Source organism: Alosa pseudoharengus, unplaced genomic scaffold (genome assembly GCF_046254945.1).
Source record: "Alosa pseudoharengus isolate Yale_2024_CS ecotype anadromous, Long Island Sound unplaced genomic scaffold, YU_APseudo_1.1 YU_APseudo_1.1_scf_23, whole genome shotgun sequence".
NCBI classification, from domain to species: domain Eukaryota; kingdom Metazoa; phylum Chordata; class Actinopteri; order Clupeiformes; family Clupeidae; genus Alosa; species Alosa pseudoharengus.
This window is the reverse complement of record NW_027468685.1, coordinates 10,565,507-10,689,171: the sequence shown is the minus strand read 5'-3', so window position 1 is coordinate 10,689,171 and position 123,665 is coordinate 10,565,507. Positions and strand designations below refer to the sequence as shown.

Here is a 123,665-nt window from a genome sequence, read left to right as displayed (position 1 = left end):
CTAACTCTCTCTCTTCTCTCCCGACTCTTCCCTGGTGTCAGGCATGCATGGAGCTCGGCAGGAGGAGGTCATCGATCATCGGCTCACAGAGCGAGAATGGGCAGAGGAGTGGAAACACCTTGACCATGTAAGAAAAGTAATAACATTTTTATTACTATCCAACAGTGTCTGTGTGAGAGTGGGTGTGCGTGTGTATGTGTATGTCTGTGTGTTTGTGTGTGTGTGTGTGTGTGTGTGTGTGTTTATATTTGTGTGTACAGTAAGTCAGAGAGAGGGGGGGGGTAAAAGCCAATGAAAGTTAATGAAAGTCTGTGAGTGTGTGTGTGTGTGTGTTTATATTTGTGTGTACAGTAAGTCAGAGAGAGAGAGAGGGGGGGGGGGGGAGAGTAAAAGCAAATGGAAGTTAATGAAAATCTGTGTGTGTTGTGTGTTTTTGTCTATTTAACATAGCTGCTTACTTCCAAATCCTCTTAATTCAAAATGGCTGCACATGCTTGTAGAGTTGGTCTTTATTGGTCTCTGTAGCCACAGCAGTCGGTCAGACCTGGTTAAAATCATACACATCTGTTTGCCTTCAAGTGCAACCAGAATTTGAGTCAGTCTCATCTAAGTATGAGGTTTAGAACTTTCCATCGTACCAGACATGCTCAATCAAGTATAGACAAAAACTTGTTGGCTCTGTGTGCAACCCAGGTCAGCTTATGGTTCTATACTCAGCCTGTGTGTGTGTGTGCACCTCCAGCTGCTGAACTGTATCATGGACATGGTGGAGAAGACGCGGCGCTCACTGACGGTGCTACGACGTTGTCAGGAGGCCGACCGCGAGGAGCTCAACTACTGGATCCGCCGCTACAGCGACGCGGAGGACCTCAAGAAGGGAAGCAGCAGCAGCCAGTCACGGCAGCAAAGCCCAGGCAGCCAGGACGGCTCACAAGCAGGTACATACACACACGTACAGTATGCCCCCTGCACACACACGCACACACAAACACACACACGCATGCGCACACACACACACACCCACGCACACCCACACCCACACCCACACACACACACACTCCACAAGAAGTCAAGCAAGAGTAGTAAAGCTAAGTCAGTCAGTAAAACCCTATTCATTAGGTACACACACATACACACTAAGCCCCTTTAGTTATTCTCTACATCACTAAATGGACGTAAAGGCATGTACATACATTTGTAGACTAATTAATGCCAACTGATTGGTTTTAGTTTTCGAGGATCTTTAGTTAGTTGTGGTGTAGGTCATGTTTGGGTTTCCATCTGATTGAGGGTGACTCTGTCTGTCTGTCTGTATCTCAGAGATTCACCGGGACCTGCTTCACAGGCCAGTGTCAGGCTATGTGCCAGAGGAAATCTGGAAGAAAGCCGGTGAGTGCATTTTTTTGGAAACACATGCACAGAGAAAAAGAGAGAGAGAGAGAGAGAGAGAGAGTAATCATGTCTGGGTAGAGTCCCACTATGAGTAATTTTGCACATGAAATGTCTACACGTGAAGTTAGATCATTAATCGTTAGATCATTCGACTATTCTACTGCTCTGGCTCGGCTCACCTCACTCTCCAGTCCCCAGACATTCTGGGCTTTGGGTAGCACAGGTGTGGTCTCAGCTCTGCCAGGAAAGACTGGATATACTGTATGTATTTTTCATCATAACAGAGACCTAACACATCCAACACTCCAGCAACTCCAGCAACTGCACTGATTACTGAAAGATGACTCTTTAAATACTTTCAGTAAAATCTTTTTTTTTCGGGACACTGATTTCATTTTTGAACGATTATAGATTGCAGGGTAGATTGTTTCCATTTGTGCTTTTATCTACTGATTGGTTGGTAGGAAAGATTCAGGATGAGGGGTTCAAAGACAAAAAGCTTCAAAAAAGAGACCAGACCACTGGCTTAAAGATGCAAGATGGCTTTCTGATGGAGAAAAACACATCATTTAGCAAATCACATTTGTATAGCATTAACGCTGAGGTGGGAGTGGGTTGGGTGTTGGGTGGCTGCATATTGAGCTTTTATTGCCATCGTTGTGAGCAAATACCAAATACAACTGCCTATACAACTGTGTACAACTGCCACTCTTCAATACTCAGTCTCTCCATGCAACCATTTTGCAAGATATTACTATATGGATATAAGATATCACTGTCACTAATGTAGAATTCCTTTTCCATCTTCCAACACTATATGTGTTTTATACTATTCCTATCAGTGAGACCAAAGACAATTTTCATGCAGGCATGACAATAAAGTATATTCTATTCTATTCTATTCTATTCTATTCTATTCTATTTTCCGGTGCTTCACGTAGATAAAGAACAAGAATAAAGATGTTAGTTTTCAAGGTTGAAGGTTTTTAATGAGGTAGCATCCTTATGGAATACCATGGACACCACAAACAAAGAAGAACCAGACTGTGCTGCCCCTCTGGACAATCTAGATTTCTTTTCTTTTCCCATCTTTATGTTGCTCAGCAGACCTCCTGTTTATATTTTGTGATAAATATTCAAGTCTCTTAAACAATGTCCTACCAGTTCTGCAAGCCTGATCTGCATTCGCCTTTGGGATCACAACAGAGATGCATAATTTAAATATAAATTGCCTGATTTGCATGAACAATTAGTCAAGCCGCAACCTTGGTGGAGGAAAACAAAAAGGCACCGCCACGCCTCATCATTCAAACGTATATCCGAGTCAAAAGTATTTCGTGGAGGAGTATTAATGATATAAAAAGTATTTACTCACAATAGGCTAATGATAGAAATTAGGCAAAAGTGAGCCTGTATTCTACAGTGTGTCCCATGGTGGTATCAAACTGGAATGGTTAGAAAGCAATAAAGAAAAATCCTTTGATTTTTTTTTGGTTGTTTTTACCTGACTTCATCAATGCGGGGAGAGAAGCCAATTTATATTTCAAATGCAAATGGATGCCTCTAATTCTCATTAACCTCCAAACCCACTGCATCTGCTTTGGAGCAGATCAAACCAAATACTCAAATTAAAGGCACTGCAGTTTTTGAAAAAAAAGGTTAATTAGAGAGGAATTTACAAAGTAAATAATTACCATTAATTTGGTACCCATTTGAGAATATTTTTTTCTGCTGAATAACAGCACATTATGATATTTGGAATTTGTGAATCATTTGGTAGGCTAAATTTTATTTCAGCCACCATCTTAAAAAAAAAGACTATTATTTAGAAGAGGCTGTGAGTGAGATGAAGTGTTAGTATGTGTGTGTGTGTGTGTGAGAAAGAGAGAGAGAGAGAATCGAATACTGTACACTGTATATGTCCACACAGATGGTCCTTGAGGTCTTGTGTCTTTCAGTAGAGGCTATGAGTGGGATGAAGTGTTAGTGTGTGTGTGTGTGTCAGAGAGAGAGAGTACTGTATATGTCCACACAGCTGGTCCTTGAGGTCTTGTGTGGTGTCTTTCAGTAGATGCTATGAGTGGGATGAAGTGTTAGTGTGTGTGTGTGTGTGTCAGAGAGAGAGAGTACTGTATATGTCCACACGGCTGGTCCTTGATGTCTTGTGTGGTGTCTTTCAGAAGAGGCTGTGAATGAGGTGAAGAGGCAGGCCATGTCCGAGCTGCAGAAGGCCGTGGCCGAGGCCGAGAGAAAGGCGCACGACATGATCAGCAGCGAGCGGGCCAAGATGGAGCGCACCGTCGCCGAGGCCAAGCGGCAGGCGGCCGAAGACGCACTGTCTGTCATCAACCAGCAGGAGGACTCCAGTGAGGTCAGCAAAAGAACACCGCCGTCCATCATCTCTATTTTGTTTCTCTTTTGTTGGGCTTTTTATGCCTTTAATGGGAAAGGACAGTGGAGATCGACAGGAAGCTAGTGGGAGAGAGAGTCGGGGTGGGATCCGAGAGGACCACGGGGCGGGAATCGAACATGGGTCGCCGGCGTACAGTGCAGGTGCCCTAGCCAGTCGCGCCACGGCCGGGGCCTCTTTTGTTTTTCTTTGCCTTGCTCTATCCAGTCCTCACTCTCCCTCCTCTCATCCCCTCAGTGGTTATAGTCTCTATTTCTCTTATTCTTTTTTTGTTGTTGTTGTCCTTTGTCCTCCTTCAAGTAAATGAAAAGCCATGAAGAGTCATGTGTAATGGTGGCTGGCTTGGTGAGGTCGGGTAGGAGAGGGCAGCAACTGAGTCATATCACCTCAGGCTTTGCTCCCTAGTAGCCCCCCCCCCTCCCCTCTCTCTCTGTCTGTCTGCATGGCTACCCCCCCCCCTTCCTCCTCTGTTTTCCCCCCATAGAGTAGACCAGGGATTCCCAAACTGTGGTACGCGTACCCCCAGTGGTACGCGAGCTGCTTCTAGGGGGTACGCGAGATGCAAAGGGCTATGGCGGACAGGTGTAAAATGAAAATGTTAAATCTTTTGTAATTAGTTCATGAATAAATAAATAATTTCGAATCAGGTCATAATGATATGGAAACATGAAATTAAAGGATATCATTTATAAACTCTGTATGCGTTCATCAAAAAAAGGGCAGCTTATTAAACATGACGCCTGGAATAGCTAATAGAATGCGTTACTTTTGAATGCGTTGGATGGTCCGTGGTCCGTGGGGGGAAAGTTTCGCGGATATAACAGGTTTTTGAAAACAACAAAAACAGAAAGGAGGGAAGGAGCAAAGCTAGGAGTTATTTCAGATGGGTAAGAAAGGTAACATTAAGCTAGGCTTTACATTTAACAAACTAAAGGTAGCCTAAGTTTAGCTGTTGTCCAAACGAATACATCCTTGTCAGGCGTTGTTGTAGGCCTATTATAGGATATTGTATGTGGATGTAGTTAAGGCTACTATGCAGGCTACTTTTCATAACTTTTTAACTGACCAAATGCACGCACCTAAAACCGGGAAACGGACAAATATTGTCAATGTGGGGGGGGGGGGGGGGGGTTATAGAATGCGTTACGTTTTTATGTGTTTATGTGTCGGATGGTGGGGGTACGCGAGCCGAGTCGGAATGTAGGCGGTGGTACGCGGGGGGAAAAGTTTGGGAACCGCTGGAGTAGACGTTTGTCAAGGTGGTGCCAATTTAAGGGTGGTGCCGTAGAGGCAGGAGAGCAGAGTGCCGTGATCACAGTGGGAGACCCAGGCCATCTCAGCAGTTATTGGGGGAAACAGAACTCGCACAGAGAGCACACACAAACACACACACACACATTTGTCCAAATATACATTCTCATATAGGCCTATGTATACATGCACACGCACGCACCCAAAAAACATGCACACACACACACATGCTTGCAGACATAGGGGTGTGCACATACATAAACACAGATATTCTGTCCCTCTCTCTCTCTCTCTCTCTGTGACACACACACACACACACACATCTGCCTTTAATTGCTCCCTCTTGTGTTTATGTGCATGTTCTCCCTTAAGGATTCCGTCAGTAGCTGTTTATAACAGGCTTTCCGTCTCTGGTCTACTTTCTGGGTGCTGTCGTAATTACTTTTTTGGGGGGTTGGGGGAGGGTTACACACACACACACACACACACACACACACACACAGACCCTTGGGTGTAACCCGAGAGGACAGACATTTTGCAGTTAACTAATTACAAACGCGAACTGAAATTGCACAGTTACAGGGAGAGCTACAATGATGCCATTGTGGAGCAATTTCTCCTCCCTACAGTTATTTTGATGAATGCCTATTGCAGCAAAGGTACAGTGTTGAAATATGCTGCATTGGTAGAATAAAACAAAAAAACATAAATCTAAAATATGCTATTTAATCTTGATTGGTATCCAGATGAGAAAGCAATAATAAGAAAAGAATAAAACATATAACACTTTTTGTCAGTATTCCCATAGCAGAGTGCCTGGGATTACGTGTTTTATGGAAAGCACTGAAGGCACATCCTCTCTAGAATAACAAGCCACTGTAATTTAGGCTGCTTAAAAGACCTCATAAGAATACGATGTGACATTTGAAATCCCTTCTGATGATGGAACTCTTCTTTTCCGCCAACACAGAGCTGCTGGAACTGCGGGCGCAAGGCCAGCGAGACGTGCAGCGGCTGCAACACGGCGCGCTACTGCGGCTCCTTCTGCCAGCACAAGGACTGGGAGAAGCACCACCACGTCTGCGGCCAGACCCTCCAGGCCCAGCAGCAAGGGGAGACGCCGGCCACTATCAGCTCCTCGGCCACCCCCAGCAGCGGAGCGGTCAGCCCCTCCGACACGCCCTCAGCAGCCACGCCCCGTTCCGCTACCCCCGGAACCCCCTCCACAATAGAGGCCACTCCCCGTTAGAGAGCTCTCTTGACCGCGACCCCCCCCCCCCCCCAAACCCACCACTGTTTTCAATCCCATCCCCTTACATCCAATCCCTGCCCAACGTGACTCAATTCCTGCCTCACATATGCCTCACTTGGTTCGCTGAAGATGCTAGGCTAGCACGCTAACTATGAGAGAGGGGAGAACGTCTGGGAGAAGTTGACTGCTCGCAGGAGGATGAGGTCCATATCAGGTCATATTGACTTGTCATGAAACACAAAGATATTCTTTGATGTTTAAAAAAAAAACATTTCGTTCCGTTTTACTATTGTTGCTATAGCTATTATCACTCGTTCATTCGTCGTTGTCGTCGTCTCGTCTGTGTTTTTGCTTTTTTATGTTCTTGTAAATAAGACAGAGAAGATGAAAGACAGTAGAGACCTCCAGATGAGAATAAGTGATCTCTCCCTCTTTTTCCCCCCTCCTCTTTTGAGCATTCTTACGTCCAGTAGCTGGGATTGCAAAAAAACTAGTTGACCTCATTGAAAGACACTTTACCAAACAAAACAAAAACCAAGGGATAATTCATAGCTGTTGCAAAGCAAAGACAAATATTATCTGTGATTGGACAGCCAGGAACAGGAGTAATAAGAGTAAAACAACAACAGAAGCCAACAGAATGCCATGGGGGTACGGGAGCAGGACAAAAACGCAGCGCAAGATGGATGGCACGAGTGTGCTCTGGACTGAACTCTGCAGTTCCACAACCACATGCACAGATGTGCACCAGATTGTAAAGGAGCACAGATGTTTGTCCTTTTTCACCATCCTCCCTGCCTCCCTCCCCCTCACACTTCTTCAAGACATTGAATAATATTCAGGTCAGTGGACTGAGAAATAAGAAGCTGTTCCACAGTGATAGGTAAGAGCACAGAGAGAGTCCAGGACCTGGACATGAGATCGGGACGTCAGACAAGTGGCTGCAGGACACTCTGAAGCACTACTTTCCCTACTGCACTCACTCAGCACAGGAAGTGCATTCCCTCAACTATAAGGAAGTGAAGTCATCAGCCCCGCCCAGCACAAAGACTGTCGCACCCTCACTATGACAGCGTCTGGGTACCAAGGGCTGGAAATTTACCTACCGTTCCCCACGAGGCTTCTCCACATCTTTCTGGAACGTTCTGGACGTTCTCCGGACCCAATCACGCTCTGCTCATAACGTCAGTCTTCAGGCTTTTCTTTTGTGTTTGTTTTCTTCTCCTACTCTCTCATTTTGTAGCTCCGTTTGTGTTAAAACACTAGTGTCCTGTGCAGTCTTTAATGGTTATTTATTGTGTATGTGTTGGACAATTGTGACGATGCATTATAGTTTTAATCATGGTCACAGACTCATCCCTCTTGCTGGTGCAAAAATGTGGAGAAAAAAAAAAAACATCCCTCTCTTTCTTGAGCTGCTTTTACATTTGTCTGTGTTCGTGATAGTTCCCAAGTGGCTCCTCAAGGAGAGAGAGACACTTCTTTCCGTTGCCCTGGAACAGGAAACACAAGCTATCTCTCAGAGCTGCTATTTCACGCGAAATTCAGATCTCTTGTCTGAGAATTAGCATGTTATGTGGAATGCTAACATTTGATGATTTGTACAAGGGACGTACATAACTGTATTTGCACTGTCACAAACTTTCTCTCAGCATGCTTCTTGGCCATTTTTGTCAGTAGAGAGCCATTCCTCACAGATTTTACTCTGTAGTGCTTTGCATAGCCTATCTGTGATTTTTCTTTCTGTAAAAAGGAGAAATTGTATCATGATCTGCTTTTATTAGTAACGTTATAACTTTGCTTTGAGTAAATACAGGCAGTGCATGCACATTACTGAACGCTGAGATATATGTTGTTTTTATAGAAAAAGAGAAAAAGTAAAAAAAAAAAATTAAAAAAGGCAGTAAAAAGAAGAAAAAAACAATGAACTAAATTTCCAAATGCAGAGGCATAGACAGACAGCTTTAACACAACAGAGCACCAGGTCTTACACAGTATTACGACAAAAATTAAAGAATTTAAACATGGATGACAGCCAAAGACAGACATAAAGGACCAAAACCTGACTATCCAAGATCTAAAAAAAAGAGATTTGTTCAAATGTACGGTAACTCATAATTTTAATCTCTCTTTTTTCATTTCTTTTTATTTTGAGCCAGCCAGACATCAAGGGTGAACCAGCCTTTTCCTCATTCATTTTAACTCTAAATTTAACCCACTCTCCCCAGCTTGTACGGAGGATATGCCGCTGACTATGACACACCTGCTAACAGTATGCACTGCATTTCTTCAAAGTGCATAGTGGCTTTTTTGTAAGAGCAATAATAACTAAAAGTTTGTAAAGCTGTGTGGTGTGTCATGCTGTCAAGTCACTGGTAACGAGGTTTCCCCCCTCAAGCTTATATAGCATTTTTTCCTCACTTTAAGTTCCGTTTAATACAGGTTTTTTTCCCCTATGGCACTTGTGTGACATCACCACCCTCCCATTGGTCAAGTGGCCCTTGAAAAAGGTGTGTGATTATGACGAGGTTAGACTTCACATGTTTGACATCATTTCAGCGCAGTGGCTCACATAAAGAACAGGGTTACTTTTAGTCCACATTTGGTGGCGGTGGCATCAGTTTCACCATGCGACGCCAGGATCTGTAACTCATTTTCTTATGATAAGTATCGAATAAAGAAAACAGAACAACCTCCTTTTGATTGGTTGGAGTAGGAAGAGGGAACCCAATGAGCACTTACTTAGATGCACACAGAAGACTGACTACACACCCATCCCCACATTCACTCACACACTCACACACACACACACACACACATACATACACACAGAAAAAAAGCAGGAAAGAACAACACAAACAACAACTAATGGTGCTACAGATGCTCACTTGACCTCTGAGGTAGGATGGCGATACAGGTTTAATGTAACGGTGGAAGTTTCCTCCTCCCTCCTCTCTTTTTGTCCTTCTCTCTCTCTTTTTCTCGACTCTGTGGGGTTGAAGAATCCAAATAGGTGTCTGACACCCTTACACGTCTCCTCAGAAGCTGCCTGGCAGCAAAGCTGTTTGAACACTAGCGTGTTGTATTTCAAAAATATAGACAATGTAGTGTGATACACTCGAATCTAACCAGGTCAACCTGGGCACACCACAAAAGAAGACAAACTGTATAGATAAACCTCGATAAAAAAAAATAAAAGAAGCTCTTTTCTCCTCTTCTTCACTATTGTCTGTTTTGCTACAAAGTCCTCGGTGGCAAAAAACGTTGTACTCTACCTCTGACTGCAGGACAAGAGCGCCAGTGGCAGAGCAGACACTGGTCTAGTCAAACCAAAATGGGCGGAAAAAAAAAAGAACAGGAAAAAATCCCAAAGTTTCAGGCTCATACAGCTGCAAAACCATATCACTACTTGGTAACAATGCAGACCTCATGAAACCTAATGAATAGAAATGATATCAAAAAGAGAAAAAAAAACTTTTCTTACATTGTGTTTTGTCTTTTACACACTCTCTCTCTCTCTCTCTCTCTCTTACACATTCACACACAAACACAAAAACATATGCACACACAGACACACATATATACAACGTACACATATACTCATGCACACAGATGGCATCAAGGTTTTGATTTGTGAGGTAATGAATTAAGGACAAAAACATAGTGATTGTAGAGAACGTGTGACCTCCGTTTGATATTCAGTTCCAGCCGCGCTCTAAGATCAGAAATGTGATTCCCCCCCCTTTCATTTCTTCTTTCTCTGCTGCCCCTCCTCCCCCCTCACCTACCCCCTCCCTGTTGTAAACATGCTAGGCCGTCTGTCAATGTTGTTTAGGTTCACGTTGGGGGGTATACATAAAGACAAAAAAAAAAAAAATGGCTGGTGAATTTCCGCATGCCTCTTTTTTTTACCTACGGGGGAGAAGTGTGTGCACTCTCCAGCTTGAAAAACGAGGGAAGCACTGGGATGACGGAAGGGACCTTCTCAAAGTGACAAATGGAAATGGGTCCATGGGTGGGGATCTGCTCAGCAGAGCGCTGAGAGCTAGGGGTGGATGGGAAGGGAAGGGAAGGGAAGGGAATGGGTTTCTGAGAAATTTTATTGTGAAGATAAAACTCAAATAAATTAAAAGTCATTGTGCAATACTTCATTGAAACATGAACCACAGATTTATGGTAGACTGACACTGAGAGGTGGTCCTTCATTGCTTTGTCAGTATACAATTCAGCTTTTCTTCAAGTCTACTATGTCAGAGCTGTGGTTCTTTGTTTGTTACTTCTTTTTGTTTTCTTGTTTTGTTTTGTTTTTGTTTTCTCTTTTTTCTTGGCCTGTATTCTATGGTCTGTCAGTCTGTGAATCTTTGCAGTATGATTCTGGTATCGTTGTACTCTTTACTGTGTAATAAATATGTTAATACCTGCATCGGATATTTGAATGCTCTGTTTGCTTTCTATGCTGCTGCCTTAAAGAAGCCCTATGCAGGTCTGGTTATTCCTTCGCTGATTCTGGGTTTTCGCCTGATTTGGGCTCTCATTTTTCACGACATAGCTCCCCCTGCAGCTTCGGTAGCAAGTGACTGCTACGCTAAACCCCCACTAGCTAGCGAGCTAGCCATCAAGAAACCTAGCTAAACACATACAGGGCTCACAATAAACCCAAGGGTAGGCTACTTACAATTTCAACAGCAACAAAGCCAAGTCGGAGTCCGTTTAGCAGTCTTCTTAGAAACTACAATCTGACTACATTTTCGAGGCCTTCCGCCGAGTCACATCCGGATTTCTTCGGTCCGGGACCAGAAAGTTGCATATTCGTTTTTTCCGCGGAGAAGCACTAAGGGGGGAGGAAGCACCCACCAAACGACCAAAATAGTGTTGTAGAACCATCAGAACGACTCTCAACCTGCATAATTAAGGTCATTTTTGTTAAAATTGTTGCATAGGGCTTCTTTAAGACTTATTTAAAAAAAAGTTTTGGTGTGAAATTAAAAAAATAGCAACTAAATTACAGAACAAACAAAGGAAAGTTCAAGAGATAGAAACAGACAGAGTCAAATTCTAAAAATATATGCTATATATGTAAATGATTTGCAAATTCAATCAACACCAGTGCTGGAACAAAATACAGTTTTTCTATAAGATTGTTGTAAAAGTAGGCACTACATGTGGATAATAAATCATGGCCTTTCGTAATAAAATATCAGATGACATGCTGTAAATGAAAAATTCCACATACTCTTTCAAAGACCAACACAAAAAAAAATGCAATAATCTTAAGCAAGCAATCAATTTCGCTGGAAGCGTTAATTTGGCTGTAAATGCACAAGTAGACAAAGGATGACATCAGTTGTGTTACGACATCCTAAAAGTACAAAGAAGCAGAACGAATTAGCCTGTGGAGCGGAGTTGATATATGCTCTCTGTGTACTGAAAAGCAGAGTTGATCACAGAGCATAAATGCCCAGCAGCCTCTACCACAGACCTTCCTAAAGCATTACTTCAACTTAAACAACTAATCAACTCTTCTCAGCATGCAACTATGTAACTTCATACACAGACATGGCATAGAGCATGAATACACAAACACACATAAAGTATTATGATGTTGTAGTATAAGGCCAACATGACTATTATTTAAAACGCTTGAATGGAGTCACATACATGAATGCCTTCATAAGGATCATTGGTGAAAAAACAGCAAATGGCATAAGGAAAAATTGGCATCACTGCAATTACCAGTAAGAGGTAAAAGAAACTATTTAGAATTCTGATACTTCAAGTTGTAAGAGCTTATGATAGTTTATGAGCAACGGGTTTAAGAAAAATGTATTGTAATGTATTTTGACAGTCTATTTGGAAATGTAGTGTTGTAAAAGGAATATTCAATCTGGAGCGCAAAACTACAGTCAGTAGCCTGCATGGGTGATGGGGGTGGGAATGACAGGTGTGTTTGTCTCTCGTTCATATGACCATATGCCATCAAAATAATTTTGCAAATTTTTGTAAAAAAAACAAATAGTTACCTACACAACCCACAAAAAATGGTAAAACCGGCATAATAGCACTTTAAATGCTTTAGAAGGAGGATGAGAGGAATGTGTATCACAGGATATGTAGAAACAGAATATCGTCTTCTTTTGTAGGCCTACTTCAATTCTGCCTGTGCCTCCATCCCCCATCCTCCATGTGGTATCAGGGATGAGCAGGTGTGTGTGCGGATGCTGCCTCTGCCACAGCAGCTAATGTCGGCATTCATGCAACAGCCAGGGAGGCAGCAGCCCAACACTAATGCTGGCTCAGCGCACACAAGATCTGGGACTGAGAAGGGTCTGGTTACACAGATAGACACCGCTCACAATATGTACCATATGATTTTGCAATGACGAGACCATGGAAATTTCACAGTCGAGAGGACACATTTATTATATATTATGGATACAAGAAAACACGAGGAGGGAAATAGATTATTCTAGAATTTGTTTATCTGTGTATGCTATCTCCTAAGTTCCTATTGTAAATTACTGTGAAAGGGTGATGAAAAGGAATGTGTGAGCAAAAAGATCAAAACAGTTACAACACACTCAGTTACACACACAAGAGCACTCTTACAAATATTTGAGTAATGACTTCTGCTAAGAGTCTTTGTAGAACCTTCTTAAGAACAAATGTAAGAAAATGTATATTTATATTAAATGTATAATTTATTGTATAGTTACACTTTACTTGACAGTATCGACATAAGAGTGACATAACACTGTCATGAACGTGTCATAAACAAGTCATAAACGTTTATGACATAACACTGTCATTAAGTGTCATTCGGCATTTGTCAACAAGTTTAGAGTTAGGGTTAGGGATAGGGATGGGGTATGGATTAGGGTTAGAGGTTATGGATAGGGATAGGGTTCATGAGTCATGATGTCATCATGTGTTTATCCTACTCTTGTGTATTCCTCCCATGTGGGAGAAAAGTGCAGTGTCATTTACTCACATAGGCACTCAAAGCCTTCTGAATCTGTTTGATACATGTCATGCATTGTTGTAGTGGAAGACTTAGGCATTTCTATCCTTAGCAGGCACAAGAGGCTAAGTCCATCTGGCACTCTGAGACATATGGGATTTGGCTCTGAGAGAAAACATTCTCAAAGAAACAGGCCCAAAATTGATTGCACACTGTATAAATGTTTTAAGCCCTTTTACACCAAAAATAATCAAGGTTATGCCTCAGACACTTTACTTGTCCAGATTGATCCAAAACACTCAATGTGTTATTCAAAACATTCTTGTTCGAGGGAATCGTTAATTTATGAGAATATAAATAGATGGTCTACACTGGCACTTTCACTGGCCATTCCAGCAGTAAGATATATCCTTGTTCCACGCTAATCATAGCTCATTCAAACTGTGTCTTTTGAAAGGTTGTCTGCGTCTGGATTGTAGCAAGTGACTAAAGCATTTAAGAAAAATAATCTATTACTGTAATAGGTCTGTACTTAAAGTCTCACTTAATTTTGTGTACCCCCTTATGCTAGGTTACTGCCATTAATATATAAACTGTTAATTTGCCAAATTGGTGGCCTAATTCATATGTCCTAACCTTCGGTGACAAGGCCTTGGACTGGACACAAATTGTCTGACAATTAGATTAGACATGATAGCTATGTTAAATACCTTAAATGGCCAATTTAAATGACACATTTCCTCATTTCTAAAGCTGTTGAATCTATTGAGAAAAACACCTTAGAGACAAGCAAGACCTCCTCAACCTGAATGGCAAAATTCCACTTAGTTTATTGTCAAATCCTTTTTTTGTCCTTTAAATACAGGCCTTTGTGGAGCAGTTCCCCTTATCTTTATGTATTGCCACTTTTGAGTAGATAAAGCCTGGATGAGTTGGAATGCTGTGATATTTCTGCCAGTCTCCGCCAAAATTCATTCGGCCTTCCTTTCTGTTGTTTCTGTTTTGTTATTGTTGTGCAACCCCCCCCCCCCCTTCCCTCGTTTTTATCAACTAGCCAGAATAGACAGGGCCTGAATTAAGCAGGCGACTGGAGGACTGCACTTGCCCGATAACAATACGAATGGATCTCCTTGCACAGAGAAAAACAGCTGTCGCCATTATTTGAATGCTTCACCTTTCCCCAGTCCATTAATTGGGTCTTTGATCACAGACCGAGGTGCAGAGAGCCTGATAAGAAATAGGTTATTAGTAAAGTAGCCCGGAGGACTCCGCTGGGGCCTGGCGCAGGCTGCAGGAGATGAGATAAATCCCATAATGCCTCTGTGCGCGGGTGCTGGTGAGTGATAGGGCTGCCGTCTGCCCCCAGAACGCTAGCAGAGCGCTGTGGAGACGAGCAATACTCCGAACGCAATGATAGCTAATGCAGGATATAAATTCAGCTTCCAGGGATTGAGCGTCGGGATTTAACTCCATAAAGAGTTTGCCTGTAAATGGTTTACATTTTTTTTTCTTCCGTCGGTTCGTTCACCACCGCCTTCCATTTCTAAATCAAACTATGTCACAGAATTTCTCAGCGCTTTCATGTGGCCCGATGGCGGGAGAGCAAAATGTTACCACTGGGCTTTGGAGAAGCGCGGAGAATGACGAAGAAAAAAACATTCTCCCCGAGGGCCACATAGCAAGAGGCTCTTTGATGTGCACTGGAGCTAAATTTGAGGAATTAAATCTGATTGAATCTAAGCCTGTTTACATTTCCATGTCCGCGGATGAGGCGTTGAGTGATTTGTAACACTTCATTGGGGGGGATCGTCAGAAACTCTCTATCTTGTAATCCGGTTCTTTCTTCCACCATTTAACCCCTTCTCTGAATTTCACCGGGGGGTACGGAAGACGATGCAACCCCACTGCAGCCCAGTTAAGGTGGTGAGAAAAGCCTAGTTCTATTGAGGAAACACACTTCACATTAAATTACAGAACACAAGGTTATCTTCCCTCTGCACACACTGCAGTGCCCTAGGCTGAGGTAATCTGTTAATAGCATTCAGTCCAAATGTCATTATTAAGGAACTGAGGCAGTACATCTTTGCACAGGCTGAATGATGCATGCGACTGGTCCTCCATCATCCCGGATGGAGCTACTCCAAATGGATGTGGACAAGTAGAGAAAGAAAGAGAGAGATGGAGGAGAGAAAAGAAACAGACAGATAGAGAGAGAGAGAGAGTCTAACAGCTTGGCAAGGACAAAAGCGTCACTTAAATGTCAGCTAATGGTCTCTGTGGAACAGGGGCGACTGCAGAGTAAGTGAGAGAGAGAGAGACCATGTCTTTATCACCAAGGGGGTTCCAGTGAAACTGGAGCCTAGGATTATATTAGTGAGATATTCTCTCAAACATGCTTCCACAGGTTTGGGTCTTTGCCATGCAAAGACAAACAAGTATTCCTCCATACAGCTGTGTGTGGCAACAGAGTATACTGCATTCACACAGGTGTAAATAAGTGAAACTAAGAATTCTGTAATCGATCATTAACCACCAATGATAACACTGTGTTGAATGGCAAAGCAGGCACGGGGGAAGATAACTGATTTAGAAAGAAAGGTGGGACAGAGAGAAGGAAGGAACTTTTTAGGTTTTTGAATGCAAACAAAAATAACCTCCCGGGAATATAAAAAGCCGTTCCCAAGATGAGTCATGCATCATCACCGAGTTATTATAAATACAGCACTCATGTCCACTGATCTCTAACATACAAATCAAAGCAAATGCAAGTTTCAGACTCCATTTCACTAATGAAATATCCCACACAAAGCAAAGGCATACTTCCATCAAACATCTGGACTGCATGATGACATGGGTGGATGTTGTTTGGACCTTGTTACCTTTTAACAAGACACCAAATTTGAGTGAGCATTAAAAATGGACGCTGGTCTCAGTATAATACTCTTTTGATCCTGTGAGGGAAATTTTGGTCTCTGCTTTTATCCCTATCCGTGAATTAGTGAAACAAACTCAGCACACAGTGAACACACCGCGAGGTGAAGCACACACTAATCCCGACGCAGTGAGCTGCCTGCTACAGCGGCACTTGGGGAGCAGTGAGGGGTTAGGTACCTTGCTCAAGGTCACTTCAGCCATTCCTACTGGTCGGGGTTCGAAACAGCAACCCTCTGGTTACAAGACCGAAGCCCTTACTAGTAGGCCATGGCTGCCCCATAGACTGCATGATGACATGAGTTGATGTTGTTTGGACCTTGTTACCCTTTACCAAGACACCAAATTTGAGTGAGCATTAAAAATGGACGCTGGTCTCAGTAAACAAAGAGATTTCACTTGCCCCCTCAGCTTAAAAGAGAACATACCGGCAATCCCAGAGGAACCCATCTAGAACCCCGCATATGACCAGCTCAGCTACGCAGGAACACGGAACCTGAATGTGTGAAAGTGCAGATGTGGACACCTAGAGCGGCGGTGAACTCTGGGAGTTCCCCAGATGGGCAAGATTGATGGCAGGTGGGAGCTGGAGGAGGAGAAGAAGCCTGCGTGGCCCCACTGCGTACTTAAGGCATGATTGATGCTGCTCACAGATCCCAGGGCCTCGCCTCGCCTCCACATAAACACAGCGTGCAGGATGCACACACACACACACATGTGGCAGACGTAGGACTTGCTGACTCAATTACAAAGTGTTTCTTCTTCTTGTTTTGTGGATGATGCCAAGGAAAAATCTTTGAAAGCACCCAAGCCTCAGGGCAAATCTGCTAAGGAGAGTTTCTCACAAAATATTAATTTTTGCATGTTTATGAGGCCACAAGGCATTTGGTGCCCATGTTAAGCAAGATGTCATCACCAAATTTGCTTTTTGTGGCATCGACTTCAATATTCAATTAACATCATCTCAATGTCATTAATTTTATTCTGATGAATTTAAGTATTTCAATATGTGCCTATTGTTTATTCTGCCATGGGGAGATTTTCTTTGAAAGTTAGATCTAAGCTTGATGAAGCTGCAATCATGTATCCCTCTAGTCTAAGAACATTAGGCAACTACAACCAACAAGTCTGCATACAGATTGTTTTACTTTATGGAGTGAAACATAAGGTCAAATATTCAAATTACAAATGTGACCAACTGCACTGAGAGTAATTATTGTCAGTCAGCCAGCCCCACTGCTTTCATCATGCAAGCTTTGCCATCAAACCTCGGTGAGTGTGTCATCAGTTCAATCTTCATCTGAGACTTAATCTGATTTATTTACATCTGTGTAAAATCAATGTGCAGACTTCAAAGCAAAAATGGGGTTATCTGTACCTTACATAATCTCTTTGTAAATGACTGTGTTTGAACAAGAAGCACCTCTACCGCAGAGCCAGTTGAAACCTGACACATTAGAAATGAAAAATCCTGAAACCACCTGGGATTGCAGCACTGAAAGCCAATGCAAAGACTGACTCGTTGCAGGGAAACACAGCTCATCTATCATGCCCTGGCTAACCCAAAGTCACACTTAGAGGAAGACACACTAAACGAGGAGCACATTTATCTCATGCATCACCCACCGAACACACTTAGAACATGCTGAAGCATTTTACTACTCACTCTCCTGGACCAAAAAAGGACAGTCACAGTTTAATCTAAAGCTTTTGCACAATAATTTTTGGCCAACAATAGCTGAAAGGTGCATAACAGCCGTTCAGTTCAAGTGCAGTGTTTTTGCTACAACAGAATCGGCTGCTGAGCCCAGCACTTTGCTAGGAGCTGCTATGTTCTAGAGTGTTCAAAGCAGGCCTAGAAAAATTCCACTGTCCACTCAGAAGATGGAGGATGTGAGAAATTCAGCATAGAAAACCTGGTGATGTGGCTCTCATCTCCCCAAATAAACGACCTGAGAGGCCTCATAAATCAGATGGGGCCAGTCCGCTCTTTCACCCGGGTCTCTCTCTCACTCCTTCTCTCCGCTCACTACGTGCCGTCACTTCCATGGGAGGAGGACGACAGGATGGGGCATAGAGAGAGAGGGAGTAAGAGAGAGTGGGGAAGAAAGGAATAGAGAGAGAGTAAGAGAGAGAGAGAGAGAGAGAGAAGGTGAATAAGTGCAGCTGACGGCCAGCAGAGTGACAGGACACACCTGAGCTCCGCGGTATGATTAATACCTGTGCAGAGACGGTGTGGTGTTAAGTACCCCGAGTTCCTGTGCAATTTATGGCTCCTGCCGCGGCAGCCCCCACCTCTCCACCCCCCTCCTACACCACCACTGCGGTCTACCCCAGCTGTTGTGCACCTGGACACAGGCCCAGGAGAGAGACGACTCATCCATCTCTCAAAGGGGCAGAGGAGGGGTAGGGGGAGTGGGTGGGGTCTTAGTAGGAGCTCTCTACAGTTGAGATTTGTGACAGTGTCTCAGAAACAACGAGCAACGGGCTGGACTGAACTGAACATAATCTAAATGAAGTCGGTAACAGTTTTGCCCTGATTTGACATCCTCTAGTTTGTCTGATGTTACATTGCTAGAGTTAAATGTGATAGTAACAAACCTTTTTAGGTATAGGTTATCTGTAGATGAAACATACAGTGTGCAAAATACAGTTTCATATTTAAAAAATATGTGATTGAAGCCAACTTATCTAGTGCAGCTTATTGGGGTAAATATCACATAGCCTCTCAGAGATACTTCACTCTGCTTAGGCTTTAAGCTAATGCACCAAATGCTGGATTTAAACCAGACAAGTGTCTTGTGCCTTTGTTGGTCGCCACTTCGTCAGTTTCTAAAATGAGAATCATACCCTTAGACCAACAAGCTTCTGCCAAAGGGCCATTTGATTCAGTGCCTTTCTTCATACCGCTCAATGGTGTTTTATGCCCCCAACGTCATCTTCCAGGCAGCGCTGCCACCGTGGACTTAAAGGCACCTTATCCTAAACTTAACCCTAACCCTAACCTTAACCCATGCCTAAGCATAGCGCCTTCCAGGCAGCGCTGCCTTGAAGACAACGTTGGGGGCATAAAACACCAAGAAACCTTCATACCACAGACTTGGCATAGTCTGGAGGGAACATCATGGTTCCACTGTGCTAGATTTTTGAGATTTGTTTTATAAAATGATTCCTCAACATACAGTATATCTTTTAGAAAGATAGATAGATAGATAGATACTTTATTGATCCCCAAGGGGAAATTCAAGTAACAGCCTGCTAATTTAACAGCCACTATTACAACTGTTTTCAAACCTATTTTGCAACCAGCTTTATAGTAAAGAATTATACAGAGCCTTTAAGAATTCCTCTCCAAAAGCAGAGGATCTGGAGTCCGTCAGACGAGCGCCGACAGCTTGAAACCCATCCAGAGTGATTTCCTCAGACGGCCTCGCCGTCATCCATTCTGTAAGACTGATGGCTCCCAGATCTAAAGCAAATGTTTGACCAAGCTGTTCCACTGTATAATTCAGACCTGTGAGCAATTGGACACATTTGACATGATGCATTTGGCTGTTTAATTATATAAATGCTGAATAAATATTTACAGATGGTCTGTCTCCCTCTCCCTCCTTCTGTCTGTCTGCCTTTGTTTATCAGATCGATCTATCTTGCTCTAGTCTCTCTCTTTCTTTCCCTCCATATCTTGGTTGATCTCCCCACTCTCCTCCTCCTCCTCCTCCTCCATGTGATGTCAGACAGCCCTGTTTCATTCTAACCCTCTGTTACTGACTTCTCTCTTTCTCTCACTTTGTCTTTTTCGTTTCCACCCTTTTTCCCCACTTCCACTCTTAGTGGTAGTGATTTGTACAGAAGTGTCTGCATACATACATACATACATATATACACACATCGCACAAGGGCCTCTGTCCGTGTTCTTGGGCAGCTTCTATGAGGGTTTTCAGAGCTGGAGTGGAAGGCATAAAGAATAGCCCTGAAGCCTGTGATCTTCATGAAATGCCTCTCCATCTCCCATTCATGACAGAGACCCCATTCTCCTCACAACTGCCATGGAATAGCTTTCAGGAGTGACATTTATGGAGTGGGACTCTAGAGAAGGGTGATATTTATTACAGTGCCATGAGTCTGACTTCTCTTCTCATGGGGAGAGGGTGAGGCTGAGAGGGCTGTAAATGGATGGGGGGGAAAAAAACAATCTGTGGCATTTTATTTGAGATCTCTTTTCTTATTGGCTGTCAAGGGAGTGTAGACTACCTGCCAAATGGAAAGGAAATGGTTCTTTCCACAAAGTAGCATAGTGCCATGCCTCCACCATCACATCATCAATGTGTCGCATTAGCAGACCCCTAGCATTGTAGGCGTAACATGAAGTCAAATGTCTCAATTGCGGGTGACAGCAAAAATGTAGTCGGCAAAGACTTTATGTAAAGGAGGGTCCCCACTGAGCTAGATTGCTTCCAAAATATAGCAAGATGTAAGACTTCAGTGACATCCCCTCACACTGTGTTTTATTTCCTTCCCTTCCTTTTATTCCTCTCCTTTTTTTAAATGGTTCCAGTTGAGCAATTACTGCTGCTCTGATTTCATCAAATTCCAGATCCAAGCCATGCAAGGTGACAAATCTATTCAGTGAATTCAGCAATAACATGGGAAATGCAATTTCTATTCATTTTGATATTAATTTACAATTCATAGCTAGAAACACACACACACACACACACACACACACACACACACATACACATACACATACACACTTACCCTCACACGCACACACATAAACACGCACATGCACACTCACACACACACGTACACACTCACACTCTTTCTCTCCCTCACACACACACACACACACACCAGTGACACTCTGAAATACTCTTGTGTGAAATTCCTATCCTTGTATCCCAGTCAGTTTTTGCTATATGATCCGAGGCCAATCCGCTGCACAAGCCAAATCCTAAGCAGCCGGAGTGTCACACCAGGGCCTCTCTGAAGGCTCTTTCCCAGTCCCATGTTAAACGAACACAACAGTAGCTTAAGCATGTAGGCTGAGGAGGCTGACTTAAGCCAGGTGCTCCAATTAGGCTGGCTCTTTTCCAAAGCATATGGATGCAATGGCATACCGTCGCCAGCTATTAGAGACGTGTTCTGTTTGCTCTCCTCTGGTCTGTTTGTGTTTGGAGATTTAGCATACTATATTGAAAACAGCAGGAATAGTAATTAGTATACTATATTGAAAACAGCAGGAATAGTATTTAGTATACTATATTGAGAACAGCAGGTAGAGCATTGGTCTGTTTGTGTTTGGAGATTTAGCATACAATTTTGAGAACAGCAGGAAGAGTATTGGTCTATTTGTGTTTGGAGACTAAGTATACTATATTGAGAACAGCAGGAAGAGTATTTAGTATACTATATTGAGAACAGCAGGTAGAGCATTGGTCTATACTATATTGAGAACAGCAGGAAGAGTATTTAGTATAAACAGCAGGAAGAGTATTTAGTATATTATATTGAGAACAGCAGGAAGAGTATTTAGTATACTATATTGAGAACAGCAGGAAGAGTATTGGTCTGTTTGTGTTTGGAGATTTAGCATACTATATTGAGAACAGCAGGAAGAGTATTGGTCTATTTGTGTTTGGAGACTAAGTATACTATATTGAAAACAGCAGGAATAGTATTTAGTATACTATATTGAGAACAGCAGGTAGAGCATTGGTCTGTTTGTGTTTGGAGATTTAGCATACAATGTTGAGAACAGCAGGAAGAGTATTGGTCTATTTGTGTTTGGAAACTAAGTATACTATATTGAGAACAGCAGGAAGAGTATTTAGTATACTATATTGAGAACAGCAGGTAGAGCATTGGTCTGTTTGTGTTTGGAGATTTAGCATACAATGTTGAGAACAGCAGGAAGAGTATTGGTCTATTTGTGTTTGGAGACTAAGTATACTATATTGAGAACAGCAGGAAGAGTATTTAGTATACTATATTGAGAACAGCAGGTAGAGCATTGGTCTGTTTGTGTTTGGAGATTTAGCATACTACATTACATTACATTACATTACATTACATTTGGCTGACGCATTTTTAACCAAAGCGACTAACAACATGGTAAACAGTTTAAGTTTTAGAGCAATTCTCAACAATATTAGGACAATTTAAAAAAAAACATTAGAGTACAGTAAGAATAAGTGCATCAGTGAGTGCTGTTTTTAACAGTTACGTGTCAGTTTAAGACGGCTGGTGAGTGCTAGGATCAGCAAGACTTGTTGTGAGTGTTGCTATGAGAGGAGATGTTTTCTAAAGAGCTGGGTCTTTAGGAGTTTTTTGAAAATGGAGAGGGATGTCCCTGCCCTTGTAGGAACTGGCAGTGTGTTCCACCAACGAGGAACAACAGATGAGAAAAGTTTGGATTGGCCTGAGCGTACCGGAGGTAGAGCTAGACGTCGTTCGTCTGAGGAGCGCAGCGGTCTGGAGGTAGCATATGTCTGTATGAAGGCATTCAAGTAGGTGGGAGCAGAACCGGAGACTACTTTGTAGGCAAGCGTTAGAGCCTTGAATTTGATGCGGGCCGCCATAGGTAGCCAATGTAGCTGGATGAGTAGCGGGGTAACATGTGCCCTCTTGGGTTGGTTGTAGACCAGGGGCCTCATTTATAAAGCGTTCTTACGCACAGATTTGATCTTAGACCGTGCGTACGCTCAAATCCATGCCAACGCTCAGATTTATAAAAACCGTCTTTGACGTGGAAAAGTGCTTATCTCCACGTCAGGTTCAAACTTGACGTACGACCATTTCCTTGTGGTAATGCCGGGGTACTGCAAGTAATCTGAGGTCCAAGTGCGATGCATTTTCAAAATTCCAAGACCAACGATCTCATGTCTTTCTTTGCCATATGCATGATCAATATCAGAAGATTTTTAAAGACGTTTTTGGACGCAGCTTAATGTTTCATGGTTTGGCATAAAACTGCTAATGAGAACTATAGCCCACTTAAGAAAGTGAAAAGACGTATACTTATTTCACAATATCTAAAAAAAAACCACCAAGACCTACGATAGAATAGCCTAATTGAAACATTCTTACAGGTGATCTAGTATATTTAGTGTTCTCACCAATCTAATATTGACCATCAAATGTCCAATTACCCTCGTTTAGGAGAGGAAGGCATTCAAAAAGGCATTCGAACAGTTTGATAATGTTGGAGGTTATTGTGCAGTATTGGGAATATAGGATAGTATTTGATCATACAGTTTTGAATGTTAAAAGTGAATAAACGTTTTTGAGAGGTGGATAAACTCTAATAAGAGGTGGGTAGGCCTAAACTCTATTTCTGAAATTTCAGAGGTGGATAAATTGCGTTTACTCGCGTTTAGCCTCCACTACATCCTAATTTGCGCTCATAGGCCTATTCCCAGCTTCGTAACAGAAAGGTAATATTTGACTGTAAGCTATACAATGTAGGCTATAGATATTTTATATCATATATAGCCTACACAACCAAGGGACGGAAGTTATCCTCTGAAAGCAGGGCATCTTCATATTTAGTGTTGTGTAAAGAGGTGCAGAGCGCGCACCTGTTTGCTTTTTTTGACTGGCAGTGCCCAAGATCAGATGACAATACGTGAGTTGAATAATGTAGGATGAAATATAAAGGTAAGCCTAAAGCAAACAATAAAGGACAATGTTTAAGCCATTGGACATTATTGAAAGAAAACGATAGCAAAGATATGCAGAATGAATGAAAAATGACCGGCAGACTAGGCTACTTTTTCAGCAAAAACATAGCCTACCCTAAAAGAAACGTTAAGCCTACATGACATATCACGCTTATAATTTAGTCCTCTGTTTTGTAGGCTAAATCAGCATATTACCCTGGGTCATACTGGAAACGTACAGTAGCCTACTGTACCATAACGTACAGGATTATATAGGCCTAGAGGTCTTTCCTTCATAAGCTAGGCCTACACATTTTTTTTCTACAAAGTAGGCCTAGCTTACTTACAAACATACGAAATGTTGATTATTCACATTACTGCAAGCAAAAGGAATGAAAGCGAACAGAGGACAATGGACATGGATGCATACGATCTCTTTCCAGAAAGCTTTGCTGCAAAAAACATAATTAGGTAAGCTATTCGAACTGACGCATATAGGCTAGTTAACATCAGATGGCATAGGCTAGGCCTATACAATGTTTTCAATATATAATTTTACATAAGCTACAGCTTTTAGGCCATTGATTTCATTAAAACATATGCTAATGATATTGATGAGGGGGTGTTTACAAGGCGGAGACCTAAAACCATCCGGCTGCGCACAAGTTGACGTTCATTTGTGATTTATAATGGGCACATCTGGAAGGGTGGCGTACGCACGTTTTTTTGTGCGTACGTTCGTTTTCTCTGAATCACACATGTACGATCATTTCCGAAATGATCTAAGATCAGATGAAGGATGGTTTCTACGCAACCCTTTTATAAATGAGGCCCCAGGCGCGCCGCCGCGTTCTGGATCATCTGAAGTGGTTTCACTGCGCAGGCTGGGAGACCTGTCAGGAGGGCGTTGCAGTAGTCGAGTCGTGAGATGACTATTGCCTGAACCAGAAGTTGGGTGGCATCTTGAGTTAAGTAAGTCCTGATTTTCCGTATATTGTAGAGTGCGAAACGGCATGACCGGGCGACTGAGGCAACATGATCTGAGAAGTTTAGTTGGTTGTCGAGAACAACTCCTAGATTTCTTGCAGTCCTGGTAGGTGAAACAGACAGGGAGTCAAATTTGATGTTGATGTCATGGTGTATGGTAGGTTTAGCTGGGAGGACCAGCAGTTCAGTCTTTGAGAGGTTCAGCTGGAGGTGGTGTGCCTTCATCCATGTAGCTATGTCTGAGAGGCAATCTGAGATCCGTGCTGAAACCAAGGGGTCATCAGGTGGAAAGGACAGATAGAGCTGTGTGTCGTCTGCATAGCAGTGGTATGAGAAGCCATGCGAACGGATAATCTGTCCCAAGGAGGTGGTGTAGATAGCAAAGAGAAGGGGGCCCAGTACTGAGCCCTGGGGGACCCCTGTGGTGAGATGGTGAGGTGCAGATAGCTGACCAAGCCATGATACGTTAAACGAGCGTCCTGTGAGGTAGGATTCAAACCAGGAGAGAGCAGAACCGGAGATTCCCATGTTAGCGAGTATAGAGAGAAGGATGCGGTGATTAACCGTGTCAAAGGCAGCCGATAAGTCAAGCAGAATGAGTACTGATGACCGAGCGGTCGCCCTGGCTTCTTTTAAGGCTTCTGTTACAGACAGCAGAGCCGTTTCGGTAGAGTGGCCGCTTTTGAACCCAGACTGATTTGGATCCAGAAGGTTGTTCTGTGAAAGGAAGTCAGAGACCTGTTTGGAGACTGCTCGTTCAATGCCTTTGGATAGGAAAGGCAGGAGTGAGACAGGGCGGTAGTTCTCGACTTGAGCAGGGTTGAGAGAAGCTTTCTTAAGTAACGGTGTTACCCGGGCCATTTTGAACGCTGTTGGAAATGTGCCGGAGGTTAGCGAGGCATTGATCACGTGTGTGATAGCTGGTGCGATGGTCGGGCTGATGGACTGAAGTAGGCTCGTAGGTATAGGGTCCAGCGAGCATGTGGTAGGTACTATATTGAGAACAGCAGGAAGAGTATTGGTCTATTTGTGTTTGGAGACTAAGTATACTATATTGAGAACAGCAGGAAGAGTATTTAGTATACTATATTGAGAACAGCAGGTAGAGCATTGGTCTGTTTGTGTTTGGAGATTTAGCATACTATATTGAGAACAGCAGGAAGAGTATTTAGTATATTATATTCAGAACAGCAGGAAGAGTATTTGTCTGTTTGTGTTTGGAGATTTAGCATACTATATTGAGAACAGCAGGAACAGTATTTAGTATACTATATTGAGAACAGCGGAGACAGTATTTAGTATACTATATTGAGAACAGCAGGAAGAGCATTGTCCAAAAGTACAGTGTTTTGATGAAGAATGCTGCAAAGATATATTGGTATAAAGAATTGAGGACTGATCCTGTCTAGAACATGAACATATAGAAAACGTACAACAGTAAATTGTCTTATTAGATTAAACCTGAATTTCCTGAATTTCCCCTTGGGGATCAATAAAGTATCTATCTATCTATCTATCTATCTATCTATCTATCTAAACCAAAAATCTCAAAATGCTTCCAACCAAGAGGACTCTTCTTTATGAGATGTTCAAATTTGAACAAAACTGAGTTTTAAAAAAAGGTAGATTCAAAAACGTTCTTTGATTGCCAAAATGGGTAATTCTGAAATCATGAAATGATGAAAGGAAGTTTTAAAACTCATTGCTGGATATCCATCTGAGGTGCTATTCTGAGCAGCCTGTGCTAGTGGATTCAGTGGCTAGCCATTCTCTGCAGACGGCTTGCACATCTGAAGTGATCCTTGGCCGTGTTTGGCTTCATGCACACCTGTTCCAGAGGACCATCTCAAATCACTCTTGTCCATGACCAACCCAGTGGAGCCTAACCCTGACCATCTGCACCGCCAGGGAACCTGCTTCAGTAAGATGGATACATGAAGCTGTGACTGGTGCTCAGCTGGTGAACGAATACACATAGAGAGGGAGGGAGGGAGGGAGAGGGAGAGAGAGAGAGAGAGAGAGAGAAACAGAGAGACACACAAATACACATAGAGGGAGGGAGGGAGAGAGAGAGAGAGACAGACAGAGAGAGAGAATAGCGGACAACATTCCTCAAGGACACGCCACCCCCCCAACAGCTGAGACAGATGTTTGGCCACTGGAGCCAGAATGCCACAGGCATGGAGTGTTCCAGAAAAAAAGAAAGAGGATGTCCAGATGCCACTACCTGGGAAGCGCTGGTGTCAGCTGTGCATGGTCAGGCCATAGCACCAGGCCGTAACCCGTGTCTCTGGAGTGCTCCATTAGCCGGGGTGGAGGATTTGAGGGTTTTTCTGCCGTCATAGTTGTACCATTTGGACATGTTTGTGGATACAATTGAATTTTTGCAGCGGTTTCTCATCCTGGAAGTCTTTCACAAGCGCAAATCCCTTCTCAAACAGTGCCAACTCCCCAACACAATCGTTTCTTTAATTAATTAGTGACACTCGATAGAGAACATACAACTATAAGTGTGTACAAACATTTTAACATCATATTTTATAAGATGTTTATGTGGAAATGTCAAGACTTGTCTCTCAAGAGAATAGTATATATATATATATATATATATATATATCTTTTGCCAAGACACATAATTATACATCGTCGCTTACAAAAAAACCTCTTCTTGGCCATGAAATCATTTATCCCAGTTCCCATATCTCAGTTGTAACTTATGGCTCTATCCATTTGTATCGTAACGCCTGAGTTGTACGCGCGAACGTGACATAATTGCCTGGCTTGTAGCATTTTAGCATTCCAGTTTGTCTTTGTGGGGAAGAACATGGACGCCAGCAGATATCCCAAATGCGAAACAATTATTTAAGGAAAAGGATAAGAAGGTTTGCGTATGTTACGTAACACGCTGAGATGGTGATGGTATGCATGACCGTGGGAATTCAACATAGCCATGGTACAGGTGAAGAGTAATAGGTCATTTGTTTCTAAGCAAAACCGTTCTCAATCTTAGCCTCACAGAGTTATAGCTGTACAGTTTACTCACCTCTCTGTTTTATGTCTGCTGTTGACATCCCACTGCCACGAGTTAGTTCATCTCTGATGTTCAGGTGTATACTCCTCATTCTTGCCTTCCCCGGACTGCAAGGACTGCTACTGAGCTGGTGTTGAATCATCCTGTGAAGTATAAGGACAAAATTCTTAATTCTATTTTTCTTCGGGAGTCTTTCAAGTAGAAACAGAAGAGAGAATTTTTTTTTTCAAAAATACAAGAAGTGAAGGGGATAAGAAGGGCTGTAGAGAGGGCTGGAGGAAAGGGCTGTAAAAAAGTGTGACCAAAGCATCCAGTTTATTCAACAATAAAAAATAATTAAATTTTGACAGTTCCAACAATAATAAAAAAAAAACATTCTAAAATGAATCTTTCCCCTTATAACCCCTTATCTGAGCTGGTGCTGCCTTTTCCATTGTGTTTATGTCTATAGAGCTGGCTAATTATTTCTGCCGTTTCAACATTACATCAATTGCTTCACAATAGAAGAGAGGAATTAAGGAAATAACCACCTTTAACCTCAATTCTTTGAAGCTAAATGCATACCAAAACATTTAGTTCATTATAGTCTAATGCTAGCAGGAAGCTTTGTAATTTAACCAACAATCGTGTCAGTCAAGTATGCAGCGCTGTACAAATGAATTGGAAATTACATACTCTTGATAAAAATGTTATATTTAAATGGCTTTGTAGTGGGCTTAAACTTGTTTATGGACGACAAAACAAAAACAGTACTACAACAGAGTATACTAGTTCAGTTTCTAACATCACATTCCAATTAGGCCTGAAATGATGAAAGAGCTATGTATCTCAGGCTTTATTACGTCCCTATTGGCCTGCGTATGACTTCACATTAAACGTAACCCTACCGTTGATATTCATCAGACACCATGTCTCATATGTTAATATTTGATTTTGAGTTAAAAAAAAAGCAGGCTGCCAATTCAGTCTGTCAGGTCTATTATGTGTTTATGTCTTTCACAAAAGAGATAAAGAATCACATACCTCAAAACACTTATTTTGGAGAGTTGTGCTGTATCTGGAGATTTTGACCTGTATTCATATCCATGGATCTTAAGAAAAAATCAATAAAAAAGAAATGCCTCTTAAAATCAAAATAATGATGTAAAACTGCTCCCACTGTTACGTCTTTCTGAGGCAGGGAAATCTAATGCAAGAGTTGCATGAGCTGAATTGTAAAAAAAGATGTTATGAACACGTTATATCTTCTAGTTTCTAGGCTGCCTAAAGAAATCAATTGGCATTAAATAATACAAAAATATAATCTCTCTAAATACAGGCAAGCTGTCGTGCAATGATGCCGCAAGAACAGAACTGGACCCAGCAGTAGAATCAACAGACTGAATTAGCGGAGTTGGTTTAATTAATGTGTCTTATTATATTCAATATTTTGAAATAAACTCAGGTCATTCAAACATTCTCCAGCCTTGTATACGGCAAACAATTCACTATGCATGCAGCATTTCAGAAATGTAAGGCAAGCACTCACAGACAACAGAAAAGCAGAGATCATGAACTTCCAAACGAAGGTTCAAGGCAGATCTCAAAAACATACGCCTCATAAAAACTGAGTTAATTATCCAAAAACAACGGGAACCAGGAGTAGTCAATGGGTTGAAAAAACAACATCTCTAAGGCACACACAAGGACTTGACCTAACTGGACTTGACTAGACTAAACTAGAGAAGAACTTTACATTAGACAAACATAAAAGCAGACAAGAGCATGGCAAGAACCCCTCACAAGAACCAGAGGAAAATAATCCAGCAAAGAAAAGAACATCAGACAGGGTTTAAATACTCAGGACTGGCAAGGTACAGGATGGGACTCAGGTGAGGGGTAAAGACAGGGATACACGGAACAAGAAGCACAGGACAATGGTGCACAGTTCACAGGAAGTAAACAGAAGCATACAGGAAGTGATAATGTACAGAAACACAAGACACAATCCTCTGGAAGTCTGTGCTCAAAGCTCAACCAGCATCAATACCATTGACAACCCACAAATCACAAGCATTATTTGACACTCAAATGAATGACCACTGGTTGAGTCATGTTTAATTGTGGGTTTATATACTGAAACTGAAGAGTTTATTCTAGGCTTCTGTTTTGAAGTGTAATGATGTGTGGCACACAGGGTTTACAACAAACCTGGAAATAAAGAAGACTAAGTTTGTTTGGAATTCACAAAGAACAAACATGTTTGATGTCCTTTTATGGGAGAAATAGCAACTTTTACTTCAAAAAATCAAAGACCATACCTTCCACCCCACCTCACCCCTGAAAGGAAAATGAGAAGAAACTCTGGCTTGCTTTTCCCCACAGTGCGTCCCACAGTCATTACGGGAAAAATGTGGAAACTTCCGAAGAGTGAAAACACAAGATTAAAGCATGTTTGTTCTTTGAAGTTTCTGCTTTCGATGGTGGATTTCTCTGTCTTTACCAACATGGGTGTTTTTGCTGTGTGAAAAGGGGAAAGGGAATGACCTAAAACTGCCAAAGAACACAGCGGACTCATCAGCAGGCGCTTTCTACCAGCCTCACCCCACCACAGCCCCAAACCCCAACACACACGACTGCAGAAACAAACCTCCACTGGTAATGGTGCTGCCCCCACTCCAAAAAAAAAAACTCCAAGGTTTGATGGATTTTTTTTTTTTTTTTAATTTTTTTGTTTGCTTGTTTAGTTCATTGGTTCGGCCTTTTTGTTGTTGCTTTTATAGTTTGATTTTGTCTGTCGTGATGTTAACAAAGTGTTTTTGATCATAGACTGTTGTGACCACAAGTGTATGACCTAGCTGCTTCAAATTGGTGTTTCTTTTTTTTATAAGCCTCAAGGGCAATGTGTGACTACTCATGCCCCTACCATCCATGTTAATAACCTGAGAGATAAAACAAACGTATTTATTACATTGCTGCAAACTTTACACTAAACATCTTTAATTTGAAAACTAAAGACAATATTGTTCTTCAGAAATGAGATCTGCAATGCCTTAGTCATATTCTGTTCTATCGTCATGGACACCACCAAGCAAGTCTGTTTTACTGGACACCATTTCACACTATAGGCTACTTATCAAAGATCACATTTTCCAATTCATGCAGGTGTATTTCCGTTCCTCCAGTTGCAATGGCATTTCTATCTTATACATGTAAATGTTGGGATTTAACCCTTAAAGGTGTTAGTTTTTGAACATTTTAACATAAGATTCCATTCCGCAACAATTCAAGGTCCTAAAATTCTATGTTGAATTCAGACCCCTAGAGAGAGATCTATCTATAAGGCTCTGGTTGAATTCAATGAACCCAGATATTCTTTAGAACGTTCATTTTCCAACATTCTCGTGACGGTACACCCAGGACTGGAGATGGTGTACCTACCTGTCCCCTCTCCTCTTCTCCATGGCCTCACTGCTGGGATGTGTTCCAGAGAAACACACTGCCATCTAGCATCCATTTGGATCTCTGCAGGCTGATGGGGAGAGTAGCAAAATTGATCCACAAGCCATCATGCTGACAATGCCTTGGTCCTCTGCCAACAGCTCGATAAGGGCTTTTTCATTCAGCCAGAGATGTGAGACAATAGATTTCCCTGATTGGAGAGAGCTCTATTCCAGCTCTGATAGTGGTTTGCCATGTGCTATTGAGTAGCTGTTTTTCTTCCTCTCACTCCCCAAGACTTTAATACGTCAATCTGCGGCACTCATTTCAATCATTAGAGTCGAACATGTAAAGAGCATGCTTTGTTTCATTCAGAACCATTTTGAGGCATTTTTGGAAATGAACGGTGAAAAGTGTTTACTTTCTCTTTGTTTACTTTCTCTGTCTGTCTTTTCAAACATGGAAAAATGTAAATGGCCTCATTCATACACTTCAGCTACCCATCAAAATATTTATTTTCCTGTCTGGAATTGGAAGCGAACATATGCAAAATGAATAAGAAAATCATTAATCTCAAGGGTAGTTTACTTCTAAAACAATCTGTCCAACCACTTAAGTGACACAATGGTGGTGTATGTTGAACATATACTGTTGGAGGAGGTAACATTGGTTATATACTGTATATTTTGCATTCTTCAAATCACATGACATAGCATTCTTGCCTATTGGGATAATGCAGCTGTTTTAGCACAAAGAATAATCAAATGTTTTTTGTTTTTTCTCAGAAGAATAAAAATTGTTTCAAATGAGTGGAGGCACACATAAATACTTTGGTTCCAAAACGCTATATCCCTATTTTTAAAAACATTCAAAAGTAATATAATTTAATCATGTATTTCAGGTAATATTAATAAAACTGCAGTTGTGTTTTTTTGATCGAGGAAAGATAAATCAAACAAAAATACCCAATTGCAGTTCTACTGAAATAACTTCAAATATACTTTCAAGTCTACTGTCAACAGGAACAACATTAGAGTGGTTCTGGTTTAGCCATGCCTTGTACATGCACATTAAATATGTATATCACTACTGATCTGAAGTGCATAATTAACATAGTGAACTTCAAATGAACAGAGTTCATAGTTTTCATGTCATGCTAGCACTGAAAGTATAACCATGAAGAAGCACAGACAAGACAATCTAAGAAGAAAGTGTTGTAAATTGTGTTGAGTGTCTTTGTTTACGAGTGTGTGTTTGTGTGTTTGCAGTCGTGTGCGAGCATGTGTGTATAGGAGCAGCTGGGAGGTTCATATCTGATTTCCTTGGAGAGAGCGGAGCGAGAGTAGCAGCCGGGAGAATCTCTTCGGTTTTAGAGGCATACACGCCTAATGTAGACTATTAAAATGGGGCCACTGCGAGACTTCTCCATCTTTCCCATACATCACTCTGAGTGACTTTGCCTGAAGCTCCCTCCACTTTTTGAGCTCTTGAAATTAAAATTTATGCACAGCTACTTTATTCATCGCCTCCTTTTACCCGACGAGGTGGCGGAGATATTTTCATGATAGACAATACTCCCCAAGTCATTTTCAGAACCAGCTAACTACTGCAATTATAATATCAGGCACAAGTCTCTGGCTTCTGGTCGCGCTGCAGTCTGCAGTCCTCCTGTGATAACAATCCAGAAGTGTCAATACACACACACACACACACACACACACTGGTGATGTACTGATTACAAACATCTGTGTGTGTGTGTGTGTGTGTGTTCTTTATAGGTTTTTCAGAGCACATGTTTGTTTGTGTGAAACAAGGTTACAAAAACAACAGGAGCTGGATGAGCTGTACTGTATTACCAAAGCCGCCTGCCTGCTCACAGAGAGAGAGGTTCATGGACAGAGGAGCTGACACCAGACACATCCTCAGGCTACTTTCCTGCCCCAGGACTCAACATCTGGTCTTTAGAATAATGCATGTTCCATTCCTCTCTTCCCCCTCCTCTCTCTCTCTCACTCACTCTCATCTCTTCCCTTTCTCCCTCTCCACACGTCCCTTTTAAATTCACATACACTGAGGTTTCTAACTCACAACCACATGCTCAGTGTTGGCAGTGGACAGCAGTGACCTGCCCGTGACGGAGGTGCTGGGGGGGAGGGGGTGATCATACGGTGGCCTTTACTTACTCTAGTGGTCCGTTAGTGGTCCTCCAGCACACACACACACACAGACAGACAGGCGGCCAAATGGGTGCCAAAGAGCCTGCTGCTCCGATGCCCTTCATTTCCGCCACACTGACTTAATGACCAGCAGAATTTGTTTGACTACATTTTAAGATGGGGTCCACACATCTGTTACCCCTAGCAGCTGGAAGAAGCTAACAACGGCATTGTGCATCAATGGCTGCAAACACCACACATCTAATGCAGCATGCAACATCCATGAAGTGAACTTAAATGTCAAAGAGGAACTAACACTTTAAATTCGCTCTTTTAGCCTATAATAGACATCGTATTATATTTCTACTTTCATAGCACAATGACTTAATGATGTAAAGTTATGAATCCATAGGGTGGGTTTGTCTTCACACATGAAAAGCTTCATGGCAGGCCTAATTTCAAAGGATGTATTTGTGTTTGATCCTAATTGAACATGACTAATGTGTCATAATGGTGCAAACCATAGAAATTATAGTTTAAATTTAAAAAACAAGAGGAGGTACTGAAATCCTTACCAGCATGGGGGCATTAGCAGAAAGTGACTGCTATGGTGTACTATTTATGTTTTCTGTTGATGTGCTTGAATATACAGATAAATTGAAGATAAATTCCTGTGGATTTGGTCAGCCTGATGGCCAGTAGCACTCACTCCACCTGTGCTTCAGAGAAAGTAGGTCTGTTCAGGGATATAAATGGCCGTCTAAAAGGCCGAGCACCTTTGGCTCGTTCTGACTGGACATCCTCTTGGACGTCATTATTTCCTAAGTGCACTTTTCTCTCCCTGCACTTGCTGAATTGATTGAAACAAAATGTCACAATTATGCCCTGTAGCCCCCTCCTTAATTATTCATCAATTAGCGGCTTTTTTTTCTCCTGGACTGATTTTTCATTCAGTTTGCAGAGATGTATGGTTCCCCTGCTGTTAACCAGTCCAAAGTCATTAGTTTCTGGGTTTGCAATTAAACCTGATGCATAATTCATCAGGCCCAACTCTGCAGACAGCTCCAGAAGCTCAAGAGGCCTGGATGGAAAATTAATGCAGAGAAATGAAGTTTTCTCTCAGGTTGGAACAGATGCCACTGCCCTGAACTGGAGGTGGAAACAAAGTGTGCTTTTGTGCTGTGGGCTGAAACGAGGTGCGATTGTGGTGGTGGCACACAGGTGGTGGGGAATATATTGTTAAACACAATCTACTGCCAGGACTGTGAGGGGCATCTAAAGAAGGCAAAATGGATGAATAAATCTGGGACGGACTCATTTAAGATGGAAGGGGCTGGTATGTAATCTTACAAACTGACAGACAGGTAACATATGGTGTTTTGTTCTGGCGTGATAAGAGGGGATTTTTTTGTTGTTGTTGTTTTTACTGGAAAAAAATCTTAGCTTAAAGACTGGGTTGAGATGCTTTTTAGAAGAGATCCTTTCTAAAATGTCATGAAATATTTATGGGCAAAAGTCTTACTTAAACGAGGCACAATTCTGAACTTCCACTGAATCCACACTGAGCAATAACATGTTACATGCACATAGTGTTAGTGTGCGTTCAGCCCAAAGTCAGTGATCTCATACTGCCATCTGCTGGATAACAAAGGTACTGAGAATGTGATTTCACAGCTTTTATACAAGACAATCTATATGATATTTAAATCCAACCGCAGAAACATCCAGAACACATCTGCAAATGAAATAGGATTTTAATTCACTTTAAACTGTTGATGCAATTCCATAGTATGAGTGGCCTTTCTCATTGAAGCAGGTGTAGGAACACAGGACTGCTCGAACTGGCACAGTCAAGTTCCTCTTCATGCCCATGTCCTGAGAGAAGCATACAGAGGGATTTGCATAGTATATCAGGAACAGCTCGATTCTATGCTTACACATTTTATATTTCTATTTCATCTCTTCCATTTATGAGTAGAACACTGCTTTAAGGTAGAACACTAGAACACTTTAAAGTAGAACACTGCTTTAACACTAAAGTGCAGTTTGAAATCATTGCCATTGGACAAGTGACTTTTTGAAGTTTGTACTACAGACTAATGGCCAGGCCAAGTCATTTGGAGCCAATATTTGTAGGCCTAGGGGACTTTCATTTAAAAGAAAATGACCTTCCTTTGCAACCTACCATAGTAATGTAACATGATGCATGAATGTTGCTTCACTCCTTCCTGAATATATTATGAGGCCTTTATGTGGTTTTATGAATGTGCCATGCATGCACCCTTCAAGTAATGTGTTACCGAGATTCTCAGTACACACAATTAACCTCATTTGGTTATTGCAAGGCATGTTCTCCTCTAAGATTAAATGTGCATACATTGCACTTCTTATATGCTATTAAAATACATTTATGGGGCATTTTATCATATGTGTATGCATTACAAGGCATTGTAGGTTGTTTTAGTTGTTTTTGCATGTGTGTTATATGCTGTTATACTGTATATTCACTGCAAAAATCGACTGTGTGCATTGTCCGTGAATTTCTACAGCTTGTTGGTTGTCCATTAATTTCCCAGTGGGTAGAAGCAATGCCACCAGAATAAAATGTGTGTATGTGTATGTGTATGTGTATGTGTATGTGTATGTGTATGTGTATGTGTATGTGTGTATGTGTGTATGTGTGTGTGTGTGTGTGTGTGTGTGTGTATGTGTGTGTGTGTGTGTATTTCCAAATTTAAGTTTAACTTAAGCCATTTCAATAGGCACTTATATAGTATAGTTTTCAGAGTTTGGAGATTTGAAGTGTGAAGCCAAGTGGTTCATACTTTTTTGAGGTTGACAAACTGGACACACTCCAACCAGGTGGTGAGGAAGGGCTTGTGGCAGACGGCACACCATCCCCACTGAGACAGCATGCTGACCAGTTCAGGGTAGAGGGGTAGTGTCCGGTGAACCACCGAACACTGTTTCCTCTTCTCCATCAGCACCTCCCGTGCGGCCAGCTCCTATAGGAACAAGCTCAGGTCATCACAGTCAGATACAGCCTCACCCACAGTAGCCTCTAGCTCTGGGGCGCGTTTCCCAAAACCATAGTTGCTAACCTGTTATCAACTCCAAGTCCAAACTAATAATAGTAAAAAGTGAGTGGGTCCTGTCCCACTCTCATATAGGCCTAATGGCTCTGACACCAATGGATGGACATACAGTCTTATTTTGTTCATTTTACCATTTTGCTTCTAATTTAATATACTGTATCTATTGTATTCTGTAATACAAATGACACATTATAAACACTACATAACTGGTCTATGCCTGTTGTGTTACAGTGGAGAACTATACAATGGGAGAGAGTAGGCCTACCTGCAATTCAAACTCACCTTTAATGACAAAACCTCTATCTCCTGAACAGACGTCATTAGTTCTGCATGGACAAGACTATTGCCCTCACAAAGCAGCTCCTCCAGGGCAAGGAAACCAAACTGAGGCACAAAAGGAAACAAGACGGTTAGTGGAAAATTCAAAGTCTATTATTTCTCTCCTTATCTTATTAAGTAAATGAAGATAGTCAGATATTGGTATTGTACATTTTTTGGATGAGCAAAAAAAGTATTCAGCACAGAAATGGAATTGACAAGCTCATCTTAGCCCCTGATGTAATTTATAAAGGAATACCAATTCCAATCACTGTGCGTGTGTGTGTGTGTGTGTGTGTGTGTTCATCCATCTCTTTAGCCACCAACCACATACATCAGTAGGAAACATGGTCAGAAGGTTTCCAGCAACATCCAGTATTCTGAGACTTTTGCAGCCACTAATGCCCTAAATGGGGGAAAAATGAAATATCAACAAAACCGGAAAGGGGAAAAACGTATGGTTTGTAGTTCATTCTCAAACAATCACTAGAAACAAGTTTCACAAACACCATTGTACCTCTGGCAGTTCATACAGGTTGTTTCTTGCCAAGTACAGTTTCCTCAGATTAGACAGTCTGCCCAACACTGGTGGCAAGGAGGACACTTTGTTGTTGTTCAGATTGATTTCAGTTAGTTGGACAAGACAACCTAGCTCAGCAGGGACACACTCTAGCAGGTTATCCATGATACTGAAAATCTCCAGATTCACAAGGCTGCAAGAAAGTAGACCTGCGATTAGCAAAATGATCATTATAATCCTGTCAAGAATGTCTTTTTATGAATACATTGTCATGACATGAAGGAGGCATGTAGGCTATTTTGTGTACCCACCTTTTTATCTGTGGAGGTATGACTTTGATTTTATTATGGTTCACATTGAGAAGTGTAAGGTTTGGTAGTTCTTCTGTAGAGGACAGTTGATATTCCCTGTAGAGTTCACTCTTCATAATGTTTTCACTTGTCAAGACAACTTAAAATATGTCCATAATAAACTGCACCAGCCTAGCCATGAGCATGATCTTGCCAGCTTGTAAATATTTTTGTAAATAATAATAATAATAATAATAATAATAATAATAATAATAGGCCTGATAATTATTATTATTATTATTATAAACCACCTAAAAATAACCTGCCTACCTGCCAGTCTTTCCTTGTAGACTATGCAAAAGCATCATTATTATACATCGTAATTCATAATTAAAATAATAAATTAAGAGTGACTTCTTAAAAGCTAAGATAGCCTAGGCCTACTGCATCTACATCAAGGATCCACAAAAAGTGCTCCAAGTTATAGAGCACCCACATGCTCCATAAAACCATTGAACCTGCAGTTAAGATAAAGAGGGTTTGTATATCTATGGTTTGATACTGCATGATGCCACAAGTGCATAAAACTAGGCTATCTTTGATGAATATTCTTATTAAACTATTTTTCAATTTTGACAAATGGCCTGATTGTGAGACAAAATGGGTCTGCCCAGAACAAAACGTCGCTCTTAAATTCCCAAAACATAACCTACCGAAAATATCTGGTGGTAAACTTTCGATCTTGTTTCCGAACAAATACAGCTTTCTTAATGCATGCAGGTGCTTCAGAACCACTGGAATCTCCAGAAGAATGTTATTTCCCAAGTTTAGCTCTGTCAACTGCAGAGGTTAGCATGCGTCAAAACACCATCAATATTTACATTCATAGGCTACATTCACTGTCAAAATAAGTCAAAAGTAACGTCATGTTTTCATTCAGATAGGCCTAGGATACCCACCTGTTGTAGTGACTGCAGTTCTGTTGGTAAAACTGAAAGAAGGTTGTTGTTTAAATGTAGTGCCAAAATGCATTTTAAGCGTGCAATTGATTTAGGCAAGTCTGAAATCTTTCTCGAACTTAGACTGAAAGATTTTGCGTTTGCGCTTAAAGCCCTTATTATTAAATTATTCGCCATTTCTTTCATAGAACTCGTTCCCATAGAAACCAGACGCAAACTGTTAAGTGTTCTTGGTTCTAAATTTTTCCCCCGACTTTTTCCCATGCAGACCATTAGAGGTCGTGTTTTTTTTAGATTGGTGGCATGAGAGACTGAGTTTTATCCGGCCAAAAATATATCAGAATTAGGAACCAATACAATAGAAATGCAAACCCCTGTTGCAATTACTTTACATAAATGGAAAGGCAATAGGCTACAGTTTGCTGCCACACAAGCATGAGCTGCAATAATAGGCTACAAAAAAAAAAACAATTATATATATATATATATATATGCACCACTGCAGTCACCTATACATGTAAATATATTGACTGCAGTGGTGCTTCAGGCGAAATGCACTGCTGGTAATATTGTTTCATCTTGGTATTTGCTATCGCCTTCTATTACTCCCTTAAATAAGCCTTAGATTAGGCCCAGCCAGGGATGGATTACTGCACGGGCCTACCGGGCCCAAGCCTTTGCATGGAATCATTGCCTCAATATCAGCAAATCAGAATGTAGGCTATGAATCTGATTGAATTAAAGTATTGGCCATCCCCAAAATGCACCAGAAGGGAGGGAAACGTGGGGGGGGGGGGGGGGGGGGGTTGGGGTATGGGGTGTGTTATATGTTATATGTATGAGGCTGTGTATATCCTGCATGGAATGTAATAATGATCATACAAATGAACTTTTCTGGGGGAGGACCCCCAAACCCCCCTTCCCACGTATGCAACAATAAATGGGGGACCTTAATACAACTGGGCCCAGGGGCCCAAAACTTCATAATCCGTCCATGGGCCTACCCATTTACTTTGGTTTCTAAAACGAGATTACTACAGATCATTGGAGGAATTGAAGAGCACTTCAAAGATTAATTTGCATTCACATAGGCTATTCTAGGCAAGGGTTTGTGTTCCTTTAGATTCATCCATATGAGCTTACACCCACTCTAAATATAGATTTGAGAGCACACTACATTTGAGGTTGAGTCATAACCCTCTTGAGTTGTGGACTTGCAAGTGATATGTACAGCTGTCTTGACAAAAGTCGCTAATGGAAAGTAGTCATTCCATCATTTATGGTCTTCATATAAGAATAAGAATAAGAATAAGAATAATGATAATAATAATAATAACAATAATAGTAATTGCTCCTTACTTTTATTAGTAATTACTCCTTACTTACCAAATCCCATAACTTTTACTAAACAAGATGACATAGTGCGGAAATAGAGCATTACACAGAATTTCAGTTTTCAGGGAAAAAGGAATGACTGTTTGTTTGATCGTTTGCTGAATGCACTTTTTATTTCAAGCCAAACAAACACTGCGGTTCCCCTGTGTGAGAAGTCTTCCACTGATGCATGGCAAATAAGTGAAGCATACCATTGGGCCAACATACTGTTAATGAATTTTCATCACATAAATCCATTCCCCATAATGGCTGGTTACTTAAGACCAAACAAAATGGTTACGTAAAACCTACAGGCATAATTTACAGTAAAAATTAGCTCACTTCAGTCTCCTCCTCAATTTGTACCGTCTTCAATGAAAACATGGTTTTGATATGCTCCAACAGAAAGGACCAAGTCTATATGAACATCAAGCCAACAGACATCTACACTGCTGAGACTAGGGCTCAAGAGCATTCGAAGATATGAAGCACTTCTTTATCTTATCCACTGCTGTTTTGAAGTCTTTTTTCGTGGCAGAACTTCTTGACACATTGGAGCTGATTTACTCAATGGCATAGTGGGTCAGGCAATAAGAAACCCTTCAGTGTTGGGTCAAAATCACAGGAGCTTAAGACATAAGGACTCTCAGCCCTCATCCTCATTTGACAATTCTTTCAAAGGCTCCACAGAGTTGTAGTGTTCTCCAAGACCATACGCATGCCTCATGTAGCTGAAAGATAAAGTGCAAATCACTTATTGAATTCAGAATGTTCACTCTTAAAACAAATGTGTTGTCCCAATCTGGACACAGAGATGCGTTAATAAACAACGTAAGTTGTGTTGTTTTGAACACATATTGTGTAACAAATAAAAAAAGGAAACAACACAAACTGTATTGTCCCTATATGGACATAGAGATGTGTTAAAAACAACACAAGTTGTGTTGTTTTCAACACATTTGTTTTAAGAGTCTTAGAATGTATTTTTTTTACTGTAAAATCCTATTTACATGTCATCTGTAGCATGGATTTGTTCAAGACAACATGCAGCAAGATTTATACTGATTTATACTGTCAGTTATAAATTATCTAAATATTTTGTGTAATGTATTCAATAATCATGAGAGTGCTTACACAAGGACAACTGGTAGCTTGTCATATTCCTCCCCAATCTTTATCAAAGGAGCATCCGCTTGGAAGACCTCTATGGGCAATTTTAGTGCCTCTGTAAGGGCACGCAGCTGTGAAAGAGGATGATGACAGACAAAATCAATTACTACTTAAAAAAAAAAAAAAAAAAAAAAAAACATTTCACATTTCTATGCATTGTGTGGAATTATTAAAAGAGATTCTGGAAAGCTGATCATTGTACATGAGTGACACTGAAACATAGGCATCATTGTAGAAAATCTAGAATAATGTGTGCCAGGGTCACTAGGACACTAGAAAAGTTGTCTTGAGAAGCCCAAACGATTTTACTACCTGTGCATTATTTACTAATTTGGTAATAATGGAAATGGTGTATAGCAGTTAATGTCTGTTTTATCTGAAAACAGAGTGCAAAAAACAGTTAAAGCTCAATCAAATGTAGCACCACATATCAGGAAAGGGTAGATGAAGAAACTCACAAATTCATTCACTGTTGGCACAAATAATAGCACTTCTGCCATTACTTGAGAATCACAATATTTCAATCACATACTTCTGTCCCCATTTTTCTTTTCCTTCAGCAAGCAGATGTTAATTGTAGGCAATCTCAAGAATAGGGACTGTGTTCTGTGCATTTCATGAGTGCAAAATCCTCTTAGCGTCTAGCCCTGGTTGGTGTCTTTATCTATCAGTTGAACAATTTACTGATAAAGTAATCTTACTTTTTTAGTCCATTTTTAGAAAGTATTTTCTGAACCAACTCTATACTCACCTCTAGCTGTCCTCCCCAGGCAGCAGTACTTTCCACATCACTGCAGTACTTCTCAAACTCATCTACAAGTATAATAATAAAAACAACAGCAGCAGTGAATTATATTATTTGCCATGCAAAAACAATTCTCAGCACACTACCCTGCCCACAACAGTAGAGCTCATAATCCCAAAACACAATTTATTTTACAAAAACATTCTTTAACATGTAAACGTAGAAGTCTGAGGGTTGAAATTTGGCTTGTTTTAAAAGGACGGTATTTTTATTTTTTTCCAGAACTATGCAATATAATTGAGTAGTGTACAGTGCAGTCCAGATGCCACCCTTACACCTGTACTCACCGGCTGAGAACATGTCCCCAGTGTTTGGGTTAGTAAGGAAGGGCAGGAAGTCGTCAGTGTGGCACCTCATGTAATTGGCAGTCTGTGCACGCAGCTCTTTCAGCCCCATACCCTGCCCTCTACTAGCCAGCTGGTCATCGATGGCGCGATACATGCAGTGGCCGTCCGACTGGATCTCCCGGATCTGGAGCTGCCGTTCCGCCAGCTTCTGCTGCAGCTTCAGGCCCTCCTGGTGCCGAGAGCCCTGGAGATTCTCCACCTCAGCCTCAGCGATGCGGGCCTCTCGCTCTTTCTCCATGGCCGCCTTCTTCTCCTGTAGGTAATCAAACCAGGTTGGGAAAGAGTGACATAACAAGCAAAAGATAGGGGTCCAGTTGGGATCCAGAAACTTAATAGGCAAAAGACAAGGGGTAAGTTCTTTTTTTCTTCCTAACAGCAACATCTCGAACAATTTAAGCATGCATGCTTAGACAAGAGACAAACAAAGCCTTCATGTGAACAACAACGTTTTGCTCAAAAAATGGCACCCAAATATTGTTAGGAATTAAACAGAAAAATAAAACATCATGGATTTTGTGAGCTCCAAGCAAATCTCTGAATCTGAAGCTGCAATTTGACAAAAGTAAGAAATGGAAGATATGCAAGAATTAATTTTAGTTGAAAGCGTTCAACCATTCCCCTGAAGTGAAAACCCATGCTCACCCGTCTTTTCTGTGCTTTAGAGGTGCGACTCTGTTTGCCATCATTTTGCTCTTCTGTATCCAAACCAATAGTTTCAATTCCATTTACAACTTCTTCAACCTGCATGCACAGCAACATAAAAAATACAAAATACAACATGAAAATACAAAAGGGAAAAAATATCAACTTAAGACTACATGACAAGTTGTAATGTCAACCCTAAAAACACTTCACATTGTAAAGCACTGTACCTTGTCTGTGACAGTGGAGTTGGTGAGCTGTCGGAGTTCCTCCTCATGTTTTTGATTGAGTTCGGCTTCTAGTCTGGCGATGTCGTCTGTCAACTGCTTCCTCCGTTTCTTGTCATTCTTAGGAACAGCATTTTTCATGCTCTGGATTTTGGCTGGAAACAAATTTAAAACTCAGAGGAACAGTTCCCAATAATCTGAACAATAAAGCTAAGTTGCTCATTTAGCAATATCAAAAAATGACGTTCAGTTTGCACGTGAGTATAGAAACATGTTCATATTCACTCTCCAGCTGTCACCACCAGATCTTAACGATGATATTCAGTAGCCTACTGTGGTCGGCTCGCATACCACCAATCGAGAAAGAGTTAACGTTAACGTTAAATAATATTGCCCTCTTGGCAACAGGGACATGATAACTTCATTCACGTTAGCTTGCTACCTAGCTACTTTGTTGACTATTGCTGCATTGTAACGTTAGGCTCATGACATGTTCAGTAAATTCAATTAATAGGGCTAAAGCTGGGTTAATTTTGTAAGGTAACAATAAGTAAGGTAACAATATGTAGGCTACGTACGGTTTAACGTTAGTGGGAATAAGTTAGCCAGCACAATACGATCCAGCCAAGTACAATCAGTTGTCTTACCTTGTAAGTCTTTCTTTTCCTTACGATGCTGTTTTGCAAGGGCCTCCTCGGAGGTTTCGGCTTCTTCCATTACTTTTGTAAATACGTATAAATTAAGATATGATGGTAATTTAAATAGTGCACACACAATAATCCCTTAAAATCATGTAAAATTACTCCATTTTCACTTCAGCTCAGTTGTATTGCCCTGTGGCTTTCCAGCATGTTGCTAATACTAGCATCAACCTAGCATGCAATGCATCAGTTTACAGCGCTCTTCAGGTCTTATGACGCAAGCAACAACGAATAATTTCATTGGACCCCTGGACTGGTAGCCCTGGCAGCAAATGTAATTTGCTGCCGCTAGGGGCGCGTCTAGATTTCTAGGTTACTGGACTGGAGGACTAACCATTGATATTTGACCTGCTGATTTTCTCATTTACATTAGGCTACATGAGCAGAATGAGAAAATAGAACTACACATAAAAACAGCATGAAATTCCAACTGCATGGAACCCTGGAGGGATCATTGCAAGATATTTTGGTGTATATTCAGAAAACGTGTAGGCCTACTCATTTGACTAAATAGTGAACTTATTTTACTAAATTGTGCTCTCAATACATAACACACCCACTCTTTAGTCAATTGTACGTATCGGTATAGTAGAATATTTGCACGATTTACTAAATTGATTACTCAATCTAATAAAATGACACCACAATTTAGTAAAATGAGCCCTCTGTAGTAAAACGAGCACACAATATATTAAATTGTGCACACAATTTAGTAAAATGAGACCACAATTTAATCAAAATGAGTGCACAATTGAAACTGCCTTTCAGCAATACAGCTTTAGAGTGTTATTCTCTAAACAGATCGTGCATAGCCCTATACCCTAATTTTAAGTAAGCCTAGGCTATACTGTTTTTCGGTCATTGAATGAAACTGATTCAAGTCAATTGCAGTCCACAGGGTATGGTATTTTTATGAAGCCTTTTTTGTTATAGATTCCTTTTTATGCTGTGTAAATGTCAGTTTGTGATTGTGTCAACAACTCCTCCAACACCTCTGCACCACAAAGTTTCATTTCTGTGATTTATACATCTCAACTGAGATTTGTTTATCCTGACATTTTTTCAATATTCTTCAATCCAGTAGGCCTATCTATTTATTTTGACCTATAGATTAGATGAGCCAATAGAACAGCCAAAACATAACCGAATTGTAGGCCTAGGCTACCTTTTAACACCTATGAGTAGGCCAGACAGGTTGGCCCATATCAACAAAATACTTTGGGCTTTTTCCACCCCCAAAGAAGTAAATATTAGAAACATTAGAAAGTGTGTGTGTGTGTGTGCGTGTGTGTGTGTGTGTGTGTGTGTGTGTGTGTGTGTGAGCGTGTTAGTGTATGTGTGTGTTGTGACTGTTATGTACTTATTTTCACTTTGTCATTATTATTCACTGTGTTCTGCTACCTTGGGCAGGGCTCACTTGTAAATGAGATATCTATCTCAATGTGATTTTCTTCCCTGGTTAAATAAAGGTATAATAATAAAAAAAAAACATTTAAAAAAAATCTAGCTGTATTTGAACTTATTAGGCCTATACGTAAATATCAGTCTAATGTATGGAATGGAACAAATAAACTACAAAATGCTGTAAAACTACAGTAATGGAGTTGGGAGTGGGGATCCCTCTTGCTCTGACTGCATACCCTTCATTTCCTTTCTACCACCTCCCTCTGCATAGCCTTACGTCGCTGACTCCACCTCCGCGGAGCTACCCTAGCTGGAGCCAGGAGTACCCACTGCCCCTGTTCTAAAAGAAGTGGACAGAGGAGCCCCACAGCTGTCCTCCTTGTTGTAGTCGCTAATCGGGTGCGACCGCGAACGCCATGGCTTCCGACGGCATGGATGAACGTTCTCCGTTGTTGTCAGCCCCCAATTCGGGGAATGTCACACCCACAGCACCGCCGTACCTGCAGGATAGCAGTCCAAGAGGTAAAATTGGCATTTCGGATGAGACGCACGACGTGCTGAATCATAGCCTGTGCACGCGTAGCATGTAGTGCAGCTTTGATTATTGTGTGAACCGATGCCATCATGGTCATCTAAGTTAAATGCAATAAAGGCAGACAATTTGTATGGAGACACCGCGATCCTTATCTAAAGATTTCAGAAATAGGGCTTTTTTAATCATACTGTTTGTAAGCAGTGTAGATGATATGCATTACTAGGCTACTGGAGGTTTCTGGGAAATGTTGTGGCTGGGAATCATGTTAGGAAAAATAGGCTACTGGATCAGTGGTGTCGGAGGCCGGGGAAGAAAATGTTACAATGTTGCAATGGAAATGACAAACGGAGCCCACTAGCGGCCCGTTGTTATGCCCCGCTACTCAGTCTATGAGTAGGCTTGCCCACCACGGGTGTCTACTTCCAAAATATTTTGTGAAAACCAAACCTTAATAATGCAATAATTTATCGGCTAATACATTGATCGATGTTTAAACGTGCATCATCGGCTGAAAAATGATGAGTGTTAGGCCGACTCGGACAATCAGTTTAGCCCTTCAAGGAGTCAGTTGTGGTTTTCGGTGTGTGCAGTCACGCATCAGAAATCAGCCAATCCTGTGTGTCAGTAGGCTATGAGATTCGGTAAGGACATTTCTTTAGAATATTGACTGGTCTAGGCTATGAGTGTCTTTTTTCTGTGTGACTGAAGACATGATTCCAGTAAGTTGAAGTTGTCGCTTAAAACTGGACTATAGCCTACTGACCAGGTTTATTTTGTGGTCACAATGTCATAATTAATATAATTATCAATGAAAGATCCATCTTTCACTAATATCTGTTGATATCTCCAACTAATGTTACTTCCAGGTAGAATCAGTGGGACACTCTCTTGAGTGTATGCTTTTATATAAGACCTATGATATGCCAGATAAGCATTGAAATTAGGAGCCAAAACATTTCCTTTTAAGATAGCCTTTTAGGCCTATAGAGCACCTCTGTAGTCGTGGGTGGCCCTGTAGTGCACCTCTGTCTTTGTCAGAGCATTTACAGATTTGCAATCTGTACCCCACCAATGACTCATGCCGATTCTGGAGCGATGGAATTTCACATCCAATTCATTCTTCAGGTTTTGATATTGTCTCACATCATTACAAAGAAATGAATTGACACAATAAAGACAATAAGAACAGCAGTCCTCTTAGACTTACATTTATTGTAGCAAACACAAGGAACATCTAGGCCTACTGGGATGTATTTTGAACAAAGGTTTTCTATAAAGTGTGTGTGGGGGGGGGGCTATAACAGTTGCATTGGCAGGTTTTGATTATTGGAGGGGATACAACCCCCCATCCCCGCTATAAGAGAAAGTGGATGTTTTTAAAGTGGATGCTCTTCAGATTTTACAAATCGGTATAGATGAGTGAATTTAACTTAAATACCAACTGTAGTGTGCTTTGCCTAACACGTTTTTTTTGTCTAAAAATGGTTACTGTTCTTCAGGAAATGCACGATAAACCGTTTTGTCATTGCGCAGAAATGCCACAGATGCAAGAAAAAATGTCGCCTTTGTGCCCATTATTTAGTCTCCAACTGGACCATATTTCACCATCTGATTAACATAAAGATTAAAACATTGGCCTGGAATTGCCTCTTTGGGTCAGCATTCCTCATCTGCAGACAAAATAGTCATTTAATTGGCCTGCAGCAGCAAGAGAGCCAACTAGCATTGTGTGTCTTTATGACCTAGTTTTTTCAAAACCCTGGATTATGATTCTTTCAAGCTTTTGTATTTATTTGCCTAAAAATATTCGTCATTCTGTGTATAAAATGGATTATCTCGAGCTACTGACATACACCAATGGTCACTAGTCTATTTGGATGCAGGGAATTATTGAGACCCTGCCACAATGGTGGTTGCCTGTGCTTAGGAAACCTCTGTGTATTCAGGTAATGTTTGAACTTGTGCAGCTTTGATACTGAATGACTGCTTCACAAATCCATTGTGTAGGCAACAGTTTGCAAGTTTACTGACATTTGTCATATTTCTAGAGCCTATTAGCCTACAGCAAAAATGTAGGTAGCTCAAACTGCTTCATATTACTTCCACTTAAGTCATTTGCTAATGAAGCAGTGTTATATTTAAGATGTGTGTATGTATACACAATGCCATGTGTAAATTGGCCCTGTATAGAATTGTGGTAATTAGGTAATAGGGTGGTAGTAGAGTGGTAATTAGGGTAAACCTGGAAGTTGACTAATACAAATGATGGAAGCATGACTTTCTTTAAGTCTTACTGGTCCAAAGTTTAAGAAGTACAAGCTGATAATTGGCAAGGTACACTTCTCTCTTGGTGCCAGGTCACATTGAACCCACAATCCTTATCCATAATATTCAGTATGCTCTTTGAAAAATAATATTCTCAGACTTTTTTCACAGTAGAATCTTTCAGGGTTCTATGAAGAACCCCTCAATTGTTTCTAGTTGACTAATGAATCTCAAATGAATGGTACTGTATTTTCGGATCCCTCTTGCACAGCATTGTGGGAAAGGATCTGGGGTGGTTGCAGAAGGAAGGGGAGGGCACTGTGAGCAGCTGGCTGTAGCTCTCCCAAGCTCAGTGGTGGATAAGAGACCTCTCAGTTTACATGCAGCTTTGGGGTGGTGGCCAGAGAAACCAAACACTTGCTTTTCTGAGTGTGCCAGAGCAGGACACATACTGACGCCGTATTGGCAATGCAGCTCTAAAGGCCTAAATAAATAGTGGTCATAGTAAACCACCTTCTGATGTTGTGATTCCGTGTTACAATTTGACATTTGTAATTGTAAATGAGCATACTGTGCGTTAAGGATTCCTTGGATATGAAAACATTCGGGTACCTGCTAATAATGTCTTTCCAGCTGAGCATCTTAACCTGCATTTCTCTGACAGGCAAATGTAAAGAAGAAATGTAACTCATTTTCTCATGCACAAAGGTTCTTAATTATGTGGTTTCATGTTTCATGATTGCCCACGTGAGACGGCTATATTAGGCTATATGCTGCACAAACGTATATATTTTTAAGCTTTCTTGCATTTCTTCCTTCAGCTTCCCCAGTTGTCTTGGGCCTTGTCATGTGTGTACATCCTCATCCTCTTTATTACTCTATCGTCCCTGTTAGCGCTAACTTAACTTCTCTCTCATTCCTTCATTGCTAAATGATATACAGTGTAATACCATGTAATACTGAGATACTGAACTCTATAACAATACCGTTGGCTTTTGCAAATCTGTGGATTCAGTTATGCTGAACATAGATCAAGGTCTAATCATATATAGGTCAGAAGGGCCTAGCAGAGCAAGTGTTCCTGTCTAAGGAACACCTGCTGAGACCACAGTCTCAGGGGGATGATCTGACGTGGTATACAATCACTGTTTGTTGTATGGCCAGCAAGCTGCATATTATTGCAAATCATCCATATACATATAATCAAGGCTTTCCAAATCAGTCTATAAACAGCTTGTATACATTACACAAAACATTCCTGTCTGTCAATGCATCTCTCAAGAGAGGGATTGCAGACACAGAAGAAGAGTTTTCTCTGGAAAGCATAAAATTCACTAGTAGACCCATCAAAAGATCCCTTTTCACTTTCTGAGCACAAAGCTAGTTGAGCAAAGGAGGAATTGAGATACTGGAGGAAAGAGCGAGAGTGGTCATGGGGAAGCTGAATTTTTTTCAACGTTTACAGTTGAGCGTTCTTACAATACTTTTCCACTACCATGGTGTTCTTGATGTCAAAAAGTATTGTCAGAATCCATCAAAACAGTTTAGAATGTAAGTATCGTATAAGTATGAGGGTGTTAAAAGAATAAGCTGGTGTTGTAAATAATGTAATTATAGTATAGATGTATTTTACTCTTTTCATTATGCACTGTTAGTGATCATGTAGTCAGTGGCTCCTGGTGAGGGTGGGGATGGCATCTGAGCACTGCAGACAACTTTACGTATTCTCTTCCTGATATAGATGAATGAAATGTCCAAAAGACAAGGTAATTCATGCTCTCACTTCTCTCCTTAACCTCTGTTGTCACATGGGTTGAAAGAGTGAGGGGATTACGCATGAGTCACATGAAGTAAAGAAAACAACCCAGGATCATGGGGCTGCAGAATAAGGAGTCTGCTGAGCTGTAGGATCATGCCACACACACACACACTCACCACCCCCCAACCACCCACACACACACACACACACACACACACACACACACACACACACACTCACCACCCCCCAACCACCCACCCACACACACACACACACACACACACAGACAACTCACACACACACTCACCACCCCCCATCCACCCACCCACACGCACACACACACACACACACACACAGACAACTCACACACACACTCACCACCCCCCATCCACCCACCCACACGCACACACACACACACACACACACACACACACACACACACACACACACACACACACACACTTACCACCCCCCAACCACACACACACACACACATACACACACACACACTCAAACACACACACACACACACACACACACACACACACACACACACACTCACCACCCACCCACACACAGACACACACACACACACACACACACACTCACCACACCCCAACCACCCCCACACACACACACATACACACACACATTCTCCTTAGATGGAGATATGTTAAGACAATTGATTGTTGGGCCTCTGTGTTTTGAGGCAGTGGCCTCTGTCCAGGCACCCCCAGTGCTGACTAATGTTAGCCTTTGGAAGGCCGGAAGTGTAATCTTGTCACTGAGTCAGCACAAGCCCCTTGTCCGGCTACTTTAATGATGATATGATGAAGTGTCTCCATCACCGTAACTGTGCTCATTGGCCTTCAGCTAAGGTTGTGTCTTTATTCTGAGAGAGAACCATACTGACCCAATGTGTGATCTCAGAATAGTGACCTACTAATACATGTGTACTGTATGTCTGATGGGACAGTGTGCCTTTATGGGCTGGATTCAGTGACGTGCAGCCAATAAGAGGCAGAGTGGGCAGTGCTTACCCTGTGACAATATAGTCTATCCAGATAACAATCCAGATAATATAATAAATGCTAATTCATGTGTGTGTGTGTGTGTGTGTGGGTGGGTGTATGTGTGTGTGTGTGTGTGGGTGGGTGTATGTGTGTGTGTGTGTGTGTGTGTGTGTGTGTGTGTGTGTGTGTGTGTGTCTTTGCAGCTGAGCTACCTCCTCCATACACAGCCATTGCGAGTCCCGATGCAGGGGGAGTGCCGGTCATTAACTGCCGTGTCTGTCAGTCACTCATTAACCTGGATGGCAAGCTCCATCAGCACGTGGTGAAGTGCACCGTCTGCAATGAAGCCACGGTGAGACATTCACACGCATTTTGTGCATCCATTCAACCACACACACACACACACACACACACACACACACACACACACACACACACACACACATGCACTCAAGCACACACACACATCTCTGACGTACAGACTTACGTACATACTACTTTCTACTTTCTTATACACAAACCCTAATAATGAACTTCCCTTGGCTTTCTCTCAAATTGGAAAAGGAACACACAATATCCTTTGGACCTGCTAACTCACAACACAGTTATTAATAATCATCCACTGTCATATATTCATATCAACCCTCCATCTAGGGTTTAAATGGTAATGTTGTACTGTTGAGGTATCCTTATTGTCATTTTGGGGGTCAGATAAGTAGCCGACAGAAGTAGCTGAGCCAAGTAGAGGTATCTACAGTAAGACACCTGGGTGCATTTCATCTGTTTTTATCTGGTGTTTACTCTTTAGATATCTGATCCAGCAGAGTGTTAAGGCAATCTGTGTGTCTCTTTCAACACAGAGAGATAGCAGGGGCAGCTGCGGCCTACTGGTTAGCGCTTCGGACTTGTAACCGGAGGGTTGCCGGTTCGAACCCCGACCAGTAGGCACGGCTGAAGTGCCCTTGAGCAAGGCACCTAACCCCTCACAGCGCCGCTGTTGTTGCAGGCAGCTCACTGCGCCGGGATTAGTGTGTGCTGCACTTCACTGTGTGCTGAGTGTGTTTAACTAATTCACGGCTTGGGATAAATGCAGAGACCAAATTTCCCTTACGGGATCAAAAGAGTATATATACTTATATATACTTATACAGTGGGTCGTCTATCTTTTCAGCTGAGTTCTCTGAGTTCTCGCTCCTGAGTTCAGCTGCGTTAAAATGTACACTTTTGGGAGCGCTGTGGCCCAACTGGCTACAGCGCCCGTACCATACAAGTGCCCACGGGGACCGAGGCTCAAGTCTGACCCGGGTCATTTCCTGTTCCCCTCCTGTCTCTCTCTGCCAGTCATTTCCTGTCAGTCTCTCACTGTCCCATCAAAACTAAAAAATAAAAGGCAGCAACATTTTTATTTATTTATTTTTCCATATGCACCCATGTATCTGTGTGGTCATCAGAAATATCTTCTTTAGCCAGGTGCATATATAGGCCATTCTTTTTTTTGTTTTGAGAGCTCAGACACCGGCCTTGCTGCCGAGCTGGTAGCTGAAGCTGGGAGGCTGACTGTGCTCTTGTGTTGCCCAACAGTCAAATCTCAGCTGAGAAGGATCAGAATATGCAGTCATTCCATGTAGGACTGACCTCAATAAGAGGTTTTAACAGTTGTGTGACTCTGCTCTGTCTAGATTCAAACACGCAAGGATTCCAAGTCTCCATTTTTATGACTTGGCACAAAATTTGTAGCCTGGCAGTACCCGCATTCTGTGCATTTGGCCACTGAGCGTACATTACGTCCCAGTAGCAGTATTAGCTTAGAGCTATGCCAAAGCAGCGCATTAAATCTGAAGTGGTTGGATTCCCAGTAATGTTAGTCCATTTTTTTTCTCTCCCCACAGCCAATCAAAAACCCTCCAACTGGAAAGAAGTACGTGAGATGTCCCTGCAACTGCCTGCTTATCTGTAAAGACACGTCCAGACGAATAGGGTGCCCCCGGCCCAACTGGTAAATGTGACGTGATGGTTTTTGTCAGATTTGTGTGTGTGTGTGTGAGAGAGAGAGAGAGAGAGAAAGAGAGTGTGAGTGAGAGAGAGAGAGTGAGAGATAGAGAGAGAGTTCTGTGTGTATATACATGCACTAGTAAGACACACCAGGAGAATATGAGTCTATGCATGTCTGGGTGAGTGGCAGACCTAACATAACAATACAAACATGGTATTCTCAGGCATGGTGAAGACTAAAGGGGCCTTTACACAACATCCACACATAAACTATAAAGGTAACTACATGAAGAAAGATATTATCAGGGATCACTTTCAGAGCGATTTTGAGACTGTTAAAAAGCTGATAGTCCATCAAATCTTAGACATTACATTCATCAACACAAGTAGAGACTTTTTTTTGTCATTGGTCACTATGGACACTTTTATTGTTATAGTTACAGTTAGTTTTATAATTATTTTACCTGGTTTGAACTGCCCTAATTCTTTAAGAAGCATGTATTAATTAGACCCTGCCCATCCTTTCATTCTCTACAAAATATCAACTCCATGTCAGACAAACCACAGTAGACAGCCGAGTTACCAGGTTAATAATATGCACAGCAAGAAAGCAGGGATGGGCAAAACCCATCAGAATTATTGGTAACACTTTACTTGACGGTGAGTTCATGACACATTCATAGCAGCTGTCATAAACTGCACATAAAGTATTCATGACTGTTTCATGAGACATGACTCAACATTCATACCAAACCTTTCATGAATGTGGAAGACAGAACGACAACAACTTGTCAAAAAAAAAGTCCAACAATCACAAAGGTAAACTAGCCTACATTCAGCTGACCCGTATTTGTGTAACCTGGAACAGTTGGACATTCCCAGTAGCAATAGATGAGAAATCATCTGCAAAGGTTACATCATAAAACAAATACATTTTTATGAAACAAACATTATTTGCTTGACCATGTTCTGTCATTTTGGCACGGAAGTAGCCCATTGACTCAGATGTAAAGTGATCAGGTAAGAGGTTTGGAACAAAAACGGCAATGCTGCTTTGCGATTGTTGGACTTCTATTTTGACAAGTTGTTGTCGTTCTGTCTTCCACATTCATGAAAGGTTTGGAATGAATGTTGAATCATGTCTCATGAAACAGTCGTGAATGCTTTATGTGCAGTTTATGACAGCTGCTCTGAATGTGTTATGAACTCACCCGTCAAGTAAAGTGTTACCGAATTATTGATCACCATCAGGGTGGAGTTATTGGGAAGGAGGGAGTTGGATGCATAATCACTCATGAAGCCAATCAACCAAAAGCCCAACCAAAGTAAACACTCGGCATGAGCATCTTTTCCTGAGACACAGTTTCTTTGACATCATCAAGTGTCGCCTCTGCTTCCCCCAGTAGACGCATCATCAACTTGAGCCCAGTGATGGTGATCCCGGAGGAGCAGCCTGCGCAGCCCGCCTTACCTGTGCAGCCCGAGGGCATGCGTGTGGTGTGCGGCCACTGCGGCAACACGTTCCTGGTAAGCACCTTCGGCTGGACAAACACAACCTAACCACATGCTCATCTTGTTTTTTTTTTACGTGCATACTGTATATAACGCAAGATAAATGCGTGGATCACTTAATCTCATCATATCCTGTGTGAGCTCTTCTGAGTGTGCGGTTGTGTTCTGTAGTGTGTGAATGTAAGTGGATCTATGGATGGGTGTGTTTTTGGTCTTTAGGTCTAGGCTGAGTTGTTTTATGTTAACCTACTCTTAACCTGTGTATGTTCATGTTACATTGTCAAAGTATCCGTTGAACTGTTTGCGGATGGCAGTAGCCATGCGATATGTTCCATATTGATCACTACAGAACCATGCCCCTAATCCTTCTACATATATGATTTCATCAACCTCCTGGTATGCATTTGAAGAATGTGTCTGTTTGTGTGTGTGTGTGTGTGTGTGTGTGTGTGTGTGTGTCTGTCTGTCTGTCTGTCTGTCTGTCTGTCTGTCTGTGTGCGTGCGTGTGTCTGTGTGTGTGCGTGTGTATGTGTGCGTGTCAATGTGTGCGTGGGAGGAGGATGTTTGCCCATTGATAGAATTAGCAGAATTGTTGATAGACAGAAATAGCTGATGCTTGATGTTGGGGCAAGCAGTAGCCATGTTACATGTTCTGAATGGGTGCCTGTTGTGCCTCTGGCGTCTAGGGCAGTGACGACGCCCCTGTATCCCAGCATGCATCTGACCTCCCTGCTGAGGGCTCCTCCTCTTCCTCCAAGAGCTCTCAGGTTGAATGTCCCCCAACAGTCCACTCTGATTGGATTGAACAGTGTTTCCGTTTTTTTGTTTCCTAATACTAGTTTGGAATCACAGACACGATTGAAGTTTGTTTAACCCTCAAATCAATGAAAGTGCTGTGCTGTGCTGCCCTACAATGGCCAGGTGCGGTGACCACTCACTGAATGATGTGGATATGTGTGCCTGTTGTTTGTCTGCAATCATCTGAGACGTGAATATGAAACTAGAGCTAGGAGGAGTTCAACATCTAACCACTCACACCGTCACTGCCTTTTACATCTAAACCGTGTTAATGTCACTAATAATAACCTTCATGCATAGTGGTCTAATGAGAAACAAACTGTCGTCTCTAAGCTTCACCCCTGTCAACACAAAATTATTTAAAACCCAATTGCATACAGTTGTTTTGAAAAGGATGTCGATGTTCTTGTGTGAACATCCTGAAATACTCACCTGGAAATCATAGAAAGATTTTCACTGTAACCCAATAGTTTGTGCCTTGTCTCTTTGCTCACGACTATGTATGTGTGAGAGAGAGAGAGTGTGTGTGTGAGAGAGAATATAGCATTGTGTCTAGAACTGTGTTTGTACAAGTGTTTGTGCGTTGTGTTTTATATACATTGTGTGCATTAACTCCATCCGTCATTTCTTTTTCAACAGTGGATGGAGCTGCGCTTCAACACTTTAGCCAAGTGCCCACACTGCAAAAAAATGTGAGTGCCTGAATCTCTGCTTCCATAGGGGCAGTGTGACCCCAGTAGCCTCTGGGCCTGAGATTGGAATCAGTCCAAGTTTTCTGCTCAGCAGGAGCCCTTTAGTATTTGTTCTCTCTCTCACAGGTCTATGCAAGAGGGTTAGGCTTTGGGTTGGTAGCTTCAACCATCTATAGCATCAGCTGAAATTGGTCTCCCACAGGCTGCTTTAAACCATGCCCTCCTGAAGGAACAGCCTAACTGTGCCATAGTGTTAGAGTTGGGCCCCCAGGGTATGTGGTGGTGTCTGAGAATGCTATACTTACCTACTGGGGTGAAGTCACATGCACTGCGAGCAGCATTAGAGTGACGCAGAGGAAGCGATAGCCATGTGAGATAGAGAGGGATGTTGAAACGTGAAACTAACACTCACACTCAATGACTAGAGGAAATGGCAAAATGGGAAGAAGGACAGAGACTAAAGAGAAATGACAGACAGAAGAAGGAGTGAGAGAGAGAGGGGGGTTGAAAGCCAGAGGAAAAAAGCACCTGAAAAGTGAGATTAGGGAGTTTTGTGTTAAGCTATCTGATTCTGATTTTGTTGGGATTTTACAAGAATGTTTCCCCAATCCAATCACATGAGGAGCATGTGAGAGGATTTCAAGGAGTTGAGAGAGAGAGAGAGAGAGAGAGAGAGAGTGTGTGTGTGTGTGTGTGTGTGTGTGTGTGTGTGTGTGTGTGTGTGTGTGTGTGTGTGTGTGTCTGTGTGTGTGTGTGTGTGTGTGTGTGTAGAAGCGCCATAATTTCATAACTACTAGAACTGCTGTGTCATTTTGACTCCTAGATTTTAAACTACTGTATATTCAACCTGCATGGCTGTATTTTTTCAGTCAATGTTCAGGCAACTTTATAAACAGTCAAAATGACCTTTGTGGCAGTTCTAATGTTAAAGTGTGTAATAGTAAGAAAACCCTCCCCCAGCCGCAATAGAACTATTTTAGATCCTTTAAGGGCTAGATATAAGTAAACAAACATAACTCTAAATCCCTGCTTTTAACATGCCATGTACTGTCCTATCAGAAATGTATACAATCCATTGAAGAGGCATGACAATAGCTGAGCTGAACTAAATTCACCAAAAAACATACACATGCTCATGTGTAAGGCGGAGAAAATAATATGGTTGCCTGTTAATAATAAGATGGAGATGTTGCGTTGATTGATGACAAAATGTATACTCTGTTCACACAAAATGTTTTAAGCCTTGAATGATTTTGCATTGAAAAATTAATATGAATCTAAAAAGACATACAAACATGTTTACAACTGTGAAGCATTGTCCTTGTCATTGAGAAACCTCTTGTGATCGGGGGATATTTAACAAGTACATATAATATATCAAGTATGAATGGCACCCCGGTGGATCTAGCCAATCAGGAATGGGGTTTCACTCCAGTTGGTCTTGTGTGGGGGGTGTTGACTGGCGAAGGCTCAGGCCACCCTCAGCATTACCTCACAGCCTCACATCATAAACAGGAAGAGTGATTCAGCGCAGGACTGGCCTGCCCTCAGCCTGACTATCCTGTTGACTGTAGGCTCCAGTTAGCATTACACAGCAATACCACATGCTGTCATGCTGTCAGCGGCCCCTGGCCATACACCTCATGGCTATAAATGAGGAAACTAAGAGCAAGAGCAAGGTTTCTTAAATTCAGACCCTTGGCAAAGAATACATATATATATATATATATATATATATATATATATATATATACAGGATATATACTGTATATATGTGTGTGTGTGTGTGTGTGTGTGTGTGTGTGTGTGTGTTGTATTGTATTGTATTGTATTGTATTGTATTGTATTGTATTGTATTGTATTATTGTATTGTATAGGCTGTTTCAGCTACTGTATCTAAATACTGTGACTTTGGCACAAATTATTTTGCATACAGTAGGTCTTTTACAAATCAGTATACAAGTTGCTAACAGTAGTTTATGTATGAAACGGTGGTGTGGTGAAGAATATTGATCAGAGAGCTATAACTTGCACCGTATAGCTACAGTTTGATGATTTAACATAGTGTGCTGCATCTGAGTGAGTGATTTGAAAGTGTGTTGTGGATTGACCATGTGTCCTGCCCTGTGTGCAGATCCTCTGTAGGCAGTGCCCTTCCTCGGAGGCGCTGTTGTGCTTACATCACAGTAGGCATGATCTGTGTCTTTATTGGCGTTGGACTGACGGTAAGCACTCTTCACAACACCCTACATCTGACCCTGCTTGTACATTACTCCTTACCTGAAGCCTGTAGAGGTTCAGTTTCGGAGTCTTTCTATGGTAGCGCTCGCTGGCCATATGGGTTGTTACTCGCCTGTGGATTTTCAGAAATTAAATTTCATAAATGCACTGTATGCTATATTTTCTTTGTGGCTTCATGAATTGTGTCAGAGTTGTTGGGAGTTCCACTTCTGCCTCTTCACTTCTGTCTTCATTTTCTCTTTGCTCTCTCTCTCAACACCTTTTCAGGTGGGGACTCAGGAATTCGCCAGTCGCTACCATGCTACCTATGTTTCTTGGGCCTTCGCTTACCTTTTGGGTCTGATCTGCCTCATAAGAGCCTGCTACTGGGGTGCCATCAAAGTCAGCTATCCTGAGAACACCTTTGCATAGTCTGGGAACCACACGAACACCCCACTGTTTAATTAAGTTGTCAGTCTGGTCAGACATGCGCAGGTATGAACTTAACATCGTCAGTCCAGGTAACACGGAGTCATGATCCAGTTCAGGTTCTTTAACAGTAGAGCAATCTAAAAATAATCTGAAAATCGTCCTCAGTATTAATTACTTAAAGAATAACTTGTGAAATTGATTGTAGTCTTAAAAAAACAATGTTACATTGATTACATACGTTACGTATTGAAGTGTCTGAATCACCTGTAATATTAATATGGAGATGCAGCGCCATCTGGATTTGGCCCACCTGGACCGGTATGACCCCTGCCCAACGGACTTGTACACATTCTAGGAACTCCGTTTTTGTTACCAACCAGACCAAATGAGGCTATCTTTTATTATCAAATTGCCCATTGCACTACAATTTTATGCAATTCTTTTGTTCAGTTGCTGCTAGGTGAAACAGCTATGAAAAGCTGAAAAGTCCTCATGTATTGTATGTGATTGATTATCCATGCTTACGACCGCGGTACATTAAAGAGGAAAAGTAATGTAAATGTCCCCAAGGTATTTTAAAAGTCATTCAATAACTGACTGTATAAGTGTTTTTGTGCCAATTTCGCCAACAAAATGTCTGTTCTGAGCAGATCCTTGCAGGGAGACTGTTCATTTTAAAAAGTGACATACCAGGCTTACTTTTTTGCATTCACTGTGAGCCATGTTATTTGTTTTCATGAACTTCATAACGTTCTCTCGTAATTACACCTCATAATTCTATCTGCCTTCATTACTGACAGTATTAAAATTCTGCTGCAGAAAACGATCATGATTGCATGATTATTATTTTTTTATTTTTTTTAAAGTACACATGTATAAACACCAGTGTTATTTTAATTGTTTTCTTTTAGGCACTGAAATGGTACCACTGCTGTCATATGTCTCTGCTGTGTGTAGACAGTAAAAAGCCTCCCTGCTTCTTGCCTGTTTCCTAAATCCAGTTGAAACCTTGCTAGCTAGACGCAGAGTAGAACAGCGTTCTGTTGAGATCAACAGGCACAACAACTGCATCTGATCTTGTTCTGAATGTGATGATACTGAAGCTCTTTGTACATAGTTATTTCAGCACATTGAAACTGTAGCTTGAGTTGAAATACTGCTTGGGTCTTTTTGAAAATGATGATAATTTACCAATAAAATTAGAAAATAACTTGGCTCTGCTTCTACCATTTTATCTGCTCCTCCCGAACTTAATTTTATCTGTTGGAGTATCAATGTATTCATCATATAGTGTGGTTTGCTGTGTGTTCAGTGTTTTGTGCTTTTGTGTCTTCCATCTCATAGGACCAGAGGAGCCATATCAGGTTTTTTCTACATTTGATAGCAGGGTCCACATGCATTCCTGAGGCTAAACTTGGGTCCTGACAGGCCTAGCAACTTGGCTATTTCTGTCAGCCATTTGTTATAGCTATTTCTTAGGATAGAAAAATTTGTCATCAAGGTTTTGACCAAATATTTAATTGCCTGGCCCCGCCCGCCTAGTATCTCCTCTCAATGTCTTTACGTTTCACTCACCCACTAGGATGGAGGGCCAATCAGCAGCAATCAGAATCAAAAGTGACTGTGGTAAATGATAGAAATGCCTACTAACACCAAAAAATTGCAGTCAGATGAATGTGTACATTTATACAGCAAAGGATTTCTAACTTCTGATACAGTTTATTATCAGTTTGTAAAGGTTAGGCGAAGTAATGTTAGGAATCCCTGATCAATGTGACATGGTTAAGTTGAAACCAATGATTTCAAAGCAAATGCAAAGTCTATGTCCATTACAATGCTATGTTTGGAAACATTTTCCAATTGTGAGTAGCCTACCTCTTCACAAAGTGAAATTAAGTGAGTCTGGTGAAACCGGTATTATTTTTATGCTGAGGTAACAATTTTAAATGATGGAAATTACTCCATAGCTTGATGGACCTCTTAAGTTCAGATGAAAAGCATTTTTGAAATCCATTTTTACACAATGCCATTGCATGCTGATGACTACACTGAATATGGGATTCATTATACAGTTAGCCCCATTAGCAAAAGTAATGATGTATGGAAAGCATAATATTCAAGCAGTGTTTAGTTAAGAGTTATCCTTAATCACACCAAAAGTTCTTAGCTAAGATTTTCAGCATGAGACTTTCCAAAACTGTTGATGGTTGTTCTAATGTAAGCATAATGTCAGGGCTGACCTCATAGCTACAGATATATCTGTATAACAGTAAATCAGGTCCACTGTTGATTGTACACAAGGGTGCAGTCAGACTAACCTTAGAATAAAGGTTCTATCTGACATTTTTGTCAAAATGGAGTTATTTACATATTTTTATTCTTTGAAAGTTTCTTAAGTTCAGATGAGGTGTTTCTTAAAGTTGTGTACATATTTGGACTTTATATCAAAAAGAACTTGTTTCTACCATTTACCATGTAACTCTATGGAATTCTAAAACTTTGAAGCTCAATATCTCATAACTACTCAAAACGCTGATAGAACCTTATTATTCTAAGGTAGCGTAATATTATCATTTATATGTAATAATAATAATAATATTTTATGAAAATGGGGTGGTGCCCCCTCAAATACAATAAATGGCCATTTAGTGTTACTGTCATATAATACGTTTCTGTATTTTACTGTTCCCAGGAAAAGGGACCAAATTACAGCAATATGAACATAAATTGAATGAATGAATATGCCACACATGGCATGTAATGGTATAATAACAGTGATGTTGATAAACTTATCTCTCTTTCTCTGCTTTCTTCTGACATTAGTGATGTATTTTCTTTTCTTATGTGCCCTAATGCCCCCTCTGTTATGGAGCCCCTAAGGGGACATGAGCAAAAAAAAATCTAAAGTTTAGTTTCATGTGCTCACGTGAAACTTTCATGTGCTCACGTGAAACTTTCATGTGCGCACGTGAAACTTTCATGTGAGCATGTGAGAATTCATGTGTTTCAGGTGAGCACATGAAAGTTTCACGTGAGCACATGAAACTAAACTTTAGATTTTTTTTTGCTCATGTCCCCTTAGGGCTCCGTACTCTGTCAGTGAATTCTGTTATATGGTCTTTTGGGCTCCCATCGTATGATTCAAGACAGTGCTTTCTGGAAGGGTTAGGGTTAAGTGCCTTGAAGTCGACAGTGGGGGTCCAAAAGACCATCAAGCTGAATTCTGCAGCCTGATTTACTTTAGAAAATAACTTCTAAGCTCTGTCGACCCTTTTATCTGCGCCTCCTGAAGTTCATTTTATCTATTGGAGTATCAATGTATTCAGCCTATAGCGGTTTTCTTTCAGGATGAGTGTAATCTAATGAGCTGATAATAGTAGTATAAGTCAGAGCATGTCTTGCAAATGTTGCATGTGTAGTCAGGGATGGATTACTGAACGGGCCTACTGGGCCCAGGCCCAGGGGCCCAAGGGGTCAGGGGGCCCTGAAGCCCAAGCCTTTGCATGGAATCATTGCCTCAATATCAACAAATCAGGATGTAGGCTATGAATCTGATTGAATTTGGTATTGGCCATCTCCAATGCACCAGAATACAGGAAATCACATCAAACAAATCAAAAATGTTCTGGGGGAGGACCCCCAAACTCCCCCTCCCACATATATGACAATAAGTGGGGGGCCCTTAATACATCTGGGCCCAGGGGCCCGAAAGTTCATAATCCGCCCATGTGTGTAGTCTGCAGCTGATAATCAGCTTGATTATCTCTAGGGTTGACAAGCTGTTTGCTAGGGTTGGCAAGCTGTTTGTCATAGGGTGTATTTTTGAAAAGAGCCACAGGGTGGCAGTGTGGCCTTCCTTGAATGTTTACAGGGAATCTCTTAGATCACAGAGAAATCATATCATGGTGGTGTGTTACACTCTTTTCTGAAGAACAGGAGATACATACATCCATTGCCCTCCCCTCTTGATATCCTCTTTCCCGATATCCACATATCCAGAAATAAGTCCCACAGAGAGAAATATACATCTTCACAGAGAAATACATATACTGGAGTTGTAATCACAGTCAGATGAATCAATTTTGAACAGAATTCAGGCAGAACTTTAGGGGAAATATTAATTAATTTCAGTAATAACTTGAAGTGACACAGCAGCTTCATCAGATGGGGGAAAGGATCCGCAGTGGCTGCCAAATGAGTGCCATTACCGTTCTCTTTGTGAGGGCACAAGTCAACTTGGCTGTTCCAGTTGTTCTGCTTTCTGGATCCCAGATTCAAGAATCCATATATTTCAACCAATATTCAATGGATCAAGAAGATGCCAGCCAGTTGATTTCTTCTCGGGCAAGCAGACTTTATTCTCTTGTATCCATTCATGGATGGAAATGAAAGACTCATCTCAATGGTGAGATGTTCAAGCAAATGTGCTTGATTAGGTAGATTAAAGCTTTCCAGCTGTAATATTGAGTGAGTTATTAGAGAGGAAATGGTCTTTTATATGTTTCAGCAGTCACGTTTTGTAAACAACGCTTACATTTACAAGCTGCTGTCCATGGTACTAAGCATGAAAAGTTTGTCTGATGAAAATACACAGGAGTGGAACGTAACATCCACACAAACAGCTGTAGTAAACGGTACATGATATGGCTGCCACCTGCTACGTGAAAAAAGTCCTCTCCCTATACAACCGCAAATCACGATTCACATGTCTTTTCGTTTCTCTAGGCTACTCCTGCAACTCCTTGTAGCCCTCAAGTTTTACATCTCCCTTTGGTTACTAAATGATTGATTAACAATGCAATAATATACAACTGCTCTATGTGTTTAACAAAATAAATCTATGTACAATTAGCCTCTAAACAAAAAGCATATTACATTATGAATGTGTAATACTGTGTTAATTAATATGACATAAACAACATTTCAAACTGCACAAAATATCATCATCCACATGCCAAACACCATGAAGATTTTGTGTCTGCACAAATTTATATTCACTACTTCACTGCAACAGTGCAACAACAGGCAAAGTATATATAGTGAAAAATGTGCACTCAACCATCAAACCAATACCCCAAAACCCTCAGAGCCCAACCACTTCCAACCAGTCGTACTCACACCAATAATTATAAAAATGAATTATCCTTCACCACATCCTGCCATCCATCAGACCACAGCTAGAGGCATATCAGTTTGCATACAGACCCAAACAAGGAGTGGAGGATGCAGTGGCTTGCCCTCTCCAATCCCTCCTTCAGCACACACAGACACTTGCAACTTCGCATCAGTCCTCTATGTCAACTTCAGCTCCACGCTCAACATAATCCAACCACTGCCACCCAGAATCATGCACAGCAAAACGGCAAACTGAAAGCTCTGTCTGCTGCCCCCCTCCCACCTCCTGCTGTTGCTTTACAAAAGCATAATTCAACTCATCCTGCTCCCCCTGTTTCTTCACAATGTTAGCCGTCACCTCCAAAAACAAACCCATTAAAAATCACACACTGCCGCCAAGATAATAGGCCTAGTCTCCCTACTCCCAAGCTATCAGGCATACAGTAAATGATAGCCATCACATACCAACCACGAACAATAGCAAATGACACAGATCTATAATAGTAGTAATGTCTGCACTACTACAGATGCAGTAGTAATTCCTTGATAAGGGCTCCTCTGCACTGTAGATTAAATATTATTCTCTTTCTGTATTATTCTCTTTCAAAGCCCCCCCCCCCCCCCCCCCCCCCCGCCCAACAATAATGTGTAATAGTATTTTACCTGCCATTCTATCATCAAGCAACCTCTGCACTCCCTTTCTCTGTCAGTTATTTAACCTTTTGGCATATGTTTACAGTTGATTGTTATTTAACCTTTTGGCATACTATTCAGTGATTGTTTTGGACAACAGTGAGTGATACTTTTAGCAAAATTATGTCTTGATATTGGTAGCCTATGCCTTGTACTGAAGCATTTCAGGCCTGTGTCTACTTTCTGTTCCTTTAATTCATTCAGTCCATTTTAGCTCTTTTTTCTTCTCAAGCATTGGGCTGTCCCGATAAACATGTCTAGTTTTGCTTCCACTTTTACCACGACTCCATGAACTAACTGGAGACATTGAGACACATAAGTCAGTATGATTGGATAGCATGAGAAATCATAGTAGATTTTGTCGTGCAAATCTGTGATACATGGCAAGACCACGATAAGGTCGTGATGGGGCGGGTGCGAGGGGGTTGTTATTAGCTTCACTTGGCTGTGATTGGTCTAAATTCTGTGACATTTTCAGATGGGTGGTGCCTGTGTGTTTGATTGACATTGTGTGTAACGCCGTCGAGTTTGGTGCTAGCTTGCGGGATCTCTGCGCTGAGGGGTCACCAGGACGGGAGAAGTGTATAACCCACGCTGGCATTTACAGGTACTTATTTACTCGTTTCAGAATGTCACACCTGCACGATGAACAGGGTTTGATCCGAGTGCAGAAGAAAAGTAGCCTATGGTCAGTGATTATTGAGCACTTTTGTGACGCTAACCTATGCGTTAACGCCGTTTTGGTAATCGTAGCAGTATAGCCTCAGATGGCGCATAGCTGGGGAATTTACGGAGACATGGTCCCCATAAACTGCGTTGAAAAAGGGAGAGATAGTGTTTCCTGCTTCTCAATCGCAAGATTATAAATAGTGTTTCCCTGTCCAGTCACTAACTGTGCTTTGAATGGATGTCAAATATGGCGCACGTGTGGCAGGATGTCTGTAATTGGCTAACAATCATGCTGCCCTAAGATGTGTTCTCGAGCTCGCATGCGACTGCTCTTGGCACTCTGCGTAGGCACACGAAGCTTTAAAAGGCAGTCCTTCGATTCGGTAAATACTTTCCGGACAAGAGGGCGTGTGCGTTCACATGTTTGGACAAGCTACTAAAAACAGCTTTGGGTAAACTGCAGCAATTGATGTTTGCTTGTGTCCAGCAGATTTTGTCTGCTCTTGGTTGGAACAATAACTTAACGTTAACGTTGTTTTCTTCATATCACTCTCTGACCAATCCAGACAAAAAGGGTAAGGCCCATACAGCTGTTTGTATGTGTAGCCAAATTAGTCTACCATAAGGTGGGGTGCTCAAGTCCGAACTGAAAGCTCCGCGGTCCTTATAATGAGCTGGATTAACGCGTAGAGTTTGTGAGTACTCACTACCAGGTGGCGCGTGCTGGGGAAACCCCCTTCGCCTTAATGACGTGCGTTTCCGGGGATCCTAAAGGGAGGGACTTCAGTCGTTTATACCCACTATACCACACACACAAGTGGATCATTGGATTTTTGGACCTTCGTCTTTGCATTTATTTATCAGACGATTGGACTTGTTCGTGTAGGCCTAGAAGATTCGCCCCTGTATGCCGACATAGTAACAAATAATAAAGAGACACTCAAGTTTTATCTTTGCTGTAGGCCTACTGCTGGGTGAACGTTAAGTTGAATCCATTTGGGTTGCTTGGGTTTGGGTCTACGGATATACCTAGGTCTATTGCAACTAATTGTGCCTGAGCTCAAGTGTCGGTGCATATGCCTTCAAAAAACAACATGGACAGTGCTTTGATTTTTCATGAGTTTATGATTAATACCAACAACAGTCTAGAACTCTTGTGCTAAAAATGTAGCTGATCCATTCAGTTTCCCTGGAAGTTCATAGTAATAAACAGTGCATGTACTGTATTTTGCTGTACTTTGGCTTGCCGTGGACAAAGGCAAATATTAATGTAGCGTAATTTTCTTTCCTCCCTCAAATATATCTCTGATGCATTCCTATTCCTATCAAGGCCTATATGAAAGTTTTTTTTTTTAAATTCAAAACATCTCTTCATACATACACAAAAGTTAGCACATGCGCACACACACACACTTGCAGACCCTGGAGGAAGGTGCTAGAGAACAACGGAAGGTCATGTGACGTGTTATGTCACACACTACTCAAATATTGCTGAGCGGAGATGAGTCTGTGAGGGAGACATTAGCGCTTAAAAAAATCACATAATTTCTACCTCCTCTATTGGAGGCAATGTTGTGTCATTGTTTTGTCAATTACATTGATAATGATCTTTCATAAATGCATCACCCATAGGCTATATTTGCTCTGATGTCCTAATCCTCTTATGCTTGGGCACTTGGCCATGCAGTTTGACCTACATATATGCAGCGTGTGTCTATGTGTGTATTGGGGGTGGGGGGCCGGGTACATTAGGCTACCTCTAGACAACCCCCTCCTCTCGCCCCTCTTGTATTGGATATGAGAGTGTGTGTACGTGTATGAACTCATTAGGTTCACAACAGGCCTCTTTTGTGGTCGTTTTGGCTTGTTGGCTCTTAGTTCACGGTTTCCTTGCAGAATCCGCCTCACTGTCAGTAACTGAGTGATTCCCAGGCATTCAGAGCGTGAGTGAGTGAGTGAGTCAGGAAACATTGGTACGCCAAATTTTAAGCAGGAAGGAAAGTGACCATCAACAATGTGCATAGACACGCACGTGTGCACACACACACACACACACACACACACACACACACACACACATACCACACACACACACACACACACACACACACACACACACACACACAGAAGAAGAGAAGAGAATTGCAGACAAGTTTGCAACCCAGGACAAGTTTGCAAGCCAGGTGATGTGAGTCATGCACTGTATTATCAGAAATTTCAGATAGTAAAGCTCCTCTTGTTACATGTGTTCTCCAGTCCAAACACTGTTTTTGAGCTGTTTTAGTATTATTGTTTTATTTTATTTTGTGCTTCAGTGCTCCAATCTAGGCTCACAATTTGAGCAGACTGGTAGATTTTGGACCGGCCGCTAAGGCCAATACACTAAAGGTGATGATACATAGGCCCACTTTTTGTACAGTTCTGATTGGGTGGTCATGAAAATTTGCCTACTAATGATTGCTCTCCCAAAAAACAATCGTGACCCAATATTAATGGGTGCGTGCCAGAACAACAATACTCTGGAACATTGCTTATGCACTATCAGGTTAAAGGAGCCTTGCTACACACTTTTCAATCATTTTAGTTTTATAACATTCCTTGAGATGCTGTTATTTAGTCTTTATATATATATATATATATATATATATATATATATATATATATATAATATTGGCTCATTTTTCTCATGATGTGCATGCTCTGAAAACCCTATAGGAAAAAAGGCTACTATTTTGATAACATTTACATGCACTCTATTACTGGTACATTACATGCACTATAATTGGCCAACATCTTTAGGCATCTTCCAGGTGTATTTCTAGATTGCAAACAGGGGAAAGAACATAATAAATATAGAGCAATGTGATGTAGAAATTATACACTTCTTTAACTTCTTTAATTTAAATTTAAATGGCATTTTAATTCCTGTGTTCTATGACCATTTCCTTTCTGTGGCCATTACAAGTAGGGAAGGGAACAGTCCAATTTGAAAAGCCTGGTACAGTACATTCACTATAGTCACACTGACATACGGTATCTTATTTCAAAGCCAACAAGAACAAATGGTTTCAGCAGCATGATCTCTTTAACCTCCTTAATGGATCATTAAGTGCTGTATCCCCTTTTCCCTTGGTCGTCCTCAGCATTGCTCATGTCATTTTAATATGTCCTGGTACATTGCCAAGACAATTAAACTACCTACAAAGAGAAAACGTGCTACCCTTTACTTCAGGAAATAACTATACTTGGGGTGATTTTTAGTCTTGTGTCCTTTTGATTGAGGAGTTGCAAGAATAGAATTCAAAGACATTTATACAGAGTTTTCATATGGGGTCTACCAAAATTGCATGATTTGTGTGATTATGACAAACTGCTTGTCTGCCCTGTTAAGTACCGCGTTGTCTTGTAGGGCTGTGTAAGGCCCAATAATAATAACTAGATGTACCGCATAGCAGTACAAAATATGACCGCCGCTCAGTACTGTACATCCGTTCCGCGATAATAAATCACACTTCAATTTGTCTCTTTTACTCCATCCCCCACTCTTGAAACTTTTGTGTATGCTTGTTTGGCATGCCTGTATGTGTGTGCGGCTGCACAGAAAGTAGCCTTCTGGCGCTGAAAAGGTGAATAGATTGTAGAATAGCCAAAGAAGTTGTAGCATTGTTATAAAACCTTTAAAATCTCTAAACAATGACAAGTAGGGCAGTTCATCACAGTTCATCCATTGCAACTGGATTGATGAAAGGTCACTTACACCTGTACATTGTATTTGGGAAAAGCAAAAGGTATCAGCATAATGTTATGTTTTTATTTATTTATTTATTTATTTATTTATTTATTAATAAAAAAAAACATCTCTGTCAGTTCCATGCCGTTTTCAACAGCTATCAAAAACAAAGGTCATTTTTGGATGGATGGATTTTTTGTGAATGTTTCTTCTTCTACATAAGATTTTAGTCATCTTTAGTTCATGTGATACTTTATTGTCAATGCACAAATTAAGTCTGAAACGTTATTGTCAATGCGCAAATTAAGTAACAGTAGTCTGAAACGAAATGCTGTTTTACATCTAACCAGTGGTGCAAATAACTGACATGTCCAAATGGGCCTTGATGAAATGCGTCGCTAGACTGTTCATACACATTTTAACGGGGCAAAGTTGAAGAGCTGTTGTCCGTTATTGTTCGTGCAAATATAGGCTCATTCATGTTGATATATAGGCTGATTCATGTTCCCTTGCATTGTGTAACTGAGGTCCATGGCTAGTCTGTCTTTCACCAGACCAAGCTCAATCTTTTAAGAAATCAAAAAATAAATAGCGGGCAGATCAGGCTGGGTTCACCCAGCCTAGTCCATAGGCGCCCAATATTGTTTAATTTTCTGATTGAGATATCCACGCTCTGGCTATTCTAAATGCAAAAATGCATCAGAGAGTTATGAAAAAACTGTAACTAACAAACTAGACCCCTAATAGAAAGCTGTTAGCTTCCCTAAGCTACAGGTAGGCCTATAAGGTAGGCCTATTTACAACATAAATTGTCAAAAGGCTATGATGGCGACACAAATAAAATCTCCTTTGGAAACCAATGGCTTACAGTATCAAGCGGACTTAAACTGCCATATCGTGGCGAAAAGTTGTAAAAAAATTCACGCAGCTCCATGAGTCAAGGAAAGCGCGAATGAAGTAGCCACTTCTAAATGGGACCCACTACACAGTAGCTTAAGGTGTGTTGCTAAAGCAGCCATAATGAAATGAAGGTGTCATTGTTTGGATACTTCACACACATCTGCTTTTTAATCTCACAGACTACAACTACCAAGCTGGAATCAAAGCACATCGATTCCCCTCTCACACCCTGCACGCACTTAAAACAAATAAACAGGCGTCTCAGTCTCACGCATGTATAGGCAAAACTGTATCAGACCGGTGTAACGTTGGTAAATCTTCCATTGCACAGAATGATTTTTGTAGCACGTGCAACAAATGACAGTCGAAAGATACAATTACAGTGCTACTATCAATTTGCTTGGTATAACCGCATTTATAGTTTTCTACAAATGCAATCAATCAAATTGGCCTCCATCACTCAACCAACGCTAACGGTAACATTATTGTACCTAGGTCCTTATTGATATTATAAGATTAACGTACCTGCAGTAAAAACCAAGCATGTCCGATAAACATTCTCAGATTTATTTCGGCTTCAAGAAGAAATGGGAATTACATTTCATGTGAACATCGTCCTATCCTTATTAGACGTTCTCTGCGGTAAACTACAGTCCTTGTAGGAAGCGTCCATTGTTTTTCCAACCCACTTTTAACTTCCAACAAAATGACGTCTCACTGCAACGATGCACCATCTAGTGGACAAACGACTACGTATCGCCAATACTGGAAATGCAGCCATGATGATGATGATGAATATTTGGCTTTCTTTTAATCCTACTGAATTTGTATTTATGTATCAGCCATTCTAATACCGATAGTATGTGCGTGCCTGTGTGTGTGTGCATGTGTATATGTGTGCACCGCCATCTACAGGCCAATGAGTGTACAGTCACTAAATGTACACATAACCTACATTTTTTTAGACCCCTCCCCATGGATGAGATTCTACAAAACGTGGCATACCCCCAGAGAATGCCAGGTCAATCATACACATAAAATTTGGTGCAGTTCTGAACATCTTAACTGAAGATAGGGGCGATTAAAGCAGAATGATATTGCATTTTCATTTTTACCGGGGGGTGCAAATCACAAATTAGTGATTATGGGCCAGGTTGATGTGGGCCCTTGAGACCAACATACCATAAAAGATTCTTCATCCTCAGTGCCACGGTTCAGGTAGTGCTTTTTTTGCGGTTCGGGGGGCCCAGCACGGGGGGGGGGGGAGTGGCCCCCGGGGACGAAACAAAATTTTTCCGTAAAAGTCTAGTGGGGCTACATACCCACCAAATTTCATGTGCACCGGTGTTTCGGTGTCCCAGGTATCGTTGACCAAAAATTCAGGAAGTAGATGACAAAAAAAAAAAAAAGAAAAAAAAACTTTGACAATCATTATATGACCGCTTCGCTAGCGGCGGTCATAATAATGGCACAGTGATGTTTATAGCATCTGTGTTGTGATAAAAACTGCTAGTTTTTCAGACATTTGTTGCAAATGCCTTACCATTTCAGTGATGTTGCAAATAGTGTGAACATTCATCAAGCACTGTAGCCTAATACTACTGCTCAGAATTGCATTCAGACACATTGGCTGGCTTCTGTCTGAAATATTTTCTTCATTCCAAACTAGTGTGCAGCATTGTAAGTGTACATGCAGTCATCAACCACACACACACACACACACACACACACAGATGTTATGAGGGGAGCAGACACACACTGTGAACCTCTGATCCCTTTTAATCCGTCACACACTCAGTCTGTCCACTGGCTGCCTGGCAACCAGCACAGTTGCCTCCACCCATTTAGTCCTCATCCATTGGTTGCAGAGGTGTGTGTGTGTGTGTGTGAGTATGTGAAAGTAAGGTCAGTTACTTTACTGAGTACACACATGTTTGTCATTGATCTGAATATGACTCACTTTTTTGTGTGTTGGAGTTTGTTAGACACAGTTAAAAGCAGTTGTCACTTCTTCAGAACTACTATTGTGTGTGTGTGTATGTGTATGTGTGTGTGTGTGTGTGTGTGTGTGTGTGTGTGTGTGTGTTAGTGTGTGTGTGGTGTTGCATGTTCTCTGAAGTGGATAATTGGATAAACAGGGGACTGAATGGCTTTGCAGCCATTAACATTCTTTGTTAAATGCGTGTGCATACACACACTCACACACACACACACTCACACACACTCACACACACTCACACATACACACACACACACACACACACACACACACACACACACACACACTTTGAAACTTCTCTACATACATTCCCACTTGCACATCAAATTCATACCCTATCACACATGTGCACATACATAAACATACACAGGAAGTAGAGGGAGGGAGAGACCGAGAGCAAGAAGCGGATATTAATTTACTCTAATACAACTCCATTCTGGGATTGCCTCTGTTTCTCAGATGCTCATTAGTCCAAGTGACTGTGGGAGGGTGAAATATTTACTGATTCACTCTCTCACACACATACAGAGAGAGAGAGAGCAAGAGAGAGAACCAGAAACACATCCACTCTTTGCAAAGATTGTTAGACTGTTGATGCAGCTTCGCAGGTAGGTCCATAGAAAGTGTGCAAAGTAGAGTAGGGTTGTGTAGAGAGACTGTGAAAAGCATACTGCCAGAGACAGAGCTCTACAAAGAGATGGATTGTCTTAATTATAGATGTAATCTGTGACTAAACGGGCCAGCCTTGACAAGTTAGTTTGGGATTGGTTAATGTGGCCTTGTTATGTGGTTCTGTCGACCTGTGTTTATGCTGAACGCATGTGGCTGGTTTTCCTTGGTGTTGGTTGTAATTGTAGTTATGTGATGATATTCACTGTGTGTGTGTGTGTGTGTGCGAGTGGGTGGGTCTGTGTGTGTGGGTTTGTGTGTGTCTGTGTGTGTGGGTCTGTGTGTGTGGGTCAGTGTCCGAATTGTTGCAGACACAATGAGCCTCTGTCATTTTAAGTGATTATGCTAGACAATGGCTGCAATTCCGTCCCACCCTGTACAAGGAGTGTGTGTGGGTGTTTGGGTTTGTGAGAAAGAGAAAGGGAGTTCAGGGGAACACGAAAGTGTGTATGTGTCTCTGTTCTTGACTAAAACATTCTTTTTTCTGCTGTAGACTTGGTGCTTGGGTCAACGGATGATCTGCACATAGAAGGTATACCAAGGGTTTGGGGCTCTGTCTGGCGCAGGTGAGTGAGTGTGTGTGTGTGTGTCTGTCTGTCTGTGTGTGCACGTGTGAACAGAAAGCTTACTTAGTGGTATGTAATGCCTTAGAGCCTTAAAACCTGTAACTTAACTTAAACGTCATTCAGGATAGATGGTTCTTTCAGGTCGCATCAGAATGATAATATGGTGTTTTTTTCACAGCTGAAGTCCCACCCAGTATACAGCAGCCATGATCACAGGTAGTAGCCATGCTATTGGCTGATCACAGTTAGAGGCTGCTTAATGTGCTGGAGGGATCCCCTGGCTTGTAGGCTAAGGAGCAGCTGCTTATCAAGGAAGACCTGATTGGCATATTTGCATGATGAGTTAGGCTAATTAGTTGAATTGCAGGGTTCCTCTAGTCATTTCTAGGTCTGGATAAGTGTGGGGGAAAAAAGAGAGTATGGGAAAATATGTGTGCATCCAAACTTTTGCTCCTATTCTGTTTTCTAAAATAGAAATTCTAAAATAGAATTCAGAATGTCTAGAAATAAGTAGGCAGCCAGTACAGCAAAAATATCTAGGCTACCACTACGGGGTCTAATTTGTTTGACATGCAATGTGTTGATATAGTCACGCACAAGCTAATGTTAATCACTTCGCAAAATCATTTTGCTAATTCAATGCCCTGCGCATGACCTTACACACAAACATGGGTGGGTCAGAACACAGCAGATGAAGCTCTCTAACTGATTTTCTTTAAAATCACACACCATTTTATTTAAACTTATGGTTACACTTTACTTGAAGGTATCTACATAAGAGTGACATGACACTGTCATGAACGTGTCATAACCATTATAAACAAGTCATGAACGTTTATGACCTAACACTTCTCTCATTAAGTGTCATTCCGTTTATGACAAGTTAGAGTTGGGGTTAGGGTTCATGTGTCATGACAGTGTCATGTCACTCTTTTGTAGATACCTTCAAGTAAAGTGTTACCAAACTTATTTAAAAAAACTACAAACTGTCATGAGTACCAAGTAGGTCACAAACTCATTGGTCACCAAATACAGCGAGAGCTTGGCCATACTTAATCTGCAGTCATTTATGGTTCCCACGGAGTTTGGAAAGTTTAGCCTGGAGAAATATGGAATTTTAAAATGGAAAATGTGTAGGAACCCTGGAATTAGTTTGTTGCTACATTTGTTTCTTTAAACTGTGTTCATGAGTGCATTCATTCAGGTTTTGTAAGTATCTATCTATCTATCTATCAAAGTTTAATGTTAGATTGGTCCGTTTAGCCTGAAAGTCGGTCTGTGTTTAGGGTGGACATGGGGACGTGGGGGTCAGATGGTCAGGGCTGGATTAGAGGCGCTGCTTGAGTTTGGGCTGCAGCCCGAGGATTCCCTTCAGCATGTCGCCCAGCTAACGCCGACAACACATCCCCATCTCCACCCCATAATATACATGTAATCGGTGAAGTGTGGACTAACTGGACATAGCTGCAGCTTAACAAGCACTGCTGGCTGGGGAGGCAGGCCACAGCAGGACACCACATACATGTCATAAATTCTGAGTCTGCATCAGTTAATCACTAACTAACTCCCAAAAACCTGGATTAAACATTTACATGCAACAAAGGTGTGTGTGTGCGCGTGTGCGTGTGCATGTGTGTGTGTGTGCACGCGTGTGTGTGTGTGCGCGCGTGTGTGTGTGCGTGCGCGTGCAGCTCGAGGCTCTGATGGACAAAGTGGGGACTATGGGCGGGGCCGGAAATTTAATCTGGGGAGGCAGGGCCTAGGATGGAATTTTGTAGGGCTTTTAAGGGAAGATTATAATCCCACTTGGATTTACGGCGTGCAGGATAGGGGGAGGGGAGTGAGAGAGAGAGAGAGAGAGAGAGAGAGATGGAGATTAGGGGCACAGGGCCAGATCTTTTTAGATCTCATCTGTGCAAGTGCACTAGTGTGGCAGTAGTATTGTCAGTGCTGACCTGTGATCAGTTCTCTGATGATACTCCATTCAGCTCAACCTCAGGAGCCAGTGCATCCATGAGATCTTAGCGTTCCACCAGTACTTATGAATCTTGTATCTGACAAAGAGGGCAGCTTTCATTCCTAAACATCGTTGGTAGAAAGTATAGAATTGTTCTGATTGGCTGTATTGATGCATTGAAGTGTGGCAATGCTGGACCTGTAGGGTAGTGAACTCTCTGGTCTAACACGTGTGATGACACACTGATGTCAATGTACACAATGTTCATTAGAGGGAGAGAGGGAGGGAGGGGGAGAGGGAGGGAGGGAGGGAGGGGGAGAGTGCAAGGTAGAGGGAAAGAAATGGGAGGTATATGTTGGCTCACTTTTTTGTGTGCACATGTATGTGTGGAGAGGGGTGACATGGAGTCCACTATCACACTCTCGAGTGGTGGTTCTTATATAAGAATCCTTACATAAGTACTAGCCCTACACAGCAAGAGAGGATTGTGGGATTGAGTATGTGTGTGTGTGTGTGTGTGGTGTGTGTGTGCGTGTGTGTGCGTGTGTGTGTGCGCGCGCCGAGGGAGGTAGTATTAAAGGCAGTGTGTGGACTGGATTTACGTTCACATCTGTGCAACGCAGTGGCTTTCGTCTGTCGTTTCCTTTCTGCCCTCTCTCTCTATCTCTCTCTCTCTCTAGGTCTCTCTTTTCCACCTTTCCCCCTTCACGCTTTACTCCACTCTCCTCTCCTCCTTTCCCCCTCTTCACTCTTCATCCCTCTCTCCAGCTCTTCCTCTGCCTGCTTTCCACAACCCTTCTTCCAATTTACAGCGTGAATTTCTATCTGCTGGTCACCCCTCCCCCCCACACCTCTCCACCCCTCTCTCTCCCTCTCTCTCTCCCTCTCTCTCTCTCTCTCTCTCTCTCTCTCTCTCCACCTGAGCGGTTGCTTTGCTGCGGCATTGTAGGCATCTGTGCGGCTAGCTGGGCTGTGTGTGCGTTGCTGTGGTCAGCGGTGTGGGCTGTGCCGGTTTGAAGCGTAGCGTTCGGAGCCGCGTGCCGAGGGTTGTGGGCTGACATGGTGCTGGCGCTGGAGCAGAGGCTCTCTGATGGGGCGGAGCCGGGCATAGGGGCCGAGGTGCCCGAGGAGTCCGGCGAGGGCGACCACACCGCTGAGGGCGAGGAGGACCACACCGCCGAGGGTGAGTGAGACGTGTGGGTGCCGGCCAGAGAAGGCTCTTGTCGAGCTCTTCAGTGCATTTGATAGATCAGAACATTTTAACTTGTCTGTTGGTTGCTCTTTCAGTGATGTGCTAGATGCAGACTGTGAGATTTAGAGTGGTTGGTTGGGTGGTTTGCTAGATGCAGACTGTGAGATGTAGAGTGGTTGGTTGGGTGGTTTGCTAGATGCAGGAGAAGGCTCTCGCCGAGCTCTTCAGTGCATTTGATAGATAGAACATTTGAACTTGTCTGTTGGTTGCTCTTTCAGTGATGTGCTAGATGCAGGAGAAGACTCTCGTCGAGCCCTTCAGTGCATTTGATAGATAGAACATTTGAACTTGTCTGTTGGTTGCTCTTTCAGTGATGTGCTAGATGCAGACTGTGAGATGTAGAGTGGTTGGTTGGGTGGTTTGCTAGACGCAGGTGAGATGTAGAGAGGTTGGTTGGGTGGTTTGCTAGATGCAGGTGAGATGTAGAGTGGTTGGTTGGGTGGTTTGCTAGACGCAGGTGAGATGTAGAGTGGTTGGTTGGGTGGTTGTGAGAGGAATGTCGCTCTTCTCCATTTTACTTTCATAAATCTGGATCTGGACTTCTGTGTTCATCCTCTGTTTTGTGTTTGGATGGATTTTGTAATATGGAAAACTTGGACATCTTATCTGGCAACTTGATATGATGAATTAATTTGATAAAAAAAGCAGTTTCATTATGTAAATTGAACACTGACACATCACGGTGATCATCTTGTCCAGTTGCTCTGTAGAATATGGCTACATGCGATGACTGTTAAACCCCAGCCCACACAGCCTAATGGTAATTTGATTGATAAGCTCTCCGGATGTTTGCACTGATGAATTGTGTTATATTTGCATTGGGTTTCTACAGCAGTTGTGTAATAAGGTGAGATGTAGCCCATGCCTTAGCTTATGTATAATCTGAACTTCGTTGGCCAACCATTAAGCAAGGTTTATTTTCACAGAAACCTGTGAACTTCTAAGAAGTAGCAGTTGCCAGACATTTTTGGCACGACTGCTGCACATGTAACATGTAGTTATCAGACTCTTGGTGGCATTTTATGTAAATGGCATAACTCTCATCTATGGTCAGGTCACCCTAGAACGCACAGAATGCGTAATCTCCAAAGGATAGAGTGGAGGATGAAACACACACACACACACACACACACACACACACACATATACTGTATACAGAATGATATTGTATGTAACCATGGTCTGATAGTATTATGCCTTATGCAGCATAGAAGTTCAGTAGAGAGGGTTGATATTCAGGCAGTTGTGTTTAGTAAAGCTTGTCACCAGATACTAGAGTCCTGAACTCATCTCACACCACAGACAAAGTCCTGCACTCGTACACCACAGACAAAGCCTCCAAACACATGTTCATCCTCCCACAGCAGCAGGGCATGCGGGAGGGATTTAAAGGGCTTTCGGATGATGGTTTATGGTCGGGTGATTCCATTTATGGTCTTAGGTCCAGACAGCTTCCATATGTACAGTACTGTATGTATGTATACACTCAGGTTTGCAGCAGCAGCAACAAAGTCTTTGATATTCATAGAGAATGGTTTGAACTAAGTACACAATCCAGCCAACTGTCTCAACACACAGATCCAACTGGAGGGCAAGTGACAGCCAAGTCATATGCAGAGTCTCGAGCGCAGCCTTGGAGCAGACTGAATTGCACCAGTGATCCCGGCACAGTGAAGCAGCAGTGGTGTCTGTGTGTATGTGTGTGTGTGTGTGTGTGTGTGTGTGTGTGTGTGTGTGTGTGTGTGTGTGTGTGTGTGTGTGTGTGTGTGTGTGTGTGTGTGTGTGTGTGTGTGTGTGTGTGTGTGTGAGTGTGTGTGTGTGTGTGTGTGTGTGCGTGTGAGTGTGTGAGTGTGTGTGTGTGTGTGTGTGTGTGTGTGTGTGTGAGTGTGTGAGTGTGTGTGTGTGTGTGTGTGTGTGTGTGTGTGTGTGTGTTCGCCTGCCAGATGATATGTTTGCTTATGTGTGTGTGAGTTTATGACCCCCCCCCCCCTCCACCCTGCATCTCCCCACAGCTATGCAGCAGGTGTTGGATAATCTGGGCGGGTTGCCCACCTCCACCGGAGCCAAAGACCTGGACCTGATCTTCCTGCGAGGGATCATGGAGAGCCCAATCGTACGTTCACTCGCTAAGGTAACACACACACATGAAGAGCCCAGTCAGTGTGCTAAACCCAAGGTAACAGACTCATCTACACACACACACACACACACGCTTGCACAAACAGCTCAGCCTGAACCACCCAAATTAAAACAGACTAACAATACTTTTGATAGTATAATTCCTTGTATGGTCATCATATCTAAGACCTTTAATAACCTCTACAAACTGCTTCTCTGCAAAAGCTAACAAAGCTTTTTAAGTGATATACACATATACTGATGCAACTTATCTTAAAGATGTGGAAGTTTAAGCGCTTCCTTCTGACTGGGGCCAACAACCTTAAACTGAAGAGAGTAGCCAATGAAATGTCAATAGAAACAAACATGGTGAGCAGTAGATTAACCCATCTCCCTCTCTCTCTCTCTCTCTCTCTCTCTCTCTCTCTCTCTCTCTCTATCTTTCTCTTTCTTTTTCTTTCTTTCTTTTTTTCTCTCTTTCTTTCTTTCTCTTTCTTTCTGTTTCTTTCTTTCCCTTTCTTTCTTTCTTTCTTTCTTTCTTTCTTTCTCTCTCTCTCTCTCTCTTTCTCTCTCTTTCTTTCTTTCTTTCTTTCTTTCTCTCTTTCTCTCTTTCTTTCTGTTTCTTTCTTTCTTTCTTTCTTTCTTTCTTTCTTTCTCTCTCTCTTTCTGTTTATCTCTCTCTCTCTCTCTTTCTTTCTGTTTCTTTCTTTCTCTCTCTCTCTCTCTCTCTCTGCGTGTGTGTGTGTGTGCGCGCGTGTGTGTGTGTGTGTGTGCAGGCTCATGAGCGTCTGGAGGACGTGAAGCTGGAGGCGGTGCAGGAGAACAACATGGAGCTGGTCAATGACATCCTGGGAGACATCAGCGGCCTGACGGTGAGAGACGACAGCGCTGCGGAGCTCACCAAAATCCTGCAGGAACCCCACTTCCAGGTAAGGAACCCCAACATCACCACCACACTCCCTCAGCACATGCACATCGCACAGGAATATCTATTAGCATCTTGTATACTATTTCAATTTCAATTTCTATTCAATTTTACTTATAGAGCGGCAAAACATTACACATGTCTCATGGCGCTTTACAGAGTGTGAAAACATTCAAAGAGAGCCCATGAGTAACAGGGGTGAGGAAAAACTCCCTAGAATTGGAGATACATATAGGAAGAAACCTCGAGCAGATCCATGACTCAAGGGCCTGACCCAAGGGTTTGCCTAGGGTCGACTCAACAGCCTGCCTTGGATCAGTTACAGGGCAGTAAGGTCTGCATACATGATAAATGAAAGGTTAGTTAGGTTTAAAGAATAGAACATGGTGTTTAAAGCCACCTGAGGTATATGTTACAAAGAGGTGGGATGGGTACATATCTAGTATGATAATGCATGAATCCTATTTAGCGTCAGAAAGTTCAAATAGTCCAGTGTAGGGAATGAATTGTCCAAGGGGATTAGGAGTTGTCGTAGGGCCAGTAGTGGGTCACTAGGCTGTGCAGGCCAGGAGTCCGGGCAAGGGGACAGCAACAGGCGATGGTAGGGCAGTCAGGGATGGGACTTCACAAGGATGGCTGATGACTGGTAATGGTTTACCTCACAAGTGAGGTAAGGGGGAAGAGAGAGAGCTCTAGAGTGGGTTATAAGTCATGATGGTTAGTATTAATAGGTATATCAATGGTACTATATAGTGTTGTACTAAAGAGAGAACACATATACACGTGTACACATTTCTTACCCACCTAATAGTGTATTACACCACTTGTAATCATTTAGACGTCCTGCAAGTTGGTTCAGCACCACAGTTTGGTACACAGGGGTGCAAGCATGACCTCATTGCTGAGTGTCATGCTTGTAATCCCCATGTAAGTGGATGGAACTACCTAAGGGCGCTCCATACTATGTATGTTCTCTTGTAATGCTTTTTGTGCTTTTGGCGGTTGGTGTTGATTGCTGTTCTCTTCTCCTTTGCTTTCTGGATCAACTTATTCATTGTGACTTGGACAATTCTCAGTCTATATTCCTTAGATCACAGTCAGAGATCAGAGTTTTTTTTCTCTCTGATGTTTATCACAATGCATTATATTTCATTTTCTCACTTCTGTATTACCTGGTTATGGGACCAATCCTTTGCCATAGTAGTTATTTTCCATTGGTCATTAGGCAGTAGTGAACCTGCTGGCCATGAGTGGGTGGCTGGCTAGTCACCATCATGGGCCCTTTGCAGGCATCTGTTTTGCCTGCAGATTGAGAGGTCTTCCCCAAGAACAGTGCATCGAGTGGTGGGGCCTGTTCATGTGTGTGGTGGAGAGAGGGAGTGCGAGTGGCCTTTATTCAGGACTAAGAGGCTATGTTGCTAAAGTGGGGAGAACCACAGTAATGCAGAGGAATTTCTGACTCCTGCCAAACGTATTCAGTACGCAGGAAATGGCTCCTGTTACAAAATGTGGTTACTAGTTCCTTTGTGAGCCCCTGCATGAAGTAAAATTCTGAAATTGTTATGGAACATGTGACAGTTTAAAGATTAGCAGCCATTTATGTTTACGTTTCTCAAAGAAAGACCACAGGCAATATGACAGAGGGTGCACTTGAGCAGACCCTGCTGAGTTTCATATCAGCTCACACTTTGTTTCTGATTCTTGTATGACTTTCTCTCTCTCTCTCTCTCTCTCCCTCTCTCTCATCCACTCCTTCAGTCTCTGCTGGAGGCTCACGACATGGTGGCATCTAAGTGCTATGAGGCCCCTCCCCCGCAGGACATGAGCAACGACGCGCTGGTGAACAGCGCTCTCATGCAGGCAGACGCGGTCAGGATGATTGGCATCCGCAAGAAAGCCGGAGAACCTCTGGTGGGTGTGTTTGTTTTCTGTGTGTACTAAGTGTTTTTATGTTAATGTGCATGTCTGTTTGATATCTCTGTCTGTTTGTTATAAGGTTGTAAGTACAACTGTGCACTATGCTGTGTTTGCATCTTTTCTGTGTTTTTCTGAAATTTAATCTGTTTGTGTGCATGCTAATGCATTTTTTTGAATGTCTGCGTGTGTTAAGGGTGTGACATTCCGTGTGGAGAAAGATGACCTGGTTATCGCACGGATCCTCCATGGGGGCATGATTGACAGGCAAGGCTTGCTCCATGTAGGTGACATCATAAAGGAGGTGAATGGGAAGGATGTTGGGAACAACCCAACAGAACTGCAGGAGATGCTGAAGGAATGCAGCGGAAGCATCACCCTGAAAATCCTGCCCAGCTACAGAGATGCCCCTGCACCTCCACAGGTACGGCACAGAACACACACACACACACACACACACACACACACACACACAGCCATTTATACAAATGCACCCACACCCCCAAAGGTACTGTACTGAAGCCGAACACACACACACACAAGTCTACACACTGTTTTATTCTCAGGAGGAAATGGCACCATGTCAGATGGTATCCCATAATGCCTTGTGGCAGAAGAAGATCATTGGGAGTCCTATTAAGCACACTTCACAGGGTATCTGGGGCACAGACACACACATGTCTGTAGTAATCCATTGTGTCCAGCAGTCTAGTACAAAATCTGCCTTTTTGGTCAGATAGTGCAAACAAGGTCCTGGTTTGTCTCTGTATGGAGCCAGTTGATATGTTGTTGGTGGTATTTGTGGGTTAGTGTTAGAAAAAGGCAGTCCTTCCTTATTGGACCTCCAGCAGCGCGTTGTCCCAGTTGTAGCCATCTGCCTGGAACACGCTGTGTTGGGGGGGATGGGTCCGAGACAGCTGACGGTTCGTGCTTGTGGCCTCTTTTTCCCCAGGCAGCTGGAACTCTGCAGTCCACTCGGGGTCATCCCAAGTGTCTGCCGGACTGAATGTGAAACATATCCAGCACCAACGTGGCACTGACCAAAACTACTAAGGTTTATTTGAGCCTGTGGTATTTCAGTACTGTGTTTTTTTTTTTTATCCTCATAGAGCTTGCAGATACACTAGCTGTGTGGCTGGAGTTAGTCCACAGGCCTCTCCTGAACCTGCCGGGGGGGGGGGCTGAAACTGTGCTCTGTTATTCAGCCTAGTGGTATTTGATCGCACTTTTGGCTGCCACTACGCTGTATCGCTTTCACGCCACAATGAAAGAATCTAGAATAGGGGCAATGATGCAGTACTGCCTTACTGTAGTGCTCCCACTCTTAAGGGTGAGAATGCTGACCTGACCCTCCAACTCCCCGCCACCACATCCCTGACCCGACCTGGCCGTCACACCCTCCTCCTCTAGCGGCTGCTGAATGAGTTCCACCGATATGTTTGTTCTGTTGCTTTTGATGTGTTTTTAATGTGCATGTCTGCACCCCTGGGGTGCGCGGGCAGTCTTGGCAGAGCCTCAGAACTGTTTTGCTTGTACAGCTGACGAGGGTGTTTATGCCCAAAACATCCTGTTTCTCAGGAAAAATAGGCACTACTTTGGAACCCGGCTCACTTCCACTTCACACCTCCGTCTCCACTGCAGAAACTTCCTGAATGTTCTATCTATTGATATGTCCACACACATACACATGTTGACACTTGCACCATGTTATTATACAGAACTAGGTCGATGTAGGAAAGGTCGCCATCTAGGTGACCTCTCAACAGCTAGGCGCAAGTGTATTTACATGATTCTTTTATACTTTTTGTAATAGAACACATACATAGAACACACACATAGGACACATACATAGAACACACACATAAAACACATACATAGAACACATACAAGGACACTTACATAAAAGATGTATTTTTGAAAAGCAATGTTTTTTTTGCGGTGTGCAGTCCCTCCATATCATGTTGTAATTCCCCTGCTCCACCAACAGGTCTATGTGCAGCCTCACTTTGACTACAATCCAGCCAATGACAATCTGATTCCATGCAGAGAGGCGGGGTTAGCCTTCCAGCGAGGGGACATCCTACAGATTGTTAATAGGGAGGACCCTAACTGGTGGCAGGTGAGCCCCACAGCTTTCTCTTCAGGTTTCTCTTAAAGGTGCTCTAAGCGATGCCACACGTTTTTTAGGCTAAAACATTTTATGTCACTTACTGCAAACATCACCTAACCAACCGCTAGCTGTCTGTGTCCTGAATACACTGTAAAAAAATGCGATCTCTGTGGACAGCCCTGGCTCCAAAAACCGCAACAAAAACAACCTGTGCAAACCTAGCCCATAAAAACATAACAAACTGTCCCAGCAAATCACAGAAGAGATGCATGTTTAGGAGAGTTTTAATTACACGGGAGCAGCACGAGAGGGAGGGGGAGGAAGTAGCGAGCTAGCTCTCTGTTTTGTTTGAAAGTCAACAGAAGTGACGTTACCCAGCATCGCTTAGAGCACCTTTAAACATCTAAAGTGTACAACTGGTATTTCTGGCAGAGAAGCCGTTACCATGACACATTACTGATGGAGCAAGTGTTCCCTGAGCATGAGCAGAGTTGCTGTTGTTTTAGTAATGTGCACATGCATTGGTACGTGCAGTATTTTGGTGCATTTGAGCTTTCAGAAACGTGATTGAGGATCTGATTGTATGCCTCTTTCCCCAGGCTTGTCATGTTGTGGGTGGAGCTACAGGTCTGATACCCAGTCAGTTCCTGGAAGAAAAGAGAAAAGCGTTTGTTCCTAAAGACTGGGATGGGGCAGGTACACACCCACACACACACACACACACACTCGTAGAGGGCATGGGAGAAAGCATGCCCTTTGGTATAGGACTGTGTGTGAACAAGGGATTTATTTGAAACATTTTATCCTCTCCCCTCATAGGTATTCTGTGTGGTACAATAACTGGGAAGAAGAAGAAGAAGATGATGTATCTCACAGCCAAAAATGCAGGTGAGGTCACTCACTAGTACTAGTAAGTTGGTCTCTTGCTCAGGACTGGGCCTCTACAATGTCAAATGTGAACAATGAAGTTCAGTTTGTTATTTTCCCTGTGTCATCTACATCGACCAATTAAGACGTTTTTTTTTTATTATTATGCAACTACTATTTTTATCTTGGACTGATGATTGCTATAGTTGGCTGGTTATAGTTATAGTAGATAGGCCTACAACAGGACTTTCAGTGGGCAGATTCTATTAGATGTTTAATTATTTGTCCATTTCTTGTTATGTTGTGTCCTGTGTCTTTTCTGGCAGAGTTTGACAGGCATGAGTTGCAGATTTATGAGGAAGTTGCAAAGATGCCGCCTTTCCAGAGGAAGACCCTGGTTCTGATTGGTGCTCAGGGAGTGGGCCGACGCAGCCTGAAGAACCGCTTGGTGGTGCTGCAACCCGAACGCTTTGCAACCACAGTACCATGTGAGTACAGAAATACACACACACACATACACACACACACACTATCACTCACACACTATCACACTCTCACAATGTTTTGACAATCAATCAAATTAATATATACGTGTAGATATACATATGTGAATTGTATAGTGCCTATAAAAAGTATTCACCCCCTATAATTCCACTTTTACTGCTTTTATAAATGGAATCTTGATCAATTTAATTTGTTTACAACAGATTTCTACAAAGTAATGTTAATTGATTACAAATAAACTGTATGTAATGCAAAATAAGCGATTGCATAAATATTCACCCACTTCAAGTCAGCGTTTAGTAGATGCACCTTTGGCTGCAATTAAAGCATGGCGTCTGCGTGGATAGGTTTCAGTTAGGCTTGAACATCTTGATACTGCAATTTTACTCCATTTTTCTTTGCAAAACTGCTCAAGCTCTGTCAGGTTGGAAGGGGATCGGGTGTGAACAGCCCTTTTCAAGTCCAGCCACCGATTTTCTATAGGATGAAAGTTTGGGCTTTGACTCGGCCACTCCAGAACATTCATCTCGTTGTCTTCAAACCATTTCTGTGTAGTTTTGGCTGTATGCTTAGGCTCATTGTCTTGCTGGATAGTAAATCTTCTCCCAAGTCGTAGTTCTCTTGCAGACTGAATCAGATTGTCCTCCAGGATTTCCATATATTTTGCTGAATTCATTTTACTTTTACCTTTACAAGCCTTCCAGGGCCTGCTGTCGAGATGTATTCCCACAACAGCATGATGCTTCAAATTAGGGGGATGGTGCGTTTCTGGTGATGTGCAGCGCTTGGTGTCCGCTAAAAATGGCATCGTTGGTCTTGTTATGTCCCCTGCTAGGGGTCAGGGAACTATAACAAAACTAAATAAAGCAAGGCCAAAAAACGGTGGATAAACTTGAAAATAATCAATAATTTATTATAATTAAACTAGAACATAAATTAATGCAAAAATCTATATTCTAAACAAATAACAAGTGAAGGCCAGAAGGCCAAAAACGAAGCCGCCCAATTTCCAGGCCTCTCTCCCAGACTCTCACTCTGAGAGGGACTGGAGACCTGGGCGAAAGCGGAAAACGGAGAACAAAGCGTAGCGTGGCGAGGCAGCGGTGGCGTTCTGCGAGGAACCAAAAAACGAGCCGGCCTCAGGAGTGACGTCAACCAACACCTTATATAGGGCTGGTTCAGCAATTAAGCCCCCTGCTGGAGCTTCTGAAAAATACAGAGACAGCAGGAACACAAACAGCTAGGGACGTAACAGTCTCATCAGACCAAGAAACCTTTTTCCATTTGACCCGGGAGTCTCCCACATGTGTTTGGGCAAACTTTAGTCGATATTTATTAAGAGCTTTGCCACTCACCCATAGAGCTTTGACTGGTGAGGAAACTCGGGCAAAAGTTGCTGTCTGCATAGTTTCTCTCATCTGAGCATCTGAAGCTTTTAACTCCTTCATAGTTGTCATAGCTGCCTTGGTGGCCTCCCCCACCATTATTCTTCATGAACAGTCCCTCAGTTTGTGGTGACGGCCTGCTTTAAGCAGATTTGCACATTTGCCATATTCCTTACATTTCTTAATGATGGATTTCACTGATCTACAGGGGATGTTCAGTGACTTGGACATTAAAAGCAATAAAAGAGGAAATATCCAAAGGGGGGTGAATGCTTTTCATAGGCACAGTATATACGTAATTCATATACGCACTCACTCTTTCTCCATCTGTCTCTTGTGCACTAGTCACATCACGACGGTCACGTGACGACGAACGTGATGGCCACTCCTACCGCTTTGTGTCACGGATAGAAATGGAAATTGACATCCGAGCTGCCCGCTACCTGGAGCATGGCGAGTATGACGGCAACCTGTACGGCACGAAGATCGAGTCCATCCACCAGGTGGTGGAAACAGGTCGAACCTGCATCCTGGACGTCAACCCTCAGGTGAAACCCACATGCTGTGTGTGTGTTAGTGTGTGGTTGTGAGTGTGGTTGTGAGTGTGGTTGTGAGTGTGGTTGTGAGTGTGAGTGTGAGTGTGAGTGTGTGTGTATGTGTGTGTGAGTGTGTGTGAGTGTGTCTGTTGAGGCTACTAATAGGGTCAGTTCTCTCAGCAGTCTCGGGGGACTGGCCTGTTGTCTGTCTGACTGTTATCTGTTTCTTTCCTCACTCTCTGTATCTCTCTCTATTTCTTTCAGGCGCTTAAAGTCTTGAAGACATCAGAGTTCATGCCATATGTTGTTTTCATTGGTGCGCCTGAGTTTGAAACCCTGAAAGCTATGCACAAAGCGGTGGTCGATGCTGGAATCACTACCAAGCAACTCACAGTAAGTCCTCATCTCACTGGACAAACAAGAAACATTCACTGGACAATTATGAAGACCCTTTATTACTGAAACTAAAACTTTCCTTTCAGCTTTGAAATCACTATAAGCTTCTGACTGAGCCTTCGGATAATTAGCTTTGAGTTCCCATATGACTGATAATGAACTGCCATACTGAACTACATCATACGTGTGATGCTAGACCAAGAACAACTTGTAAATGTGATCTCATTATACTATATCACTATATATTTGAAGAGCTCAAAATACAATTTGCAATAACAGCCCTGCTGAAAAAAACAGCCTGACCAGCTTCCTCAGATGGTCACGCCAGCATGTCCACCTGGTGGCCCAACCAGCTACACAAGCAAAGACCAACAGGAGCTGGAAGAACACCAGCTAAAACCAGCCTAAACCAGCTACCAGCATAAGCTGGTTTCTAGCTGTTTTTTCTTTCAGCAGGGAGCTCTGATGTTATAAAATCAACCATTTCAAACCTGTTAAAAATACCATCCATTTCTCTCTCTCTCTTTTTCTCCCCCCCTCTCTCTTTCTCTCTCTCCCCCCCCCCTCTCTCTCTCTCTATCTCTTCCCCCCCTCTCTCTTTCTCTCTCTCCCCCCCCCTCTCTATCTCTCTCTCTCTCTCTCTCTCTCTCTCACCCCCCCCCCTCTCTCTCTCAGGATGTGGACTTGAGGAAGACCGTTGAGGAGAGTGCACGCATCCAGAGGGCGTACAGCCACTATTTTGATTTGACCATTGTCAATGATAATTTGGACCATGCATTTGAGAAGCTTCAGGCAGCAGTTGACAAACTCTGCTCAGAGGCACAGTGGGTCCCGGTCAACTGGGTTTATTGAGAGTGTAAAATACACATGCACATAGTCTCACACACACAAACACACACACACACATCACTCTGAAGGGTGTGTGTGTGTGTTTGTGTAAATACCTCTGGCGACTGGTGTAGTTTGTGTGGCGGATTACCCATTCGCTGCACCAGAACAGTTTTAGCCACTCGTGTGTGTGTGTGTGTGTGTGTGTGTGAAACAAAATCCCGCCCCCTTTTGCATTTTCCAATGAAGTGTTATTTTCTACTGAATCTGAAGAATCTTTTATTTATTTTAATATTTGCAAGTTTCTACAAGAAAATATTTCTAATCACGACAACAAGGAATTCAAAAGGAGAACATTGGGAGAGAGAGGAGCTGTATGAGCTCTCATATGTTCTAACTCACTGCTGTGTGAGTGTGTTCTGTGTGTTATTTTTATTTGTTTTGTAGCTTCCTGGACCCAATGCTGTTAGTTCACTTTTTGTTACTAAAATGGTCGCAAAAGAGAAATGCATCTTGTAGCTAAATTGAAAAAGGGCTTTACTGGAACCAAGAAAGCAGGTAAAGAACAAGGGCAAAAGAAACCAAGGGACAAAATGGAGACGGGAGTGTTCCAGAACCCGAATGAGAAAAATCCTTCAGAATTGTTTACAATGGTGTGCTGAGTTTGGTTGCCATGGTCGTGGTGGTATAAGACAAGCTGAAGCACATCGCAGAGACCCTCAGACAACTGTGATAGATCTCAAGACGTCACCTCTATGATTTTGCTAGTTCATCCTTTCAGAAGTCTGATATCCCCTGTGCATGTCTGTGTGTCATAATGACAGCTGTGTTTTGTAGCTTTTGTCTCATTTCTTGTATTGTTTTTATTATGTGTTAAAAAAAACAACACTATTTGTCACACAAAGATCACTTTAGCTCGGAGATCTAGTCATCAGATTCCCATTATGCTTTTTGTAGTTTTTTTTAAATGGAACCAAAGTCACCCTGTTTAGGAACCACTCATGTTGTTCCTCTGTTTAGCATACATGATGTTCTTTAGATTTTCTATCTGTGTCATTGGTGAAAACTTGTCTCCCACAATCCTTTTGCTGTGTCACCTGTTTGCCAAAGCCAACTTGTCCATCAATGTGTTTGTGAAGTAACTGGTTCAAATTTTGTTTTCATTTGTCTTTATTACCCTCACTGGTACTGTAATGATATTATGTATACGTCTGTATACAACGCAATAAAATAACATTTTACCCTCTTGAATCAAAGTTATTCTTACCCAAAATATCCTAAATGGCTACCAGATCAAGCAAAAATGTTCATACTATCCTGCACACTACGATTAACATTAGAATTTTTACACATTTTTAGAGTTTGTTGCCTTTGTTAGATGGAACGTAGATACCATACTTAATTTTTACATACTTAACAGAGGGCTGTTTCCTTCAGAATATCCTGAATAGCTAAAAACTGAACATCCAGTCTTTCTGTCAAACAAACACACTTGCAGAGGTAATTGATGACATTTAGTCATGTGTCCAACAAGCTACAATGAGTTACATTGGAGTCTGAGTATTGAATGGATATGCTTCTTTATTAATATATTAACTCTTCATATTTTATATATGTATATATATTTTCCTTCCTTCATATTATTATTGTCTTATCAAACATGATGTAAACATGAACATAAGTATAAAAAGACAACAAACTCTGTCAAGAGTCAAACAAGTCGATGGAAAATGTTCAGACATCCATGCTGTTGATTATAAAAACATGCAGGCAAAATCTTGTGAAATCTGAAATCAACTTAAAGGATAAAAGTTGTGGTATAAACCTCTTGAACTGTAGACTATATTATATATATGTTTGCATAGTGTAAACATTAAATACATTGTATTACATTATTAAAGCCACAGTCCTGTTGTATGCAGCAGTACATGCATATAAACTCTGTATAAATGTATTGCATTTGGCTATATTTCACTTATAAATTATCTGATACCATACTTGTAATAATTCCATAAAAAGGAGGATAAGGGTGATACAATTTCCCTATATGGTCTTATATGGAGTCATTTTTCCCAGGCACATACACAAGAGAGCTTCTCCTTCTCCTACTCAGACATCAGACTAGCCAGGCCTTGTAGAGCAATGCACAGGGTTAGAGGCTGGAACCCAGTGGCTTCCTTGGACTCCACCAGCAGCTTGTCTGTCTGCCTGACCAGCTGAAGATGGGCCGAGAGAAAGAGGGATTCCACCCTACGGAAGGCCTCCTCACACTGCAGGAGTGGGGGCACGGCATCCAGAGGGAAGGGCTGAGACTTCATCAGATCCTCCGTCTGAGAGAACAGACATGGTCTCAAGTGCATGCTTTTGAGGCAACCTATAACTCCTTTTTTCTGACTTTTGTCTGTTATCACATGACTGATCTACCCTGGTGGAAAGGGATCAGCTGACAGACAATTAAGTTGCAAAGTTTGTGTAAAGTGTAAATACAACGCAGATATTAAAATTTCTATGTAATTTAGCACTCTGCTTCTGTGGATGTATCGAGGCACTGACTGGCAATGCACAAGTGTGTGTGAATGGAACTCACTAGTTGACTGACAGATGGCAGCAAGCCTGCAGAGCAGCAAGACTTTATCAGATCCAAGCAGTCGATTGTCAGCTCTGAGGAGACATTCACACACCATACACATACATATGTATTAAGGCCACTGGAATTACATCCATCAAGACGGTGACATTACGGTTGATGGGTTATTGCTATTATCTGTATCTCCATGTCAAATCTGTCTGACAAGTAATGTTGAAATGAAATGAAAACAAGCCAGTGGGAATACATGAGCAACTCGGACAGTAAAGTGTATTTCATCTCGGAGTGGTTGATCCCTATCTTAAATGGCTTTTCCCCATCCAACAGATGGAACAGTGACACCAGTGAGACCATGTGCAAAGTGCATTAAAGTATTAATTATAATACACACCCATTTGGATGACGCAACAGATATATGATCATGTGATCTCACCCAGTAAAGCGCTGACCAGCAAATGCAGTGCGTGGCCTACGAGCAGTCCGTCAACTTGTTTCCCCGTGGCTGCCGAGGACTGATTGGCCGAGGGAGAACTGGATCCAGTCTCTTCGTTTGGTAGAGTTGCATGTTTGCCATTGCGACTTGACAGTAGTCCGTGATGAGCTGTATCCTGATTGGCTATAGGCCATAGCAGATAAAAGATGGCCTGGACCCTCTGGTCCTGGCACTCTGATATGTCAGCAACTTCACCTGAACACCTGGCATCTAACTGATGAGCACAAAGAGACAGAGCAAGAAAGAAAGAGAGAGAGAGAGAGATGAAGTGTAGAATATGTAAAGAACACATACATTGCAGTATATGTTCAGTGTACCGGTATCAGGCTTGTGCAAAATTCCAGAATTGAATTGAAACTGGCTCTTAAATTCCAATTAAATTCTTGAATTTCACTTGCATTTCAATTGAGGTAGCAAACAGGAAGTAGAATTGCATTTCGAATTGTGCACAACCCTGACCGGTATGTCTGGTTTGAATGGGATACTTGCTGCTCACCCAATCCTCCAGTACACTCAGGAAGTCTTTGTCCAGGATAGAAGGACCCAAGAGGGAGAAGAGGGAGGAGCGAGTCACGGCGTCCAAATCAGACAGCATGCCCAGGTCTTCTTTTAGATTTGCTAGCTCTGCAACTGACATCACATCACACATGCATACATAAATATACATAAATATATACATTTACATATAACACATACCCAATATATGCTAACCCAGAACCAAACACAAAATAATATTGTCTAAGACACATTACACATCAAAATGTAATGCTAACAACAACATACAATTAGGATTATGCAGAAAAACCAACCAGCCAACGTACACACACAGTAAGACATGCTATTCATCCATACAAACAGAAGTACACATACACGTACATGTGTTCTGTATGCTAAGAAACTCTTCTGTCTCCTCCAAGGGGCCATCCACCTCACACAGACTACTGTCATCCTCGGTCTTCCCAACATTCCAGTCAAACCCACCCTCAACATCAGCCTGCAAACAAAGCTCTAAGGACAACAAAAACAAGAAAAAAAGTTGACATGTTCACATAGATGTTATTTTTTTATTTTTGCTATTTTTGCTTGATGTTATGTTAGCTGACATATCTGAGCATTCTCCCTCTTACACATATATACATACATACACACATCCAGAACATACATACTATAGGCACTATATATAAATAAAAGTGACTTGACTTGACTTGACATACCATATTGGCCGCTCCTCTTGATTCTGAGCTCAGTGACACTATAGGCCAGGACTGTGTGCGAAGGGATCTCCATGGAAACCTCACTGTCCATCTGCAGAGTGGAATCCTCATTCACACTCACCTTCAAACCGCCACACTTGCACACACACATAGACAAACTGTTACTTTTTTATGCGTGCATACACACACATGATCCTATTCTATGAACACATGCCTGTATACACCTTCAGAGGGACAGTCTTCAGTATAGCCAACAAAGCTCCACAGCTTCCAGCTCCAAGTCCATGGTACCTGAGGAGCAAATATTTAGTGACAAATTAGAGCAGATATGTCAGATACTTCTTTAATCAATATTTTCTGTATGTACAGTATACAGTCATGTACTCTATGTGGTCCCTCTGATTTCTTTCAGTCATAATTGTTCCTGGAACATTTATTATGTACTTGGAACATCAAGGACTTTAGCAAAATTACCCAAGCAACCTACAGAAAAGGTTGAGTATATGTATGTATATGTATATGTATATGTGTATGTGTATGTGTATGTGTATGTGTATGTGTATGTGTATGTGTATGTGTATGTAAATGTACATGTTAGTCCATTATTGGTGTTTTTAATGTCACCAAAATCGCATGTCTGTATGTGTATGGATATGTGCGTGTCTGAGCCAGGTGAGTGCTCATTTTTTTTGTACCTGACAGAACAGGAGTTCGAGGTGAAGATGCGCTCTTTCAGGACAGTTATCACCTTCCTCTTACACAATGACTGCTGCACAAGAGGATGCTGCAAGTCCACCAACCTACAAAGATCAGAATCGCACCCACATGTGTGACTTGATATGTCTGCAAACACAAGGTACTTTTCAGTGTTGTGTAAAAAAAAAATCTGTTTTTGCACAACACTGAAAAGTGTTGAATTAATGTGTTCATGCGTGCGTGCGTGCGTGTGTGTGTGTGTGGTGTGTGTGTGTGTGAGAGAGAAAGAGAGAGAGAGAGGGTCAGGCAGAAAGAGAGAGGGGAGGGGAGTAGGATTACAGATTGCTGACCTGTCCTTGGAGTCATTCATTAGTTTGTTGATATTAACCACCTCTTTGTGGAGTTTGCCTAGTGAGGAGTGAAGCTGTGAAGATCCCTGTCCCTCTGCCTTAACACGGACCCCTCCAACTTCAGCACTCAGAGAGCCTCCCATGGTCCCAGCATACGTGCTCTCATAGTCCAAGAAGTCTGACTTTACCAACACTGAGAAGACACAGAGGTAAATGCAGTGCAGTACAGTGGTCAAAGTTATACATTCGAACCCCACTGATTCTCCTTAATGAGAGAGAGAAAGATAGAGACAGAGAAAGAGAGAGAGAGCGGGGGGGGGGGGGGGGACTGGATTTATTGGTTAAAACAATCATGTGCAAATCTGCTGATCAAAAGAACAGACTGGATGTTCATGTTACTGCCTGATGCTGGAGACTGATGCCACAGACGTAGTCTTTCATCATTTTTTTCATGTTTTCGTATTTATTATACAGGAAAGTATTAAAAGTAACTGAGTCTTATGTCCATACAATGCATGGCAAAAGGGCCTTAAAGAACAGCCATGGGAGTGTGTGGGCATAAACACAAGGGTGTATATACCTGGCCGAAGAGTTTTTCTCCCTTGTGTGATTTGTGTGAGGGTGAAGTCGGTGGGCCTGTATTTGGGTCTTTGCCATGGCCACTTCTTCTGACTTTTCAAGACCACACCCAGTGGCTGCAGCTTGTCCGAGTCTGTGAGACGAGTGACGGCCAGTAGAGAGCCATCAGGGTCTGTCTCACTGACCAGGTGACGTGTTACCTTAGCAAACATCTTTAAAGAAAACAACAAGAATGGTCAAAAATGGTCATGTTCTGCTCTAACATACTCTCTATACTCCCTTAAAGCCAGTATTAAATATTGTCTTGTCCATTTTCTGTGATTCGATTTTTCTGCTGAAACTGATTTTGATGTAGCCTACACTGAACTAACTTAATGCACCGTGTGTGTGTGTGTGTGTGTGTGTGCACGCATCTGTGACTATCAATCATGTCATGTGTGACTATTAATCATGAGAGAAATGGCTGATGTATTATGTGTACTACAAAGGTGTGATGTGATACGATCCTGAAATGACCCTTTGCCTGATAGATCTGAAAGAACAAAGTCAGGGGTTAAAATATCATTTGTTTTGTTCTTCAAAATCCTGCATGACCCCTCCAAGTAATGACACAGAATCTCGGAATGTAAACAATTGGGAGCAGAAGAATGGGGCCTGGAGAGGTAGCCCCATGAGGGGACATCTACATCTTGTCTACTTACCTGATGTAACATGTATGTAAGATGTATTTTCTGACAGATCAAAATATCTAACAGCGGATTTGATCATGGTATAACATTGAGTTGATTGTGGGTCTGTAGGCTACTATAACTGTATAACGTTGAACAGAAATAGAGTGTGGGTTTGTACTATGACTGTAAGACTTTATGAGCTTTAGAATAGGCCTATAATTCAAAAGAGAAGCAATCTGGTCTGGTTACTCTAATATATTGCCCTGGCTATCTGTCATCATACCCTACATAACAAATACAAACGGTAAATATAGCCTACACATTTAAGAGTGCAACTGGAAAAAAACTCACACTTAATAGTAGTGTGACTGGATAAAAAAAAGAACAGCCACTTCACTGAGGCCACCTAGGCAGATTTCGTGACAGTACACACAAGCAACTTCTGCGTCACAGATCACCACTTACCGTTATAGACGGAGGTGAGAAGCTGACTAGTGTAGACCACTTTCCTTGTAGAGCAGCGCAATATTTTCAGCGTAGGCTAGGTCATTCCTCATTCGTGAGATGAGACTAGCACTAGTCTCTGTTTGAAACCCATCCTCTCCTAATAAAACCGATAGTTTGTTACGTTTACACCCTTTTGGAAATTTCGTCAAGCCGAAAAGGAGATAAAGTTCTGAAAATGACATCTACCAGGACACACCCACCTATTTGACCGGCCGCTTCATAGCCTACGCATTTTGGATTCAAACCGGCTGATGTAAATCCACTTTTCTCAAATTATCTTCAGTTGGCTAAAAGTTAAGTAGAGATTCTGACCATAGACTGTGATTCTGACCCCAAACGTGTGCTTGTAATGAAGGGAAGGCAGCATTCTGGTGCTGTCCCGCCTCCGCCATAATAGGAATCATATGAGGGGGCCTCTCAATGGGTCGCAGGCATGAACAGGCTAGTCCTTCTACTGGCCGAGAATCAACTCTAATTTGAGCCTTTACTTAGAATGCCAGTAAGACTATGGTTATGAGGAAAAGGAACTTCAAACGGATTTCTGAAGAATCCATCCATCCATACACTGTAACTTGTTTGTGTGCCCTGGCAAAGGACATGTCAATTGGTGCACGTTAGGATCATCTCACACTCTCTCTCCCTCTCATTATAGCCCAGTTCTAGTAAAAGTCATTTTTGTAAGTGTAACTTATTACTTGAGGAATATCACTGCTTTGAAACGTTATGATAAGGAAGGACATCAACATTTTAGGGTCTGGTCTTCTGGCTAATATATTAGATTGATCCAGCTTCTAATGGGTCACATCACTTGAATTATTTCTTGCAATTATGTGGAACATTTGCTCAGAGAGCCAGCTTGTTGAGGTCAAATTTATTAAGTAGTTCCTTTCAAGATGGATAAATAAATTATATTTAGGTCACCAGTATAACTTCGAATGGATTTATTTGGTCCTTATCATTATCGGATTTCCACAGTAGCCTGATGTGAGACTTCTCAGGGATTTCTTTTATGTCCGTTCAATCGAGTACAACCTATATGGCCATCAGACTTTTACTTCTTTCTTCTTTACTGCATTTCATTACTTTTTGACAAGATAGAGTGGTCTGTAAATTAAAAAATCACAACCATAAAAACAAATGTTCGACAAATCCCTTTAGACATATTTATTGTTACAATGATGAGTACAATTGCCATATTTTTTTCCATGATCATCATTATTATTTTATTCCCTTTACTCTGAGACAAACAACGATAAGGCAGCAGGTGTGGGCTGGTTGAAAGAGGTTGAAAGAGAGAGAGAGAGAGTGTGTGTTTGTGTATGTACAGTGTGTGCATGTCAGCAGTAGTAGCCTAATGTTTTCTTTGGCACAAAGTGTGGTGGCATGTAGGCAGACTGAGTGCTCGCACGTGACACTGTTCACACACTAACCACCATCACTCAATTCCCTTGGATAAAGGTAGAAAAATTGTAACTTCAGTGCAGAGTCACATACACATAGACAAACACACACACGCACACGCACACCCACACGCGCCCACACACACAGCCACAACAGACTTTGGAAAAAGTTTTGCTTCTTAGGAAGCCAAATGCCCATTAAGAGTGGGAAGGACAGTAAAGCCATATTTAACCATAACACAGAGGAAGCCCTTTGATTATAACCAAGCGTCCACATGGTCACCAGAGTAGTGGGAACTCCATCTGTTTGAATCCCTGTTCTTTCCTCAGGTCCCAGTAGGTCCCATTACTGACCCATAAGTCATCTTCAGAACGCCTGAAAAAAAAAAGAAATATTATATATATGTGAAAATGAACAGAAACACATGCACAAAAAGAATGAGACAGTAAAGCAGTATACAACAGTATCCCATGCATACTGTAACCTTCTGAAAAGACTGGGTCTGTATATTACACCATTTATTTGCCCTCTATCTGTCTCACACGCACGCGCACACACACACACACACACACACAGGCGCGCACACACACAGACACACACGTACCACACACACACGCACGCACACACACACACACACGCACAGGCGCGCAAACACACACACAAGCACGCACACACACACACAGACACACACGTACCACACACACACGCACGCACACACACACACACACACGCACAGGCGCGCAAACACACACACACGCACGCACACACACACACACACAAAGTTACACACTTGAAGAACTTGGGCTGGTGGCTGATGTTGTTCTCCTGCAGCACCCTCCTCCTCTCCCGCTGCAGCCTCTCGATGCGCTCCTTCTGCTCCTCTGCTCCCGACACATCACCCTCCTCCAGAAGCCTGATCAGACACACGGGCGGAACGTGGATGGAAGCACAGGCAAAGGCATAATCAAACACTTGACTTGACACACACACTGAATATGTGTGTGTGTGTGTGTGTGTGTGTTAGTGTGTGTGTTTGTGTGCGTGTGTGTGTGTGTGAGAGTATATTTGTTAGTATGTGTGTATCTACCTCTGGTCTGGTCGGAAGCGTGTGTCAGTTGGAGGCAATAGAGGCTTCTCTTTTTCATCCAGCTCATTGAGCTCAACTGCAAACTGAGTTAAGCCATAGAACTGCTCATAGTCCTCAGGCATCGGGTCTACACACACACACACACACACACACACACACACACACACACGACAAAAATCATGACTCAGTATGTGCCCCTGGTAGAGCAACTGTTAAGAGTGATGTGCTGACAACACCAAGATCAGACATCCAAAAACTACTGATGAATACATCAGTACAGTTCTACTGTAAATCACTTTGATTAAAAGTGTCTGCTTAAATGAATGTAAGTCAATGTGAATGAATGTAACCCACATTACACCCTACACACACACACCGTACACACATATTACACCCTACACACACACACACATTACACCCTACACACACACACCGTACACACATATTACACCCTACACACACACACACCGTACACACATATTACACCCTACACACACACACACATTACACTCACTTGCTCTCCAAATACACGTGGCAGAGGATGGGTCTCCCAAGTAAACCGCTTCGTTCCATTTGCCAAAAAAGGAGTGAATGGCATGTCCGTCTGCATCTGTGACCACGCCTTCCACGTTATTGACATTGGAGGTTCCACCTCTTCCCTGAATAACAACAAAATGATTACTTCTGCACTCCTGTCCTCTGATAACAGTACTGACTGATGTAGTATTAATTGCTACGTAAGGTCTCCTTTGCACTGCAGCTTGAATGTTACTCCTGATATTTCTGTGAATGTTATTTCTCCTTTTTGTAAGTCGTTAGTTAGGATAAAAGTGTCTAAATGAATTAATGTTATGTATGTTCTGAAAACAAGCGGTGTAAAAGCATATAGGTCATTAGGTATACACACTGAAAGTTGTCTCGGCTTCAGTTGAGCTTCAACCAGTTGTATCAACCTAATAACGAATTTGTTGGATGACAATAATTTGCAAAATAATATATTATTTTTCAGAGTTGGTATGTAAAACATTTGCACTCTATTTATGTACACATCACTTCTTGTCCACAAGGGGTAGCTAGAGCACAGTGTTTGTTTCCCTTTTCCCTCACCGTAACCAAGCAACTGGCTCTGAGAGGGCCACACGACCTCTTGAACTCACTCAGCAGGACATTATACATTTATTTATTAGTCTAAAGCGATCACTCATTTCACCTACATTTTCAAAGAGATCCGGTCCTGTCTACTACGTCAAACGCTCTGGCGTTACAAGGCATCCCACCCCCTCCAGATCCTTCCATCTCACTGGCAGCGCTTAGCTCAAATTACCCCTTATCCCCTTAATGATTATCCATTAAAATGGCACACGTTGGCTCCACGATAATCAGCCTCCTCACTCCCAGTCTGTCAGACATGAAAGACAAAGCAATCACATGCCTAGCACTTACAATAGCAAACCACACAGACCGGCCCCTGAATATTTTTTTTTTAATTGCTTCCATCCACAAACCTCTAGCCTGGGTGAACCCAGGTGAACCCGTTAGTGTATCTGAGTTTGTTCCACAGGTCCATTTGGCAATTCTCCCATTCAAGCCAACGTCCGAATCACCAAAAACCCAAGAAACCAATCACAACCGCTTATCTGGGGTCACAAGACCTCTTGATCAAATGGAAGCAGTGTAAACATGCTTTCAAGGTGTGTCTTGTGCTGTTTGTATAGACCTTTTCAACAATAAAAACAAAAACAATGCTTGAACGTTCTATTTGGGCCCCAATCTACTTCCTCTGCATTAAGATAACATATGGAATGTTAAAACGGAAGCCTTGTGGGGCCAACTATGATGCTGATAATGGAACTCTCTTGAAAGGGTCTATTGTAAGCGCTAATCAGAGGTGATCCAATGATTTCCAGACCAATTCTCAATTGAGAAACAGTCCGGTGTTAACCAGGCTATCCGGCTACAGATTAACAGAATACAGGTATTACAGAATTACAGAATGCAGGTATTAACTGGAAAAAAAAGCTACTTTGAAGTTTGGTCCCCTAGCCATTACCGCACTGAACAAACGCATGTAGAGATCCAGTATTACCCCTGTCTGTTATGTTGACTGCGTTACCAGTGATGTTGTGCCTACCATTATGGTCTGATGTGTGGTGCTGTGAAGGCGTGTCTACCTTCTTTTGCTATGGAACATAGAATGATTTATGAAGAAGATCATCCCCCTGGGAGCATTATCTATCCATCTACCTATCTACCTACCTATCAATAGGGGGTGTACGCAGACATTTTTCACACTTGATCTCAGAACTGTGAAAACATCTGAGGACCACAGCCAGCTACCAAGCCAAGCAACATGTTAATCATTCATAAAAAAAAAGTTATTTGGATCTTTGTTCACTTGTTTTTGTCATGGTTAACTTGTTCTTTCCCTTGTCCACACTATGTGTGCTTGGAGCCTTTGTTTATTTCTTTATTTCCATGGTTTCCATTCGACCCTTATTTAGTGCTCTGGTATTTTCCAGCTTACACTCACTCACATTCATCTTTTGCTCACCTTGATGAAGGTGACCTTGCAACTGCTCGAGTTGCCGCTGGTAACAGTATTTTTAATGGACATCTCCCCATAGTGCTCAATCCAGCGTTGCCCACTCAGGATGTTATGGATGCAGGAAGTGACCTTATTCCACTCATAGTGATCGCCAAACCTGAAGAAGAAAGAGACAAACAAGGAGCTATAAATACAGAAGAGGACCCGTTTGACTGAGGGATTAGAGGATGAAGAAGAACAGGTGGAGAAAGACAGAGAAAACAAGACAGAAAGACAAGGTGTCTAGAGTAGTCTCATTTCGTAAAGCAAAAAATATATATAATATATATGGACAGAGATCCATAAGAAGCGGCTAGTCACCCTGGCAACACCACATGAGTGGTTCCCATGGGAACGATCTCCATGGACTTTCCCCAGAATTTATTCTTCCAGCGAACATCTGAAAAAATATATAACCATGGATATAAATACAGTATATGCACATATAAACAGTCAGTGAGTGGTGTGTGTGTGTGTGTGTGTGTGTGTGTGTGTGTGTGTGTGTGTGAGAGAGAGCACCAAAGTCACTCACCCTGCCACACAGTGAAGTTTTTGGACTCACAGTGGCATGCAGAAACCGGAGGATGATGACTAACCTGCAGAATGAATTCACAAGAAAGAGAAAGAGAGACAGGAGATGTAAAACACCAACACAGAGTGATGGTATGGAGTATGTCCTTGTCTAAGTGCATAACGTTATGGAGTATGTCCTTGTCTAAGTGCATAAGAGTATGGAGTATGTCCTTGTCTAAGTGCATAAGAGTATGGAGTATGTCCTTGTCTAAGTGCATAACAGTACGGAGTATGTCCTTGTCTAAGTGCATAACAGTGTGCTACCTGTTCTGATATGAATCTGAAGCCCTTATCAGGTCGGTCACACTCGTACGTCTCTCCCAGTACCGGATTAAAAGGTTTCCCTCCGGCACGGTGGAATGTGGAGGCATACGCTGATATGGCAAAAACAGCTACATGAGCCTGCCACACACACACACACACACACACAAACACACACACACACACACACACACACACACAAAAACAAACACACAGACAAGTTAGCCTTGTTGCGTTCATGAAAATTTCAGAGGTCTGCAGATCAAGTTCGATATCGGTTCCGGAGTCAGTTGTCAGTGGGTGCGTCCGTGTGTGTGTGTGTGTGTGCTGCCAGTGTCAAAAGGTAGATGTATCAGCTGCGTGTGCCCGTGCTCACCATGCGCAGATGAGGATCGTTGGTGTGCGCAGCCGTGTCCAGTAGCTGCGTGTACTCCATCTCCTCACACAGGCGCTGCAGTGTGTTGATGGGCTCGTTCAGTTGCACAGGCATGGACACCTTGCTGAGGTCTTTCCCGATGTTGTTGCGTAGAATGTTCCAGAGACTCACGCCGCTGTCCAAGCTGCGACAGGGCAGACGTGTCCGCCGCATGACGCACACCATTGCTGATAAAGACCACACAAAGAGTCTGTGAATAAAGTCCTCAGATCTTCTAACGTGTATCTGTATAGCGACACTCTGAGTGTATACACACAGGCATCTTGTGTAGGGCGATTGGGGAATGTAGGATGTGATGGACTATGTGGTTTGAGTGTGGGTACCTGAGTCGTCTCGCTCACTACTTGTCTCACTGTTGTAGTAATCCACAGAAACACTATCACTGGCGTCACTGAGGAATGAATCATCATCTGACACCTGCACACAGTCACACACACACGCCCATGACGACACAAAAGAAATCCACACATGACAATGACAATAATTTAGATCATGGGTTACTGTGTCGCCTCTATATAGAGAGTTTATACAAACACATGACGCACTGTGGAGAAACGTGTGACTTCTGGAAATCATTTATGAAAAAGTCTTATTATGTAAATGGAAAAATGACAAGAAACTTTGAGTGAATAATGTGTGATCATGTGTGTGTGTGAGCATAGAATTCTGCATTCTGGCCACAAAAAGACCCTGTTGATCCCTCACCTCATTGTCAGTGGAGCTGGAGGACAGCAGGTATTCCCGTGCATCAAAGAACTCGGACAGAGAATCCGAGAGGGATCCTCGACTTTCAGTAGATCGCTGGTGCTTCGGTGGACTTCGGCCATCCACCTGAAGGAGTCCGTGAAGATCAGAGAAAACAGTCACAAAGTGTTTACATGGACTTGAATGTAAGGGTAATGATGGGGCTTTTTGTGTTTACGCATGTAAACATCATATCTCCATTTCAGAAACTCAGAACCCAAAAAGCATCTATCCTGGTTTTGAGAAAACTGGTCATGCCAGCTGAATTTCTCGCAAAGAAACGAACCAGCATACTGTAGTATGCATACACCTTACTTTGCTGACTAGAACACATTATTAGTATCAGGGACGTCAGTAGGATTGAAAGACAGGCAGGGTTGTAGGCAATACGCGTGCATTGAGCGCGGCAAAAACATTTCATCACACCTTAAAAAGGCTTCAATGATTCGTATTAACAGGGACAACATGCCATTCGTTTTCACTTTTGCAATATTGCTGATTATATTGCTAATTATAACAACATTCTGCGGGAACTGATATTGTAGCCCTTGCTTGCCAGTGGCACCCCCAGAAAATGTCTAGTTACTTTTTGTAAGGGATTACAGCTGACACACCCTAATCACTGTGTGATTTAAAAACACATGTGTGCACGAAGTGAATCTGTGCAACCCTCCTTTTCTGAAAAAAAAGTTAGCTACAGCAATGAAAAAAAAAATCCTGGCACCGCCACCATTCTTTTCTCAACCGTTTGTCATTTTCACGTGTGTGTACTGAGTTTTAGCCGATTCAAGGTGCATCGCTACATCTCTACTTGTTACAGACTGGAAAATGGTATGCTAAATGGTTACATATCTGACAGAGTGCAAAGGTGAGATGATGTCAGTTAAGTGAAGTGAAACCTGATTACAGAACACTGACTTGACAATAATCCTCTCTTGAACCATACTGGATGTGTAAGTTGCAGAATACCATGGAATTCCAAAAGCAAATTTCGTACGGCCTTCTCTCTCGGCCCTTCTTCTCCTGTAGCATTTGATCAGTGCTCTTTTTAAGTTGAACTAGGGTAGTACTTAACTACTAGCTACTACAAACTACTGTTAACTTATGTGATCATTTAGTAATCAAACAATCAAACAAGCATAAATCAGTATTCAAACCAAAACAATTGCACCCTAGACTAAGCTATGACACTTTTTAACCAGATAAGTCATATATTAGTCCTTTGGAAATTTGCTGCAATTTCAAAACTCGGAAATTACTCTGGAACGATAGCCTGACGTTGTCATACTCAAATTCTAGTCAGAATATGAGTCTGATACTGCTCATTGGGACGTAATAATGGGGCGTGTTTCAACCGATACAGGGGGGGAATGCCTCTGCACTCAATTGGATAGACCTAACCAATCAGAGCAACAAAATAGCTTACCGTGAGGTGTAGGAAGAAAACACACAAACCATCCTTCTGCTCCTATATCCCTCCGTTTTTAAAAATAATTCTGTTGAACAGTGATATGCTACGAACATGTTAAACAGCTGCATATCTTTGTGTCCAGTAAGGTCTGCTGTTTATTCTGATATATGGTTTTCCATGTGTTGGGGAAAGCGTTTGTGAGATATACCACCAAGAATAATGGGTGGAGATGGATGAAGTTTTGTGTGCAGAATGGAAATATGATGAAATTTCATGTCCAACGTTAATTTTCTTGCGAACCGTTTATCACAGCAACTAGCCGCTAATATCATTTGAAAGCTCCAGTTCCGCTCTTTCATGTGACATTTGTGATTTATGTGAGATAATTACTCCGTGAGCAATTCAACAGAGAATAATGGATGTTAATTTGGAAGCATATTATTACTATATTTTTTAGGGGGGCTTTTTGATCATCTTAGGGTGGCTTCAGCCCCCTCAAAATAGGCCTACACGTCCCTGGTATTTATCATGTATACAGACATATTAATAACCAGGCCTCCATATGTTTATGTAAATATCATATCCTTAATATAGTAAAAAATGGGATAATCAGGATATCGCTGTGCATAGAAACACAATATACAAAAAGCAAACAAGGAGGACAAGGTTCAGCTTGTGCTACTGCATAGACGTACACATACCTCAGTGTTTTGCTGCTCCAGAACCAGTTTGATTTGATTTTTTTCTGCAGATAGTGTTTTGAAGGCTGATAGGAGTGTGGAATGGACTAAAGGACAGAGAGAGAGAGCGAGAAAGAGAGAGAGAGAGAGAGAGATAGAGAGAGAAAGAAAGAAAGAAAGAAAGAAAGAAAGAAAGAAAGAAAGAGAGAGAGAGAGAGAGAATTATGTAATGTGCACTACAAACGGGTTCAAACTGTTTTAAAATTAAATGAAAGATTTAAAATGAAAAGGCCCTTACTGGTACTGGCTAGCCTGCAGAAGTCCTCCTGCAGCCGGGCAGCATTGGTTGGTGAGTCAGGAGTTTGTAGGAAGGTTTCGGGATAGCTAGGCTCACTGGCTGACAGGTTTGGGTTGGAAACATGAAGACGGGTGGGACTGGGAACCTGAGAAGGATCAAGCACAGGTCTGTGATCAGGGCAGATTCAGGAGAAGTGTTGAACTGTGGTCAGAATCGGCCAAAACACTGATTTGCTTTATAGTGTGGCTGAGGGGATCTAACCATTCTGTGGTACTGAGCTCAAAAAGCTGCAATTTGGCTTTAATGGCTCTGTGTCCTGTGTACTTTCTTGTTTCAGAGCTGACATTAGCAGTCCTACAAACCAACAGAAATCTAAGTTTTTTTTGTACAAGACCTACTACAGTATTATGACATATTATACCGTAATTTCCCAACTATTAGCTGCGGCTTATACATTGATTTTGCAAAATGTATTCAGCAATGAGGCTAATACATGGGGGCATGTTGTTGTTTCTTTTAACTTGCATAAAACACTGTCCTGCGGCTTATACACAATGCGGCTAATACACAGGGAATTACTGTACTAGTGTTTCTGTAATGTATAGTATGTGTGTGTCATTTTGTAACAACTCAAAAAACAACAAGAGGAATGAGAAGTTTAGAAAATAACGGGTAATCTTTGGGCTAGCAAACCTAACCAGCATAGTTCCCTTTCAGTACCTAGATTGCTAAATGTCAAGAGGAATATAGAAATGTTTTTTTTTTTTTCAGGTCTGGTAAACAGAGCACAATAAGTAACACACGCCACTACTCCACTAATGTCTAAAACCAGATAAACACCTAGTCAAACAAGTCCAGGTTAATCATTCTTGTGTGCATACTTGTAATGAGCTGTTGCTGTCTTTATTAGAGGCCTTTGAACGCCATTTCTTATGTCCTCTCTTCTCTTTCTTTGAGCCATCACCCTGAAATTACAACAGACAAACTGAACAAGCACAAACACAAGTATACACACACACGGCAATGCAGACCATCCATCCACCAACACAAAACCAGCTCATACAAGCACACACACACACACACACACACACACACACACACACACACTTGCATACAGCAATGTGTGTATGCACACACAGACACACACACACACACACACACATACAGCAGCAGGGGAGCATGAACAGAGGTTAGAGGGGAGAGAATGACACTATGTCAGTTTGAGAACTTAAGAACTAAGATGAGAATCTACAACAAATTTAAAGATCCACTGAAGTCTGCTAGAAGCTGCAGCTGTAGAGATCTCACTGCTACTCATATTGCTGCTGATTCTGCCTCCACAGAGGACAGTGGATCCTTAAAAACATGAGGCAGGACTGTCCGAACATCACATGCTGCACAATTGAGGGTTTTTTGTTGTTCAAGAAAAGATGGCTTACTGATGACAGTGGGCCCTATTGCTGTTGTATTATATGAATGGTGTGTTGTGAAGAAAATTATATGAAGGGTGTGGCCAGAAGAAAATGGTTTCTTTCTTGCTTTCAGTCATGTGCCTCATTTGATCAATGCTTAATAATAGACCCTTTCAAGAGAGTTCCATTATCAGCATCATAGTTGGCCCCACAAGGCTTCTGTTTTAGCATTCCATATGTTATCTTAATGCAGAGGAAGTAGATTGGGGCCCAAATAGAATGTTCAAGCATTATTTTTGTTTTTATTGTTGAAAGGGTCTATACAAACATACATACAGACTCTTACCGGAAGTGTGTTGATGGCAGGTGCAGAGTAAGCATGCTGCATGACCTCCATGTTCTTCAACAATAAATTCAACTCCAACAAACATGATTCACAATCAGTGAGATCTGTGTAAGATTGAGAAGATATTGCACAAGTCAAATATATTGCTGTCCAAGGCACATCATCTTAAGAGTCGGGTCTTTTGTTATATATGCAAGCATAACAGTAGGAGTGTGTGTGGATATATCAGCATGTACCTTGGCAACATCGGTCAAGGTCATCATTACTCTGAAGCAATCCTGACATTGCCTGAATGGAGGCCTGTTTGGTGAGAATGGCATTCTAAAAGGAGAAAGAGTAAGAGTGCTATTACAAACAAGTAATCATATAAATAACATGTAAAAGGCCCCTGCTCATAGATATGCATCTGCATGTGTGCATGAGGACTCATTACTGCGATAGTGGTTTGTAATTAGAAAATCACATAGCTCATTCTGAATCCCAACTTGTAAGACAAAGTTTGCTTCCAACCGCATTGACCAATATTCCATTTCTCAGTGCTCACCCCCATTTCATGCATGACTACCATGGAGGCTACTACGGGCACGTATCTGAAGCGTTCTGTTCGCGGAGTGTCTGCTGCAACAATTAGCTTCTACTGAAACTGGCTACACCAGACGAGATAGCAGCGCATACTGTAATTTCCCAACTATTAGCCGCGGCTTATACATTGATTTTGCAAAATTTCTTCAGCTATGAGGTTAATACACGGGGGCGGTTGATATGGTATTAATATGGTTTTGTTTCTTGTAACTTGTATAAAACACTGTACTGCGGCTTATACACAATGCGGCTAATACACTGGAAATTACTGTACATTCGAAAAAAATTAGAGCAGTCTTCAAAAAGCTTTTTTTGCGCTTCGCTAACAGAGCCTTTCAGTTACGGACTCCGTGTAGCCTGGGTGTAAGCCTTACCCTTGGTTCCATCCTTGAGATCAAATCAAATTTCTTTCACTTGCCGATGTGTAACCAACATTCTTGACAAGAGTGTCTGAGTGTGTGTGTGTGTGTGTGTGTGTGTTAGAGTTTAGATTCTCTGCCCGAGCCCGAATTTCCAGCCACTCGGATTTCCTCGGGCCGGGCCGGGCCGGGTCCTTGATCAAGCATTTTTTTTTTTTTTAAATCATTAGCCTACTTGGGTGGGGAGCTAAAGCTATGCCATAGTCAGACTCAGAAATATTATAGCCTATATTTATCAAATTAGGCCTAAGTAACAAGTGTATACAACGTTATACAAGTTAGGCTCAGAGTTACAAAATGTCATTTGTAATGTCATCTGCGCAACATGTGTCATGCGCAGCTTCTCCACTCGCACGCATCACACCGGGCCTGCTGTGCTGTAGGCCTATTGTGTAGCTTAAGTGCAACGTGAAGCTTGAAGATGTAAAGAAAAAAAAAAATGAAAACAGGAGAAATAACTTAGAGCAAGTTTGGAGAAAAGTCGGAGGTATGCATTTGTCAGGTATGCTTTGTTGCGTGCATTAAGTGCGCACGATGTTCACCTATGACAGCAAAAAGACTTTAAGATGAACATGAAGCAGGCTTGCCATGACAGAAATAATGATAGCCAGCCTTCAATGTCCTCTTTTGTCACTTCTCCAAACACACACCTGAGAGCGAGGCAAGCCCTCACAGAGAAATGCGTTGAGTTTTGCTGCAGGGACATAATTTTACGTTGTAAGTGACGTTTCTTCATTCGGATTCATTTGCAATCCATTCCATTCTGAATAAACAAACATAGTTTAGCCTACATTCTTCATCCTCCGTTGCATTATTCATTAATATAATTCTAAACGAATTTCTGTAGCTCAAACAGCTCGGAATTGTAGTTGAGAACGTCAGTTATAATGGCCCACGTATTTAAAAAATGTCGGGTTTAAATCGGGCTCGGGCTCATAATTACAGTTAATGTGTCGGGCCGGGTCGGGCTCGGGCACAATGTGCACGGGCTCGGGTAGGGTCGGGCTTGATTTTTTGGGCCCGATCTAAGCTCTAGTGTGTGTGTGTGTGTGTGTGTGTGTGTATGTGTGTGTGTTCTGTATACCCTCATGCTGCTGATAGGTTCACACTGCAGATGTCTCTCACTGGGGTCCATGGCAATCTCATTCTGACGAAACACACGATGGTGCCGCAGTTTGGACACCCAGTCATCAAACATATCCCGAGACTTCACCTGGGCACATGCCGGAAATTAGGTATATTGACAGTTGGCCGTTTTAGATCTGTAAATGTTCTGATGGTGCCGTTCCAAAGAGAAATGTGTGCAGTTTTACCTTCAAATGATAAATGCTGTCCTCGGTGTCAAGGTCTATACACATAGTCTTTTTCTTGATTGACATTACCGACAGTCCAACATCAATACAGCCCCTATATTTTCCCTTTTGCAACTGTCAACAACAGAACAAAAATCCACACAAAAATTACACCAGCATACCAACACTGCCTATCAATAAAAGTGATACTCAGTGAAAAAGTGATACTCAGCTGTATAAGAAAACTCACATCAGCTCCAGTCTTTCCATATTTCAGAATACCCCTATCCAAAAGGAAGTACCTCTGAAAAAAAGACCAAAAAGCCAGTCTTATATAAAATGTAACATTATAGGTATGTTTGTAAAGTAACAGAGTTTAAGCTCAACATATCAAATGCCATTGAATTCCAGTTGAACTTTTGACTGGATCTGTCCATTACTATTTCATAGGACTCCACTCGCCAAGAACCACACTCACCTTGTGCCAGCCTTTCATTGGCCATTTCCGTTTCTTCAATAGGAAGCCCTCCTGGGGCTCCGGTACCTGTGCGTTACCCAGTATTCCACGCAAACCTTCCACAACCTCCCAGCTATCCTACATTCAGACAATGAGAGATATAAAACACCAACACACACACACACACACACACACACACACACACACACACACTCACACACACACACAGAGGACATTTCTGAAGGACAGTACTGTTTACCACTCTCATGGCCTTAGTTGTGCACTGTTGTATTTGGAAAAAACATATCTCATTTAACTCAAAATGCCTAAAAATAACATTATCACTGACTTGTGCTACTTTTAATGTGGATATATATATACTGCTCAAAAAAATTAAGGGAACACTTCAATCATACACTGGATCGGTACGCTGACACTGTTAGGCTCTGAGCACAAGTTAAACAATTTTGAGGCGAGTGTTTTATTTGGCAAGAACTGTCAGACATTCTGTGAATGTATACTGCTCAAAAAAATTAAGGAAACACTTACAGTTTTCCACAATTGTTAAAACACATTTTTTTAAACCTTCGACCCTTTTCTCAATTCTCAAACTACGTTCACAGAATGTCTGACAGTTCTTGCAAAATAAAACACTCGCCTCAAAAGTTTTACTTGTTACTCAGAACCAAACAGTGTCAGAGTGTTTGAGCAGTGTAGTTTGAGAATGGAGAATGGAGAAAGGGTGGAAGTTTTCAAAAATGTTTTTTAACAATTGTGGAAAACTGTAAGTGTTCCCTTAATATTTTTGAGCAGTATATATATGTAAATCACAAGACATACCTGTCTGCTGCTGGGCCGGGATGAGTCACTGTCATCACTGTGTGATGACTGTCCTGTCTGTGCCATCTTCTTTGAGGACTGTGAAATGCTGTGTTCCAAAGAGCTCATTCTGTAACGATGTTACTGTAGCAACAACAGCAGCCGTCTCTTCTGATGAAAGTCACCTCCCAAAACATGGCTAAGATAACTTAACCATGACAACTACGAGAGAACAAGGAGCGCAGTGAGTCAATGTTTGATTTGTGGGTCCAACAGCTAGCAGAAAGTTAAGAGCTACAGCTGATAAAGCTTTGACAGCCTACGGCCTACTAAATTACTCTAACACTACACCTTCCATACATCTACTTAAAGAGCACTTGATCTGGGTGAATTGTGATGAGTGAGGTCAAGGCTATCAAGCCTTGTGTTTCTTGCCAGTGCTCAGCTAAGCAAGGTGTACCATTCCAATGAATACGAGAGGATTAATAAGGACTGAAGAACGAACAAGGAGCGGTCAGATGTCTGATTACGGTGAAGACAGCCTTGACAGACATTCCAAACTAGCGTGATTTCCCAACTATAAGCCAAGGTTTATACATTGATTTTGCAACATTTCTTCAGCTATGAGGTTAATACAGGGGCAGTTAATAGGGTATTAATATGGTTTCGTTTTTTTTAACTTGCCTAAAACCCTGTTCTGCGGTTTATACACAATGCAGCTAATACACAGGAAATTACTGTATTTCATGTGTGAATTGAAGTGAATTGATCCCTGACATCATAGATATGATTCACAAGAATTTCCATTGCAACACCATGGAAACAGCTCCAGAGGAGGAAAGGTGTGGGGGAGAAGCTAGTCTAAACTGCACCTAAGTAGAACCTGCATTACTGTCATGGAACTAGTTATGCATACTGTTGATAAATAATGCAAAATCCTGACAATGGATAGAGTTCAACTGAACAGAGTGAAGGAAACAGATTCCTTCTAGAATAGTACAGCACATTGCCCAAACAAATCATACTGGCCTGTCTTACTGGTCAAAAGGCCTAACTCCATTAAGGAGAAAGTCCAATTCCAGCATAACATAGTTAACATTATTATGAATATGAAAAAAAAAGTTATCTTTTGACCCCGAGGGTAGTCCATGGAGAGTAAAACGCTGCCAACAGCCCTTCACTGGCATCACGTGGGAGAAGCAACCAGAGGAGAGAGGGGGACAAATTCCCATGACAAAGATCTGAGCCTACTTTCTCTCTTCTTTAAAGATCTAAGCCTACTTTCTCTCTTCTTTAAACACTGCGATCTACACATCAACACTTGTCCAATCATTGTCGCACATGAATTCAATGTTTCTTGCATGAGAAACATTTTCATCTCTGAACTTCCAATCATATCCACTAGCTTTTGTGCTTAATCTCAGTGCAACTGGCATGGGTTGAGCAGAATGCTGAAAAGTTGATTAAATCCCAAAAGAGAACAGAAACACACAAACAGAAGCTGGACAGAAGCCAGGAAATCACAGCCTCAAATAAAAAAGCTTCCCATGTTAGAATTTATTTACTTTGGCAGATACTTCTGTACAAGTCATGACAGCTCTTGTTTTCTGGCATTCTAAAATCTACCTAAAAGATCCTAACCTGCGTAACCTAACCTGACGCATTTTTAACCAAAGCGACTAACAACATGGTAAACAGTTTAAGTTTTAAAGCAATTCTCTCAACAATTATAGGACAATTTAAAAAAGGTAGAGTAAGAATAAGTGCATCAGTGCTGATTTTAAACAGTTGAGTGTCAGTTCTAGATGGGTCAAACAACTGCTTTCTGTTTTTGTTCTCTAGATATTATTCAGGGAATGCTGATGGGCCTGTCAACATTTCATATGGCTTTTGATGTCCCTTTGCAGAGTCATTGTCCAATTTATATGACAGATTGAATGGCTCCTGTATCAGGCTAGTGTAAAGGACTGTCACAAGAATAACATGGGATAAACCTGGTCATTTTTAAGGCAAGTCAAACCTGAAGTAAATTTACAAGTCTGGCAGGCTAATGGTTATCAGGGTAAAAAGCACTACAGCTTTGGCAGTCGGTTAAAAAACGTTAGAACTAGCTAAAATGCCATTATGCTAAAAATGTCAGTGCCTTTCTGTTCCATCTTGTTTAATGCATCACTGGCAACTCCGGAGCATTGCAAGTGTGTGTGTGTGTGTGTGTGTGTGTGCCACCCATTTTCCAAAGGCTATGTTTAGAGGGACATGACCGTGCCATGAGTCATCACATGGGAAGAATGTACTCTACTCTGCAAAAGAGACAGATACTAGCAGGGAGTGGCGAGGCAGACTGAGAGTTGTAAGTGGGCCTCTGTGGATTCTGTCTGTGAGTTTAGTTTAAACATGCCCGGCCCAGCAAAGGGAAGGACATTATACAAGCACAGGCATAGAGGGAGAGAAGAGAGAAAACACCATGAAGCATAGCCTAGCAACCCACACGGACAACCACAGTGGAGGCAAAAGAAGAAACAAAAAAGGCTCACTTTTTCACAAAACACAAACGTTTAGCCAGTTACATTTACAAAGAAAACAGTTCACTTAATTGTTGTTTATCCGTTTAGATTGACAAATTCAATCAATTCCATGTTAGGACGATTCTAAGGGCCCATCATTGACAGGGGGCCCCCAGAGAGCCCCCCAATAATACTATATATTATCAGGGGGCCCAGAATTATTGTCTGTCATAGGGCCCAAATGATCTAGCAGCGCCCCTTTGTCTAATATGTGACTAACTTTCAAGACAGGAAAGTCTTGAACCCTCTACCCACCTTTCACACAAACACCTAGACTAATAAAAAGAGAGGAATCTGGCACTGCGAGTCCAAGTCAGCAGTTGCAAGGACATCTACATTTATAGCTGGACTCAATGAGGGGTCACCTATGTTTTACAGCCACTGGTGTTTCACATGTATCTGACTTGTCATGCACATATCACAGCCATACAAGATAGGCCTATGGGCTGTTTTTGTGTATCGGCCTTATTGGAAACCATACAAATACAAATATTTTGCGTTACACAGCATGTTGAAATGTAACTGTTTTCAGCCACAACTTTTGCACTGTCGCCATAATATAGGCAGGCTGGTGCATTTGAGAAAGATGTGAAAACCTTCTTCGTCAACACACTTGCCAGTCGTCATCTACCTTTCAGTGTTTACCGTTCGCCTTCATTAATCACTCAATACGTTCAGATATTATCAAGAGAAAAGGATACTCTGTTCGGCCAAACTATCAGTCTTATCAGAATAGCCGACCATTCATAATTGTATTAAAGTGACTAGCATTCATCTTTGTAAGTTACAGCCAAGGCCTGTCATTTACAGCCTAACGTTAGATCTTTACGTTTGTTTTTTGTAGCCGACTTCCATTCTGCGAACTTCCTGACAAGTTAGATGAGTGTGGGGCGAGACATCAAAATGTTGAACACGTTTAATTCTAACAGATTCGTTCAGATATCAAAGAATAAAAGTGTCATACCAGGACTCTTTCCATTCAAATCCGGTGTTCGGGAGATGTTGCGTGCCTTCACTATACGTTACTCACGGAAGCTTTTATCTTGCCGGGGACAGCATCGGGTAAAAGTCAAGCTGTTAACGAGATCACTTGAGTCCCCGTGGCACGTAGGCTGCTGTCAACAAACTTCTTCAGTTATCCATGTAGCCTGATGCTATAGTCCTAAAAGTGGTACAAAATCTGTGGACGAGGTGGAGCTATACACTACTTAAATAAAAAGTTTTTATTTTTTCGACAGCGGGGTTTCACTAACCATATACGTTACCAGAAGTGTGTTGTATGATTCTGCAGGTTGCTTACGGGGAGGAGCGAGAGAGACGGAACTTGAGGTTATTGGCAGCTTGATCCTCCAATTAGAGTTGGTTAAATATTTACACTACCCAATTACAGCGGAGGATTGAAAAAACCAAAAGAACGTACCACGCCGACGTGTCGCTCTTATGCAATACAGGTAAGAGTAGGTTAAAAAAAAAGTAGCTTAGGCTACATCAAGTCAGCTAATTTCCGCAGCACCACAGTTGACGTAGCCTATGTTTACAGAAACGGCATTGAAGCCTGCTACTCTCTGTTGGTGGCCCATCTCTCTAATTTTATCTTTCCAATGGTAAATAAATAGCTAAATTATTAATAGTAGTCTAGCCTAGGCCCTAGCCTACCTGAATGCAATGTTAAATCATGTTGTCTCGCATAGCCTACTTTAACCCGCCCTCTGTATTTCACTGATTGTTACAGGACATGTGGGACATGTGGGCCTGACTCATACAGGACAGGGGGTAGGCAGACACGCTACCGGGAGCATAACATTATATGCTACTGGTTCGCCGGTCTGACATTAGGCCTGCCCGCTGAGCCGTAGGCCTACGTTCAGCCCACAGGATTTCCCCTTAGATGGTTAGTGCTTAATGCTCATACTTACAGAGGTCAATCAAGTCAAGTCACGTGAACCTGCCGTTTTTATGTAGGCCTAGGCCTATAGTAGGCCCTAATCTATCCTTTGGCAGCTGAACTGGATGCAATTTGGCCAGTGTCACTTAACTAACGACTGTCAGGCTATAATGTCTAATTGTTTTTTTTTACTTGTCAGCTTGCTTCCTATTAGGCTTTAGATAGCCCAAATTAGTTTTAGAAATGTTCAACATTTCTAGGTTATATCTAAGAAAGGAAATCTACTGTTATTCCAGCACATCAAAATGAATATTACATGTAGTCAGTCTACTCTCATATTTTACTTTGGCTGCTTCAAGCAAAGTGGAGCCGAAGAATCCCGAACATGTCGCCATCTGGTGGTGGTAAACTGGACATGCTTCCATATCCTGACTATCCTAACACCAACAAACACCCCTCTATCAGTACGATGACACCCACCTCTCCACTCCGAGGTTAGCCACCCCTGATAGCAAAATCAGATTGGCAGATTTGAGCCAATGCTTTTCTGTTCATTTAGGGGCCAATAAAGAAAAAAATGGAAGGATCCCAAAAAATTAGGTGGGGGAAGGCCCTGAAACGGACACGCCCACTTGTTAGACCTGAAATTCTGTATCTCGGCTCCTAAAGGTCACAGAGAGTTAGTTTTTGGCTTAAAAGATGCGGAAATGGCACATTTATGTTAGTGTTATGAAGAAACATAGGTCCTAAAACCTTTAAGTTCTGAGATATTCGTGAAATAGCTTTTATCACTGAATCAATTAGCGCCCAAGCCACCTTTTTCTGTAAATCTACTCATGACAGCCATGCATATTGTTTGGGCAAAAGCTCTAAATGTACTCATGGGGCATACTAGTGCTTAAGTTGATTAAGGCTCTTTGTTAGAAGATGAGGACCCCAACAACCTTCTAAGAAACAATGTAAACCAGGTGAAAGTCCAAAAATTATAGGTTTTTGTAAGGTGACGGCAGTTATCACACGTGATTAAGACCATGGAGCGACTGGTTTTGGGGATACTCCGACCCCAGGTACGCCATGCACTAGACCTGCTACAGTTTGCATACCAGGAGAAAGTGGGCATGGACGATGCCATCACATATCTCCTACAAAGGACACATTCTCACCTGGACAAGGGGAAAAGTGCTGTGAGAATCATGTTCTTTGACTTCTCCAGTGCTTTTAACACCATCCAACCCTTCAGACTGGGTGACAAGCTCCTGCAGATGGGTGGGGATGCTAGTATCAACTAGTATCCTGGATTGCAGACTACCTGACCGAGCGGCCACAGTTCGTCAGACTGAAGAACTGCCTCTCTGGCACTGTGATCAGCAGCACCGGATTTCCACAGGGAACAGTGCCCTCTCCAGTCCTGTTCACCCTGTACACGTCAGACTTCTGCTACAACACAGAGTCATGCCACATGCAGAAGTTTTCGGATAATACTGCAGTTGTAGGGTGTATCAGGGATGGGCAAGAGGAGGAGTACAGGAGCCTGGTGGAAGACTTTGTGCAATGGTGCAAACTCAACCACCTACAACTCAACACTGCTAAGACCAAGGAGATGGTGGTGGATTTCTGGAGGTCTAAGCCCGCTCTGCTGCCAGTCACCATTGAGGGGGTCAATGTGGAGGTGGTAAACACTTACAAGTATCTGAGGATACACCTGGACAATGAACTGGACTGGTCAGTCAACACTGAAGCACTCTACAGGAAAAGGCAGAGCAGGCTATACTTCCTGAGGAGGCTGTGGTCCTTCAATGTCTGCAGCAAGCTCCTCTGGATGTTTTACCAGTCTGTTGTTGCCACAGCCTCTGCTATGCTGTGGTATGCTGGGGAGGAAGCACTAAGAAGAGAGATGCTGGGCGACTGGGCCGGCTGGTGAGGAAAGCTGGCTCTGTTGTGGGAGTTGAACTGGAGTGCATCACTTCAATATCAGACAAAAGGACCCTAAACAAACTAATCAACATCTTAGACAATGACTGTCATCCTTTCCACAGCACTATCATAAAGCAGAAGAGCTTGACCAGTTGGAGACTACACGCTCACTGCCATGCACAACTGACAGACTGAGGAAGTAATTTGTCCCCAGGGACATACAACTCCTCAATGCTTCACGAAAGGGAAGAGAAGAGATCAACTTCTCTGCTTAGTCTATCTGCCTCTCCACCCTCTTCTACACTTTTATGACCTCCTATAACAATGTTATGTATGGACTGTCCACTTGCCCACTGTGTTAATGCTTACACTGTCTACACTGTTTACGGGCTATATTAGCCCACATGCACAACCCCACCTCCACTGTGAACTGTGGTCTAACTTACTTGACCAATGGCTGATATCCTATTACTTCAAACCTATCCTTGCACTGCTGCTATAATTCTTATATTACTATATTTATTTTTTTTTCTTATATGTCCATATAATAATACTAACTTATATTACTATGCTTACATTTATCTCTTATATTGTCCATATTTAATGCTGGTCTTATATATTGTCCATTTTTATTGCTGGTCTCTAGACTTTATCTCTGCACTGTTGGACTTATTTGCACTACCACCATGACACACACCTCATAGAGCACATCCTTCGTACATCCTTGAATTATCTTTTATTGTCCTTATTAGTGGATTTGTTATTTTATCATCCTGTTTATGTTGTAGTGTATGTTGTGATGTCTTAAGCTACTGGGACCTTGAATTTCCCCTTGGGGATCAATAATCCAAGTAAGTTCGGTAACTCAGAATTCTGGGTCTAAAAAGTGGGCGTGGCCATTTCAGGGCCTTTATCCACCTAATTTTTTGGGCTCCTTGCATTTTTTTGTTTATTAGGCCATAAATAAACAGAAAAACATTGGCTTAAATGTTAATCATTTTTTGCAGCCATTTGCCCTAAACTGACCAGACTAGACCACTGGTGGTATGTCATGAAAATTAAGAAAAGTTATTAAAATGATATATGGAGTATAACTGAACAAAATAAAAAAGATTTTAGGCCAATAGTGCCAAATATTGGGCAATTTGTCTGCAACCCGCCAGAGAACCGATGAGCAAAATGCCAGCGGACCGCCAGATCTGCCCCCAGTGGGCCGACAGTGGACCGCCAGCCCCCGGGACGTTACGAGTCAGCTATCAAGCATGAGCCAGCGCACAACCAGCAATGTTTATTATGGGCACAGCAATCAACTGCAAAATAGCAACGACGAAAGCATAATAAAACCAGATGTACCGCAAAGTGGTACAAAATATGGCCACTGCTCAGTCCTGCACATTCTCTCTGCAAAAATAAATAACGCTTGTCAATTTGTCTCCATCTTCTACTCCAGCCCCTACTCTTGCAACTTTTCTGTATGTGAATGAGTGTGTGCATAGTGTGTGATTGCTTGCCTCCATGTATGTATGCTTTCGTTTGTGTGTGTGAGTGTGTTTAAGTGTGTGCGTGTGTTTATGTGTGTGTGTGAGTGTGTTTAAGTGTGTGCGTGCCTGTATGTGTGTGTGCGTGTGCAATGCATGTGTACTGCGTGTGTGCCTGTGTCTTTAAATGTGTGTTTGTGTGTGTGTGTGTGTGCATGCGTTTGTGTGTGTGTGCATGCGTGTGTGTTTTTGTGTGTGCGACTGTGCATGAGTGTTTGTGAGTGTGTGCATGGCTGTGTGTGTGCATGTGTGTAGCTGATATGAACTATGAATCATGAACTGAATTCCAAGAAACTTGTCAGCCAAAAATACATGCGATTACAACGCATCGTTTTTGCCTTTTCATTTTTAACTTGGTGGTGCTTCACCGCGAATGAGTGGACATAGGATGTGTTGACATACATACCAAAATAATTTGGTCATCCTAGGCCCTACGGTTCTCAAGATATTCACAGAAAACTGTGTCTAGCCTACCCTCCTTTGGGGGACCCGGTGCGGTGGAGGGAGTGTGGGGGGGGGGGGGGGGGGTGCACAAATCATAACAAAAATCAATGTTTCCCTGTCACCCTTGTGGGTCTACATGCCCACCAACTTTCGTGCAGCCCGGTCTTTCCCTGTTCCGGGATTCGTTGACACAAAATTACTGGCAAAAAATCCAGAAGATAATAGGCCGGGAGCCAGGTCCACTCCTCAGGATGTTTTTTGCTACCCTTTTTTCACTATTATTTTCTATTATCTTATACCTTGGGCCATCACAAGTTGATAATGACCACCCCCAACTCGGCCCCGTTTGGTCTCAGGGGCCAAAAAACACCCTTTTTATGAGGGTGGGTGACTGCATGCTGCAGAAGCTTGGTGCGTGTGCGAGCGTCTGCTGTCTGCCATCTGCCGTAGGCCTCACAAAGCCTCAGGGGTCAATCCAGGGGTCGGGTGGCAGCCTAGGCCTCTCACAAGGCCTCGGGCCTATACTGGAGTGGTGGGCAGCAAAGAATCTAGAGTGCTACGCGCAAGATGGATTACTGGCTGGAAAATACGTTGGATATGTTGAAGTACGTTCTATGACTCTATGGGCGCCATTTTAATAAGCTCTACCGTGGGAATCCTATGGCGCTGATCCTAAAATGTTATCAATATTTGTTCTGTAAAGCTGTATGTTGAAATTACGAGAAACCCAATAGACCACACCATGTCTAGACCAGTTAAATATATTGTATAAAGACAATGTCTAATTATTTCCGAGGGTAGGCTAAATTAGGCTAGGGCACTGACATCTGTCCATCATCCACCAAAACTAAGTTCAATAGGACTATGTTTGGGATATATAGCGTTACTGTAATTTCGTTACTTTATTGGGAAACAAAGTAGTCTAAAGGTAAATTTAAATTTCATTAATTCGTTACAGTTACTGAATAACTGTAACGTCCATTCCTGCATTAGGCTCACAACTGTCTATAACCTAACTTATTGTCTCCATGATTGCTTATTTAAAATATGGATTAGCCTTGATAGCCTAGGCTACATTATTTCATAGAGATGTGCGTAGTGTAGCCTAGGCTACAGCACGCATTCTCTCCCTGCGCCTCTCTCCCTCAAACGGGTTCAGCCTGCATCTCCCCTAAGCAAATCAAAACGGTGGCTTGTGTAATAACTGTTAATGCAGACTTCAACTGGCGTGGTAGCCTACACAACTTTGCAAAGTCAACTTGAATGTATCAATTTTTAACAAAGTTAGTATTATAGCCTATTTATCACAACGTTGTCTATCGCGTTGTCAATCGCAAACGCTCACCATCTTAAAAAGACGCGCATGCAAGTCAACACTGCGCTGAAAGCTGAAGAATCAGTCAAATCGCGAACAGCCACGGCTCTGTTTAATTGTCAGGTGTGATGAAATGCGTTCATATTCCACTTCTTATGTCATAATCGTTGCATGCCTATGGAAAGGTTTTGTGGTAGGATTTTTACAAGACATCGTAAAACACTGAAAGTTAATATTTACACCACGGGTCTCACATCGCTCTCAAGCTCAGTCTCGTGCTGCCCTCTTTTGAGCTTGCGAGAGGCTGAAGCAGTCATACACATTTGCACAATTGCGCAGCCTATAGTAAAAAGTAAATAATGCTTAATTAAATAAAGGCATGTGCTTACGCAGCCTATAAGTAAATAAAAGACCCCTGCCATAATTTGAGGATTTACAGCAGGCCTAGATGAGTAGGCCTAAATAATAGGACTACAGCTATTTTATAACTCAAGCAAATTGTTTTCAATTAACATATCATTGCACAAATTAAGTTCAACGGTTAGATTTATCTGGACGTGTTTTAAGTTGGCTGCAGCCTGTAAATAGGCTAATGATTTTTGAAAACGAACTTCTGTGGTCATATGCATTTTACATAGGCAAGCAGGACAATTTGGGAGTTTTTGACTGCATAGAAATGATACAATAGTGTCAAGCACGGTTGTGTTTAGCCTAGGCCTACCATTTGCATTTATTTAAGTTATGAACATCAGACGCTTGAGTGAAATCTCAACCTTATAGTGATTAATAGCCTATCTTATGCGCTGTGTTTAAGCAGGCCGTGAACAAAGGGTTAACTTAGGCTATAGCCTACAGGTAGATAAAAGAAAAATGGTGATAATATAACGTTAGCTAAGTTAGTTTGCCTGCTAGCTAGCTTATCAGTAGGCTATACAGTCTCTCAATGGGAATTTATGTGATCTATGTACCAGTGCATATTAAAATGGCGCCCTGTCAGGCTCAGAGCGTACTTCATGCCTATGACATAACTGATCTATCTTGCTCCGCTCTAGAATCTTTGGTGGGCAGGCTCTCGGTGCAGCCTGGTGCGTGTGTGAGAGTCTGCTCTCTGCAGTAGGCCTCGAGAAGCCTCAGAGGACAAGCCAGGGGTCAGACGGCCTATGCTGGAGTGGTGTGACCTGCATTGTGTTGAACCTGCGCCATTCAGCCCTGCACACACCCGGACTCTAACACACAAACAGCAGCACCTCGGATCAGGAGGCGAGCGTGCTGACAACCCTTATGAAACAAAAGTATATTGCAATACACTAGAATTTATATTGCAATACATTGGGAAATATATTTCAATATATGAGAAACTTAGACATATATTTGAAAATATATAGCAATACATGGATGGACAACATATTGCTATGTATTGATTAATATATTTTAGAATGTATTGCTGTGCAAACAAACCTGTATTACATTATTGCATGTATGTTTATTGTAACAAAGTATTTTTTTATGAGTTAAGCAAGCTCCAGGCTCCAAATCACATTTAGCTTGACATTCATTATATTTTACATTATAAAGCCATATGGATAGACTATATATGGCTATGTATTGATTCATATATGGTAAAATGTAAGTGGAGTATTTTAAAAGAAATCATTACAGCAAAAAGTACAAGAGTCCACTTTTTATTTCTCCACATGACATTTCATCCTCAACATTTTTTTTCTCATGACATTTCATAATCAACATGGCATTTCAGTCCTCCACACTGGAACGTGGAGGAATACATGCATAAAGGTTGGCATAATGTGGCAGATCAACTAACATACATGTCCCATTGAATTTCATCACATCAAAAACCTGTTTCCTGCCTTGTAACACTATTTTCAAGCCAACCACATTTTCTAAATTTGCAACTGAACTGTGTGATTTGTCATACCGTCTTCCAACAGCAAAACATCTTCTGTTATCAAGTCTCTCTACCACAATGTAATAATACACAGTGGTTATGTGTCCATTATCCAACAAAACAGTGAAGCTGTTCCTTTTCATTACTCTAGTGAATTGCTCTCAGTAATACAGTTCTCCTTTGACCAAAATCCTGCTGAATATTTTCACTACTGTATCCGTGTTGACTGAAAATGTCTCTCTCATAGCCAGCATCTCTTCGTTAGTAAGTTTTCGCACAAAGTGTAGACCAAGGGTCACAAGTCCAAGTTCTGATCCAAGTTCTGCTGTGTAAGAACAGAGAGAACAGAGAGGTCTTAGAGGAGTACTATCAGTGAAACAGTCAAACACAGAACAGTAGATTAGTAGTAGTTATTAGTAGATTACTTACAGTAATCCCACCACCATCATGTCCGTCTTCTGAGCCATTGTCAGAGTCCAGGTCAGAGGACTCCTGATCCAGTTTAAGACAAAGCACATGTTGGATGCATTGCATTATAATTAAGCTGTACTTCATATCAATATTTAATACATCATAGCAAAAAAAATAATACTCTTTTAAAAAAGGGCCAAATGCCAACCGCCTGCAAAGTGGATGGCAATGATACGTTTTTGCCACCAAATCTCTCAAATGGAGGGCTTTCCGATTATCCCACTAAACATTGGGTCTGACACAAGACTTTGCTCAACATTCTAAATAGATACTAATCAAGAAAGATTATTATTTCAGTTATCTGATTAAATTGTGGCCATTTAGTGCAGCATATTGTCACTAAAATACACACAAAAGGTCATGTTCATGACTCACCATTCCCTGTTTTGACAGATGCATGTTGATGGCCTCAGCCAGCTTCCTAGGAGAATGGAAAAAAATCCCCCCCCCACCCCCCACACACACACACACACACACACACACACTTGACGTGAAAATGAGTGGCTAAGTTTGCTAGCCAGAGTGCTGCATCATGCTAGCTACTTTTAGCTAAGTCACAAGCTTGTAAAATCACACAAACCACAAAACTACAACAGTAGCCTAAATACAGAACAACTATTTAACAATGTAAGTTAACTAGACTAGGTTGGAGTAAAACACAAACCTCCTTTTCCAGTATCTCCTTGTTCTTGATGGAATCTCATATTCTGAATCTGGGGCAATGTATTTCCTTCTCCTCCGTCCATATCGATAACGTTACCTCTCTTCAAGCGATGGGAAGAACGGAACCCTCCACAGAATCAAAAAAGACCGCAGCAGTGACATCTCCAGAAGGTAATATCCCATCCATTTTCTCTATGTTTTGTACAGCGAGCACATTATATAAGCCAAGGCAATGACACAGATGCTAAAACGCTAAGTTAACCAGCAGAATTGTACAACACTACCCAGAACCCTACGGTGTAAAAGCAACGTCTCTGATTGGGCCAGCTAGTTGTTACCATAGACACCTTAACCTGGCGGAACAGAGCCATATAAAAAATCGGGCGCGAAGAACGACAAGCCAGCCAACATTAACGGCGTCTACCAGTGTACTGTTCTCTGCATGTGGTCGCGGTTAGAAGAAAAAATTAAGTTTGCTCTTGTGAGCTAGCTGGTCGAAGGGGAATGATAAAGGCGCCCTTAGCATAGAATGGAATTGGGTCACGGAATCTTGTCGAGCATCGGTGTGAAAAAGCCTGCTAATGGGTGGCCAGTTGAATCGGCACACATTTTGCAGTTGGCAGGCAAGTATTTGTGCTTATGATGTCTTTATACTTAATTAGTCATACAATAATCATGATGGCACCTGCTGAGGTTTTTGCATCATTTTCCAAGTAATGTTTGCTGGCCAAATAAAGTTAGCTTTTGGACAGTGAGCGGGACTAGGCCGAAAGTCATGCGAGTTTAAATTGGCATTGAAACATGAATTATACACGTTGTGAAACATCTGTTAAACATCAATTAAACCTAAATTGAAAAAAAAACAGCATGTGATATGCAGTTCATGGTTATTTTTATTTTTTATTTTTAACATGTTATGTATTTGCAGCTTGTTTGGTGTCCTGTTGTAGTAAATTCAGTGGGCCATATTTTCCAGAAATTCTATCAGTCTTATCAGCTGTGAAGACCCTCATTGCAGACAAGATGACCGAAAGCTCAAGCTATGAAGGTGAAAGTGGATGTGAGACCAGTGCTGCTCTACCATCATCTCCTCAACGCACATCAACATCAGTAAGTACATTTTTGTAATAATCGATTAAAAACATTCTGTCATTGGGAATTTTTCTTTAAAAACGTCAATTAAAAACTGTTCTGTTTTTTGTTCCTGTTTGTCTTTCCTTCTCACAATTGATTAGGTGCAACTAGGGAATGATGACATCAGGGTGGCTGCCCATTGTTGGGAGACGGCAAAGGCACAACCAACAGCAAAGGGCATGGCCCGCGCCCTCCTGCTGGGCCTGTTCAGCATCGAAGTCTTACTTAAGTCCAACCAGAGAGACGTCAGCCTCTGGACCCCAAGAAGCTAAAAGCT

At 42.0% G+C, this 123,665-nt stretch overlaps 7 protein-coding genes across 15 annotated transcripts in view; 3 read left to right on the top strand and 4 right to left on the bottom strand.

The window, feature by feature from the left end:
- Window positions 1-6,308, top strand: part of runx1t1 (RUNX1 partner transcriptional co-repressor 1) — a 57,635-nt gene extending 51,327 nt beyond the window's left edge. Inside the window, exons 7-11 of one of the 5 annotated variants that reach the window (XM_076301420.1) lie at window positions 42-136; window positions 743-938; window positions 1,321-1,389; window positions 3,576-3,763; window positions 6,024-6,308. In XM_076301420.1, the coding sequence (XP_076157535.1) occupies window positions 42-136; window positions 743-938; window positions 1,321-1,389; window positions 3,576-3,763; window positions 6,024-6,302 (827 nt within the window). In that variant the 3' untranslated portion in view covers window positions 6,303-6,308. Of the gene's footprint in view, window positions 1-41; window positions 137-742; window positions 939-1,320; window positions 1,390-3,572; window positions 3,764-6,023 lie in introns of all 5 variants that reach the window. The other 4 variants (XM_076301418.1, XM_076301421.1, XM_076301423.1 and 1 more) reach the window with 4 other exon arrangements.
- Window positions 6,309-35,216: 28,908 nt separating this feature from the next.
- Window positions 35,217-38,811, bottom strand: lrrc69 (leucine rich repeat containing 69). The gene is made up of 8 exons (XM_076301768.1): window positions 38,635-38,811; window positions 38,389-38,515; window positions 37,697-37,769; window positions 37,383-37,578; window positions 37,200-37,271; window positions 36,830-36,931; window positions 36,278-36,457; window positions 35,217-35,327 (listed from the first exon to the last, which is right to left on the bottom strand). The coding sequence occupies exons 1-8, from the start codon at window positions 38,809-38,811 to the stop codon at window positions 35,217-35,219; spliced, it is 1,038 nt and encodes a 345-aa protein (XP_076157883.1).
- A 1,194-nt stretch (window positions 38,812-40,005) lies between these two features.
- On the bottom strand, window positions 40,006-44,090 carry otud6b (OTU deubiquitinase 6B). Its single transcript, XM_076301436.1, has 7 exons — window positions 43,847-44,090; window positions 43,203-43,354; window positions 42,973-43,071; window positions 42,271-42,583; window positions 41,930-41,991; window positions 41,143-41,249; window positions 40,006-40,739 (listed from the first exon to the last, which is right to left on the bottom strand). Exons 1-7 carry the CDS (start codon window positions 43,914-43,916, stop codon window positions 40,655-40,657), a joined length of 888 nt encoding a protein of 295 aa, XP_076157551.1. The 5' UTR covers window positions 43,917-44,090; the 3' UTR covers window positions 40,006-40,654.
- Window positions 44,091-45,619: 1,529 nt separating this feature from the next.
- On the top strand, window positions 45,620-59,419 carry pip4p2 (phosphatidylinositol-4,5-bisphosphate 4-phosphatase 2). Of its 2 annotated transcripts, XM_076301437.1 has the most exons (8): window positions 45,620-45,826; window positions 51,080-51,228; window positions 52,766-52,872; window positions 54,272-54,395; window positions 55,067-55,147; window positions 55,818-55,870; window positions 58,005-58,095; window positions 58,379-59,419. In XM_076301437.1, exons 1-8 carry the CDS (start codon window positions 45,721-45,723, stop codon window positions 58,520-58,522), a joined length of 855 nt encoding a protein of 284 aa, XP_076157552.1. In that variant the 5' UTR covers window positions 45,620-45,720; the 3' UTR covers window positions 58,523-59,419. The 2 variants fall into 2 exon arrangements, with proteins under 2 accessions (XP_076157552.1, XP_076157553.1); XM_076301438.1 differs by lacking the exon at window positions 55,067-55,147.
- A 5,428-nt stretch (window positions 59,420-64,847) lies between these two features.
- pals2b (protein associated with LIN7 2, MAGUK p55 family member b) lies at window positions 64,848-88,905 on the top strand. Of its 3 annotated transcripts, none has more exons than XM_076301427.1 (13): window positions 64,848-64,937; window positions 72,791-72,863; window positions 78,085-78,185; window positions 78,967-79,119; window positions 80,874-81,026; window positions 81,226-81,453; window positions 83,017-83,148; window positions 83,739-83,835; window positions 83,959-84,027; window positions 84,333-84,494; window positions 86,241-86,443; window positions 86,696-86,824; window positions 87,503-88,905. In XM_076301427.1, exons 3-13 carry the CDS (start codon window positions 78,087-78,089, stop codon window positions 87,677-87,679), a joined length of 1,602 nt encoding a protein of 533 aa, XP_076157542.1. In that variant the 5' UTR covers window positions 64,848-64,937; window positions 72,791-72,863; window positions 78,085-78,086; the 3' UTR covers window positions 87,680-88,905. The 3 variants fall into 3 exon arrangements, with proteins under 3 accessions (XP_076157542.1, XP_076157540.1, XP_076157541.1); XM_076301425.1 differs by having other exon boundaries at window positions 78,085-78,203; XM_076301426.1 differs by lacking the exon at window positions 72,791-72,863 and having other exon boundaries at window positions 64,852-64,937; window positions 78,085-78,203.
- A 357-nt stretch (window positions 88,906-89,262) lies between these two features.
- gsdmea (gasdermin Ea) lies at window positions 89,263-95,134 on the bottom strand. 2 transcript variants are annotated; one of them, XM_076300932.1, is made up of 12 exons: window positions 94,953-95,134; window positions 94,711-94,849; window positions 93,576-93,786; window positions 92,996-93,188; window positions 92,645-92,749; window positions 92,174-92,240; window positions 91,950-92,085; window positions 91,612-91,743; window positions 91,232-91,365; window positions 90,676-90,949; window positions 90,243-90,316; window positions 89,263-89,985 (listed from the first exon to the last, which is right to left on the bottom strand). In XM_076300932.1, exons 3-12 carry the CDS (start codon window positions 93,784-93,786, stop codon window positions 89,761-89,763), a joined length of 1,551 nt encoding a protein of 516 aa, XP_076157047.1. In that variant the 5' UTR covers window positions 94,711-94,849; window positions 94,953-95,134; the 3' UTR covers window positions 89,263-89,760. The 2 variants fall into 2 exon arrangements, with proteins under 2 accessions (XP_076157047.1, XP_076157046.1); XM_076300931.1 differs by having other exon boundaries at window positions 94,711-95,134.
- A 758-nt stretch (window positions 95,135-95,892) lies between these two features.
- Window positions 95,893-113,481, bottom strand: osbpl3a (oxysterol binding protein-like 3a). Its single transcript, XM_076301409.1, has 22 exons — window positions 113,083-113,481; window positions 109,576-109,776; window positions 108,757-108,873; window positions 108,529-108,582; window positions 108,300-108,413; window positions 108,071-108,199; window positions 106,222-106,306; window positions 105,986-106,089; window positions 105,109-105,192; window positions 104,228-104,372; window positions 103,951-104,036; window positions 101,800-101,925; window positions 101,418-101,511; window positions 101,035-101,261; window positions 100,662-100,799; window positions 100,357-100,420; window positions 100,146-100,224; window positions 99,792-99,942; window positions 97,755-97,899; window positions 97,241-97,367; window positions 96,944-97,066; window positions 95,893-96,528 (listed from the first exon to the last, which is right to left on the bottom strand). The coding sequence occupies exons 2-22, from the start codon at window positions 109,681-109,683 to the stop codon at window positions 96,432-96,434; spliced, it is 2,397 nt and encodes a 798-aa protein (XP_076157524.1). The 5' UTR covers window positions 109,684-109,776; window positions 113,083-113,481; the 3' UTR covers window positions 95,893-96,431.
- Window positions 113,482-123,665: the final 10,184 nt, after the last annotated feature.

Excerpts from the sequence above, each read along its gene's own strand:
- pip4p2 (XM_076301437.1), top strand. The coding sequence starts at position 45,721 with ATGGCTTCCGACGGCATGGATGAACGTTCTCCGTTGTTGTCAGCCCCC. Across the intron at positions 52,873-54,271 it reads GGGTGCCCCCGGCCCAACTG|TAGACGCATCATCAACTTGA; the intron begins GTAAATGTGACG and ends TGCTTCCCCCAG. Across the intron at positions 58,096-58,378 it reads TTATTGGCGTTGGACTGACG|GTGGGGACTCAGGAATTCGC; the intron begins GTAAGCACTCTT and ends ACACCTTTTCAG.
- pals2b (XM_076301425.1), top strand. The coding sequence starts at position 78,087 with ATGCAGCAGGTGTTGGATAATCTGGGCGGGTTGCCCACCTCCACCGGA. Across the intron at positions 78,204-78,966 it reads TCGTACGTTCACTCGCTAAG|GCTCATGAGCGTCTGGAGGA; the intron begins GTAACACACACA and ends GTGTGTGTGCAG. Across the intron at positions 79,120-80,873 it reads TGCAGGAACCCCACTTCCAG|TCTCTGCTGGAGGCTCACGA; the intron begins GTAAGGAACCCC and ends CCACTCCTTCAG.
- gsdmea (XM_076300931.1), bottom strand. The coding sequence starts at position 93,786 with ATGTTTGCTAAGGTAACACGTCACCTGGTCAGTGAGACAGACCCTGAT. Across the intron at positions 92,086-92,173 it reads TGAAGACTGTCCCTCTGAAG|TGTGGCGGTTTGAAGGTGAG; the intron begins GTGTATACAGGC and ends TGTGTGTGCAAG. Across the intron at positions 89,986-90,242 it reads TGCCATCTGTCAGTCAACTA|ACGGAGGATCTGATGAAGTC; the intron begins GTGAGTTCCATT and ends CTGTTCTCTCAG.
- osbpl3a (XM_076301409.1), bottom strand. The coding sequence starts at position 109,683 with ATGAGCTCTTTGGAACACAGCATTTCACAGTCCTCAAAGAAGATGGCA. Across the intron at positions 108,200-108,299 it reads ACAGCATTTATCATTTGAAG|GTGAAGTCTCGGGATATGTT; the intron begins GTAAAACTGCAC and ends GCATGTGCCCAG. Across the intron at positions 101,262-101,417 it reads TAGTGAGCGAGACGACTCAG|CAATGGTGTGCGTCATGCGG; the intron begins GTACCCACACTC and ends GGTCTTTATCAG.
- lrrc69 (XM_076301768.1), bottom strand. The coding sequence starts at position 38,811 with ATGGCGAATAATTTAATAATAAGGGCTTTAAGCGCAAACGCAAAATCT. Across the intron at positions 37,579-37,696 it reads ATACCTCCACAGATAAAAAG|CCTTGTGAATCTGGAGATTT; the intron begins GTGGGTACACAA and ends ACTTTCTTGCAG. Across the intron at positions 35,328-36,277 it reads AGTTTGTCAACCTCAAAAAA|GACATGGGCATGAAGAGGAA; the intron begins GTATGAACCACT and ends TGCTTCTCTCAG.
- otud6b (XM_076301436.1), bottom strand. The coding sequence starts at position 43,916 with ATGGAAGAAGCCGAAACCTCCGAGGAGGCCCTTGCAAAACAGCATCGT. Across the intron at positions 43,072-43,202 it reads ACTCCACTGTCACAGACAAG|GTTGAAGAAGTTGTAAATGG; the intron begins GTACAGTGCTTT and ends CTGTGCATGCAG. Across the intron at positions 40,740-41,142 it reads AAGCTACCAGTTGTCCTTGT|CTACATGAGGCATGCGTATG; the intron begins GTAAGCACTCTC and ends TTTATCTTTCAG.